Source organism: Anomaloglossus baeobatrachus, chromosome 3 (genome assembly GCF_048569485.1).
Source record: "Anomaloglossus baeobatrachus isolate aAnoBae1 chromosome 3, aAnoBae1.hap1, whole genome shotgun sequence".
Classification (NCBI taxonomy): domain Eukaryota; kingdom Metazoa; phylum Chordata; class Amphibia; order Anura; family Aromobatidae; genus Anomaloglossus; species Anomaloglossus baeobatrachus.
The window spans coordinates 490,590,431-490,734,609 of NC_134355.1; the positions used below are offsets into that span (position 1 = coordinate 490,590,431).

General features: G+C 43.8%; 1 long non-coding RNA gene across 2 annotated transcripts; it reads right to left on the reverse strand.

Moving 5' to 3' along the window:
- Positions 1 to 13,434: 13,434 nt before the first annotated feature.
- LOC142296709 (uncharacterized) lies at positions 13,435 to 99,961 on the reverse strand. Of its 2 annotated transcripts, XR_012751688.1 has the most exons (5): positions 99,706 to 99,961; positions 95,820 to 95,913; positions 35,184 to 35,242; positions 23,255 to 23,394; positions 13,435 to 17,051 (listed from the first exon to the last, which is right to left on the reverse strand). It is a non-coding gene; the product is annotated as an uncharacterized LOC142296709 (long non-coding RNA). The 2 variants fall into 2 exon arrangements; XR_012751687.1 differs by lacking the exon at positions 95,820 to 95,913.
- Positions 99,962 to 144,179: the final 44,218 nt, after the last annotated feature.

Sequence of the window (144,179 nt, forward strand, 5' to 3'; positions counted from 1 at the left end):
CGGATCACTTCACATAGCCAGGTAAATAGTCCAGGCTGGGGCTCTATAACTGTGGACAATAGCCACTTGATTTTTCTTTCTGATCTCAGGTCAGATATGATTAGCCGGGAAGGCAGATGTCCTCTGTGTACCACCCAGATGTCACTCCAGGTCAAGGAACCTAGAAGATAAGAAAATTCCTGCTTCTCCTGTCCACAGACAGTGAGCACTGACCTGGGCCATGGTTGCAGAAATCAGTTCACTTATCTCTAACTCTGAGGTATCTAAGCAATGTGTATACAATGTCTTTGGAGCTCTTTGATACAAATACAAAATTAGAGCAAAGGGGTATTTATTAAACTGCTTTGCTTAATTACAGTGTGCCAAGAATAAAAATACTGTACTATTAAGGTGATTTACTATAGTATATCAATATGATGACAATGTAATCTCATAGCTACAAGTCATTATGGAGAAAGCCATGTATTCATTCCTGACAACATGGCCCGATTGATAATGTAGCTGATCATTTTTATTTTTTACAATCCTTGAAAATCGAAAATTGTTCAAATTTGCTTAGGCCTGCGAATCCAAGTCAACTCACAGCAGATCAATCCTCTCATTTGTAATATTTACTATTATTTTACACTAGTTCAGGCCTTTTCTTGCAATTTCATTGAAGAGCAGAATGTTTCATTGTAGATATGTTCTTTCAGTCCCAGAAACCAAGTATGGGTCGCCTCAATATGGTAATGGCAGGTCTAACCCAAGCTTGATTTCAAAGACTAAAAAATGGTTAAATTAACTAAAGGATTGGAATTCTTGTAAAGGCAAAGCTTATCCACTTCATGTTCTTCAAGAATATGTTTATTGAACAGATAAGTTCTCAACACAGACGTCAGGTGGGCTTCAATATAATAAAAATTACTAAGAATGACAGAGGTGTATCTCATGTGATGATTATTAGGAACATTATTTAACAATTAGCATCTAAAAAATAGATCTTTTTGCAGATACTTTACTTATCTAGTATAATATGTCTTTTTGTACCTCTGCTTATTTAAGGTGTAGCACAAAGTAAGTGGAAACATTACAGAATTCAGGGTTAGGCTGCTTTCACACTACGTTTTTTTAACATGCGTCATGAACGTTTTTTTGCTGTAAAAGTGGATCCTGCTTATACAGCAAAAAAACGCATGCAAACACATGTGTTATTTTGCAGGATCCTGTCACTTTAAGTTTATGGGCGGGCATTGGAGTCATGTGATCGGGAGTCAGTGGAACTGAACGTGATAGACTGGGAGCCGGCTCGTAACCAAGGTAAACATCGGGTAACTTGCTTGGATACCCGATATTTATCTTTGTTATGAGCGTCTGCAGATGCTAGGAGCCGGGCTCCCTGCACACGTAACCAACGTAAACATCGGGTAACTAAGAGAAGCGCTTTTCTTGGTTACCCGATATTGATCTTGGTTATGAGTGTCTGCAGCTCTCAGGTGGTTGGGAGGGGGAGGGAGGGGAGAAAGGGAGGTGGGGAGAGACAGAGAGGGAGGGGGAGAGAGGGACTGATCACCCAAGGCTGGTTTCTGTGCATGCTCTTTAGAGCAAGCAGGATCCTGTCTATCAGCATGCCAGCGTTCAAATGCATTTGTGTGCTGTTTAGTCAGGATCCAGCAATTTGCAGTATTTGGACGCAGCTCAAAAACGCTACAAGTAACGTTTTTGAAAAATGTTAAAAAAACTGCAAGTCGCTGGATCCTCACTATAACGCACGCAAACGCACGTGAACGCATGTTGACGCGAGTCCATTGCAAATGTATTGAAATGAAAACGCATTTGCACTGGATCCGCTTTTGCGTTAAAAAAATGTTAATGACGGATGTTAAAAAAACGTGTGAAAGCAGCCTAAGTGCAATGTTTTCTAGAACTTGTAGGCAGTAAACTGTGGACTGGCAACATATTAGGTATGTAAACATTTTAGTATTTTAATAGAGATGATCAAGAAGATTCGCATTAGCCTATTCCAGCAGCAACATCAGTAGTCCATGACTGGCTGACCGGAGCCCTGTGAAAATTCTCCTACCTGCTGGCATCACCTGTGCTTTTTCTGATTAGTAGGCCCAACATGACATCATGTGTAGAGATGAGCGAACCGGTCCCGGTTTGGCTCGAGGCGGTTCGCCGAACGGGGGGTCTGGCTCGAGTTCGGCTCGTCGAACGTTCGACGAACCGAACTCGAGCCCATAGGAAACAATGGCAGGCAATCACAAACACAGTAAAACACCTAGAAAACACCCTCAAAGGTGTCCAAAAGGTGACAAACAACTCACAACACAACACAAACACATGGGAAAGTGACAAGGACATGTACTCATGCGAAAACAAAACAGCTGGACAAGGAAAAAGAGGAGGACACACAGATATAGGCATGGCACGCCCTTCTAAAGTCATGTAAAACACCGCAAGGTGACTCCAAGCGGAGTCTCCCTTTTTTCCAAAAATTGGGCCCCACACACCCACCCCTTCAGTGGCAGCAGTTGTGCCCCAGTTGTACACTTCACAGCTAGATTTGCATCAAGCACATTCAAAAATACGCCATTCTTATCCGTCCCCAGGATGACACCGGGGTAGGTAGCAAAGTCTTTCCTGATCCCAGCTCTGTTCATCTTGGCTTCTTTTAAAAACACAGCAAGCAAGGGTTACTCCAAGCGGAGTCTCCCTTTTTTCCAAAAATTGGGCCCCACACACACCCACCCCTTCAGTGGCAGCACTTGGGCCCCAGTTGTACACTTCACAGCTAGATTTGCATCAAGCACATTCAAAAATACGCTATTCTTAACCGTCCCCAGGATGACACCGGGGTAGGTAGCAAAGTCTTTCCTGATCCCAGCTCTGTTCATCTTGGCTTCTTTTAAAAACACAGCAAGCAAGGGTTACTCCAAGCGGAGTCTCCCTTTTTTCCAAAAATTGGGCCACACAGACACCCACCCCATCAGTGGCAGCACTTGGGCCCTAGTTGCAAACAGGATGTTTTGATTTGCATCAAGCACATTCAAAAATACGCTATTCTTAGCCGTCCCCAGGATGACACCGGGGTAGGTAGCAAAGTCTTTCCTGATCCCAGCTCTGTTCATCTTGGCTTCTTTTAAAAACACAGCAAGCAAGGGTTACTCCAAGCGGAGTCTCCCTTTTTTCCAAAAATTGGGCCACACAGACACCCACCCCATCAGTGGCAGCACTTGGGCCCTAGTTGCAAACAGGATGTTTTGATTTGCATCAAGCACATTCAAAAATACGCTATTCTTAGCCGTCCCCAGGATGACACCGGGGTAGGTAGCAAAGTCTTTGCTGACCCATGACTTGTTCATCTTGGCTTCTTTTAAAAACAATGTAAGCAAGGGTTACTCCAAGCGGAGTCTCCCTTTTTTCCAAAAATTGGGCCACACAGACACCCACCCCATCAGTGGCAGCACTTGGGCCCTAGTTGCAAACAGGATGTTTTGATTTGCATCAAGCACATTCAAAAATACGCTATTCTTAGCCGTCCCCAGGATGACACCGGGGTAGGTAGCAAAGTCTTTCCTGATCCCAGCTCTGTTCATCTTGGCTTCTTTTAAAAACACAGCAAGCAAGGGTTACTCCAAGCGGAGTCTCCCTTTTTTCCAAAAATTGGGCCCCACACACACCCACCCCTTCAGTGGCAGCAGTTGTGCCCCAGTTGTACACTTCACAGCTAGATTTGCATCAAGCACATTCAAAAATACGCTATTCTTAACCGTCCCCAGGATGACACCGGGGTAGGTAGCAAAGTCTTTCCTGATCCCAGCTCTGTTCATCTTGGCTTCTTTTAAAAACACAGCAAGCAAGGGTTACTCCAAGCGGAGTCTCCCTTTTTTCCAAAAATTGGGCCACACAGACACCCACCCCATCAGTGGCAGCACTTGGGCCCTAGTTGCAAACAGGATGTTTTGATTTGCATCAAGCACATTCAAAAATACGCTATTCTTAGCCGTCCCCAGGATGACACTGGGGTAGGTAGCAAAGTCTTTGCTGACCCATGACTTGTTCATCTTGGCTTCTTTTAAAAACAATGTAAGCAAGGGTTACTCCAAGCGGAGTCTCCCCTTTTTTCCAAAAATTGGGCCCCACACACACCCACCCATTCAGTGGCAGCAGTTGTGCCCCAGTTGTACACTTCACAGCTAGATTTGCATCAAGCACATTCAAAAATACGCCATTCTTATCCGTCCCCAGGATGACACCGGGGTAGGTAGCAAAGTCTTTCCTGATCCCAGCTCTGTTCATCTTGGCTTCTTTTAAAAACACAGCAAGCAAGGGTTACTCCAAGCGGAGTCTCCCTTTTTTCCAAAAATTGGGCCCCACACACACCCACCCCTTCAGTGGCAGCAGTTGTGCCCCAGTTGTACACTTCACAGCTAGATTTGCATCAAGCACATTCAAAAATACGCTATTCTTAACCGTCCCCAGGATGACACCGGGGTAGGTAGCAAAGTCTTTCCTGATCCCAGCTCTGTTCATCTTGGCTTCTTTTAAAAACACAGCAAGCAAGGGTTACTCCAAGCGGAGTCTCCCTTTTTTCCAAAAATTGGGCCACACAGACACCCACCCCATCAGTGGCAGCACTTGGGCCCTAGTTGCAAACAGGATGTTTTGATTTGCATCAAGCACATTCAAAAATACGCTATTCTTAGCCGTCCCCAGGATGACACTGGGGTAGGTAGCAAAGTCTTTGCTGACCCATGACTTGTTCATCTTGGCTTCTTTTAAAAACAATGTAAGCAAGGGTTACTCCAAGCGGAGTCTCCCCTTTTTTCCAAAAATTGGGCCCCACACACACCCACCCATTCAGTGGCAGCAGTTGTGCCCCAGTTGTACACTTCACAGCTAGATTTGCATCAAGCACATTCAAAAATACGCCATTCTTATCCGTCCCCAGGATGACACCGGGGTAGGTAGCAAAGTCTTTCCTGATCCCAGCTCTGTTCATCTTGGCTTCTTTTAAAAACACAGCAAGCAAGGGTTACTCCAAGCGGAGTCTCCCTTTTTTCCAAAAATTGGGCCACACAGACACCCACCCCATCAGTGGCAGCACTTGGGCCCTAGTTGCAAACAGGATGTTTTGATTTGCATCAAGCACATTCAAAAATACGCTATTCTTAGCCGTCCCCAGGATGACACCGGGGTAGGTAGCAAAGTCTTTCCTGATCCCAGCTCTGTTCATCTTGGCTTCTTTTAAAAACACAGCAAGCAAGGGTTACTCCAAGCGGAGTCTCCCTTTTTTCCAAAAATTGGGCCACACAGACACCCACCCCATCAGTGGCAGCACTTGGGCCCTAGTTGCAAACAGGATGTTTTGATTTGCATCAAGCACATTCAAAAATACGCTATTCTTAGCCGTCCCCAGGATGACACCGGGGTAGGTAGCAAAGTCTTTCCTGATCCCAGCTCTGTTCATCTTGGCTTCTTTTAAAAACACAGCAAGCAAGGGTTACTCCAAGCGGAGTCTCCCTTTTTTCCAAAAATTGGGCCACACAGACACCCACCCCATCAGTGGCAGCACTTGGGCCCTAGTTGCAAACAGGATGTTTTGATTTGCATCAAGCACATTCAAAAATACGCTATTCTTAGCCGTCCCCAGGATGACACCGGGGTAGGTAGCAAAGTCTTTCCTGATCCCAGCTCTGTTCATCTTGGCTTCTTTTAAAAACACAGCAAGCAAGGGTTACTCCAAGCGGAGTCTCCCTTTTTTCCAAAAATTGGGCCACACAGACACCCACTCCATCAGTGGCAGCACTTGGGCCCTAGTTGCAAACAGGATGTTTTGATTTGCATCAAGCACATTCCAAATCCACAAGCATTTACTCTCCCCAGGATGACACAGGGGTAGTAAATTCCTTCTGGATCCATGACTTGTTCATTTTGATGAACGTCAGTCTGTCCACATTGTCACTGGACAGACGCGTGCGCTTATCTGTCAGCACACACCCAGCAGCACTGAATACACGTTCAGAGACAACGCTGGCAGCTGGACACGACAAAATCTCCAAGGCGTAAGTTGCGAGCTCTGGCCATTTTTGTAGGTTTGAAGCCCAAAAGGAGCAAGGCTCCAGTTGCACAGTCATGGCATCGATGTTCATTTGGAGATACTCCTGTATCATCCTCTCCAGCCGTTGACTATGTGTCAGACTTGTTGTCTCTGGTGGCCTTGCAAAAGAGGGTCTAAAAAAATTATGAAAAGATTCCATAAAATTGCTGTTACCGGCACCAGAAAAGGTCCTACTGGTACGGGTAGACTGTTGAAGATGACGAGACCGTCCCATGTTTGTCAAGTTACAACTGGGAGATTCACTCCCTGCACCTGCACGGTTGTTTGGTGGAAAAGCCGAGCTAAGATCTAGTAACAGCTTCTGCTGATACTCCTGCATACGTGCGTCCCTTTCTATGGCTGGAATTATGTCACAAAATTTGGACTTGTACCGGGGATCTAATAGTGTGGCAATCCAGTAGTCATCATCACTTCTAATTTTGACAATACGACTGTCATGTTGGAGGTAGTGCAACAAAAAGGCACTCATGTGTCTTGCGCAGCCATGCGGACCAAGTCCATGCTGTGTTTGTGGCATAGAGGTGCTACCCGTTCTTTCTTCCTCTGACATCTGACCCCAACCTCTTTCAACTGAAATTTGACCAAGGTCTCCCTCATCCGCTGAGTCTTCCATGTCCATGGACAGTTCGTCCTCCATTTCTTCATGTTCTCCTGCACCTTGCTCAACATTTCGCCTGCTACTATGCGCCCTTGTCGATCCCTGTCCCCCATGGTCCCATGCCTGCTGCGTTGGTGATGATGAACGTCTGGACCTTCGTGATGTTGTTGTCCCTTGCGCATATGAATCCTCCTGTAGTTCCTCCCCTTCATGTTGTCCCACCCCCTGACTCCGAATAGTGTTTAGCGTGTGCTCCAGCATGTAAATGACTGGAATCGTCATGCTGATAATGGCATTGTCAGAGCTAAACATATTCGTCGCCATGTCGAAACTGTGCAGAAGGGTGCATAGGTCCTTGATCTGAGACCACTCCATCAGGGTGATCTGCCCCACCTCTGCATCTCGTTGGCCCAGGCTATACGTCATGACGTATTGCACCAGGGCTCTGCGGTGCTGCCACAGTCGCTGTAACATGTGGAGAGTTGAATTCCAGCGTGTCGCCACATCGCATTTCAGGCGATGAACCGGCAGGCCGAAAGACTTCTGGAGCGATGCAAGTCGCTCTGCTGCGGCGCTTGAACGGCGGAAGTGAGCTGACAGTTTTCGTGCCCTGTTCAGAAGGCCATCTAGGCCGGGATAGTGTGTTAAAAATTGCTGCACGACAAGGTTCAACACGTGAGCCATACAAGGTACGTGTGTCACCTTGCCCAGGCGAAGTGCCGCACCCAGGTTTGCAGCATTGTCGCACACGGCCTTACCAGGCTGCAGTTTGAGTGGAGACAACCATTTATTAAACTCGGACCGCAAAGCTGACCACAACTCCTCAGCTGTGTGACTCTTATTACCAAGACATGTCAAGCTAAAGACCGCCTGATGCCGTTGCGCTCTGCTGCCAGCATAGTAATGAGGGGTGCGTGATTCCTTCTGCGCAGTGAGAACGCTGGTGGCCTGACCAGGCAGGCTTGGGGCGGAGGTGGAGGACCCAGATGAGGTGGAGGATGCAGAAGCAGTGGCGGAACTTGGACAGACAGAGGATTGACACACAAGTCGTGGGGACGGCAAGACTTGTGCAGCAGACCCTTCACCATCTATCACCATAGTTACCCAGTGCCCAGTCAGCGACATGTAACGTCCCTGTCCATGCTTACTGGTCCAAGTATCGGTGGTGAAATGCACCCGTTCACACACAGAGTTTCTCAAGGAAGCGGTGATGTTGTGTGCGACATGCTGGTGTAGCGCGGGCACACCTTTCTTAGAGAAGTAGTGGCGACTAGGCATCTGGTACTGGGGCACAGCGACAGACATAAGGTCTCTAAAATCCTGTGTGTCCACTAGGCGGAAAGGCAGCATTTCGGTAGCCAACAGCTTACAGAGGGATAGAGTCAACCTCTTAGCTTTGTCATGGGTCGGAGGAAGTGGCCTTTTATTTGACCACATCTGAGGGACAGAGATCTGGCTGCTGTGTGTAGACGGTGTTGAGTAGGGTGTCCCTTGAAAAATGCAGGTTTGTGAGGAAAGTGCAGGCGGAGACATGATGTTGCCTTCATCCAACGTTGGTGCTATCGATGTCTGAGAGAGCTGTACACACTCACTTGTTTCCCCTTCCAAACCAACTGACGACCTTACAAGCAAACTGCCTGTTGCGGTTACAGTGGTGGAAGTTTTGCGTGGAAAAACAGGTGTGGCAGCTGTCCCCACAGTCCTAGAAGATGAAGAGCGCGCGGATGCAGTGGAAGGGGCGGGCGGTGGATGGTTCGCTCCACTAGGCCGCATTGCAGCACGGTGAGCTTCCCACCGGGACTTATGATATTTAGTCATGTGACGATTCATGGAAGAAGTTGTCAAACTGCTGAGGTTTTGACCTCTACTAACAGAATCATGACAAATGTTACATATCACATGAGTTGGGCGATCTTTTTCGATGTGAAAAAAGGACCAGGCTAGGCAAGGCTTAGAGGCCATGCGACCTGTTGATCCACCCCGAATAATGCTCATAGGCAGAGTGGTGGCTGAGGATGCAGTTGTAGACGTGCTACCAGTGCTCCGACTCTGTCCAGGAAGGCGCAAGGTAACTTCGTCGTCGGTTGCATCCTCCTCCACCGCCTCTGTTGACCTCCTCGAGTGCCTGACTGGGGGTTGACAGTAGGTGGGATCTAGAACGTCATCATCAATTGTTGTGTTTGCACTCCCCTCCCCCTCAGACCGAGCCTCTTCTTGCCCTGACGGAATATTTAAGTTGTCATCCCAATCGGGTATCTGCGTCTCATCTTCATCAGTATGTTCCTCATTGTCTATAACCACAGGTGTTACAGTTTGTGACAAAGGGTCAACATTATGCTCAGAAACTTGGTCCTCACGGCCTGAATCTGAGTCACAAAGGTTCTGGGCATCACTGCAGACCATTTCCTGTTCTGTACTCACTGTAGCTTGGGAGCAGACCTCTGATTCCCAGGCTATAGTGTGACTGAACAGCTCTGCAGACTCAGCCATCTCAGTTCCACCATACTGTGCAGGGCTGATGGAGACTTCAGAGCTGGGAGAAAGCAAGTTTGATTGGGATGACAACTCAGAGGACTGGTGTTTTTTGGATGCGGTACTTGAAGTGGCAGAGAGGGCACTTGTTGGACCACTTGAGATCCATTCAAGCATTTTCCTTTTTTGCCCATCATCTACCTTTGTTCCTGTTGTTCGTGTCCGTAACAAAGGGAGCACATCGGATTGTCCACGGTAAGTAGTAGACATCTTACTTTTGCTGGTAGATGGTCTATCTTCAGCAGATGATAATGGAGCTTTGCCACCTTCCCCACGGACAAAACCTTTTTTGCCTTTTCCACCACGCCTCTTCCCCTTTCCACCAGCATCTGTCATTTTGCCACTCATGTTGATTGCGACAAGATTGTGGACTGAAAATGTGGTAGTAAAAATTGAGAGGTGGTGAAGATTGCAGTGGTGGTCTAGCTTTATTAACAGCAGAATAATAAAGAATAAATATCCCTGACAATGCAACTTAGTTATAATTAGTTGGAGTGTGCAACGCAGGCAGACGTGCTGCAAATGTCTTTGCACTAGTGGGACTATAGCAAAGTCCAATAGCCACGTATAGGATGCCACTAGGTACACTGAGTGTTTGCTAGTATAATGGCTTGGTTAGAATGAGTTGTAGTGTGCAACGCAGGCAGACGCGCTCTGCAAATGTCTTTGCACTAGTGGGACTATAGCAAAGTCCAATAGCCACGTATAGGATGCCACTAGGTACACTGAGTGTTTGCTAGTATAATGGCTTGGTTAGAATGAGTTGTAGTGTGCAACGCAGGCAGACGCGCTCTGCAAATGTCTTTGCACTAGTGGGACTATAGCAAAGTCCAATAGCCACGTATAGGATGCCACTAGGTACACTGAGTGTTTGCTAGTATAATGGCTTGGTTAGAATGAGTTGTAGTGTGCAACGCAGGCAGACGCGCTCTGCAAATGTCTTTGCACTAGTGGGACTATAGCAAAGTCCAATAGCCACGTATAGGATGCCACTAGGTACACTGAGTGTTTGCTAGTATAATGGCTTGGTTAGAATGAGTTGTAGTGTGCAACGCAGGCAGACGCGCTCTGCAAATGTCTTTGCACTAGTGGGACTATAGCAAAGTCCAATAGCCACGTATAGGATGCCACTAGGTACACTGAGTGTTTGCTAGTATAATGGCTTGGTTAGAATGAGTTGTAGTGTGCAACGCAGGCAGACGCGCTCTGCAAATGTCTTTGCACTAGTGGGACTATAGCAAAGTCCAATAGCCACGTATAGGATGCCACTAGGTACACTGAGTGTTTGCTAGTATAATGGCTTGGTTAGAATGAGTTGTAGTGTGCAACGCAGGCAGACGCGCTCTGCAAATGTCTTTGCACTAGTGGGACTATAGCAAAGTCCAATAGCCACGTATAGGATGCCACTAGGTACACTGAGTGTTTGCTAGTATAATGGCTTGGTTAGAATGAGTTGTAGTGTGCAACGCAGGCAGACGCGCTCTGCAAATGTCTTTGCACTAGTGGGACTATAGCAAAGTCCAATAGCCACGTATAGGATGCCACTAGGTACACTGAGTGTTTGCTAGTATAATGGCTTGGTTAGAATGAGTTGTAGTGTGCAACGCAGGCAGACGCGCTCTGCAAATGTCTTTGCACTAGTGGGACTATAGCAAAGTCCAATAGCCACGTATAGGATGCCACTAGGTACACTGAGTGTTTGCTAGTATAATGGCTTGGTTAGAATGAGTTGTAGTGTGCAACGCAGGCAGACGCGCTCTGCAAATGTCTTTGCACTAGTGGGACTATAGCAAAGTCCAATAGCCACGTATAGGATGCCACTAGGTACACTGAGTGTTTGCTAGTATAATGGCTTGGTTAGAATGAGTTGTAGTGTGCAACGCAGGCAGACGCGCTCTGCAAATGTCTTTGCACTAGTGGGACTATAGCAAAGTCCAATAGCCACGTATAGGATGCCACTAGGTACACTGAGTGTTTGCTAGTATAATGGCTTGGTTAGAATGAGTTGTAGTGTGCAACGCAGGCAGACGCGCTCTGCAAATGTCTTTGCACTAGTGGGACTATAGCAAAGTCCAATAGCCACGTATAGGATGCCACTAGGTACACTGAGTGTTTGCTAGTATAATGGCTTGGTTAGAATGAGTTGTAGTGTGCAACGCAGGCAGACGCGCTCTGCAAATGTCTTTGCACTAGTGGGACTATAGCAAAGTCCAATAGCCACGTATAGGATGCCACTAGGTACACTGAGTGTTTGCTAGTATAATGGCTTGGTTAGAATGAGTTGTAGTGTGCAACGCAGGCAGACGCGCTCTGCAAATGTCTTTGCACTAGTGGGACTATAGCAAAGTCCAATAGCCACGTATAGGATGCCACTAGGTACACTGAGTGTTTGCTAGTATAATGGCTTGGTTAGAATGAGTTGTAGTGTGCAACGCAGGCAGACGCGCTCTGCAAATGTCTTTGCACTAGTGGGACTATAGCAAAGTCCAATAGCCACGTATAGGATGCCACTAGGTACACTGAGTGTTTGCTAGTATAATGGCTTGGTTAGAATGAGTTGTAGTGTGCAACGCAGGCAGACGCGCTCTGCAAATGTCTTTGCACTAGTGGGACTATAGCAAAGTCCAATAGCCACGTATAGGATGCCACTAGGTACACTGAGTGTTTGCTAGTATAATGGCTTGGTTAGAATGAGTTGTAGTGTGCAACGCAGGCAGACGCGCTCTGCAAATGTCTTTGCACTAGTGGGACTATAGCAAAGTCCAATAGCCACGTATAGGATGCCACTAGGTACACTGAGTGTTTGCTAGTATAATGGCTTGGTTAGAATGAGTTGTAGTGTGCAACGCAGGCAGACGCGCTCTGCAAATGTCTTTGCACTAGTGGGACTATAGCAAAGTCCAATAGCCACGTATAGGATGCCACTAGGTACACTGAGTGTTTGCTAGTATAATGGCTTGGTTAGAATGAGTTGTAGTGTGCAACGCAGGCAGACGCGCTCTGCAAATGTCTTTGCACTAGTGGGACTATAGCAAAGTCCAATAGCCACGTATAGGATGCCACTAGGTACACTGAGTGTTTGCTAGTATAATGGCTTGGTTAGAATGAGTTGTAGTGTGCAACGCAGGCAGACGCGCTCTGCAAATGTCTTTGCACTAGTGGGACTATAGCAAAGTCCAATAGCCACGTATAGGATGCCACTAGGTACACTGAGTGTTTGCTAGTATAATGGCTTGGTTAGAATGAGTTGTAGTGTGCAATGCAGGCAGACGCGCTCTGCAAATGTCTTTGCACTAGTGGGACTATAGCAAAGTCCAATAGCCACGTATAGGATGCCACTAGGTACACTGAGTGTTTGCTAGTATAATGGCTTAGTTATCAGTTGGAGTGTGCAGAGGACAAGAGGGTACAGTGGCAGGATTGTGGTGCTCTGGGTAGAGGAATGGAAGCCTGCCTTTCTATTCCCTCCTAATGGTGAAATGCAGGTAGGAAATCCCTGACCTGGGCTACACAGACGCTGTTGCTGTTTGCAGGACCTGTCACCTATGGCTCTCTGACCCTGCCGGTTGGAGCCCTTAAAAGGACTGCTATAAAGTGCTCTCCCTAAGCTGTCTAACGCTGTGTATGCAGCGCATACAGCTGTATCGGCTATAGGACTCAGGAAGACGGAGCTGCGACAGTGATGTCTGACACCAAAGACGCAGAAGGCAGATAATGGCGTCCGTGAAGAAAATGTCCGGTTTTATAATGCAGGGACATGTGACATGCAGATCCTATCACACATGCCGTTGCTTCTCTGGCTCAAAGTCCACTTAGCTGTGTGTGTGTCTGGGATTGGCTGACATGCTGGCCCGCCCCACAAGACGCGCGCGCTTAGGGAAGGAAGACAAGAAAAAAAAAAAAAAAAAATGGCGATCGCCATTATAGAAACAGCAGTGATCTGAAGGCGCTGTTCACGCACACTATACACTGAAATGTGATAATAGTTTGATTCACAGAGTGACTTACACTATTACAGCAGAAACCAAGCTATGATTTAGCTGTTTTTTGGCTGCTAGAACCGTTCTCGAACGTTTCTAGAACTACCGAGCTTTTGCAAAAAGCTCGAGTTCTAGTTCGATCTAGAACATGCCCCAAAATCACTCGAGCCGCGAACTGGAGAACCACGAACCACGAACCGCGCTCAACTCTAATCATGTGTGTTATAATGGAATGATTTCTGGTAGGTAGGAGGCATTTTGCAGGGCTCTGGTCCAGCGACCATGGAGTTCTGATTAACCAGGTTCATTCAAATCTTCTTGATCATCTTTATATTGTAACCTTGTATTTTACAATTTTTCCCAAATAATTTTATTCTTCACATAGTGTTAAGATTTCTCCCTATGTTAGGATAAATTCACCATAGGTGTTTTTTTTTTGTTGAGAAAAATAAACCACTACAGGTTTTTGAGCCAAAACCAGCAGTGTATTGAAAAGAAATAGAAAATATAAAGAAAGGATTTTTATTTTCCTTTCTGCTGAATCCACTTCTTGAGTTGGCTCAAAACATCAAAAGCTTCAGTAACATTCTTTTTAAGAAAAAAAATCTTCGGTGGGGAGTATTTATGTTGAACGTATAGCCAAATTTCTTAAAAGGCAAATGTCACCCTAAAAATTCCAATAAACTGCATAAACATTTTTATAGGAGACCAAGCATAAAAAAAAATCAAATTTTTGCTGAAAAATCTACTTTTATTTAATATTTAAATAAGAACGATTTGACGCAACCTTGGTGTGGCCTTTACCTTTGTGCTCCAATATGTTCTCCATTAACATATTAAAGCCAGCCCTGTATCTTGACTGACAGTATTCTGTTTGTAAACGCAAATGTTTTCTAAAGTCAGTTCTCATGTTTGTGCAGTGGCGACTATAAATGTCAGTATGAGCGCATTCTGATGCCTGGTTCTTGCGAGTCTTTGGCCGCCGCTCGAATGGCTTTAGTGAGGAGTAGTAGGCGTTGAAGTGAGTAAACTGCCGGCACATCAGAATACCCTCTTCTTCTCACTAAAGCGCATGTTCGCTACACGACCAAGTGCATCAATTGGCTGCCGCAGACAAGCAAGAGCTGGGCATCAGACTGTACCTGCCCTGAAACATGGAGTGCGCTACTGTGCTCCTATAGTGTCAGTGTGCAAGCAGGCACAAACTGATTCTAGGCAGTGTTTGCTTTTACCAATGGAGCACTGTAAATCAAGATAAGGGATTGGCTTTGTTATGCAAATACTAGGGTGAAACAGTGCACAAAGGCATAGGCCACACCAAGGGGGCACCTAAGCTCCCCATATGCATTTTGAATAAAAGTAGTTTTTTTCAGCAAATATTAAGATAAAGCGGTATTTGCCTAGTATGATATTTATAGGCAAATACCGCTACATCCCCTATATAAATGTTTATGTAGTTTAACATTTTGGGAATCACAGATTCCCTTTAATAAATTTGACACATCTTTTGGCCATTCTTGTGCTTGAAAAATGAAATATTTGCCAGCCAAGGGGATACATCCCAGGTACATTGCCCTCCTTTGGTAAGCCCTATCCAAAAGGATGAAAGAGTTAAGCTTTGGTAGAAATATCAATTTATTTTGTTTTTTATATGAAAATAATCATTTCAACTAACTGGCAAGAAGAAAGATACAACGGGCTCTGTAATATCTGTAAAATTAAGCTGGTAACTCATTATGTTTTCCATACAGTGCCCACGTTCAGATATTTAACAATCAGAAGTTTCAGAGTTGTTGGAGCACCATCTTATATGTAATATGTATTCTAAAAAAATAACAGAAATAAGAACTGCGTAGATGCAGTTAACTGAATCCTTTGTCACACTGACTGCTCTAAAATGGGGCAAGTAAACATGACTGTGCTGATATGGAGAACATTATGTATTGGAATGATTGTTTATATGAAAATGCTCTATGATCATATACTCAGTATTCTGCTGTGATAGCCCCAAAATCCCTGCCGGGCTCAACAAGTACATGTCCTACTATGATTATAGAAACAATCAGTAATGCCCATATAGAATGCACATCATCACCGGTAATTGCCTGTCACAGTAAGGTGGAAGTGTAACATGTACTTACCGTGCAGTAAAAATCAGCAGGGGACCACGCGACTTTCAGCCTAGAAGCAGTCGGATAATAACTGCAGAATGCGCCACATGGATGATTGAAGGACCATAGATTTTATTTCTTTGTTATATTCATTCTGTATTCTATTTGTTTTATTATTTTCACCTACTAAAATATGATATAAATTAAATATAATATAATAAATATTATATACTATGTGCTGTTCCATTTTGGGGCCAGCTCGTATACTGTAAGCTGTAATCTTTAATACTTAGCTGCAGTAATGAAGAATGCAGAACAGCCTAAAATCGTGATATTGTCCAAATTGGTCCACTATCCAGAAGGAGTTAATTTCTCAGCCACCAGCCATGAGGCAGCAGCAGCAGATATTTTCAGGCGTTCATAGGGTTTATGGCTGTACACAACCTGCTCAGGTGAGTACCATGATTTTATTTTCCTTAAATGTAAAAGTTTATCTTGCGCTCCTTACAGGTTTTTCTTTTACCATGGGAAGAAACATGTCTTACATTGCCCACATTTATGAGTTTTAAAAACTTTCTGTGGTTTACCCAACAATTGAACACAGCGACGTGTAAAAAGGTACGGTGGGGCCAAAAAAGCACCAAAATATTGCCAAAAATATCTGGCACAAACTAATACAACAAATTGGTTGTGTAAAGTTATACTAAACACTGCACCAAATTTATAAACCAACATAAACCTGTCATGATTCATGCATGGCTCTGCCATTCCTGAGCTGGTGCCTGTATCCTGCCTCGGGGCCTAGGTCCCTTGGGAGGGCCTGTTTGTTCTGGCCTCGTTCCGGGATTCACGCCACCATATCTTGGTTCTGCTACCTTAGGGACTCCGCCAGTAATATTTTCAGATCTGCTGCGTGTGTTCCTGAGAGAAGTTCTCTATTTCTTGTCCTGCTACCCGGTACTGTTCGTCTTGTCCTAACCTCTGTCCCTCCATTTCTCCGGCCTGTTCTGACCTCCATCCCTCCTACCCATCCTGACCTCCATCCCTCCTTCCCAACCTTACCTCCGTTCCTCCCTGTCCCCGGACTCCGGTCCTATTCCATGTCCTCCACTCCCTCCCCTGTGCTTACTTGCTCTCCCGATATCTGACCTCGGCTCTCTTCTTTGACTTGCTTTCTCCTCGGTACAGACGTGAGATCCTGGCATAGACCCTGAATGATTGACTATCCCTGCTCTTCTGTTAGCAACCTCTAGTGGGCGTCTGTCTAATTGCACTCAGAAGTTCTCTTTCTACCTGAGTTCCAATCCCCTCCAGCTGTAGCTTGACAAAACCACTTCAAATAAGTATGACGCATTTTAAGACTGTGTAGTAAAACTTGAAGAAGTTTACACAGTCTAAAAAGGAAACACTTCATAAATATACACCAGTGTCTGGATCCATTGGGTGAAGGACTGGTGACCCATTTCTTACACATGCTGCATCTGAGCAATAGAAATTTGAGAGAAATCAGTAGAACTGAAAAAAATATCTATTGAGTTGCTTCAGATAATCCTAAAGAAATAAAACATTGGGTGATAGTTCCATGTATCAGATAGAATTGATAAAATCTCTATTGGGATGGTGTAGCACCCTCTTCTTATGATGAAGAATTATGTATTTCACATTTCTGGAGATGCTGCTTTCTTTGACAAAGTCAAACATAACATAATCTTCTACAATTATTTCTGAAAAAAATAAAGAAACTGGTAATCACAAAGTACAAAGACATGATTTCTGAAGCACAAAAATACAAACAAAGAGATAAGTATTTGTTCCAATAATCTAGCTGAAGCATAGACTTGAACAAGCTGACCTGAAAGATCCATGAACTGAACAATGCAGACTGAGAAATAATATGCATTCGGAATAGAATTCTGGGCATTAAGAAGTCACACAATGACAAAATGTAGGGGGCAGTGGAGCAAATTAGGCATAGAGGAGCATTATGAAATGATGGTCTAAGAATTGATAGAGAATATTGGCAGACATGACAGAGTAGTCATACAGTAGGGAAAGGCAAAAAGAATAGCAGATCATCATAAGTCTAATAGCTGGAGAAATACGATAACAAAGAAGCAACTTAGTAATGGAAATGCAGAAATCTGAAATAGATTGTAGTAATAAAGGTTGGTGAATAATTTTGTGCTATTTCAGCGCTGTACTTTTGTAAGAACACAGATTGGTAACTTTATGGGAATGTATCTTGACCTTTTTAGGAATATTAAGAATATGTTATTACGGAACTAAAAGGGCTGAATTGTAATCCCTCTGAATTAACACAAAGAAATATGAACAAACTGGAATTAAATGAAGTGCTCCAAGAATCACATTTATGTTGAACAATCTTTGGCTGCTAAAGGTCACCTCTATGATCTTTTACGTTGCATTTTATAGAAAATCTGAATTGCTGGCTTTTTTGAAGCGAAGCCTTTAAATATCTAGATTTAATAGTATTATTACGGGAGAATTATTAAAAATATATACAGTATACTATATATATATATATATATATATATATATATATACAGTTGAAACAAGAAGTTTACATACACTATCTAAAAAGACACATCTGCATTTTTCTCACTATCTGACAGGAAACCTTTCCCGTTTTAGGTCAATTAGGAAGCAAAATTATTTATATTTGTCAAATGCCAGAACAATGAGAGAGAGAATCTTTTAAGGCATTTTTCATAAATGTTTTAACAAATTTATTAAAAATGCCTGAAAACATTCTCTCTCTCAATATTCTGGCATTTGGCAAATATAAATAATTATGTTTCTTAATTTATCTAAAATGGGAAAGGTTTATTCCGATTTCATGTCAGATAGTAAGAAAAAAATGCAGATGTGTCTTTTTAGATAATGGATGTAAACGTCCGGTTTCAACTATATATATATATATATATATATATATATATTTACAAGCTGTAGTACCCAGTGTTTCCCGGGATAGTAACTAAGTGTGTCTCCATGTCTCTCCGACTCTCTCACTCTACCTGTCTCCCTTGCTGTCTGTCTCTCTATCTGCCTCTCTCCGTCTGCCTCTCTCTATGTCTGTCTGTCTCTCTCTCTGTCACTGTCTCTCTCTGTCTGCCTCTCTCTGTCTGTCTTTCTGTCTGTCTTTCTGTCTGTCTGTCTCTATCCATCTCTCCACCAATATCATATTACCTCAAACATAAGTTTCTTATGCTGTCTGTCCTTCGTTGCCTATAGCAACCAATCACAGCTCCTATTAATGACCTGTATTTTCCAGCTCCATTAACTTTAATGTAAGCAGGTTCTTTGGATAATAACTTAAGCGTGGGGTTAAATATCCCCCTCAAAACATAGTTCATGACGTTCCCTGAGTCAAATGAGGTGGCTGTGCAAAATATCGTGATTGTAAATGTGATGGTGCGGATTCCTTTAGCAGACATACACACACACATACATACACTCAGCTTTATATAATGGTAGCCTTATAAATTAAGTTCTGTGATGCAACGTTTCTTTTGACTGTAAGATGCACCTGCCTATAACACTCACCTGGGTTTGGAAAAAAGTGAACAGGAAAATGAATATTATAACTACCTTGGTGATATAGAAATGCAGAGGGGGTAATGTCCCTAATGCTGGTGGTCTATGGTCGCGCTCATTTCTTAGTGCTCTAGGGTAGAAGGGGGTAATAGTTTTTTTTCCAAATGGGTACAAGTATATTAGGAGGGTTGTACCAAAACTATAAGAGGCATTACCCAAGGTCTCCAACAGTGACATAACAAGGTCTAAATACAGTTTCCTTTGGTTGTCTTGCACCAAAATTCATAAAGCACACAATTACATTTATTTTGGAAAATGTGTATGGTCTTTAATTTATGTGACTTACACTTCTTGTACACAATTTAGCCTACTGTATACTTTAGCAGGAGTAATTCTAATTTCTATACAATAAATGATACCCATTGTATATTTTACAGTATATCAACCAATCCTGTTCTACACTGATTTTCTGTGCTCTTCATGACCACACATAAATGTGGGCAAACAAGGACGGCATTACATATGGTGAAAAGACAGAGTAGCACATGGAAATGTAGGGAGTTCAGCTTCTGTCTGGGAGACGAGACATTTCTGCTAAGTGTAAAGCGGGCTTTACACGCTGCGACATCGCTAATGCAAACTCGTTGGGGTCACGGAATTCGTGACGCACATCCGGCCGCATTAGCGATGCCGTTGCGTGTAACACTGATAAGCGATTTTGCATCGTTGCAAAAACGTGCAAAATCGCTAATCGGCGACACGGGGGTCCATTCTCAAATCTCGTTATTGCAGCAGTAACGAGGTTGTTCCTCGTTCCTGCGGCAGCACACATCGCTGTGTGTGACGCCGCAGGAACGAGGAAGCTCCCCTTACCTGCCTCCCGGCCGCTATGAGGAAGGAAGGAGGTGGGCGGGATGTTACGTCCCGCTCAGCTCCGCCCCTCCGCTGCTATTGGGCGGCGGTTCAGTGACGTCGCTGTGACGCCGCATGGACCGCCCCCTTAGAAAGGAGGCGGTTCGCCCGTCACAGCGACGTCGCCGGACAGGTATGTATGTGTGACCGGTCTGGGCGATGTTGTGCGGCACGGGCAGCGATTTGCCCGTGTCGCGCAACAGATGGGGGCGGCTACCCACACTAGCGATATCGGGACCGATATCGCAGTGTGTAAAGTAGCCTTAAGTCAACCAGCCATCTACATGTGACAGTTTTCATTTTCTTCAACCAGTGCTCCAAAGATCCATTCTATTAACCCTCATGTGGACACAAGCTTTCCTTAACCTTCTATAAGCTCAGCTCAGTCTCTTCTGCTCAACATTAATTAGGTAAAGAAAAGGATGCAGCCACTTAGTTATCTCAGTGATAGGAGCACAGCGCTTTAGAATGCTCTACCCTATGATTTAAGGAAGCAGTCCAGGAGGTCTGGCATTGCGGACCTTACTGACTGCGGACTATAACATCAGCATACATTTTAGCAAGATATTATCTAGTTAAAAAGTGCATCTTCTAGTCAGAAAAATACGGTACATATTTCTTAAATGAAGAAAACTGCACTACGGTTACCAAAATATTTTGAAACTGACAAAAGTAATTTTCAACTTAAATTTACTGAATATCAACTAATGAAAATCAGACATTGCTTTTGAATTGTGGATTATTATTTTTTTGTAATCAGTCAGTCTGCCTATATAAAGTGTGCAAAGTAGTCAATGTGCTGTTTAGTACTATGGTATGTACTACACTGAAGATGAACCAAAGAAAGCTAATGACAGCATTGTCTCAAATTAGAAATAATATTATAGACAAGCATGCTAAAAGTAAACACTGCAAGATGTATCCAAACAGCTTAAAGTTCCTTTTTCTACGGTTCCACATATTATTCAGAAGTTTGAGATCCATGGGACTGTAGAAAATTTTTCAAGATGTGGCTACAAGAGGAAAATTGATGATAAATTAAAGATATGAATATATATATATATATATATATATATATATATATATATATATATATATATATATATATATATATATATATATATTTGTATATATATATATATATATATATATATAATTATGAATAGCAACCAAAGAGACCAGAACAATGTCCGAAGAGATAACAAGTGAACTCCAAGGTCAAGGTCAAAGTGGACCTTATGGAAGATGAAACCAGTGTTGAATGCAAATCATAAAAAAGCAAGACTGGAATTTGTCAAAATGCGTATTGAGCAGCCACAAAGCTATTGGAAGATGGTCATTAGGTAAGATGAGACAACACTAGAGCATTTGGGCATGTTATGTTAACTCTATGTTCATAGACTTTATATGAAGCATACAGTCATATGAAAAAGTTTGGGCACCCCTATTAATGTTAACCTTTTTTCTTTAGAACAATTTGGGTTTTTGCAACAGCTATTTCAGTTTCATATGTCTAATAACTGATGGACTGAGTAATATTTCTGGATTGAAATGAGGTTTATTGTACTAACAGAAAATGTGCAATCCGCATTTAAACAAAATTTGACCGGTGCAAAAGTATGGGCACCTCAACATAAAAGGGACATTAATATTTTGTAGATCCTCCTTTTGCAAAAATAACAGCCTCTAGTCGCTTCCTGTAGCTTTTAATGAGTTCCTGGATCCCGGATGAAGGTATATTTGACCATTCCTGTTTACAAAACAATTCCATTTCAGTTAAGTTTGATGGTCACCGAGCATGGACAGCACACTTCAAATCATCCCACAGATGTTCAATGATATTCAGGTCTGGGGACTGGGATGGATATTCCAGAACATTGTAATTGTTCCTCTGCATGAATGCCTGAGTAGATTTGGAGCGGTGTTTTTGATCATTGTCTTGCTGAAATATACATCCCCTGCGTAACTTCAACTTCGTCACTGATTCTTGCACATTATTGTCAAGAATCTGCTGATACTGAGTTGAATCCATGCGACCCTCAACTTTAACAAGATTTCCGGTGCCGGCATTGGCCACACAGCCCCAAAGCATGATGGAACCTCCACCAAATTTTACTGTGGGTAGCAAGTGCTTTTCTTGGAATGCCGTGTTTTTTTGCCTCCATGCATAACGCCTTTTTGTATGACCAAACAACTCAATCTTTGTTTCATCAGTCCACAGCACCTTCTTCCAAAATGTAACTGGCTTGTCCAAATGTGCTTTTGCATACCTCAGGCAACTCTGTTTGTGGCATGCTTGCAGAAACGGCTTCTTTCGCATCACTCTCCCATACAGCTTCTCCTTGTGCAACATGCACTGTATTGTTGACCGATGCACATTGACACCATCTGCAGCAAGATGATGCTGCAGGTCTTTGGAGGTGGTCTGTGGATTGTCCTTGACTGTTCTCACCATTCTTCTTCTCTGCCTTTCTGATATTTTTCTTGGCCTGCCACTTCTGGGCTTAACAAGAACTGTACCTGTGGTCTTCCATTTCCTTACTATGTTCCTCACAGTGGAAACTGACAGTTTAAATCTCTGAGACAATTTTTTGTATCCTTCCCCTGAACAACTATGTTGAATAATCTTTGTTTTCAGATCATTTGAGAGTTGTTTTGAGGAGCCCATGATGCCACTCTTCATAGGAGATTCAAATAGGAGAACAACTTGCAAGTGGCCAGCTTAAATACCTTTTCTCATGATTGGATACACCTGCCTATGAAGTTCAAAGCTCAATGAGGTTAGAAAACCAATTTAGTGCTTTAGTAAATCAGTAAAAAGTAGTTAGGAGTGTTCAAATCAAGAAATTAATAAGGGTGGCCATACTTTTGCACCGGTCAAATTTTGTTTAAATGCGGATTGCACATTTTCTGTTAGTACAATAAACCTCATTTCAATCCAGAAATATTACTCAGTCCATCAGTTATTAGATATATGAAACTGAAGTAGCTGTTGCAAAAACCCAAATTGTTATAAAGAAAAAAAGGTTAACATTAATAGGGGTGCCCAAACGTTTTCATATGACTGTATAAAAAAACCAAGATTGTACCTACTGTGAAACATGAAGGAGGCACAGTAATGTTTTGGGGTTGTATATGGTGTCTTGAATATGTGCAGAATACAATGAAATCTGAAGACTCATGTCATTTTAGAGCTAAATGTTCTGCCCGGGTCAGACAGATTGGGCTGAGTCATAGGTTATGGGTACTCCAAAAGGATAATGATCCAAAACACATAACTAAAACCATCCACAAATAGCTAAGAGAAAACAATTGGACTATTCTGAAGTGGCCTCCTATTTGCCCTGATCTAAATCCTATTGAACATTTGTGGAAGGAAATGAAACATGCAGTTTGGAGAAGGCACCTTCACACCAGAGACAGCTGAAGCAGTTTGCTCGTGAGAAATAGGCCAACATACCTGTAGACAGGTGCAGAAGTCTCAGTGGGAGTTACAAAAATCATTTCTTTGCATTGATTGGCTTACAAGTTTGTGCAATAAAATGTTAATGGTAACAATGTTTGTCCATGTTATCTTCATTACTTTTTGTCTTTTATTTTCTGTTGAACCAAAAAGCAATAGCAGATTGTCATTAGTTGATACTCGTATACAGTAAATTTAAATTACACATTACTTTTGTCAGTTTTAAGTAATTTTAGTTACTATTGAGGGTTTGGTGTCAAGAGGAAGGCAGGATTATGGGCATGGGGAGCAGTAACTATTCATTCTCTTTAATAACAATAATAATCCCAAAATTCACAAATCTGGAAACCCAGGAAGACCCATCATTTCATGTGTGGGCACCCTCACTGAACAAGTCTCTGGATGGGTAGAGGGTATCCTTAAACCCTTGGTAAGAGATACAACCAGCTACATCCAGGACACTACTGACCTATTGAAAAAACTATCAGCAATAGGTCCTCTACCAAAGGGAACCATTCTTGCCATGGATGTGGAATACTTGTACTCGAATATTCCCCACCAGGATGGATTAAATGCTTGCAAATGTTTCCTGGAAAATACAGGAATTGATGCCGATTCTGTGGTAAAACTTACAAAATTCATCCTCACCCATAATTACTTTGCATTTGACAATAACATATATCTACAGGAGACTGGGACTGCAATGGGAAGCAAAATGGCACCACAATATGCAAATCTTTTCATGGCCAAGCTTGAGAGTGACTTTTTATCCTCTTGTCCTATCAGGCCTCTGGCCTACTACCGTTACATTGATGATATTTTAATCATCTGGACAGAGTCTGAGGAGCAGCTGAAGACCTTCCATGAACACTTTAATCAGTTTCATCCCACCATCAACCTAACACTCAACTACTCCTGCACTGAAATCAACTTTTTGGACACCATCATTAAACTACGGAACAATGAAATTGAGACATCCCTGTACAAGAAGCCAATTGACCGTCCAACATACCTGAAATGGGACAGTTTTCATCCAAAACATATAAAAAATTCTATAGTGTACAGTCAGGCCATCAGGTACAATCAGATATGTTCCAACACCACAGATAGAGACAATCACCTTGAAGGCCTCAGAAAGACCTTTCTGAATCAAGGCTACCACCAAAGAACAATTGAAAACCAGATTGCAAGAGCCACCAGAATATCAAGAAGAGACCATCTCCTACATTATAAAACTAAAGACGAAAACAACCGGGTACCTCTTGTAATCACCTACAATCCACATCTAGAGGTGTTAAGAGCAGCCGCACGGAAACTACAACCATTACTGCAAAAAGATGCCCGATTAAAATCTATTTTTCCAGACCCTGAATCTAAGAAGCATCATTGTCACAAGCTCCCTATCCTCTCCAACAACAACAGGAACATTTCCCTGCAACCAGAAAAAATGCAAGACCTGTCCATTTATATTGCCAACAGACAAGATAAAGATTCCCAGATCACATAAGGACTACAAGATCCCAGGTACCTTCAGCTGCACCACAACCAATGTGGTGTACTTAATTATATGTACCAAATGTCCAACTGGGGGTCTGTATGTAGGGGAGACCGGACAACAGCTTAGGACAAGGATGAATTCTCACCGCCACAGAATTAGAGAAAAAAGGATGGATCTACCTGTGGCCAAACATTTTTGTAACCCAGACCACAGCATCATGGACATGAAATTGCTGGTATTGAAAGGGAATTTCAAGTCCCAAAGAGACAGGAGAGTCTGGGAGTACAAACTTATGATGACATTTGACACATTCAGAGCAGGAATGAATGTGTCTCATGGATTTATGTCTTTTTACATCAATTAAGAGATGTGTTCCTCAGACCATCCGGGGGCATCACAGCCCTGGACTAGATCCTAATCATAGGTCAATAAAACTTTCACAAAGAACAGCAGCAAGATTTATGGCCACAACAGTTTGTCCTCTTACCATACTGATAATTCTGCTTCATGTCACTTGTTTTATTTACTGCCCCATTCTAAAGGCCCCGTCACACTAAGCAACATCGCTGCTAACTAACAACTTTTGTGACGTTGCTAGCGATGTTGCTGTGTGTGACATCCAGCAACAACCCGGCCCCTGCTGTGAGGTCGTTGGTTGTTGCTGAATGTCCTGGGCCATTTTTTAGTTGTTGCTGTCCCGCTGTGAAGCACAGATCGCTGTGTGTGACAGCGAGACAGCAACAACTAAATGTGCAGGCAGCAGGAGCCGGCTTCTGCGGAGGCTGGTAACCAATGTAAACATCGGGTAACCAAGAAGCCCTGTCCTTGGTTACCCGATATTTACCTTTGTTACCAGCCTCCGCCGCTCTCACTGTCAGTGCCGGCTCCTGCTCTGTGCACATGTAGCTGCAGGACACATCGGGTTAATTAACCCGATGTGTGCTGTAGCTAGGAGAGCAGGGAGCCAGCGCTAAGCATTGTGCACTGCTCCCTGCTCTGTGCACATTTAGCTGCAGTACACATCAGGTAATTAACCCGATGTGTGCTGTAACTAGGAGAGCAGGGAGCCAGCGCTCAGTGTGCGCTGCTCCCTGCTCTCTGCACGTGTAGCTGCGTGCACTGGTAACCAAGGTAAATATCGGGTTGGTTACCCGATATTTACCTTAGTTACCAAGTGCAGCATCTTCCACGCGGCGCTGGGGCTGGTCACTGGTTGCTGGTGAGCTCACCAGCAACTCGTGTAGCGACGCTCCAGCGATCCCTGCCAGGTCAGGTTGCTGGTGGGATCGCTGGAGTGTCGCAGTGTGACATCTCACCAGCAACCTCCTAGCAACTTACCAGCGATCCCTATCGTTGTTGGGATCGCTGGTAAGTTGTTTAGTGTGACTGGACCTTAAGTCCTGTTGTGTATAAATATGTGACTCTTCAGATTTTGTGTTATACTGAGTCTGATGAAGAGACCTGAGTAGTCTGGAAAGCTGCTATTATTACCATCTTTTCAGTTAGCCATTAAAAGGTATCAACTACTGAGGACTCAGTTCTTTTAAACAAACTTTTTTTATCTCTACTGGTTAACACGGTACAAAGATATATTTTACCTGCATCTTTAATAGTGGACACATGTGATTGCCCCATCCTGCCACCACCAGCTTCCTGCAGCAGCAACCCTGCTCCTTCCTCCTGTGATACCGCTCCACCACCTTTGCCACCCTATTCCAAAGCGAGCCATGTACATTTCAGACTGTAACACCCACCTCCACTTTTCTCCCAAATTTTGGGGGAAAAAGTGCATCTTACAATCCGAAGTATATGGTAAAAATAAACTGGAAACACAATTCTCCTGGTCAGTATAATTAGTGATACCAAACTTGCATATATTTTATTTAACAGGTGAAAAAAAATGTATAAGGTTGTAAAAAGTTAAATACAATTTTGGCTGTGTGGCAATTTTCCAAGACCCATAACTTTTGGGGTTTTTTTGTCAATAGAGTTTGCGAGAGCTTGTTTTTTTTGAGTCAAGTTGATTAGTTTTTTTAATAGCAGCATTTTAAAAAACAACCACACACAATGTAGCAAGAAGAAAGGAGAGGAAGAACTTGCACGTTAAATGCCATGTTTTTTGGTGAGTGAAACACAATTTCTCAAATGCCTCATGTCCAATTTTTACACTGGAGTAGGTAAAGCAGTAGGTACAGAAGTAGACAGCAATGTTAGGGTATAACACCCTTCATCAGTCATGTAAAAGGGAGTCAGATGTACCAGAGGCATAGCTAGGGATTCAAGCCACCGCAAGGTGGCTTAAGATCACCTATGATTTAATGTTCACCTTGCGGCTTTTCTCCGCGATTTTTAACATGCTTCAATAAAGAGATTTTTTTATATTTTACTGGAATTGGTGCTGGGTCCATACCTTCATGCCTTCTTTGCTCTAATCAGGTAACCATGTGTACAACTGCAGTGGTGTAGTATAGTCGAACATTAGTAGATGACTGTTAAGCAAAATTACTATATAAAGTTTAACACAGATATTATCGCAATACAGTAACCATATAGTGGTACATACCAGTCCTGAAGATATACACTGACAAGCGAAAGGGTAACCATGTTTTGAATTTTTGATTTTCAGGCTCCATATCTTATCATTCACTTCAGCATCAAATGAGAGACTACCTTCATTTTATAGACAATCATACTTAAATTTGACTTGCAAATATTTAGCATAGGATTAGTTTTGGAGATTTTTGCCATGTCACTGCATTGTTACCGTGTTGCAGTTGAAAATCTAAATTTACATTTTTACTATTTTCTTAGTATTTTGTAAATCCACCTTTGGATTTCAACACTTCCTGAATCCTTCTGGGCATGCTCTTGATCAGATTCAAGCATATCTTAACTGAAATCTGATTCCGGGTCTCTTCTACATGTTTCCAATGTTGGTGCTTACTGGTCGACTCACTTGGGTATATATACAGCTTTTTCTTCAACTCTACCCACAAATGTTTGATTGGGTTGAGGTCTAGAGATTGTGGGGTAAAGTCCAGCACATCTACTTCATTGTCATTGAAGCATTTATTTGCCAATCTCGACATATGCTTTGGGTCATGGTCCTGCTGGAACATGTCCTCCTTTACATACCCATAGTACTCGATTGTATGAAGTAACTCAATTTGGACAATACTCACATATAGCTCAGCATTGAGACCACCATTGATCCTGGACAAGCATCCAACACCTTTGCCTGTAAAACAACCCTATATCATCAGGCTTTCTTCACTGAACTTGACAGTTGCTTCAATTACTTGATCCATTTGCCCCTTTTTCCCTTGTTTCTTCCAGACCTATTTGCACCCATCAGAACTTAGTCTATTGCCTTTCGTCTCATTGCTCCAAATCACCTGTTTCTAATCTTCTACTGTCTACTTTTCATCCTGTTTTTCAAATGCAAGCTAACGCTTATGAAAATTTTGAAGTCAAGGATTCTTCACGTTTTTTGGGCCACCATTCCAGACTTGTGTAGTGTGTGTCTCAAAGTGCTTGCATTGACACCTGTCATCTCACTTTATGAAGCATATGAACCATCTACACTACAGTGTTTGTTGCATCGGAACTGATAGACCTGCTTATGAGCTGACTTGTTGACTCCGATATTTTGCCTGGATGTCCACCTCTTGGCTTTTTAATGAATGTATGGACTTTGTTTCATATTCTTCAGCTGCCATGACACTCACATGATGCAGTTTGGCAATTTACCAGGCTGAGAGATTGCTATCGATGAGCTGTATGATTCTATTTCTCTCTTCTAGGAAAATCTTCATGGCTGCTCCTTGATTTCATATCAGTGACCTTTCACTTTGGAATAAACCTAATAACACACTGATATTTAAGGGAATGTGAGAAGTTTTAATTTGTAGTATATAGGAAGAGCAAGGGTTTTTTTCCCTTCCAAGAGCAAAACTGTAACAATGCAGTGACATGACAAGAAACTGCATAACTAGTAATATGCTAATTATTTGTAAGTCAAATTTATATATGAGAGAGCCAAGATGATTGTCTATAAAATTAAGGTAGTCTTTCCCTCAAAGCTGTAGTGGATGGCAAGATATGGATCCTGAAAGTCAACAGTTCAAAATATTGTTACCCTTTTACCAGTCAGGGTAAAAGGTGACAGTACAGTTAAAGATGGTGACTTTCCACTGACTTTCTTTCTGATGGAGTTGTTCAATTTTCTCATCTTTTCCATCTGGCTCAGAAAGACATAACTTGTTCTAGTTACGGCTTGTCTGCAAAGTTTACAACAAAGACACGTTTAACTTCTCACATTTCCAGCATTGGACCCATTTATTCCCAACTTTCACAAACTTCCCATCTTACTGTCACCCCAATGCTGAGCCATTGCTGCCGTATGTGTCCCTATTGCTGTTCTTAATACTCCATATAATGTCCACCACTGTGTGTCTTAGAAAGTAAAATGCCTCCTTTGTGCCTTCTAGATGGTAAAATTGCCCCCTAGAAAATATTAATGCCCTGTGCAAGTGTGCTAGAAAACAGTGTCCCCATTTTGCCCCCTAGAAAATAATAATGCCCCAAGTGTGCACAGTTCACAATCACAAAACAATGAGTGCCCTAATAGCAATAATGTTTCTTAAGTGCACACCTAATATTTAATAATGTCTCCTGGGTCCCTCATATATAGTTCCCCTTTACACAGCATGATGCCCTTCACTGCTCTCTATACACAGCATGATAGATACACAGTTCCCTATACACAAAATGATGGGCCACACAGTAGCCCCCTCTCACTGTATGACAGCCCACAATAACCTCCCAATAACCCCCTACTGTATGATGGCCCTCAGTAGCCCTACTCACGCTTTATGAAAGCTCTCAGTATTCCCTCCACACTGTATGGCTGGACCCCAGTATTTCATCTACAATGTATAGATGGCCCAAAGTATTTCCCCCACACTATTTCATGGCCCCCAGTGCTTCCCCTACACTGTAATATGACCCCCATTATGTCCCCCACACTCTAATATGGCCCCCAGTTTTTCCCCCATACTGTATCATGGATCCTAATATTTCCCTCACACTATGTCATGGCCCCCAGTATTTTCCCACACTGTTCTATGAACCCCAGTTTTCCCCCAAGCGCAAAAAAAAAACAAAAACATATACTCACCTACTAATGGCTCCTGAAGAGTTCACTGGCAGACAGGACCAAGGCATGGGAGGACAAACATGGTGATGTCATCGCATTGGAGCATGAAGTTAGTGCAGGGAGATCCTGTCTTCCTCCTCTAGAGCAGAGTTTAACTGCTAAAATACAAGCTGCTAAAGGTAGCTCCAGGTGGGCTCCTGAGTTAACCGCACCCTCTGCCCCAGTAGCTATGCTGTGTAGATATTTATAATGACTCCAAGGTTAGCAGTATATAGTCTAAAGTATGGACTCCTATGAAGCTTAGCCTATGACTGAGCTTCATAGTAGTACTAAGATAGCAGTGACAAGTGCTTCAGCATGTTTCTGGCTGCCATGGGAATTGATCGGTGCCCATTAATCACATTGTGGAAGGGGGTCAATGGGAGGTCCAATTAAATGCCATTGACACAGATTGACAGCAGCATCTAAATAGTTAAAAACAGTTATCAGAGATTAGTTCCAGCTGCTGCTGCTTGAGAAAGATACTGGTTATTTAACATAGCCAACAGCTACTACAATGAACAGAGCCCCATCCAGATACACTGCCTCCAGCACTGGTGTACAGGTGTGTGGCACCTCGTGCCTGAGTTGCCACAAAGAATGGCTGTATGTATATCTCAATATGTGTTACATGTATTGCCAACTGTTACGTCACCACCGGAGTCTGCTCCAGCGACTTCTGCTCCGATCACCAGGCGACGCCGTGTTCCTGCCGTGGATGGTGCTGGTGATGGGAGAGGAGTTGATGCCAACGGCACCGGTGGGCGCAGGCTCCGATCATCCACTGGGCTGGGTTATCTTGGGATCTGCAGTACCGTTGGCTGACTGTGGGTGGTGTGTGTCTTCCAGCTGAAGTTGCCAGCATTCAGCTACAGCCAATGGTAAGACACCACACCCTTCTTATTCCCCCTCCTGTCACATGACCACTGCCAGAGATAGTTCTGATTTCCTGGCTCCTGGCCCGCCCTATTCTGTTTTGTGATTCCTGTGTGCTGACTTCTGAGTGTTTTCTGACTACCCTTCTGCCTGCTGTTTTTGCACCTCACTGCCCCATCCGGATTTGACCTCTGCTCCATTTTCTGATTACGTCCTTGTCTGCCGATTCTGTCCCTGTTCTGCTATTCCTGGTTTGACCCTGCCTGACGACTACTCTCATTGAACTGCAGCCTTCCACAGGTAGTGATCTCCAGGGCCCTGTGTAATTCCAAATCCCTGTATAGGGGTTAAAGGGTTTCAGGGTTCTGGGGGTCCTACTTGGTGAGTGGCTTCCCTCTAGTCTGTCCATTACATTCCCCCTGAGTCTGTTGATCCAGGCAGGCATTACACCAGCTTTAATGAGATTCGTTTTTCTCTGCTTTTCATTAGATACAAACATTTGCTCTCATTCCCTTACTGGGGCTGTTCACCAGAGCAGATAAAGCTTGTGTGTGCATCCTAGAAGGATAAATGGGAGGAGCTTAAGTGTGATGAAATTTAGTTTGTGTCAGGGTGAGCATGTGAGAGGAGTGTAAAATGGAGACGTCCTGGCCTGAGGGACTGTTGAAACCTCTGCAGGAGCCAGCTGCAAATTGACAGGGTATCAGTTCCTTGGCCACTTAGACTTTCAGGGTCACTGGCAAACTGAGTGACTGCTTAGAGCCTTTTTATAAGGAGCATTAAAGGAGCTGCCTAAGAGCTCAGTGATGTTATTGAGTCCGGAAATTTCTACAAGCAGCAGTAAGTTTTCTAATAGGATTCAAGTCGCCTGCTCGCTGGACGGGATCAAGGATCCAGAGTTTTTCTGTCTTGAAAATCACACGATTTCAAGATACCTATTCCCAGTTCGGCAAGTAGCAGCAGGAGAAATACACTACCGCACAGCAGAGAAACTGAACTCTCATTGGGGCAGGTCAAACCACCATCCTATTGTATGCTGTACGGAAGGTTCCAGACTGTTTTCTGCAGAGCTTCAGTAAAAAGTAAAAGCTCCCTGTTCTGTCTCTGGCCGATTATTCTCTGCTGTGCCATCCTTACTTCAACTTCCTCAGGAACCTGCCCTAATTGAGGGGGTGAGAGGACAACCCTCTGGCACTATGCATCACCACCTAACTCCTGGGGACCTTCAACAGCACCCGGCCATATCAAAGCCGAACATCCCAACTGGCATCACAAACTGTTTATTTTTTTATTTATTTATATATTTTTTCTCCCCTTTTTATATATATTATTTTTAACCCCTATCAAAAAGCCTGTTGCACGTGCCCGGTATGACCACTTCACCATTCGGACGGTGTTACCCACCACGGTGACATCAGAGGTCTACAGAAGGTGGCACAGCTGCATCACTTTGCACTCAAGCCCGCTTTACACGCTACAAGATATCTTACGATGTGTCGGCAGGGTCACGTCGTAAGTGACGCACATCCGGCATCGTAAGGTATGTTGTAGCGTGTGACAGCGACGTGCAATTGCGATTGAACGAAAAACCGTTCATCGCATGCACGTCGTTCATTCCTGACGAATTGTCAGATTGTTCATCGTACCCGGGGTAGCGCACATCGTAGTGTGTGACACCCCGGGAATAATGAACAGATCTCACCTGCCTCCTATGGCTCCCGGCCCACAATGCGGAAGGAAGGAGGTGGGTGGGATATTTACGTCCCGCTCAGCCCCGCCCCTCCGCTTCTATTGGCCGGCTGCCGCGTGACGTCGATGTGACGCCAAACGTCCCTCCCACTCCAGGAAGTGGACGTTCGCCGCCCACATCGAGGTCGTTTGGAAGGTAAGTATGTGTGACGGGGGTTAATCGTTTGTGCAGCACGTTCAACAAATTGAACGTGCTGCACATACGATGGGGGCGTTGCAAATCGCATACGATATCGTATGCGAAATTTCAACGTGTAAAGCAGGCTTTAGGGGGTTAAATTGCACAATAACACAGAGATCTTGGTTTCAAAGCTGTAAAAAAATGAAAAAGTTCCCTTTTAACCTCTTAACGACCGCGGGCCGTAAAATTACATCCTTGCGGTCATAATGTTACTGCCCGCGGTCTGCCGGCAGCATCATGCTGCGATCAGCACACATCTCAGCTGATTTTCACAGCTGAGATGTGTGCCTGCTAGGCACGAGCAGAATCGTTATCTGCTCGTGCCGTTTAACCCCTTATATGGCGCTGTCAATATGTGACAGCGCCATTATAAGCGCGATCGCGGTAAACATTTACTTACCGCCCGATACCGGAAGTCACGTGACGCGATCACGTGACTTCCCATAGTTGTCATGGTAGCACAGGGTCATGTGATGAGTCCTGTACTACACCTGACTTGCTTTCACTTTCGCTGTGCCAGCGGCACAGCAAAAGAGAAAGAGAGCGTATCTGCTGTTTACAGCCTTGTAGCTGTGATCAGCAGATACTGCAGAGCGATCGGATTGCTGATCGCAATAGCCCCCTAGGGGGACTAGTAAAATAAAAAGAAAAAGTTAAAAAAAAGTTTTAAAAAATAAAAAAAACACAAAAAAACCTAAAAGTTCAAATCACCCCCCATTCGCCCCATTGAAAATTAAACGGTTAAAAAAATTAAAAATATACACACATTTGGTATCGCCGCGTTCAGAAACGCCCGATCTATCAAAATATAAAATCAATTAATCTGATCAGTATACGGCGTAGCGGCAAAAAAATTCCAAACGCCAAAACAATGTTTTTTTGTCGCCACTACTTTTGCGCAAAATGCAATAAGAGGCGATCAAAACGTAGCATCTGCGCAAAAATGGTACTGTTAAAAACGTCAGCTTGAGACGCAAAAAATAAGCCGTCATTGAGCCATAGATCCCGAAAAATAAGAACGCTACGGGTCACGGAATATGGCGTAAAACGTGCGCCACTTTTTTCGGACAAACGTCCGATTTTTTTTTAACTTTTTATATAAAAGTAAACCTATACATGTTTGGTGTCTACGAACTCGCACTGACCTGAGGCATCACATAGATACATCAGTTTTACCATATAGTGAACACAGTGAATAAAATATCTCAAAAACCATAGTGCTATCGCACTTTTTTTGCAATTTTTCTGCATTTGGGATTTTTTTGACGTTTTCTAGTACACTATATGGTAAAACTGATGGTTTCATTTAAAAGTACAGCTCGTTCCGCAAAAAATGAGCCCTCACATGACCATATTGACTGAAAAATAAAAAAGTTACGTCTCTCAGAAAAAGAATGGCGAAAAAAAAAAACGGAAAGCGAAAAATCGGCCGGTCGTGAAGGGGTTAATTACGGTATGTTATTGTAAGGGAAAAAAAAATAGAAAAATATGAATTTCTTTTCACACCTTGAAAAATATAGAATTAACTTAATCAGTACAAAATGGTGGACCAATTTGAGAAAAAAACAGAATAGTACTTGTCATTGCATATATAGAAAAATGTAATAACTTAGTTTAATAAATCTTTTTATCTTATGATATAACAAATGGTTGCAGCAATGTCTTCGATAATTTCCCCAATGATTAAAGTGCACAATTAACATTAAAAACTTTTATGTAAATAACATGAAATAACCATTACAGTCTACAGAAAAAAGAAAATGCTTTGGCATATAGCTTTTGTTAATAAGCATGCTTAAAATAGACTAGACTGTGCCACTGGCATTAAGCTGTGGAGTCTTCATCCTCCATCAGCTTGTCTCTTTTATTTTCATTTCATCCCGGCATGACATGCCTTTGAAGTGTGATCAAAATGTATTTAAATTAGCATTAACATTTTATCTTATGAAAAGCAGTAGGGCCATCTAAATTAGCAATGGTAAGCAACGGAGCAGATCCTTTCACAAGAAAGCAGACAAGATAAAACTCCCACAGTATAACTGTACTTTATACTTAATAGGGGCTTTATAGCTGGGGAGAGGTGGAAATACTATTCTAGAATTGTTAAGAAAAAAATGTATTCACTTTGTTTTCGCTTAGAATTGAATACACGATCTGTATGACTCGTTGGCTGTTTCCCAAGGATTTAACAGTGGTTAGGATGTGCTACAAATAGAAAAGACTTTATTTACAAAACACTGATACATTTAGGGAACGGATATTAGAATAAATCAGTCTTTGTAGCCGAAGACGGATAGGTTACGTGCCTTGGAAATTAACATATCTCCTTATTGTGGGTTCGCTAACCTTACTATCTCTTTATTGTGATAGACTTCAAGCTTTCCAGTATAAGAGAGTCTTTCATATTTAAATATGTAACACTCACATATTCCATAACAAGCAGAACAGTGGGGATCCATCCTCCTCTCGTCCACCTTTCTTGAGCTGCAGAAAAAAAAAGCTCTTGAACGTTAAATTACTTTGAAGTCAAGAAAGAATATGGAACTTTAATTGGTCAATTAAATGATCGTATAGTCATTTTACTTGTCAACACATTTTAAATTGCTAACAAGCTTACAATGGAAATAAATCCTACGTGACAGTTATGTAGGAAAACGAATACAAAGAAATAGTGAAGACATTACTCAATGGGATTCCTGCTCTACTTTCAGGAAAACAAATGCAAATAAATAAAAACAAATGAATACCTTTTTATTTTTTATTTCACCTAGTTTTTAATCTGTGCTCTATGGATTACAGTCAGTTTATGCTCAAACAATGGAAGTGAAGAAAAGGCTATGTGCGCACGTTGCGTACAAGCCCTGCAGAAATTTCTGCAGCGATCTGAAGAGCACATGTGCGCTTTAGATCGCTGCAGAAATGCGCCGATTCCATGCGCTCTGCCTGCAGCTCCTGCCATAGACAGAGCAGGAGCTGCCGGCAAAGCGCAGGAAAGAAGTGACATGTCACTTCTTTTTGCGCAGCGCTTCGGCAGTAGCCGAAGCGCTGCGCTCTTAAACGCCACGTGCGCACGGCCCCTGCACAGTCTCCATAGACTGTGCAGGGGACGCAGGACGCATGCAGTTACGCTGCGCTACAAAGCGCAGCGTAACTGCATGTTTTTACGCGACGTGCGCACATAGCTGCTCTGCCACACAGTCCAAATGGTGTAGATTAAATATGGTTTAGTGGTCAACACGTTTCAAAGCCCTCAAAGGCTTCTTCAACTGGACCGCCACACAGTCCAAACGATGTAGATTAAATATGATTTATTGGTCAATGCATTTCAAATCCCTCAAAGGCTTCTTCATCTGGACCGCCACACAGTCCAAACAGTGTAGATTAAATATGATTTATTGTCAATGCGTTTCAAAGCCCTCAAAGGCTTCTTCATCTGGACCGCCACACAGTCCAAACAGTGTAGATTAAATATGATTTATTGTCAATGCGTTTCAAAGCCCTCAAAGGCTTCTTCATCTGGACCGCCACACAGTCCAAATGATGTAGATTAAATATGATTTATTGGTCAATGCATTTAAAAGCCCTCAAAGGCTTCATCTGAACTGCCACACAGTCCAAATGGTGTAGATTAAATATGATTTATTGTCAATGCCCTCAATCAGGACAATAATGATATATCATGTCCTGATGAAGAAGGCTTTGAGGGCTACGAAAAGCGTTGACAAATAAATCATATTTAATCTACACTGTTTGGACTGTGTGGTGGCGCAGGAGATTAACCCTTTTTTCATTTCCATTGTTTGATCTCAACGTGGGTTATTCAGCGGCCTACAGGCATTTATGGTGGTTGTGACCTGCACAACCACATGAGGTGAGCCTCTCTGAGTTTCTCTCTTTTAATTTTTATATTGGATAAGACCCTATTTGGACTATATTTCTTTCCCACTACTATTGATAGTCAGTTTATGCTGACACTTTTTGCTTTTGTCATGGGCACTTTAACCCCTCAAAGACCTGAAATGACTGGCAAAGTTTTTTCATTTTTGCTTCTCCACATTTCACGGATGAGGCTGCATGTGGCTTTTCTTTATGTGCAACAGAATGTAATATTTTCAGTACTGTTAAATATTTTTCTGTGACTTAAATATTGAAAAAAGCATTTTTTTTTTGTTTATTTGTGTTGTTCCTAATTTTTACTGCTCACGTTTTACACCAAAGAACCTTTTGAATAACTTATCCAGGTTATTGTGGTAATGTAGATACTTAATATGTGTAGGGGTTTTTTTTCTTACATTTACATAATAAAACTTATTTTACATAAAAATGTTTCCTTTTTTTATTTTATTCATAATTATTTTTCCACTGTAACTGGCGGATTTATATGAGCCCCATTTACAAGGGAAATCAGCAGACTTCCATGGAGTAGGTCACTGGGAGAGCTAATCTGGGTCTGCTTGGATCCAATAGCTCCACAATGCCAGCAGACAGCCAGAGATCATTTGATCACCAGGTCCTACATAAGTATTGGCTATGCCAACGCTTTAGTACACCACATAGCGCTCACAAAGTGTTATATGGCCAGTGAAAACAGAAATATAACAAAAAATAAACAATTTTTGTTTTCTCCTTGAGGTCCCTGGTTGTGTCCGATAGCTGGAGACTGGCTCTGCTTCTGCTTGATTGTAGTATTACCACAGGGGAGAATATACTTAAAAATCTAAAGATGACCTTTCACCAGTAAGAGCATGTTATACTGGCCACATCATGGAAAAGTGGCTGCAGAGATGATTAAACCGTTGCTTTCATCTCTTAATTTCTCCTCTCTGTTGAAGAGATATTAGCTGGATAACACAAAGGATGAGGTGCATTAAAGGTATATCATCCAACAAACCAGTGATGCACTCTGTTTTGATGATGGTAGGGATCCAGAAACAGCTATTTACAGATTAGGGTCTGGAAAATATTCCTTGTCAGCTCTCTGTAGGTGTGATTTTTACCCTTTAAAAAAGCAAATACTAAAGGCAACTAGCAGAACTTTAATTAAAAGTAAACAATGGAAACAATGAAAATTAAAAGTCATCTAGCATATAGCAAACCCTAGAAGCAATGCTGACAGATATACATATATTAATACATTTTTTATTGTTAAACTACCCTGTAACTAGGGCTCTTAAATCAGCTCTAGTTACAGGGGCATTTTAGCTTCCTGGCTACAGGCTACATACCAAAACTGACTGTATCTTCTAGGACCCAGCAGTTCCTGCATCCTCTGACTCCCAATGATCACATGTTCTATAGGTCCGGAGATGAAAGCACAGTCAGTGCTTCTAAATGTCTTCCTAATCTGTATACACACACTCTGGTTTTGTGCTGTGTATATGGAGATCAAGAAAGTAACAAACCCCATTTATCTTCTCTTTGGGAAGGTAGGTTGTGTCTGACAGTGAGCTTTTCACCCCAACAGCTTCACAATCTTGTCCAAGCTGCTTAGAATATATAGGCGTTTTAGAGCATCAGTGCAATGTGAAGAGTGGGCAGCCCAGGCGTTTGTAGTCCAGAAGTGGTTTAGTACTCAGTTCTAACTCAAGAGTGCAGAAGCTTACAAAGGCTAGTAATAATAATAATAATAATAATAATAATAATAATAATAACAATAATAATAATAAGTTTTATTTCTATAGCGCCAACATATTTCGCAGCGCTTTACAATTCAGAGGGGACATGTACAGACAATAAGAGACAATACAAAATAACAAAATTAAGATACCAATAGGAGTGAGAGCCCTGCTCGTAAGATTACAGTCTATGAGGAAATAGGGGAGACACAAAAGGTGAATGGGGGGGAGAAAAGCTTGTCATATATGGTCCAGCAATCGATTTTAATAGGGGATTCAAAACCAGCTGCGTGGACCAGTCACCAGCCAGAATTTATACAGGTACACAGTGTAAAAAAGTACATGGAGAGGAATAGAATCAGAAGATACAGTGGACAAGAATTGGAAGTAAATTTTATAAAGGGCAGAAAGGGACTAGATTAGATAAGGGTGGTGAGGTGATAGGCTAGTCTAAAGAAATGCATTTTTAGGGCCCGCTTAAAGGTGTGGATGTAGGGAATTAATCGGATTGTTCTTGGTAGTGTGTTCCAAAGCATAGGCGCAGCTCGTGAGAAATTTTGAAGACGGGTGTGGGAGGTTCAAATTGTTGAGGATGTCAGTCTAAGGTCATTAGCAGAGCGGGGGTCACGGGTGGGGTGATAGACAGAGATGAAGGAGGAGATGTAGGGTGGTGTGGAACTGTGGAGAGCTTTGTGAGTAAGAGTGATAAGTTTATGTTGGATTCTGTAGCGGATAGGCAACCAGTGCAATGACTGGCAAAGAGCAGAGGCATCAGTGAAGCGGATGGAGAGAAAAGTGATCCTGGCTGTGACATTCAGAATGGATTGGAAAGGGGAGAGTTTACTAACAGGGAGACCAATTCGTAAGAATTACAATAATCCAGACGAGAATGAATGAGAGCAACAGTAAGCGTTTTTGCAGAGTCAACAGTAGAAAATAGAGGAATTCTAGAGATGTTTTTGAAGTGGAATTGACATGAAAAGTGAGTGAACAATTATGGGGAGTGAAGGAGAGATCGGAGTCAAATATAACCCCAAGAAAGCGGGCGTGCTGCTGGGGCGTAATTGTAGAGCCATACACAGAAAAGGTAATATTGGGTTTCGGAAGGTTAGGACAGGGAGGAAACAGGAGAAGTTCAGTTTTTGACAGGTTCAGTTTTAGATAGAGGGAGGACATGATGTTGGAGACAGCGGACAGACAATCGGTAGTATTTTGTAATAATGCAGGGATGATGTCAGGAGAAGATGTATACAGTTGGGTGTGATCAGCATAGAGATGGTACTGGAAACCAAATCTGCTGATAGTTTGTCCAATAGGGGCAGTGTATAGAGAAAAAAGGAGGGGGCCTAGGACTGAACCCTGAGGAACCCCTACCGTAAGGGGAAGAGGAAAGGAAGAGGAGCCGGCAAAAGATACAGTGAATGAGCGGTCAGAGAGGTAAGAGGAGAACCAAGAATAAACAGTGTCCTTGATACAGCGGAGCATAGTGAGGAGGTGCTGATGAGCCACAGTATTGAATGCAGCAGAGAGATCTAGGAGAATCAGCAGGAAGTAGTGACCATTAGGATAAAACTAACCATCTAATAAGAATGGAAGAACCTTATAATTGTCGTGATCCAATATGTCATTAAATGTAACATTTGCTGATATACTGCAAGCATCCTATTTATTTCCATGAACATTTAAAGGATGTCATGTTAATGCTCTATGATCCTATCATGATCTGACCTGACAGCCTGTCATGTTGATCTTACTTTATCGTTTAATAGGTCCATCATCATTAACCAAGTCAAACAGACACCCCATCGTCCACACAAATCTTTCACGAGCAATAATTTTTGAATACTGGCACTGATATTTGGCATTTCATAGCAGATAGTGTATCACATCAGCCGATTTCATTTCAGTCAAATGCATTCCAAAGGGCCAAAAAGGAGCAAATGAGGACAACAATTTCCTGATGTACAGTACCGACCTCTTGTTCTATGCTGGAGATTTAAAGGGAACCTGTCAGGTGCAATATGCACCCAGAACCACGAGCAGTTCTGGGTGTATATTGCTAATCCCTGCCTAACCATCCCAAGCTATAGTAGCACAGATAAAGAGATCCTTAGAACAAGTATTTGTAAAGATCCTTTATGATATGCTAATGATATATTTATGCTAATTTTTGATATGCTAATGATATGCTTAGTTCCTGCGCTCATTCTGCCCTGTTGGCATGTCAGCACGCCCACAGGGGCATGCTAACATGCTATTCCATGCCCATAGCCCAGAGTCATCATCAGCTGTGATGCGCATACTTGTGTTCGCTGTCATCGCTTCATATGCCGGGTAGTGAGCATGATCAGCAGTCCCGGCACTTCCGGACATGCACACTATGAAGTCGGTTGTACTCGTCCGGGCTTCAGAGATGTCTAGTGCATATGACCAAATGTGCCGGGGACTTCTGATCCTGCGCACTGCCTAGCGTCTGAAGTGATGACAGCAGACACAGGTACGCGCATCACCACTGATGATGATGCTGGTCAATGGGCATTGAACAGCATGTTAGCACGCCCCTATGGGCTACTACCATGCTAAGAGGGTGGAATAAGCGCAGGAACTAATCCCTGCACTCATTAGCATATCATAAAGGATCTTTAGAAATACTTTTTCTAAAGATCCCTTTATTTATACTAGTGAATACAGGGAACGGTTAATCAGGGATTAGCAATATGCATCAAGAACGGCTCGTGGTACTGGGTGAATATTGCACCTGACATGTTTTTTAGATATTAAAAGTTGAAGTCCTACATATAAAGCTTCTGAGCAGTTATAATGTAAATATTGAGTTCTGTCTTACCACAGCTATTTTTTCCTGGGTGCATAGATACAGTCTCTATTAGGAGGATTTTTATGCATTAAATATAATAAAATATTGAAAGAAATATAACCTTTACCCCTTACCTTACTTAAACGTAGAAGCAGTCCACATGATAATTAACTGTGATGGTAGACAAATACATCTTGAAGTTTAAACTAGGTAATTATCACTAGGGCTGTCATTGAAAACCCATCTCGGTTGCCTTAATGGTTCTATTTCAGAGCTTCCTCCCAGCACCAGCTCTTCTCTAGGGACCTCTATAGGGATTCAGAAGTAGTTTGTTTCTAGCATTGCCATAAATTGACAGATGCCGTTTCCTGCATTGCAATACTCATATGAGTAGTTATGTTTTACTGGGTCCTAAACAAAAAGCTGTCTAAACAAGGCAATTGACCTTCAGATTTGGACATTCCTAGAAGACAGTGAATTAAATTGCCCTAACAATCTTGGTTTGAAGTGATGGGTAATACTGTGAGCCTACAGCTAAGACTGAGGCACCAGTCTGTACAACACAACCAGCAATTATCATGACATATCAGCACCAACACCCTTTATATAGATTGGTAGAATGTCTTAAGGGGTTTTAATAGCTAAAGACTGAAACAGATTGGAAATGAGGGTGAAATTTAAAAATGAGATTTTAACAATACACATCCAATGTAACTAGTATCTACTATTACGAGATACTCAGGTAAAAATGTTATGCTTATCCCTCTTCATAAAAACTTCCAGTATTTTAAGCATATATTGTATCTTTTTACTAGAGCCAGTGAATGGGTTCATTGTGTATTGAGAGTGCTGGGGAATGAGTTTGTTGCTGAACAGAGAGAAGTGGCTGAGAGTGAAGGTGAAAAGACCTGTTGTGCATTGCTCAGTCTCTGTCAGAGGAAGAGCAGGATTGAATGGAAATGGGTGATCCTGTGTCTTCTATGGGACTGTTTATTCTTACCTTTTTGCTGGAGTGAAGACTGTCTTACTTTCTGTTGGAAGTTTATGGATTCAATAAACCTTCCTGTTTGCACAAGAAACTGTGTGCCTGTGTTATCGCTGCCACCTGAAAGCGTGTGTATCACTACAATTGGTGTTTGAAGTGCAGACGGAAATCCCAAGGAGCACAGGTGGGCACGTCAACAGCACTGCCCCATTAACTTTAGCTTTCAGGGGATCTTTGGAACAAATCTTAAACTTTAGCAAATTGAATTTTATGCTCGATTCTGTGACCCAGGTGGCGTCAATAAATGGAGAATGATGATGGGGATTGTAGTGATTCGTGACGCCACCTGTGGTGTGCGGCTATAATGGGAGCCGCCGCTCTAAATGGTTTCCTCTGAGGGCCGATGGTAGTGCTGCTAGTTTGGTACAGCTCTCCACAGGCAGAGCTCAGGCCCATGGGGAGGTTGGGAGTAGTAGTATTCTTTCTGCGGAGCGCAGGGTTGGAGACGGTGAAGAAAAAGGAGCGACACAGGAGGTTGCAATCAAAGTTCTTTACTCACTGAGATGTCACCCCCTTTGGACTGCTGGACTCCGCTATCCTGGGCTCCAGCCAATCTCGGATAGTTCGGAAGTCAGAACTGGTGGTTTTATCCGGGAGTCCTTCCTCCCTGCGGTGTGTTGTGCGAGTCCCTGCGGCTTGAAGCTACACTGGGACCCGAGTCCTTGGATTTGCTCCATTCCTGTCCCATATGGCAGGCAGCGCAAGTCCGTTACTGGTGCCGCTCTTTGTCATGACTCCTTGCTCTATATACTGCTGAGCTCCGGGCACTTTGCGTGGGCTAGAAGACTTGAAATCCTCTGCCCGGTGGATTTTGCTGGTGGGACATGCAGTGCCCACCAGCCTAGGGCTCCGCACCCTGTCATGTGCGCTCGGTCCTGAGGGAGCTATGGCCAGCTCTCTTCTCAGCGACTGTGTTTTCCCCATGTCTCACTTGTTCCCTTTTGCTGACTAACTTGTCACTGACTGCAAGTCTGTGTATAAGTGTCGTCCTACTCCCAGTGAGAGGGCAACTAACTGTGTGTTTTGGTCGATTGTGGTGGTTTACTGGCAATGACATCCTTCTTACCCGGGATGAATACTGCACCTCTGATGAGGTGCAGTACCCTGCGGCAACTGAAGCCTCAGGGGCGCCACACTGTCATATCCAAATTTAAAGGTTTCCTAAACCATATTTGATAGCACACTGTAAGGGTAGGGAGCATAAACCCAATGCGATGATTGGATAATCATTTTTTTTTACTGGAGTGGCCCTTTAACAAGCAGGGGCTAAAGTAACAAGGCTTTCAAGCTTCCTTCATACAAAAATACAATAGTTTTTTTCCATTTTCTACAGTCTCAAATTAATAGTTAAATATAAATTATATTTTATGTAATATTGCTTTAGATTAAGCCAACAGTTCTAAGTGATATTAAAAATCTTCTGGGAAATCACAGTTTAGTTTGATTTGTTACAAAAGTGAGAACTGCTTTCAAATGACACTTAAAATGTGATTTTCTGTGATATTGTCTTTACACCCCATAATAAATTTACAAGACACCTCAAGACTAGAAAAGCAGTAACTTAGCAAATGCCAGGTTGATTGAAGCAAAGTACAGAATTTCATTAACGCAAAGAATGCAAATTTATTCCCTGTGGTCTCCTGATTGTTCCAATAAAGTATGTCTGTAACATTGTGTGCTACATGATTAAATGCACGTTCATTTTAAGACACTCTTACAGTCCCAAAAATAGGCAAGCCATGAATCCTGCAAATATATGCACAATCAGACGTACCCATAAAGTGAAAATCAGATATTTGAGCTCTGTCTGTGAGATAAAACAGTCAACTTGTTATATAAGTGCCAAATGCAGCAGGAGTTTAATCAATTCAAAATCAACAGAAACAGCGCTGGAATTGGAATTTAAAGAGGATCTAAAGCTAGCAAAGTATTGTAGATACTACGCAGCAGTGGGTGATTTATGTATCTTTGCCTTCGCCAGGAGATCACAGCTCTGCAAAAATCAGGCTGTGGATAGAAGTTATTCTGTTTTACCAATTTTAGTCTACGCAAAAACACTTATTTTAGTAAAATTAAAAAAAATTATTTTATATATATATATATATATATATATATATATATATATATATACACACACACAGACACACATACACATATATATATATATATATATACATATACACTGTATATATACACACACACACACACAATTTGTATATATACACACACATGATTTGACTATACAGCAACACATACATATAGCAAAAACATAACATAGAGGCAGCACTACTAGGTTAGAGATGAAAAATGGTAGATTTGTTCACCAAAACTGCAATTTGCTAGCTGTGTCAATGCAGTCTCATGCGAGTATAAAAAACTGTAAATATTGCAGTGCAATATGAGACGTTAGAAAAAAACAATGAATTTTAAATCTTTTTACAAGGTTCTCAGGTAAGGGATATAACCTAAATTCCTCAAAACTGGAGTTTTTGAATGCCAATTTTGATAATGCTTCCGCTGTTGCAAGATGTGCCTCCTAATGAAATTTGTGCCTTTCTCAGCTGCTGTGTGCCAACATTAGAATTGAGGACCTGTTGAAGTGGAGTTTGACACTCGCGAAACGGCCGTCGTCCCAATGCCCCCTGCTCCCCCTTAACTGCACCCAGTTCCCCGGTGATTTTATGAATCTTCAATAAAAGGACGCTTGGACATAAATGGTCAGTGTGGCTGCTTCTTTTCTTTTTTCTGATGTTATATGGAACTTTGCCTTTTGCAGTGCACCATTTAATAGTCCTGTCCTGAATGCTTCAGTATCATTGCTGCCTTAGTCGAGTTTTCAGTAAGCATATGGTGCTAAAACATTATAATTGTACTTCAGCCAAAGGTGAAATATATTTTTGGCATAATCTCGGCTACTTTTGGGGCATAAATTATCATGAATTTTCTGCCGTTACTTGGTCATGTCCCCTTCCTTAAATTGGTTGTCCAGGCTTGTGGTGCAAGTCGGCAGTCACTCTATGTGTATTGTGCGAGCAGTCAGAATCTGAATTTTCTGGTGCTGACACCAAGAGCTGGTGGGAGTTATGTGACTGAAAATATGTGATCTGAATACAACTAGCCACATTCCGACTAGACATGCTAAATGCTAATTTACTTGTATTTAGCAAGGCCATGCACATCAAGTCGGCACACCACATGTATGCAAATCCCATACTTGCAATAATATGACAATCCGCCTGTTCCTGGCGCCCACACCAAAGAAAGTCTGACAGCGCGCATGCTGTGCACTGTGAGGATTCACAAGTTTGCAGTTATAGAGTAACTACAAACTTGCACCCCAAACCTAGACAACCAATTTAACCTTCAACCACTTTTCAAAACGTTAGTGGAGCTAGTGTAAAAAGGCAACAACATTTTTCCCTAACTACGAGTTAGAAAAAAAGGTTTTATGCCAGAATTCTAGTGCAAACTGTTTGATGGACCAAAGAAGTAATATTGAATATACAAATTTGAATGCCACATGGAATCTTGCACAAAATCGAGTGTCATGGCGGCATCACACGCTGTTCACACTACAGATTCTGACACTCCACACTATGGTTTCAATGGTGTTTCTGAGTTACACAGGGTTGGGCGTCGTATGCTCATTAATGGTCAGGCTAGCAAAAGTTAACCTCTGCTAGTCTGCTGGTTACCTGTAGATCACATGTTGTTGAAAACCTATTACATTTACTCCCTACATTTTTAAGATAATGGAATCTGTCTCCCCACACCGACTATAGTTTATTGCTGTGTTGGTCTGTGTGCTGTTGTGTCACAGTCCTGCTGGTGATTCTAGTGCGTGGTGTTTGGAGTTGTTGTGAAATTCTTTTATCGTCTTGTTGTTTCCTCTCTGCTCTTATTTTCCTCCTTACCTTTTACTGTCTTATACCTTTGTGTGAGCATGCTGTGAGATAAACAAACAGGAGAAACTAAAAATCTCTCTCTGTTGGTTTTACACTCATGTCCTGGCCCTCCCCTGGGGTAGAGGGGGGGTATAAGATCAGGGCTGGTCAGGAGCAAGGTCAGGAATGTGTCTCAGACATCCTCACCTTCAGAGGTATCTGTGACATAAAGGATGGTTAAGGACCCCCTAGTCTGAGGGTCAGTCTAGAAGCGCCGATCCCCTACTCTCCCCGATCACGTGACATTGAATGACTGTATGTGTGCTGGAAGTGTTTGCAGTAAGCATGCACTGAGTAGATACAAAGAAGATAGTGTGTACTTGTAGTAGCTGTGTTTATGTTAGCCTGTACGTATGTAGAGCGTGAACAATGGTCCTGCAGTGCTTATTTTCAAGTAAAGATGCTGCAGTTTGCATCCCATGTTATTTCCACCTCCAGTTCTACTGAAATGAAATTAGACTAGAAAAGATTGTATTTTCTCTGACTTTGTATATTTCTATTGACTAGATGTAACTTAGGTGACATTTTCATTTAACTTGTACCTCCACTTAGAGTCTTAGACAGTGAAGTGTGGAAGCCAAATTTACTTTAAAGTATTCTGGCAGGAAACAAATATTCTAACAGTGAATTCTGGCTTCCACAATCAGTTTTACACTACGTTCATCTGCAGCACAGCGCCTCATAACTCACACTTTAAGGTGATTTTAGAATTTAAAGATAGACGTGACTATAGAAAGATGCATTGCATTAGCATGTGTTAAAATGCTTGTCCAATTAAAAAAAAATCCTTTTGGTCTATGCATCTGTGACGCCCTAGCAGCAGTCGGACTGCTCGGCAGACACTTCGATGAAAAAAAAAGGGTTATTTACAGGGGAGAATATTTGTGACGCCACCTGCGGTGTGCGGTAATAAGGAATACCGCCGCTGCCTTATGGGAGTGCCGGGGCTGATGGTATTGGGGCAGCCTGGTGATGATTCCCTCCGCAGGTAGGGGCCCCGGGACTCAGGGAAGGGAATAGGTAGGAACAGTCTATATTGATATAGGGCCGGCAAGGCGCTGGGGAGCCAGGGTACTCACTCAGGTGTGATGACGCATTCAGTGGACACAGACTCTGAGGTAAACAAAGTCTCTTGGTACTGCTGCATTCGGTGACAGCACGTCCGGTGGTCCCTTTCAGTGATTCTGTGGTGGACTGGAGCCTTCCTCCATACACTGTGTACTGTGTGTGTCCCTGGCCCTGTTGGCTTGAAACCTTCAGGTCCCGTCCCTCTTTTTACTGGGGACCTGCTCTTAGCAGCTGGCACGTGGGATTTTGTGACTGCTCTGTGTGGGAAGTCCTATCCCTCCGTTGTGCTGACACCGCTAATCTCTGAGCCGTTGCAGATAGCACGTGAAGCTACTTCCCGCTGCAGGTTAATTGCCGGGTTGTGTGGAGCTACCTCCCGACTTAGGGGCCTGTCCCCCGCTGTGTGCTCGGCCCCCAGACCGGTTACTGTGGATCCGATGGCTGACGGTCCTCTTGCCCCGTCCAGCCCTGTCCTCCAGTTTCCCGCGACTGGGTTTCCGTCTCCTCAGGCACAGGCCACTGTCTGCGACCCAGCCAGACTCTCCTCAGGGAGCTCTTAATCCCCAGGTCCTCTCTCTTTTTCAGTTACTACCAACTGTCTAACTGACTCCTCCCACCAGCCTGTCTGACTCATAGGTGGGCGGTTCCTTTCCCAGCTGGAAATACGCCCCTGGTGTGCCTGACAAGTGTAGTGTTTGGGTGACTAGGATTTGTGCTGTTGGTACAGAATCACTGTTGCGGACCCCGGAACCAAGGAGGGTGGGCCCTGCACCAAGGATAGAGAATAGTGCAGTTCCCTGTGACACACTGGACTAGTCCAGGGGCGTCACACATCAGTTACAACAGGGCTGGCTTATTGAACAGAGCAGTCAGCCGACACTCCTGACATATAATGCTGATGTCATGTCGAAATACTCAATGTAATGAGAACAACCTGTAAGTGAAACTACAGGAACCTGAGATCACTGGTGAAATCAGTGGAGCTGCAGTACAACAGTGAGGTAGAAGTATATTTATCAGTAGCAAAATCAATTTATATCGGGAATACATATATTTAAAAAAAAAAAAATACATCCCCTAAACAATGCAGTTGTGTCTGTTAAATACAGATTTCCTAATCGACGGGAATTTAAGGCTAATTAGGAAGCTGTCACCTAAACTGTAAGACACATAAGGCATCATTTAGAGATGAGCAAATCCATCCACAACAAATCAAATTCATTATGAATTAATTGGCTTTTCATTCACATGAACCCTGCAATGTGGTGGTCCAGCAACTGGCTGGATTCTATATAGTGTCAAGAGGGTGTTAAAAATAATAAAATAATATACTGTTTGGTTCTAGATCCACCCCCTACTGTCTTTTCCCCATAGCCTCCCCCCCCCCGCCTTGTCCTCTGCTACCATAGCCCCCCCCGTCTGGTTCTCTGCTACCTTTAGATTGACCTTCGGTCCATATTTTCTGCTGCTGACTGGTGTTACTGTGGTCACGATGGATGCAACTAGAAATGAGTGAACTTGTTCAAAACAGGTTCACCAATCTCAAATTCAACATGAGCCTTGGCTTTTTTGGGCCGTGATCGGATTCACGAACACTTTTCCCAAAAATCAGCAAAGTTCAGCTATGTTCGGCAACTATTCACGTTTGCACTATTGCAGAAACCATCCACTTCCAGCCCCATCACAGCTATGTCAAGTATTGGCAAGGCTAAGATTGGCCAGGGAGATCATTGTAAAACAAAAAAAGGAGCAAAATGGTTAAAGCAGGATGTACTTTCCAGTCTCTGTGAGGCTGTAATACTACATCCGGGTCAGCTCATTAACCCTCATACATATTCACTTCTTCCCCCACCAACTAGCAGTCCTGGCGTCTGTGATTGGTTGCTATGAGACCATGCCACCACCCTGCCTTAGCTTGGCGACCCAGTATCAAAATACGAGGGACCCTATGCAGCTTTTTTTAAAATTAAGTAAATAATTCTTAAAAAATGGCGTGTGGTCTCCCCAAATTTGGAAACCCAGCAATTATAAAGTTGACAGCTGGGGAATGGTATTCTCAGGCTGGGGAGACCCAAGGTTATTGGGCCCCCCAGCCGTAAAATAGCAGCCCACAGCCACCCAGAATTGTCGCATCCATTAGACTTTACCTGGCTCATCCTGATTGCCCTAGTGCAGTGGCAATCAGGGTAATATAAGCGGTTAATGACAGCTCACTGCTGCCACTAAGCCCTAGATTAGTAATGAAAGGCATCTATGAGACCGCCCATTACTAATCTGTAAGTGAAAAGAAATAAACACAAACACTCAAAAAATCCTTTATTTGAAAAAAAATACAAAAAAACCCTCTTTAGCCCGTTTATTAAGCCAAAAACACCCAGGTCTAACATAATCCACACGAGGTCCCATAACAATCCCTGCTTTGCTATGCCCTGCAGTTGCAGCGTTCAGGCATAGAACATGACCGCCCCATGTAGCTGCAGGCTGAGACTGTTGAGCTACAGCTGTGAGTGGTGATATCACTGAGTTTATGTGTGGTCACAGCTGGAGGTTCCAACCTGTGATTGCAGGAAAACTCACCTCAGGTGAACTTAGGGGGAAGCAGTGAATATGTATGGGGGTTAATGAGTGGACCCGGAAGCAGTGCGACAGCTGCGCTGGAGATTAAGTATAACTGTCCAGCTTTATTTCTTATTTTCTTTGTTTTATAGCTCCTAGCCCTTACTAACACATAAGTTTTGCCTTCCATTGAATTCAATGGTATTCAGATATGTTCATCGAGCTGTTCGTCAAGCTGTTTGTTGAACAGCGGGAAAGTTGGCAAACATGAACTGAACCGAACCTTAACAGGTGCAACATGACAACCATATCCCAATAGTCATCCATGGAAGACAGAAGACCAATCTGAAGCTAGCAGATGCTCAACGGTGGAGTTGCGGTGATGGGAAAAGTGAAGGTCAGGAACTGGTAAGTGTAAAATTTTATTATTTTAACCCTTCCTAGCCATGCTTTAATTATGGTTTGGGGTATGAGACTAATTTTCAGGGCAAGTTTGATTCAGACCAATTTTTAATTGGACTGAATTAAATCTGCCACAACGCATTTCAGTAAATTTACTAATTTCTTATTTCATTTATTGGAGTATTGGCTGAGAGTCTTGGCAGTCTGAGGAGAAGCACAAAGGTATACTGCCCAACACAGTGCACAACAGGTGAATGCAGAAGAAAAAAAACACAATGGTGTAAAGGGAAAAAGCTAAGATGGTAGTCGCTCCCCTGATCTAAGGTGTGAGAGAGTCTAAAGGGTTCACTGCCATATACAGGACACTAGTACTATAAATGGCACATGGTAGATGAAGGAGCCTGTGGCAGAGCTCATATTGATGACATTGCACAACACCTTTATTTTCAACCTCCTTGTTTTAAGGCAAAACATACTGTATTGGATAAGAGTTCTCCTCTCTTACAGAAAGTCCTAACAACCTCCATCAGTCTTAGAAATACTCACCAGTAAAACCCTGTAATTTTGTTTGCTACAGCAAGTTCTCCTTCACATTTGTTGATAACAAAGTCGAGTAAATGGTTCTGTAAGCACTCTTAATGTTTCATTAACAAGCTAAAGGAGTGTTCTGTCAGTATTGCTGAATGCTTATGAGGAACAACATTACCCCAAAATAATTAACCATGACATTCCGGAGCTAAGTGCACTACACCTGTTCTGCTAAAAGATCTGAATACTACAGCAAAGAAGCAAGCGGCTCTCTACTACGCCACACTTAGCTGCTTTCTGATTCAGAATTGCATTTGTAGGAGTCATTTAGGGGTAGTTTTATCCTCTCACAGTGTGAGGATTACCAACATAACAACACCGTACCAGCTGAGCCTTCATATGCCTTGCCATAAAACAGTATGCAAAAATAAAAAGCTCACTATGTCAAAGTACCAATCTGTTCTTCTGACGAGATTGAATCCTCCAAAATGTGATTATTTTGTGTTCTTTGCTGGGAAGTGGTTTCAGAGGTTGTTAAAATGTTTCTTTTCACAGCCCATTATTTCCATTGAACAGCTGCTGCCTTATTACAACGCTAAACATAATATAGTTCAAAGTAAAGAAACCGGCAATAAAACTGGAAGGCCTGAGTAGGCTGTTGTGAGCTTTTCCGAAACACCATTTACACAATTGTACGGCTAGACTAGAGCAAAAGCACAAGATGATATATCCCAAAATGAGCATTAATCCTCTGTGATGCCTTTTCAAAGAAGAAACATGAAGAGCAGTAGTACAATCTGTTAGTTTTACATAAAATTTCATTGACATTTTTTAATTTAAAGGGAAAAAAATTCTAAACTTCTAGATATCAGAACACAGGATATTTAGTCAACGGCAGAGTCAGGTTATACATTACAAGAGCTTTATACTCACCTACGTCTTCTAATTTAGACCAATGAGAAAAGTAATTTCATGAGTCAAGAGTAATTACATAATTGCATGACTCTTGCTGTCATGAATTCATCATTTTATACTTTTTTTTATAGTACACGCAGTACAAGAATATGTTAAATGCCTTCCAATTAACAGATATAAATGAATCTTGCATTAGTTAGGTACTTTTTCATAGGTCATTTTAGTGTTCCTCAAATATGTGATCAATTGAACAGCTCACTATAATGTTACTGTGGTTGTCCACTACTCAAAAAACCCCTTCTCAATTACTGCATTCCCCCTAAAAAATATATTGTGTCACCTCCAGAGCCAACGCCGCTCAGGCAAAGTCGACTGAAACAGCTAACAGAAAGGTTTTAAAGGGAACCTGTCAGGTGCAATATGCACTCAGAACCTTGAGCAGTTCTGGGTGCATATTGCTAATCCCTGCCTAACCGTCCCTGTATCTAGTAACATACATAAAGGGATCTTTAGAAAAAGTATTTCTAAAGATCTTTTATGTTATGCTAATGAGCGAGGGGACTAGTCCCTAGGGTGTTATTCTCCTCGACAAACTTCCCTCTTAGCGTGGCAGCACGCCCACAGGGCTGTACTAACATGCTATTCAATGCAACGTCCCCAGCGGTGATGCATGTAGTTGTGTTCGCTGCACTTCTGAATGCCGGGTACTTCCGGTCATGCGCAGTATGAAGTCGGGTGTACACATCCTGGCTTCAGACAGGTCTAGTGTGCATGACCAGAAGTGCCGGGACATTCAGCTCAGCGTTCACCACGGACACAAGTAGGCATATCACCGATGCTGCTGCTGCATTGAATGGCATGTTAGTACACCCCTGTGGGTGTGCTAACATGCTAAGAGGGCAGACTAGTTGGGGGATATAACGCCTTGATGACTAGTCCCCACTCTCATTAGTATATTATAAAAAACTTTAGAAATACTTTTTGTAAAAATCTCTTTATCTATGCTAGTGTATACAGGGATGGTTAGGCAGGGATTAGCAATATGCACCCAGAACTGCTTGTGGTTCCGGGTGCATATTGCACCTGACAGGTTCCCTTTAAAGCAGAGGAGCAGTATGCAGATATGTACATACTGTATATGTGGAAAAAAATTTTTTTTAATGTATATACTGTATATATTTTAATGTAATATCGACCTGAGGAATGCTTTGGAGCAAGCCAAAGTTTTATTGATAATACAGCATGCAGAACAATATTACCATATGTACGTGCCTTTGATGAATATTTTTTTTTTATGGAGAAATCAGTTGGATTGATTGGGAGTGGCGTTTGAAATCCTCATTCTTCCATTAATGATATTATCAAAAAAGGTCCGTGGAGCCTCTGTTAGGAGTCTCGTCACAGAAAATAGTCAGATATCTCTCCGGGAAGGACCTAGCCAAGGAGTGGCTCTTTTTAAGGAGCCCACCATAACCACCATATTAAGTGACCCTTTTAGTCAATATCCAACTCTTTAACGAGTTTAAAGATATGTCAAGGGAAATACCAAGGCCAGGTATCCAACCACAGACATCTCATTAATGATATTATGGCACATGAACTCTGCAGCCAATCAGATGCCGAACTGCTGCTGCTCTCTGACTTCCTCCATATTTCAGTTACGTGTGAAGGAAATGAGAGTGAAGCAGCCCGTTGGTGGCCACTGATTGATTGCAAAGCTCAAGGGATATAGTTGAATGAGAGCTCCGGGACAACCGGTGCTGAAGTCACTGGAACGACACTGTGCGCCAGAGACAAGTACAGGTTATTTTTATTTGCTCTAAAAGGGGAATATCGCAAATGAGAGGGGATTGTCTGAGTAGTGAACAACCCTTTTAATTTTACTTGCTGTCAAAGAAACAGACTGAATTTCCCTTGTACTCCTCACTCTGTCCTCTCAGATCTAATTTTAGGTTTTAGCCTCCAACTGCATACATGGCAACATCTTTTCTCCAGATATTCCATTTGGTTTAAAGATTATTCTGTATATAGTAAAACCTCTTTCAGTTATCCACTAAAATAGCATTGAAAAATGGTTTTCTAGGGTATGGTTTTTTAAAAAAAAAAAAAATGGTCAGTATCCAAAATATATAACTGAACTGAAATTCTATTACAGCAAACGTGGTCTTTTTTAAAAGGTGGTATTCTCTAAAAAGTAATATTTTGAAAAGGTCTAAATTTATGCCAAAAATGTCCTTAGTTTCACCAATTTAATGAGTTATGATGTTGCTATTGACAATACTAATAAAATCAACTACTATTGAACTTTATTAAAGTTTTGGAAACAACTGAGTGATGTGCTTCATAAATATTGGACCCAGAGGTGCAAATTGCATAAATGTTTGGGAAGACATGGGCTTCCTTTTAGGCCTCTTTCACACGTCCGTGAAAAACCACGCACGTTTTTCACGGACGTATCAGAGGTATGTTTTTGCCTCCGTGACCTGTGTTTATAGGCTACGTGTGGAACTTTCTACTCACCTGTCTCTGGCGTCGCTGTCCGTGGTGCTGATCTTCGGTCTCCGGTCCTGCCGACTCCCCGCTGCTGCTGCTACCAGCCGCAGTGAAGTGAATATTCAATGAGCATAATGAGCGGCGGTCAGCAGCAAGTGACAGCAGCGGCAGAGACTGCAGGGCTGGAGAAGGTGAGTAAAGCTTTGGTTTTTTTTCTCACACACACGTCTTCTCTCCGGTGCGTGTCACATGGAACACATCCGTGTGTGTTACGTGTGACACGTTTGCATTCCGTGTGACACCCGTGATGCCAAAGTGAAAACGGACATCTCGGCGTGAGAAACACACAGACACACGTAAGTACGGAACGGACACACGTTCTGTGCGCAAATACTTACGTGTGGAATACCTAGGTTTACGTGTGTACGTGTCTCCAGTACGTGAGAATACTGCCAAACACGTACCGGATCTACGTGCGTGTGAAGGGGGCTTTAGGGTGAGAGCCAAAACAAGTAAAAAAAACAAAGATCATCAAGGTATGGTCATTCAAATGTATTAGAATTTTTTCTGAACCTTTAATGAGTCACATGGGGTTCATTTGACCCCAAGCAAGATTGTGTTCATCATATTTCTGGCATATTTCTGGACCCACCCTCTTCAGTGCATCGCAATACGCTGTGTAAACTACTCGTGCCTTAGCGACCCTACACGATTAATAGTGTAAGTATTTTGGGGCGACTAACTGAAGGTTAAGTTAGTAAAACATTGATGAAAAGACTCCCGTGTAGTGGAACATTTGAATGTTCTTGGAACTCATAAGCAATAAAAGACCGAGCAGCGCTGTACAAGGTCTCCTTCACATGTCCGTGTGTCCGGTACATGTTTGGTCCGCTTCCTCACATGCCAGACACACGGGCACACGTAGACCCATTAAAATCAATGGGTCTGCACTCACGTGCGTGTTTTGACATGGACCGTGTGTCCATGTGGAGCATCCGCAAGCCCATGTGTTCCACACGTAGACATGTCCGTTTTTTTCCGGCATCACGGGTGTCGCATGGACCGCACGGATGTGATCCGAGTGACACGCACCGGAGAAAACACACAAGCCTGTGAAACAATATGAATTTCTATACTCACCTTCTCTAGCCCTGCTCTCTCTGCCGCTGCTGTCACTTGCTTCCCACCCCCGCTAATTATGCTCATCGCATATTCACTTCACTGTGGTCCGGAAGCAACAGCAGCAGCAGGGAGTCGGTAGGGCCAGAGCCCGTAGATCAGCACCACGGACAGCAACGCCAGGGACAGGTGAGCAGAAAGTTCCCGTTCTACGTGTGTTATCAGGAATAACATAAACATGGCACACGGAGGGCAATACGCACCTTTGACACATCCGTGAAAAACGTGCGTGATTTTCACAGACGTGTAAAAGAGGCCTAAATCTGATGGACCCATTATCCACGAAAGACAGATAATTGTGTATTGTTTTTATAATGTGAAGGTAAATCTGGGTGAATATTAAAGTGCACCTGTTTTCTTAGGTAACGTTTCAGAATAAGCTGTTGTGTGAACATGAGAAATAACATTACATCTCGTAACTATATGTCTTGTATCCTGCATCTTTCATAAGTTTAGCCCTTTGCTTTGTCCTGAACTACTGGGTGGAAACTAGGTGCTATGATGTCTCCCATACATAGACATGAGGGATTCCTACTCTTCTTTCAGTGTAGCACACAGAGAAAAGCAACAATATCATGGCAGAGAATATACAGCAGTACTGAGCTATGTGGATGTGAATCCTGCACACAAAAAAAATAAATTTGTTAAAAACTGTATCCCAATTGGCCTGGGTCCGCCGGGTCCTCTGTCCTGAGTGCTCCCCCCTCCCACACCACAACCTTTCATTCCATAAATTTTAATAGAAGCTGTAACCTAAAATTGTGAGTTGGCAGAGCTTTTTGCTATTTTTCAAATTAAATGGTGAGTGCAAAACGCACAGGACATGGGACAAAGTGAATAAATAAGTGAAGAAAGAAGCAGATTTCTCTGATAAAATAAATGATGTTTCTTATATTCTCTTGTCGTAACTTTCTAGAAGTGCAATGAAGACCAAACTTGTAGCCTTTTTATAATCACCTTTTATAACATTTGTTAAAAGACAATTACCATTTAAAAATTTAGATCTACATTGTGAAAATTCTCTATCCAGTCATGTCAGGACACAACCTTTTGGCGATAAAAAAAATTACAGTTAAATGAATATATCAAAAATAGGGATGAGGGAACCGGAACTGTAAAATTCGGGGTTTGTACCAAACACCAGGTGTCTAGGTCTGGGACCCGTGCATAGACTGTTACCTGTATGTCTGCTTTGTCAAGCTTGTTGAAAGGTTGCAGAGTAGCCAATTAGCAAGCTTTTCCAGTGTGGACACATTTCACAGCCATGTGAAGTATTGCAATGGCTGTGATTGGCCAAAGAAATTACTATAAAAAAATGATGTGGATTCCCACACTATTTTGTTAGCTTGCACGAGTAAACCAACAGCTACAGGCTGCAGCCCCTACCTGTGAGCTTTATCGTGGCTGGATATCAAAATAGAGGGGATCCTATATGTTTGGGTTTTTTAAAAAAAAATAAATTAAATAAATTATTTTACAAATGGTCACCCTGTTTTTGATAACTAGCCATGGTAAAGCACACAGATGAGGCTGTCATTATTAGGATGGGAGGAGCCATGGATATTGGCCCCCCTAGTCTAAAAATACCTGCCTGCAGCTGCCCATAATTGGCACATGACATTAGATGTGCCAATCTCATGCTTTACCTGGCTTATCCCTATTGTCGTGGTGCAGTGGCATTCGGGGCAATATAAGGGGTTGATAAGGCTGTGATTTGTCAAAAAAAAATCACAGCTGCCATCAAGCCCTGGATTAGTAATGGGAGATGACTATGAGACACCCCACTACTAATCCTGAAGCCGGCACAGGGTTGGGGGCATGTATAGCAGTCTGCAATCAATCACAGACACTGGCACAGAGGGTGGGTGGGGGAAGTAGTAAATATTGATGAACCTTAATAAGTGGGCCCGGAAAAGAGTCTGACTGCAGTGTGATCCTCTGGGAAACACAGTATGTGTAACTATCCTGCTCTTACTACCATTTAACATCCATTTGTAGCCCCTAGCGCTTACTACAGCCATTTTACAGCCCAGAACTTCTCGTACAATTGACTTGTATAGGGTTTGTTGCTCAGGGTCAAGTGTGGGGTCACGTTCGACTGTCAAACATGATTTTTTTTGTAGTCCATGTTGGTTCAACAAACCCACATATCCACGGGTTCGCTAATCACTAATCAAAAACACACAATAGCTTGGAAAATTAGAATGCATTTATTAGGTATATGAAGTGGGGCATAAAACTGTTACGTGATATATTGAAGAAGCTCTACTACTAGAAATAAGGTAGATTAATGTTAAAGAAGTGGTTAACCCATTTCTCTCAAATACCTTGTCCTGCCACTAGTGCCTGTGAGTGGTGCTATTGCGGACCGCCCTTCCCCATCGCCTAACCCCCAGACTCTGTGACCTCAGGGATCTGGTGATGTCACGTCAACTTCCTGTTCTCCTGATATCACCATAGTCTGCCCCAGTCTCAATGAGTCACTGGGCTGTGGACATAGTTTCACCACTCATCACAGCCTAGTGTGTCTCCTGCTTGCACACTCTGCAGCGGGGGAGTGAGCAGGGGAAGTGCTGCATTGTGATACTGGGCTGTGACAAGCGGTGAAACTCTGCTCACAGCCCAGCCACTCACAGAGACAAGAAGGGGCCGGCCGTGGTGATGTCAGGTGAGTAGGAAATTGACGTGACATCACCAGATCCCTGAGGTCACAGACTCTGGGGGTTAGGCGATGGGGAAGGGCGGTCCGCAATAGCACCACTCACAGGCACTAGTGGCAGGACAAGGTATTTGAGAGAACCACTAAAATTGCATTTAAAAATGGTTTTCTAGGGTATGGTTTTTTAAAAAAAAAAAATGGTCCGTATCCAAAATATATAACTGAACTGAAATTCTATTACAGCAAACGTGGTCTTTTTTAAAAGGTGGTATTCTCTAAAAAGTGATATTTCGAAAAGGTCTAAATTTATGCCAAAAATGTTCTTAGTTTCACCAATTTAATGAGTTATGATGTTGCTATTGACAATACTAATAAAATCAACTACTATTGAACTTTATTAAAGTTTTGGTAACAACTGAGTGATGTGCTTCATAAATATTGGACCCAGAGGTGCAAATTGCATAAATGTTTGGGAAGACATGGGCTTCCTTTTAGGCCTCTTTCACACGTCCGTGAAAAACCACGCTTTTCACGGACGTATCAGAGGTATGTTTTGCCCTCCGTGACCTGTGTTTATAGGCTACGTGTGGAACTTTCTACTCACCTGTCTCTGGCGTCGCTGTCCGTGGTGCTGATCTTCGGTCTCCGGTCCTGCCGACTCCCCGCTGCTGCTGCTACCAGCCGCAGTGAAGTGAATATTCAATGAGCATAATGAGCGGCGGTCGGCAGCAAGTGACAGCAGCGGCAGAGACTGCAGGGCTGGAGAAGGTGAGTAAAGGTTTGTTTTTTTTTCTCACACACACGTCTTCTCTCCGGTGCGTGTCACATGGAACACATCCGTGTGTGTTACGTGTGACACGTTTGCATTCCGTGTGACACCCGTGATGCCAAAGTGAAAACGGACATCTTGGCGTGAGAAACACACAGACACATGTAAGTACGGAACAGACACACGTTCTGTGCGCAAATACTTACGTGTGGAATACCTAGGTTTACGTGTGTACGTGTCTCTGGTACGTGAGAATACTGCCAAACACGTAACGGATCTACGTGCGTGTGAAGGGGGCTTTAGGGTGAGAGCCAAAGCAAGTAAAAAAAACAAAGATCATCAAGGTATGGTCATTCAAATGTATTAGAATTTTTTCTGAACCTTTAATGAGTCACATGGGGTTCATTTGACCCCAAGCAAGATTGTGTTCATCATATTTCTGGCATATTTCTGGACCCACCCTCTTCAGTGCATCGCAATACGCTGTGTAAACTACTCGTGCCTTAGCGACCCTACACGATTAATAGTGTAAGTATTTTGGGGCGACTAACTGAAGGTTAAGTTAGTAAAACATTGATGAAAAGACTCCAGTGTAGTGGAACATTTGAATGTTCTTGGAACTCATAAGCATTAAAAGACCGAGCAGCGCTGTACAAGGTCTCCTTCACACGTCCGTGTGTCCGGTACATGTTTGGTCCGCTTCCTCACATGCCAGACATACGGGCACACATAGACCCATTAAAATCAATGGGTCTGCACTCACGTGCGTGTTTTGACATGGACCGTGTGTCCATGTGGAGCATCCGCAAGCCCATGTGTTCCACACGTAGACATGTCCGTTTTTCTCCGGCATCACGGGTGTCGCATGGACCGCACGGATGTGATCCGAGTGACACGCACCGGAGAAAACACACATGCCTGTGAAATAAAAAGAATTTCTATACTCCCCTTCTCTAGCCCTGCTCTCTCTGCCGCTGCTGTCACTTGCTTCCGACCCCCGCTAATTATGCTCATCGCATATTCACTTCACTGTGGTCCGGAAGCAACAGCAGCAGCAGAGAGTCGGTAGGGCCAGAGCCCGTAGATCAGCACCACGGACAGCAACGCCAGGGACAGGTGAGCAGAAAGTTCCCGTTCTACGTGTGTTATCAGGAATAACATAAACATGGCACACGGAGGGCAATACGCACCTTTGACACATCCGTGAAAAACGTGCGTGATTTTCACAGACGTGTAAAAGAGGCCTAAATCTGATGGACCCATTATCCACGAAAGACAGATAATTGTGTATTGTTTTTATAATGTGAAGGTAAATCTAGGTGAATATTAAAGTGCACCTGTTTTCTTAGGTAACGTTTCAGAATAAGCTGTTGTGTGAACATGAGAAATAACATTACATCTCGTAACTATATGTCTTGTATCCTGCATCTTTCATAAGTTTAGCCCTTTGCTTTGTCCTGAACTACTGGGTGGAAACTAGGTGCTATGATGTCTCCCATACATAGACATGAGGGATTCCTACTCTTCTTTCAGTGTAGCACACAGAGAAAAGCAACAATATCATGGCAGAGAATATACAGCAGTACTGAGCTATGTGGATGTGAATCCTGCACACAAAAAAAATAAATTTGTTAAAAACTGTATCCCAATTGGCCTGGGTCCGCCGGGTCCTCTGTCCTGAGTGCTCCCCCCTCCCACACCACAACCTTTCATTCCATAAATTTTAATAGAAGCTGTAACCTAAAATTGTGAGTTGGCAGACCTTTTTGCTATTTTTCAAATTAAATGGTGAGTGCAAAACGCACGGGACATGGGACAAAGTGAATAAATAAGTGAAGAAAGAAGCAGATTTCTCTGATAAAATAAATGATGTTTCTTATATTCTCTTGTCGTAACTTTCTAGAAGTGCAATGAAGACCAAACTTGTAGCCTTTTTATAATCACCTTTTATAACATTTGTTAAAAGACAATTACCATTTAAAAATTTAGATCTACATTGTGAAAATTCTCTATCCAGTCATGTCAGGACACAACCTTTTGGGGATAAAAAAAATTACAGTTAAATGAATATATCAAAAATAGGGATGAGGGAACCGGAACTGTAAAATTCGGGGTTTGTACCAAACACCAGGTGTCCAGGTCTGGGACCCGTGCATAGACTGTTACCTGTATGTCTGCTTTGTCAAGCTTGTTGAAAGGTTGCAGAGTAGCCAATTAGCAAGATTTTCCAGTGTGGACACATTTCACAGCCATGTGAAGTATTGCAATGGCTGTGGTTGGCCAAAGAAATTACTATAAAAAAATGATGTGGATTCCCACACTATTTTGTTAGCTTGCATGAGTAAACCAACAGCTACAGGCTGCAGGCCCTACCTGTGAGCTTTATCATGGCTGGATATCAAAATAGAGGGGATCCTATATGTTTGGGTTTTTTAAAAAAAAATAAATTAAATAAATTATTTTACAAATGGTCACCCTGTTTTTGATAACTAGCCATGGTAAAGCACACAGATGAGGCTGGCATTATTAGGATGGGAGGAGCCATGGATATTGGCCCCCCTAGTCTAAAAATACCTGCCTGCAGCTGCCCATAATTGGCACATGACATTAGATGTGCCAATCTCATGCTTTACCTGGCTTATCCCTATTGCCGTGGTGCAGTGGCATTTGGGGCAATATAAGGGGTTGATAAGGCTGTGATTTGTCAAAAAAAATCACAGCTGCCATCAAGCCCTGGATTAGTAAGGGGAGATGTCTATGAGACACCCCACTACTAATCCTGAAGCCGGCACAGGGTTGGGGGCATGTATAGCAGTCTGCAATCAATCACAGACACTGTCACAGAGGGTGGGTGGGGGAAGTAGTGAATATTGATTAACCTTAATAAGTGGGCCCGGAAAAGAGTCTGACTGCAGTGTGATCCTCTGGGAAACACAGTATGTGTAACTATCCTGCTCTTACTACCATTTAACTTCCATTTGTAGCCCCTAGCGCTTGCTACAGCCATTTTATAGCCCAGAACTTCTTGTACAATTGACTTGTATAGGGTTTGTTGTTCAGGGTCAAGTGTGGGGTCACGTTCGACTGTCGAACATGATTTTTTTTGTAGTCCATGTTGGTTCAACAAACCCACATATCCACGGGTTTGCTAATCACTAATCAAAAACACACGATAGCTTGGAAAATTAGAATGCATGTACTAGGTATATGAAGTGAGGCATAAAACTGTTACGTGATATATTGAAGCAGCTCTACTACTAGAAATAAGGTAGAGTAATGTTAAAGAAGTGGTTAACCCATTTCTCTCAAATACCTTGTCCTGCCACTAGTGCCTGTGAGTGGTGCTATTGCGGACCGCCCTTCCCCATCGCCTAATCCCCGGACTCTGTGACCTCAGGGATCTGGTGATGTCACGTCAACTTCCTGTTCTCCTGATATCACCATAGTCTGCCCCAGTCTCAATGAGTCACTGGGCTGTGGACATAGTTTCACCACTCATCACAGCCTAGTGTGTCTCCTGCTTGCACACTCTGCAGCGGGGGAGTGAGCAGGGGAAGTGCTGCACTGTGATACTGGGCTGTGACAAGCGGTGAAACTCTGCTCACAGCCCAGCCACTCACAGAGACAAGAAGGGGCCGGCCGTGGTGATGTCAGGTGAGCAGGAAATTGACGTGACATCACTGGATCCCCAAGGTCACGGAGCCCGGGGATCAGGCAATGGGGAAGAGCCGTCCGCAATAGCGCCGCTCACAAGCACTACTGGCAACACAAGGTATTTGAGAGAAACCTTGTTTCTCAACATATCGTTGAAGCCAATAATGAAGTGAACCACCCCTTTAAGATTTGTTTGCCTGTTTTTACAATAGGAGTGTAATTTTTTAATTTCCACCTGCTCCGTATGAGATATATGACAGTCGAAAAATAATTATTCGAATAATTTTGTTCAGAGAGATATTGGACCCACCTAATGCATCAATATTCACAATGTGAAAAAAAACAGTTCATGCAGTCTACAAATATGGCTATACAAATATGATTTATATGTAATGATGCAATGCAAGTAAAATTGTCATTCATATATTTTGCGAGTAGTAATGCAAAGCTGTATATTTGGTTTCTGGTCATATCCCCTCTGTGAAAGAAGAAAAATAAACACCCTATGAAATGAATCATAAAAGTGTTCAGTGCTGGAATATATAGCGGTGACTGATAAAGATATGAGGATTATTAAATGCACATCATATACAGTATATATATATATATATATATATATATATATATATATACACTAATATATGTATATATATATATATATATACATATATATATATATATATAATCTATATACAGTATACACACACACACACACACATTATATATATACACACACACATATATAGTATATACACACACACATATATTATGTATTTTCATACACACATGTATACAGGATTGTGTACATTTGTGTGCAGACTTGAAAAAAAATATTGAAAAGTAAGTATGTCTTAAAAAACCAGAAGTTTTAAGTTATTTTTTTATCAATTAACAAAATACAAAGTAAATAGATTAATCAGAAATCAAAATCAAATTAATATTAAGAGTGACCATCCGTTGCCTTCAAAACAGCATCAAAGCATCAATCCTCTTACATATACTTGCACCACGTCAAGGATTTTGTAGGATTACTGTCAAGTATATGAGAAACCAATTGTAACAGGTGATATTGATCATCTTTTTCATATGTTGAGATCTCTTTCTATTTTAATAACTCCTTGTTGCTCTGGTCATTATACATTACAAAATAGGATGCCCTCCCTAATGGTTAGATAATGGAAAGCAGTCCTTTTGCTTGTTGATAGGTATACATAATTTGAGGTTATTGGAGCTGTACATCTTTGTAACTATAGATAGTGCTATCCATATAGTTTCAATGTTTCATAATTTAAGGTAGACTTAAGTCCACCGAATTCAACTCATAGTCTAATATGTTCATCCAGAAGAAGGCAAAAACCCAGTGGGGCAGACAGTAAGCTCCATATTATGGGAGAAATTCCTTCCCGACTCCCCATATGGCAAGCAGACTAGTCCCCTGGATCAACTCCCCCATCACAGAATCTAGTGCACATAACCAGTAATATTATATTTTTCAAGAAAGGCATCCAGGCCTCTCAATTTTTTAGTAGTGAATCAACCATTACAACATCATGTGGCAGAGAGTTCCATAGCCTCACTTCTCTAACAGTAAAGAATCTGCATCTGTGATTATGAATAAACCTTCTTTCCTCTAGATGTAATGGATGCCCCCTTGTGCCCATCGTAGGCCTAGGTGTAAAAAGATAATTAGAAAGATCTCTGTACCGTCCCCCCATATATGTATGCATTGTAATAAGATCGCCCCTAAGCCTTCATTTTTCTGAACTGAATAACCCCAAGTTTAATAACCTGTTTTGGTATTGCAAGCCACCCATTCCTTTAATAACCTTCTCTGCACCCACTCCAGTTTAGCTATGTCCTTCTTATAAACCGGAGACCAAAATTGTGCACAGTATTCTAAGTGGGATCACACTAGTTACTTTTACAGGGGTAATAAGGAGTAGAGTGTAATTTTAGTGTTCACCTTAACATTAATTAAAATTTGTTTTATTTTGTATTGGTTAAAATTGGATTTTTTGGCTTTTGGTTATTGGATTTGAAATATTAGCTAAGCCCAATAGATACCATTGTTACCGGAACCTTTAATCCGGTCCCACTATAATGATACAGAAATAAAACTGTTGTCCTATAGAGGGGGGGGCGGACTCAGCCTCACAATACCCCTCAAAGTGGCAACAATCTGACCTTAACGATGTTCTGAGACCTCCCGACGCGTTTCTTAATTTACTTAGTCATCAGGGGACTGTGGTCAAGAAACAAAGGCTTCAGTATCATATGGGCTTCCTGCATGGTGTGTCAGGTCATGGCATCCAGCCATGGCTGGACCGGATTAAAGGTTCCGGTAACTATGTTTAATACTGCAGACTAAAGCCCAGTACTATTCTGTGGACCAAAGTGCAGTACATATTGGTGTGCAATTTTGTGTGACACTCGTAATAATCTAGTTGTCGCTTTTACGAGTTTGGTCCCGGTGGGGATATTCCCTACCGTCTCCGTTTGTCCTATCTCTATAATAGTAGGAGCCTAACTTGGGCCCTAATTATTTTATGGTTGGATTTACAACCAATTCTTGTTGTGTGGTTCTAAATTTTATTACAGGCTATTAAAAGCTATGTTTTAATCGTCACCCCCTTTTTCTATACTTTTGCTTGGCTGGCTTATTATTAAATTTTCTATTGGATTCAGGTCAGGTGATTGGCTGGGCCATTCTAACAGTTTTATTTTCTCTTAAACCAATTGGGAGTGTCCTTGACTGTGTGTTTGGGATCATTGTTGTGCTGAAATGTCCATCCTGGTAGATGACAGTAGATCGTTATCAAGAATGTCTTGGTACATTTGCCCATTGATTGTTCTTTAATTTATATGAAGTTTGATGTGCGGTACTGACATCTTGTTGTTACTGACATCTGGTGAGAAATTCATGTTAATTGCACCTTTAGAAATATATTAACTTAGTAAATTGGAACACATTCAATACTAATTTCACCTGCAATACATTATGTTTAGCATGGTATGTACCTTCAGATTTGAATAATGATTACTGGCAATTTTTTTTCTAATGACAATTTTCCTTTAAGTATGTGAAGATATTGGATAGCTAATGCTAAAACTTGTGTAAAAAAAAAAAAAAGGTAGTTTGAGCAATAGGCACCAAATTGATTAAGAGGTGCATATTGCCTTGATTTCCTCACATGCTACATAATAAATGTTACCTAAACCATATATCTTTAGAGATCATGGCCAATAATTTTTTTTGCACTCAAGTACAAATTTGAATAATTAATGGAGTACCGTATTTTTTGGACTATAAGACGCACTTTTTTCCCCCAAAATGTTTGTGGAAAGTGGGGTGTGTGTCTTATAGTCCAATAGCTGCGGGGAAGGGAGGTGTGGTGGTGGTGGAGCGGGTAATCAGAGGCAGGAGAAGGCTGTAGCAGCGAATACTGTGACCACGTGGGTCTGCTTATTAGCCTTATTTCATATGCACTGCATCCCGATTCCCATCATCACTCAGCCTTGAAGCCGGCGCTGAGAGGTGGGCAGGATGATGGGCGGGGGGTGCGCGCATACTAAACAGCCAGCTCACGTGATCATCCCTGGCTCTTATAGCCTTGAGTGAACATGTGTGGCTATATACACTGCCCCCCCCCCCCCGTATTATAATCAGCGCGGGGGCAGTGAATAAGCATACTCACCGGTGACCAATCCCTGCAGCATCGCAATGTCCTCCTCTCTGCCTGCCCACTGATGTGTGTGGAGAGCGATGCGCACAGCGATGACGTCATCACTATGCGCACAGCTCCACACAGGTCAGCGGCGCTCCTGCTGGCACAGACAGGAAGATGAGCGATGCTACGTGGAGTGAGGAAAGGTGAGTATAAACGTTTATGTTTTTATGTGTGCCACAGGATGTGGGCCATATACCTGGATGAGGGCATATACCAGGATGGGGGTATTTATCAGAATGGGGGTATTTATCAGGATGTGGGCTATACCAGGATGTGAAAAAAGGAGGATTTCCAGCAACTCCAGGAGAGAATCGGCTTAAAATCAATTTCTTTATTGGTAATAAAAATCTTCCATCAATACAAGACAAAAATACGGAGGCAAATAGGACAGAGGAGCAATTTCCTACACGTTTCGACCTGTAAAGGTCTTAATCATGGATTAATGGATTAATCAGGGATCGTTTCCATGATTAAGACCTTTACAGGTCGAAATGTGTAGGAAATTGCTCCTCTGTCCTATTTGCCTCCGTATTTTTGTCTTGTATTGATGGAAGATTTTTATTACCAATAAAGAAATTGATTTTAAGCTGATTCTCTCCTGGAGTTGCTGGAAATCCTCCTTTTTTCTTCTCCATGTGTTTTCACCCAGGTCAGGGTGTTTCCGTGCACCAGAGGTAAGATCGGGAGTGAAGAGGGGTGGGCTGAATTCTTCCTCTCTTTTATACCAGGATGTGGGATATATACAAGGATGGGGATAATATACAAGGCAGGAGGATCATTACCAGGATGTGGGATATATACAAGGATGGGGATAATATACAAGGCAGGAGGATCTTACCAGGATGGGGATATATACAAGGATGGGGATAATATACAAGGCAAGAGGATCATTACCAGGATAGGCTACATTAGTAGAGAATTTGGGGACATTACCCCCATAGCAGTGTCAGCAGCAGATCCTCTCCCCATAAGAGTGTGTCATGACCACAGTTTTTGCTTAAAATTTTATTTTCCTCCTCTAAAACCAGGGTGCGTCTTATGGTCCAGTGCGTCTTATAGTCCGAAAAATACAGTACCGTACATATCAGAGTAGCTTAAGGAGCTGCCATGGGGTCTGTCAAGAAGATGGCCCAGTTTAGTTTTCTTGTGCATTTTGGTGATGAATGTGGGACACTGACCTCAGGAATGGAGGAGGCCATTAGGTACAGTAACTATAACATTACAAATATATGGTTACATTTCATAGCATGGACAACATATGGATGTTATCTGTGTACTGTATGTATCATTCATTAACCCATAGATTTGTATTGGCCTTTCTCATCCATGATACGGACATGTGAATAACATCATAGATTATAATGGGGACGTGTTTTATCCTCGAAAAAAAAACATATAAAACATGTACTGTATGTGCAACAGAGACATCTGAATGAGGCCTTAGTTGGGACTTAAAGTGAATCTGTCCGGTGCAATATGCACCTTGAACCACGATCAGTTCTGGGTGCATGCTGCTAATCCCTGCCTAACTGTCCCTGTATCTAGTAGCATGCGTAAAGAGATCTTTAGTAAAAAGTAAAAGTCGTAAGGGCGTGATTTCCCCTGGCTAGTCGTCCCCTTAGCATGTTGGTATGCCCCTGTAGGTGTGCTAACATGCTAATGAATGTGCAGTGTCAGAGGATGGTCGTGCTTATCTTTCTGCTGCCATTGCATCCGAGTCCTGGATTTCAGCTCAGTGCGCATGTTCCTGGACTTTTGGTCATGTGCACTACATGGGATTGAAGCCAAGAGACATGTACACCCGGCTGTCATGCGCACTATGAAGCCAGACACAATGGCAGCAGAGAGGTGAGCGTGACCATCCTCTGATGCTGTGCAGTCATTAGCATGTCAGTACACCCACAGGGGCCCACAGGGGCGTACTAACATGCTAAGGGGCTGACTAGCCAGGGGAAATCACACCCTTGCGACTAGTCCTTGGCCTCATTAGCATACGGTAAATGATCTTTAGAAATACTTTTTTCTAAAGATCCCTTTATCTATGCTACTAAATACAGGGACAGTTAGTGTGCCGCCCCTGCAGCGGTCAAACTGCTCGGATCCAGGGTTGCTGCTGTGGCTCGAGGGTCTCCGGACCCGGGGGCTTGCAGCCACTGAAATGTAAAGGGGACTATTTACAGGGGATAAGAGTTTGTGACGGCACCCGTGGTTCGCGATAAGGGGCGTACCGCCACTGCCGATGGGAGTACCTGGGGAAGATGGAGCGGGGCAACCAGATGACGTTCCCTCCATGGGTAGGGTAAGCCACGGGCCTCTGGATGGTGGAGGTATAGGGAGCGCAGCGCTGGTTGGGAGCAGGGGAGGACCACTTACTCACTCAGGCGGTGTTGGTGATGATGATGAAAGCAGACTCTGACAACAAGGCAAACCAAGTCTCTGGGTGCCTCTGCCCTCTTGGGGAAGCTCGTCCGGGTATCCGTCCCCTCTGGTACTGCCGGGTGATCCGGAGCCTGCCTCTGTGCACAAATTAGAAGTGTTCTGGTGGCCTGTTGGCTTAAAGCTGTCCGGGCCCCGTTCCCTACTTGTTGGTACTAGAGCTGCGCCCTCAAGGGCTCATGTTTGGGATTTCTGTGGGCTGTGTGGGTTGGAAAGCCCTATCCCTTTCATTGCGCTAGTGCCCCTGATCTCTGAGCTTCTTGGGGACAGTCCATAAAGTCACTATCCTCCGTGGGTTAAATGCCCGGTTGCCTGAAGCTACTTCCCGACCTAGGGTCCTGTACCCCGCCATGCTTTCTGTCCCAGACCGGTTATTAGGATCGGGCTGCTGACCGTCCTCCAAGACCAGGTCTAGGCACCCAGCCTCAATACCCTGCGACCGGGTCTCCGACTCCTCCAGGCCCAGACCAAAATCTGCGACCCAACCTGTAACATACAGGGAGCCACCACTTCCTCAGCTCCTCACTTCTTGAGGGCTAACACTGCTCTGTCTACTTCCCTCCCACCAGTCTGGTGTGCCTGAAAGGGTGTGGTGTGAGGTGTGGTTGGGATTTGGATGCTGATGGAGGCAGTATCATAGGTTGGGAACCCAGAACCATGAGGGGTTGAGTCCTGCACCAAAGAACGGAAAGTGCAGTACTATGTGACACCCTGTATAGTCCAGATGCGTCACATTAGCACCCACTGCTCGTGGTTCCGGGTGCTTATTGCACCTAACAGGTTCCCTTTAAATTGTTAAAATACTGACATAATAATGGTTAATTACACTCGTCCCTAATTTATACTTTGGTGAACTTTGATAACAAGGTACCATAACACTTAAATATCTACTGACTCCAACTTATCATATATACATAAATGCAGGTTGTAACTGAAGAGAGGATTTTATTATCTGCAGTGCACACACTTTATGGTGGAAAAATTCTTCTATGGTACTGTAATAAGACTGTTTCCCTTGAGCTTAGATAATTGTGTTCATTTACATGGTGAAGTCTGCAAGAAATCTTTTAGGATTTACTGTGCAAAAATTTGTAAAAGATTTTTTTGTGCATAATTCAGAAAATCCTTGGTCTCCATCCTGCAGCCCCTCTCCCGATGTCACTGGTTAAGCACAGCTTTAATGAGCAGGTGCCATTGGATTCTTCTTGGAAATGAATGCCACAGTACTTATGAACAAGGCTTAGATTATACAGAAGTCAGTATAACAAAGTTCCACTTATATTTCTTCTCTCAAGCATAGATGCCAACTCTTAATAATTTGCAGAGTCTTCTAGAAGCAAAATGTCTCTAAAAGTCATGGCATTGAAATTGTAAAAGTTATCAGTTAGAGTAATTGCTCTCATTCCTTATGTGAGATGGAATTTACTGTATATAGTCTAATCCTATCAACCTTATAAAATGTATTTATTGTAATGAATAAAATACAGTGACTAGGGTTTGACTTGTTTAGTGGGCACAATCTCTAATGATGCCTTCATTGGTATACAGAGAGGGCTCGGGGTCTCTCCTCCAGGTTCTTCCTGTTACCACCACACCCCTAGTAAGGCTCAACAGCAGAAGAGGTAAATTCCCCGATGAGGCCCTGTGCAGGAATTGGCCAATTACTCGCTAACATGATCAGCAGTTGGTCTAATATATTTATTCACTATGTACAGTTAAAAGCAGCATCTCATAATTTGTTCAACAACCAATCTAGCTAACTACTATACAGAAGCTGTAGGAGGGTGACCGGTGCTCTGCAACCCCCTGAGGACATCATGGTTATCTTGTGTATTTATGTGTGTGCTCCTCGGAGCACTGTTTTCAGGCACCACTAGGTGTCATTACATCCTGGTCCCTTAGATTGGGGTTGGAATGGAGAACAGGGCTGAAGGAGTTAAAGATTAAATCCGCCCAGCAACAGAGAGTTGAGCGTTGGGATTAGTCAGATAGTGACACCGTTGAGGAAAGAGAAGAAGCTGTACCTGAGGGAGGTATAGTTAGACAAGCACAGAGTAATTCGGCCAGACCCTCAGGATCACCCTAGGAAACCTAGATCAAGTGGACTAAGGAAACTCTTTAGTAGCCGGGTGCAGAAATAGGCACAGACTGACCCAGAAGTTGTGGGCCTTGATTCTAGTGGAAGCAACTGACTCCAATAGGACCAGTCTATGTGTGCGGTAACATAGACCTGGGTGAACGGGTCATCACAGAGACAGTGGTGAAGGAACTCCATCCGGCGGTGTATAAAATCCCTGGGGGAGGGACGCGATTAGATCTGTGGAGCCCTGGACAAGCCAGGGGCCACAGAGAACAACACCTACACACCCCACACTCCCGGTCAGGCACATCAAAGTCAGACACAAACCCTTGTTGCCTTCCTCCAGGGGCTGATGTTCACACCAGGGGGGTGGGCCAGGCGGTTGGCCCCGCCCACCGAGGAGTTCACAATCCTGGAGGCGGGAAAAGTAAGATATAGAGTTTTGAGTAGAGTGGAGAGAGGAGTGAACTGGCAGTTAAGCAGCCTGAAGTTGGTCCGGGTGTGTGGCCCGGACGGATCAGCAAGGTTGGCAGACGGTGGTGACCGTCTGCAGGAGTGACCTATCGGAGTTTACCGTAAAGACCGTGGACGGGCGGTGGCCCGGCGGTACCGGACCGGTACACAAAGAGAAGTCAGCACCATCTGGCAGGGGCTTACGGACCCCGGCAAGGCTAGGAGTCGCCGTGAATTTGCCAAATCCATCAGCGAAGGGAACCTCCTGGGTTTCCCAGCAGCCAAGTCCCGACAGAAGGCAACAGTCCAACCGTGAGAGGGAAACACAGCCACCGCCAAGGCTACCGTTCCCAGGGCCAGATCCTGCGGGCAAAAGGGGCTCCTTCAGCTCCCATCCAAGCTGGGGAGCGGGTTACCGGTGGGAACCCATTGGAACCGTTTACAGTACACAGGTGCAGGGAAAGGCAGTCACCATCAACCTGCCGGGAGAAACAACACCGCAGCCGTCTGTGGGACCCGTCCATCCAGCCGTGTGTTTTACCGAGAACTGTGTCCTCATCATTGGCTGAGTGAGTACCACCGTGCTGTGCGGCACAGTGCTGCCCCCGCGACCCTGCACCTCAGCAGGCCCCGTAACCCGCCTGCCATCCATCCCTACCCCCTCACCAGACCCCGGGACAACCAACCCCCTACCCACAGAGGGGAGAACTAACATCCAGGCTGCTCCCTGTCATCGCTCCCGGAATCCCCGTCCAGAGCAGCGGTGGTGTCACCAATATCACCACAACCGTGGGTGGCGTCACGGATAATATCCAATCCCCACCATCCAATCAAATACCCTTTTCACTCACGGGCGAGGAGCGCCGCTCGAGTCCCCAGGATCCGGCCCACCGCTCGAGCCACCACCGAGCAGCGGCAGCAGCAGCCGAACCCGAGCAGTGGGAGAGCGCAGCATCCCCTCCTCCGCCCGCGACAGATCCATGTGGGACTCCATTAATTTACTAGCTGCTACTGTGGTGTTGCAGGGAAAACAGACAGTTCTATAGTAGCCAGAGTGATGTGTAGGAGGTAGCAGGAAATTGTGAAATGAACCAAACCGTAACATGCCTGTAACGTTCAAGCTATGTGCCCACAGTGGATGTGTTCCACAGAAGCTGTGTGATTACTTCGGTAAAGTTATGTTAACCATTACCCTGGACTCTGTCTCTGAATTAACCCCTAGGAAGCGAGGTTGTGGTGTTCCTTTGTGGCACTGTGGAGGTGGCATGAGTGCAGCACAGAAGAGAGACGCTCCCTGGTAGCAGGGGCTCGCCTCTGCCTACGAATACGGCACCCTGCCACCCCCACAACAAAGCAGAAGTAATTTTGTGAAAGTGCAATATTTGCATGTAACTGAGCAGTGGATCCCCAAAGTCAATGTTTCTGGTAGGCCTTTGACACACTAATTTGACACTGGCCCTAATGACCTATAGAATGAAATTGGTAACTTTTTTTGTTTGCTAATGTCAGCACTTATCAGGGTCACAACCTAGAATGGCTCTCCCCAATATCAAAATCAGGATCAGACTGTGCTGGGATGGACTACTAATGTCCAGACGATTGGCAGGTTTCTTCCATGTGTGTAATTTGCGAGAGACCTGTTAATCATCTGGAATGGTGCTGGGAAGAGCCAGCGGAGGCCACTGCAGATTAGTCTCGTCTCCCTCAAGAGTCGGAGCGCGTCAGAAAAAAACATACCTATATAGAGAAGAACTAAAGACATGGGCTGCAGTAGGATTACCATTTTTTGAAAAACTGAAAAACCACACAAACAATAAAAAAGCATTAAAACCAGAAATAAAAACCCCAATGGTTCAAAAACACAGGACCTGTCTGTAATAGGGTAAAGGTCATACCTACATAAAGTTGAATATATGAATATAATAAGCGTGTTTATAAAAGATTCACATATGATAAGATGCATAATACAAACAGATAATATAAAGAGCAATACACAATTGAACACCTGATGGGATGTAAGGATATAAGAACACCTGTAACCAAATAAGACTGAAATAAGTCTAACATAGTGCAAAACTGCAGACCTAAAATACAACAGGAATCAAGTTATTGCTGTGTGTAAAATGAAAAAATAGATGTGGAAATACACTCAAATAGAAATTAAGGGAAGAACCCCAAGCATATCGCCTCCAACAGAGAGGCTTCCTCAGGGGAAAATAAGAGGTCCGGTGTTTTTGAACCTTTGGGTTTTTTATTTCTGGTTTTAATGGTGTTTAATGATAGTGTGTTTTTGCAGTGTTTTAATAAATTAGTTCATTTATGGTGATCCCTTCTGTAGCCCATTTCTTTGCTTCTTCTCTTATAGTCATTAGTGGGCTTATAATGATGCCTTATTTAAGTGGTGCCCTTCTCCTCTGCGTCTTAGAAAAACATACCTAGCCGCAACTATGCAGCCAGGTTTTGATGCATGTTGTCCCTGGTTTGGGCAGCAAGAATTGAGTGACAGGTTACTTTTAAAGTAAAAAAGCAACCTCTTATCACGGGGTGTGACACGATAACTTGGATTGAGGGCACCTAGACCTCCTCTTAGGCTAGAGACCCTAAACTGCTTCTTATTCCAGAGGACTTCAGATGGTGAAGAGGTCTGGATTGCCAGAATAGCCCTAACTCCTGAACAGCCTAATAAATCCTCTTCTCCACCCCCGGGGAGGGCCAGGAAAGAAGTGTTAAATCCCACAAAAACAGACAGGGGAAAACCAAAGCTCAAACTCACTGCAAGCACACACCAAGGAAGAGACAATACGTGATCAGGGAGAAATAAAATACAGGGAGATAATAAACAAACAACAAGGATATAGTAGCACTCTGCAGTTCATCAACAGCTGGATCACAACGAACAATGACCGGTATCACTAAAGCAAAGCTAGAGCTATAATAAGCATGGAGGAACAGGTTCCATCATCTTTTAAAGGGCGGAGGCGGTTGTGGTAGGTCTTCCTGTGACCCTAGCAGCAATTCACGGGCCAGCAGGAATTAACTCCTGCTAGACCGATCACCAGTGAGCACAAAACAGGTCGACACCCGGCTCTGAGTGAGCAGTTCTAAAGTACCAAGTGGTGTGTCGCACTCTGCCATGTGAACAGGAACCAAAGTCGCCAAGATATCTGGTGAGTGTAGAGCACAACACAGCATGCCACCTCTGCAACCTCTATATCTACACTCCTGTGCATCAGAAAAGTTTGCAAACAATTTGATATCATCTATCACAGCTTCTTTTATTTCTGAATCTGGACATTGAAAGTTGTGCCGATTGTGGATCATATTTTCCAAATTAAAATGTGATGCCCTGGCAAAACCAGGTAGTCACAAAAGTGTACATCCTCCTTGTTACCACCAGAAACCCACACTCAGGTATAACACACAGCCATTAAAGCCTAGCCACCCCCTCATGATAATAAGGACACACCAGTGGGCAGGATCAGGCGGATGAGAACACCCACCTAGGGGTCCTAAGGTGTCAGGGGCGGGAACAAGACAGACGAGTTGGAGAGTTGAAGCTGACAGACGAGTTGGAGAGTTCAAGCTGACAGACGAGTAGAGAGTGTGAAGTAAAGTGGAAGTGCAGACTGCAGACAGCAGTGTAGTCAGGGGTAGTGGCCCTTGGACTACCTGGCTAGGTGGCAGACAGTGAAGAGGGCCACAGGCGACGGAGATCCGGTCACAGGAAACCTTAAGTGGACTGGGGCAGGGTCATAGCCCGCCGGTGCCGACAGCGGGAATCCGGTCTGGAGGCCGTGAACAGACGGGGTGCCTGGACCCTAGGACAAGGAAGGTTGCATGCCCCTTGTTAATTCACCAGCAGAGGACGAGGACGTTTCAGGCCTTGTTCTCCCGAAGCCCAGCGAATGAAACGGAAGCCCAACGCGGGGGATAGGGTGTCTGTCAGAACCCACAGAGGTCCCAAGGGTCAGATTTCGTGGGCCACAGCTCCCAAATACATACAGAACTGGGAGTGGACTTCTCCGTTCCATGCAAAGTCGTCCAACAGGAGAGACAAACAACGTGCAGGAGGAAGGGACACCTGTTCACTAACCCGGGTGTGGGACCCGAATACACCCTCCAACAGCAGCCGGTCATTGGCAACTCGGTTTACCACTGGACTTGTGTGAAATTACTGAACTGTGAGTACACCATTGACCCCCAAACCAATCCGGCGTGCCACCTCCAGCCATCTCTCCCATGTTCCGACCCAGGGCCCCGGGACTACACCTCCCCTACCAGTGGAGGGGATCCCATTTAGCTGCCCTGTTCCACCAGCCCCGATGTCACCATCCCTCACTGCAACCCACGGGTGGCGTCACAGACAAAAATCCCCTGTAAATATCCCGTTTACGATGGTTGTGGGGACGGACGGCCGCGCGAGCCCGGGTCCGGTGACCACTCGAGCCGCAGCAGCACCCGGATCCGAGCAGCCCCATAAGCAGCAGCGACCCCCGCCCGCAACAAAAATATATAAGTAACAATTTGTGATGCACAGTATATAAAGTTATCAACTGTAAAATGTTAACCATACAATTCTAAGAAATACTGTAACAGATTTAGCAGAGTAAGACATTGCTACTTTCTAACAACAGGACCTTTTGAACCAATTTCTATTCAAAAGGGGATTCTGAAAATAGATATTGCCATTTTTTTCCTCAGCAACGTCTGCATCCTAACCTAACAGGTCTACAGATCATATACACATTGCAGCTCAGATCATTTCCCATATCTTGGAGGAATAAAGTATTCCCCTTCTAAATATAGAAAACACCAGGGAGGAGCTGGAAAGTCTTGGCTTAGGGCAAACACTGGTAAGCAACCATCTGCACAACAGCCTGGCCTGCACATCAAAGAAACTTCACGGTAAATTCTCTTTTTGATATAGTCCCAATCATATATTTCATTAATGTGTTTATGTATAGTATTGCAGTAAGTATAATAAGAAGCCAAATGCTTGTATTAAAAATGCATGTAGCCAGAGAAACAGCTATTAAACAGGAAGGTGGTTGAGTTTAAGCTTTTTCCAGAAATATATATACAGTATTTTGATGCTTGGAAATTCACAATCATTTATTGATTATGTATGATCTAAGAACTCACATTTAGCGGGATTTAGAAGATTGTAGGAGAACTGGGCTTAAAAGGAATCTGGCAGCAGGTTTTTGCTATGTAAGCTAAGGACAGCATGCTGTAAGAGTTTAAAATCAAAAAGCAACTATGTCTCTCTTATCTGTGTGTGTGCTATTGTTTACTTAAATTAATAGCTTTATTAACCTGTGAGAAACATTGCAGGACTAGAAAGCACGTGCAGAGAAATCAGACATACCCCCCTGCTGTGATTGACACCTGACAGTCAATTTGCAATCTCGCCTGATATGGGCGGGACAGCTCTCCATTAAGAGCTACATGCTTTGAACTCAATTCTTTGATTATGTGAGAATGGCTTCACCTAATAATCTGTTGGATCACCTAATACGTCCTTGGATTCAGAATCTCCCTGCCTACATTACGCTGCTGTCAGTTGAGCTAATAAAAACCTGCTGACAGATTCCCTTTAAGTAAGCACAATGAAATATCATACTGTGTAACAGATATTATATCAAATATATCATCGAACCTTATAAACTAGAGATTTAAATTTGTGTGAATCTCAATACTGGAAAGTCTGTAATTGCTTGAAAAATACATGTAAGGGAAAGGGGAGAGAGAGAGAATCCTGCTGACCATAAGAGCTTAAACTCTAGAGGAGAGAGAAGCCTGCTGACTATAAGAGCTTACATGATACAGGACTGAAATAGAGAGAACCCTGTTGACCATAAGAGCTTAAACTCTACAGGAGTGAGGACCCTGCAGACCATAATAGCTTACAATCTATAGGAGAGAGGACCCTGCTGACTGTAAGAGCTTACACAATACAGGAAGAAGATAGAGAGGAGCTTGCTTACCATAAGACTTTACATTCTATAGGAGAAAGGAGCCTGCTGATCATAACAGCTTACATGATACAGGATGGAGATAGAGAGGAACTTGCTGACCATAAAAGTTTACATTCTACAGGACAAAGATAGAGAGGAGCCTGCTGACCATAACAGCTTACACTATACAGGTCTGACATAGTAGGGAGACTGCTGATCATAAGAGCCAATGTGGCGCCCTAGACAAGCCAGGACGTCACAGGTACTGCAACAACACACCCCACACCCCGGTTAGGCACATCAGTCACACACAAATCCTTGTTGCCTCCCTCCAGGGGCTGATGTCCACACCAGGTGGGATGGAGCCAGGCGGTTGGCCCCACCCACTGAGGAGTTCACAGTCCTGGAGGCGGGAAAGGAAGTCAGAACAGTTAGGGGAAAGTTAGAGAACAGAAAAGAACAGTGAGGGAGAGTGAAGTAGCAGGAGTAGTAGAGGAGCAGTCTGACCGTGTCCGGGTACGTGGCCCGGGCACAAACAGCAAGGTTGGCAGACGGTGGTGACCGTCTGCAGGAAGGGCCGATCGACGCGGAACCGTAGGACCAGGGACGGGCGGTGGCCCGCCGGTACCGAACCGGGGAGCGAAGAGAAGCCAGCACCATCCGGCAGGGCCTACGGACCCCGACCAGGCTTGTAGTCACCGTAAAACCGGTCAAATCTGTTAGCGACGGGAACCTCCGGGGTTTCCCAGCAGCAAAGACCCGATTGAAGGCAACCGCTCAACCGTGAAGGGAAATACAGTCACCGCCAAGGCTACAATTCCCAGGGCCAGAGCCTGCGGACAAAAGGGGCTCCCTCGGCATCTATCCACGCTGGGGAGCGGGTTACCGGTGGGAAGCCATCGGGGCCGAAAACACACTACAGGTGCAGGGAAAGGCAGTCACCGCCAACCTACCGGGAGTGACCACCGCAGCCGGCTGCGGGACCCGTCCATCCAGCCGTTTGTTTTACCAGAGACTCCATATACGTTATTGGCTGAGTGAGTACCACCGTGCCATCTGGCACCGCGCTGCCCCCGCGACCCTGCACCTCACCAAACCCTGCCATCCACTTTCCAGTTACCCTCACCGGGCCCCGGGACCACCAAAACCCCCTACCCACGGAGGGGAGAGAAACATCTCGGCTGCTCCCTGTCATCGCTCCCGGGATCCCCGTCCAGAGCAGCGGTGGTGTCCCAACCTCACCACAAACCGTGGGTGGCGTCACGGACCGACTACCCAAACCCCAAAAACTATCCCCTTTTCACTCACGGGCGAGGAGCGCCGCTCGAGTCCCCGGATCCGGCCCACCGCTCGAGCCACAGAACAGCAGCAGCAGCGCCGGACCCGAGCGTTAGCGAGAGCGCAGCGGCGGCGGCCTTCTCCCCGCCCGCGACACCTACACTCTGTAGGGGAGAAGAGCCTCCTGACCATAAGATCTTACATTCTACAGGACGGAGATAGAAAGGAGCCTGCTGATGTTAAGAACTTACATTCTACAGAACATAGATAGAGAGGAGCATGCTGACGATAAGAGCTTACACTCTACAAGATGGAGATAGAGAGTAGTCTGCTGACCATAAGAGCTTACAATCTACAGGACAGAGATAGAAAGGAGCCCGCTGACCATAAGAGCTTACATTTTACATGACTAAAATGGAGAGGAGCTGGCTGACCAGAAGAGCTTATGTTTACAGGACAGAGATAGAGAGGAGCCTGGTGACCTTAAGAGCTTAAACTCTATAGGAGATAGGACCCTGCTCACCATAAGAGTTTACATGCTACAGAATGGAGATAGAGGAGCCTGTTGACCATAAGAGCTTTCAATCTATAGGAAGAGGACCCTGATGACCAAAAGAGCTTACACTATACAGAATGGAGATAGAGAGGACCCTGCTGACCATAAGGCTTACATGCTATAGGAAGAGTACCTTGCTGACCCTAAGAGCTTACCCTTTACAGAAGAAGGAGACATACCCAGTGACTCTGGAGATGGAAAAAAAATTGCTATACAAACTGTACTCTGCTGGAAACCAATGACCTGCGATGGCTCAGGTACTGAAAACCACTGAACAAGGCTTGATAATCCACAAGATGTCATAGCTGCAGGGCTTTATGGAAAAGCCCACATGGCCACACAAGAAACATGTTATCCAAATCTTCGATGCTTCAGCAGTGTGGGAAGTGGTACTGGGCAATTTGTTTTTTGTCAACTGAGAATAAAATCTCAGAATATTTGAATTTGCATAAAACTGTGAATTTCAGGAAATTTGACTCTAGCTTCATCCTCTGTGGATCGAAATACTAATTTCTACTATAAACTAGTGAAGGAAAGCGTCAAAGAGATTGTCAAACTAGCCTTTGATTTTAATCTATTTCTTAGTAGTCTAAGGCGGGCTTTGCACGTTGCGACATCGCAGGCCGATGCTGCGATGTCGCACGCGATAGTGCCCGCCCCCGTCGCAGGTACGATATCGTGTGATAGCTGGCGTAGCGAAAACTATCGCTACGCCAGCTTCACATGCACTCACCTGCCCTGCGACCATCGCTCTGGCCGGCGACCCGCCTCCTTCCTAAGGGGGCGGGTCGTGCGGCGTCACAGCGACGTCACACGGCAGGCGGCCAATGGGAGCGGAGGGGCGGAGATGAGCAGGATGTAAACATCCTGCCCAGCTCCTTCCTTCCGCATATCCTACGGAAGCCGCAGTGACGCCGGTAGGAGATGTTCCTCGCTCCTGCGGCTTCACACACAGCGATGTGTGCTGCCGCAGGAACGAGGAACAACATCGGACCGTCGCGTCAGCGTAATTATGAATTACGCCGACGCTGCAACGATAATACGATTACGACGATTTTGCGTTCGTTAATTGTATCATCAAGGCTTTACACACTACGATAGCGCATGCGATGCCGGATGTGCGTCACTTTCAATTTGACCCCACCGACATCGCACCTGCGATGTCGTAGTGTGCAAAGCCGCCCTAAGGGTATGTTAATACAATGCATTTGTGATGCATTTTTTTGCCCCAGTTTTTCTAAAATTGCTATAAAATTGCAACAATAGACTGAAATGCAAAAGCATGAAGTGAGCATAAAAATAAAAAGATAATACTAGGGTCCTGATTCATTGTTGCATTTATGCCGGTTTTCTTATTTTTAGTGTTTTTCATGTGCGTCCAATTCTTCTGTTAATTTGCTCTTTTTTCTAAATGTCTATTTTATATGTGTTCGCTTTTTTAATTTTGTAAGTTTGCAGTTGTAAGGGCTGATAACTTCTACAAATGTTTTTGGCCTATTCCTCATTCGTGAATTTTTTTTCAAACATTGCCAATATACTCCATGCCCCCCAACCCCTCTTCCCATGCCCCCTTTAGAGTGATTTTATGTACTCCAATTATTTTGGCTCAATTTAATGTTTCATTTGGCGTTACACAGGTTACAGACAAAAATTAGGACAATTTATTGACATGCACAAAATTCATGCGCCATTTTGAAGACTCTGGTGTAAAAGTCAATGACTACCAAAAGACAAAAAAGAAAAGTGACTTAAAAAAAACCTTGCAAATGATGAATCAGGACTTAAAGGGAAGCAATCACCAGGATTTTCATATATAACCTAAATCCAGTGCTATACTGGCACTAACAGGCTAATTCTATACGTACCTGAAGTGGTCACCTCGCACCTCGGATGTTTAGGTTTTGAAATCCAAGAAAGTAAAGTTTGTAAAACCACCAGCTTCTTAACTGACAGCAGCTGAGGATCCGATAATATCTGGGGGGTTATTCCTAGTTATCCCCTCCCCATGTTAGAATTAGTATAAGCATTATACAATCGATTTACTTTTTCACTAGCAGAACCTATTTGAGGTCATACCCATGTAACCAGAAGGGGTAGGGCCTCAGCCAACAAAGCTGTTACCAGGAAACAACATTTTTCTGTTGGCTGAGGCCTCGCCTCTTCTAGTCACACGGGTATGACCTCACACAGGTCCAGCTAGTGAAAAAGTTAATTGATTGTATATTATGTATGCTAATTCTAACAGGGGGGGGGATAACTATGAATACCCCATCGGTATTATCTGATCCTGTCACTCAAGAAGCTGGTAATTTTATAGACTTAACTTTCTTGGATTTCAAAACCTATACATCTGAGCTGACCACTACAGGTATGTAGGGAATCAGCCTGATAGTGGCTGTATAGAACTGGCTAAGGTTATATACATACGAAAATCCTGGTGATTGGTTCCCTTTAAGCTGTAAAGGAACATATGTCCTTCCTGGCTTATTCTCTAGTACTCTCACAGTCAGTAGAAACAAAAAAAATAATGGAACAGACACAGGGTATAAACTTTGGTCATCACTATAAAGGATGCTTAGTGAAGCTAGACTTATATAGCTCACATGAAAATCAATATAGCTTCCCCTTATTATTTTATCTTTCAACTACATGGCTGCAAAGCTGAGATTGGGATAAGAGTTTGCATTATCCCCAGAACCAGTGCCACTTTTCCCTATAGACTACATCTGATACTACAATCCAGCCCCATTAATTGTTAGCCAAGTTTGCAATAGGAAATAAATATATCTTGCATCGATAATACTTCTTTGTATATTTTATCTATAATATCTTAGGTAGTGTTTACAGGACAATAATTAAAGCAGTTTGACCATTTTGCTGCATCCATATTAGTTAAAGGAACACTTCCATAATGTTTTTTTCTTATTAAATGTGAATATGGATATGTAGTGTAATGTGTGTGTCGTTGTCGCGGGCGGGGAGGACGCTGCCGCTGCTGCGCTCTCGCTAACGCTCGGGTCTGGCGCTGCTGCGGCTGCTGCTCGGTGGCTCGAGCGGTGGTCCGGATCCGGGGACTCGAGCGGCGCTCCTCGCCCGTGAGTGAAAAGGGTGGTTGGTTTGGGGGATTTAGTCCGTGACGCCACCCACGGGTCATGGTTAAGATGGGCACCACCGCTGCTGTTGGATCCTGGGAGCGATGGTAGGGAGCAGCTGGGATGTTGTTTTCCCCCTCCGTGGGTAGGGGTCGGTGGTCCCGGGCCTGAAGATGTGACGGGGAGGCAGGGTTGGTGAGGTGCAGGGTTGCAAGGACAGCGCGGCGCGGTGCCGGATGGCACGGGTGTACTCACTCAGTAAGAAATGTACAAAGTCCTCGGTAAACCAAACGGCTGGATGGACGGGTCCTGCAGCCGGCTGCTGTGTCTCTCCCCGGACAGGTGATGGCGGCTGTCTTTCCCTGCACCTTGATGTTCTCGTTTGACTACTATGGATCCCCAACGGTAGTCTGCTCCCCGGTGTATGGGTACCGGAGGAGCCCGTTTGCCCGCAGGCGCTGGCCCTTGGGTCTCTAGCCTTAGGCGATAGCTGTATACCCTCATGGTGTGGGCGGTTGCCTTCAATCGGGACTTTTGCTGTTAGGAAACTCCTGGGGTTCCGGTCACATTCGGATTTGACTATTGTCGGCGGCTTCAAGCCTGGTCGGGGTCCGATGGCCCTGCCTGTGAGTGCTGGCTTCACTTCGCTCCCCGGTCGGTACCGGCGGGCCAACACCCGACCCCGGTCCTACGGTTCCGCGTTGCTTCACCACTCCTGCAGACGGCCACCTCCGTCTGCCAACCTTGCTGTCAGTGCATGGGCCACAAACCCAGACACCCAAGTGTTTACTCCTCACTCTTCAAACTCCAAACTCTATCTGCCACTTTTCCCGCCTCCAGGCCTGTGAACTCCTCGGTGGGTGGGGCCAACCACTTGGCTCCGCCCCACCTGGTGTGGACATTAGACACTGGAGGGAGGCAACAAGGGTTTTTGTGTTTGGCTGGTGTCACTGTCTACTGGGGGTGGGGGTGTTTGTGTGTTATCTGTGACGACCTGGCTAGTCCAGGGTGCCACATCATTATACTCACCTAACGCTGTCTTCTCTGGTATTTGTCATCTTCTGTGGTAGTTCTGCTCTTCTCAGTGATGTCACCTTCTTTAGCTATCCAGGTCACACTCTCGCTCCATGTGACCCAGAAGTGGCTTTTCCAATGTAAGTTTATGGAGCCAGAGCGAGGCACAGAATGAGGCTCCACAATTTACATTGTAAAATAGACTCCTGGGTCATGCAGAGCACAGTGTAACCCAGAGTCTGAATAGTGACATCACTGAGAAGAGGAGCAGAGTAACACTGAGCACCAGAGAAGGTAGAAGTAATACACTACATACACACATAGGTTTAGTAAAAAGAAGGAAAAAAACTTAATGGAAGGGCATATTTAAGTGCCAAAAATGGTTGTTTTCATTTCCTTCTAGAAAAGGTGAGTATTGTTTAAGCATTTCCTCAGAAATTAAGGAAAGACATGATGCTCAAAAGAAGTGTATGCTGCTAGACCATATAAATTGGGTAGCACATTTTAGAAAACACATGACGAACAATCTCTTTGAAAGTCTTGATTGCAGCAGCTAGAATCAGGTATAGAGACAGGGAAAATGACAGCTGGAATATGGTGAAAGAAGTGAAAACAGCAAGAAGCTGATGATGTGTATGTGAAATGCTGAAAATCATTCGCAGCTTTGATGAGATGTCAGGAATGCATCCTGAGATGGATAGGTATGTGCCGCGTGACTGACCGGTGTAGTTTGCTGGATTACCAACAATTTAGCAGACGAGATGCTCACTTGGCTATGTCATAATAGATTAGTTTTGCCTCTATCTTTTTTTTTTCCTATTGGGATTTATTGTTACCTTCTTTCAGTTGACGTAAGATAGTAAAAAGATAATGACTAAAAGACAATAGGTAATCAGTAACTGAAAAATATAATAAATCTTTAAAAAAAAAAACAAAATAGAAAATTATTGCAAAATCGTAGAAATTAAGTAATCAAATTACAAATTTGTCCCAGCTAAAACAATGTTTTGAACATTCTGCTTTTTGTGCCTAAATTCTGAAACAAAACTGCAAGCATTCCTCTGGGTATACATGCAAAAGAGGTATATTGTGTCCCATTCAATGCACCAGTAAAAGGCTTAAAGAAATAATGATTAATTATAAATTTTAAATTCCACTCTATGTTCATTATTGCCTCTGATCTGAGTCCCTCATTGTTCAAATTCACCTGGACCTGCAGATTTTAAGAAATTCAATTCGAATTTGTATCAAATCAATTTGATCATCTCCATGAATTAGGGGTACTTTGGACACTATGACATCGCAAGCCGATGGTAGCGATGCCGAGCGCGATAGTCCCCGCCCCCCGTCGCAGCTGTGATATCTTGTGATAGCTGCCATAGCGAACATTATCGCTACGGCAGCTTCACATGCACTTACCTGCCCTGCGACATCGTTCTGTCCGGCGAACCGCCTCCTTCCTAAGGGGGCGGGTCGTGCGGCATCACAGCGACATCACACGGCAGGCGGCCAATAGAAGCAGGGGGGCAGAGATGAGCGGGACGTAAACATCCCGCCCACCTTCTTCCTTTCTCATTGCAGCCGGGACACAGGTAAGGCGATGTTCCTAGCTCCTGCGGCTTCACACACAGCGATGTGTGCTGCCACAGGAACGAGGAACAACATCGTAACATCGGTCCTTCCGAAATTATGGAAATGACCGACGCTACACCGATCATATGATTTCAACGCTTTTGCGCTCGTTAATCATAGTAAAAAGGATTCACATACTCAGATGTCGACAGCGACGCTGGATGTGCATCACTTTCGATTTGACCCCACCGACATCGCACCTGTGATGTCGTAGTGTGCAAAGTACCCCTTATTATGTAAAATTTAATGCTGCCCTGTGGCCTAGTTTACTAAGGTAAGGGATCATGCTCTGCTCAGTATTTCAGTACATGTTGGCATTCATGGTTCCATCAACGAACCGTACGTAGCTCCCCACAGCCGGCAGCAGTCATGCAGCCCCAAACCATGACACTCCCACCACTGCTCTATCATCTGATTTGTTTCTGTCTCCATGTCTGTTCGGGGTCTTTTGTGTGCCGGAGCCGTACCGACCGAGAAATAGTGCGTTATTTTATCCATCTAAGACAAGTTTGATGAAACAAAACTCAATGAACCCTGCTCCCTCCATTCTCCATCCCCCTGTTCCCTCCATCCTCCATCCCCCTGCTCCCTCTATTCTCCATCCCCCTTGTCTCTCCATCCCCCATCCCCCTGCTCCTTCCATCCTCGATGCCCCTGATCTCTCCATCCTCCATCCCCCTCGTCTCTCAATTCTCCATATGCCTGATCTCACTATCCCACCTGTAACCTTCTTCCCCCTGCACAGCCTGCCGCCCTCTGCACCCCACTCTCACATACCCTGCACTCCTCCATCTTCTCCAGCTTCTTTCCCGCTGGGCAAAACTCCATGGCTCTGCCCACCCGAGTCACATGTACGTGACATCATCACAGGTCCTGCAGCTCCAGTAGCTGCTCTGCTTGTGCCTCCACTCCACACATGGCTAATTTGTATAGTTTACAAATTAGCCATGTGAACAGAGCCAGAGGTGCTGGCCCTCAGCACTCTTCAGATTTTCCGGTACGCCGTACCAGCACGTACCGCCGCTAAAAAAACACTGCCTCTGACTCACAGGCCCCAAAGCAGCTGCATGGTTTGCTGCCATTGGCGGTACATACCTGATCACAGTGAAGTCTTATTTTGAACACTCAATAAAAATAGTCATCACTGCTATGAATTAAACTAAAAATAAGAAGAGAAGGGAGGCAAAAAGAGCAGATAGGGTCTTATCCAAGCATTATAGTGGACCTCAAAAGCATCAGGAAGCCTCACCTTTAGTAGTTGTGAAGTTACAACTACTGTATAAACTAAATGTGTAACAATGGCTGCTGCAGCCACCTGATGGAAAGCAAGGGGGCAAATAGATGAAAGGGTCAACAGCCGTGCTGTTTTAGGAGGGTGACCCGTGCCCTGCAAATTCCCCATAAGACTCTAGCTGTTGTATTGAAAATGTATATTTTATCTGTTGACTGTATGGTGCCTTTTAGTGTATTATATGTAAGTTGCATGTGGGTTATGTCACAGTCCTGCCAGCTATCACCAGATTGCAGTGGACTCTCCAAATGTTAAGGAAGAATGCCCAGCCCACACGATAGGGGAGGTATAGGGGATAGGATTTCTTGTTTAAGTCAGTAGTGGAGAGATGAAGTGAGAGTAGTAGTAAAGGAAAAAAGTGGTGTAGTGTACTGAAAAACAGGCAGAAGCATTGGGTAGAAGGGAGACTGAAGTCAGTGACTACAGAAGGTTGATACAGAGCGGTGACTGCAAGATATATCAGCAGCGCCTTCGAAGTCAGCAGGCACACTGAAATAGTGCAGGAGAAGATCAGTGCCTTATTCCGACATTGCCAGTTCTGGGGTGTTTGGATGGTAAACTCAGGGTAGCCTATCATCTTCCCCCATGGAGAAGCACACATTCTTTACAGGCATTAGTATACCGTACAACACAGCTCTTCCCATACCAGCTATATACAAAGTCTCACCGGCTCTCGAGACTATACAGATCTTTCACTCTGGGTCTTTTGGCAAGTTACTTGTTGGAGTAAAGTTGAATTGTTTTACAGCAACCCTGAGTGTGTTTTTGATTCCTACAGACAAAGATTCACAGCCTGTGTACAGAACCTGCAGCCCTCAGGTAACCACACCACACTGACTCCACCACACACCCAAACCCCTTTTCATGTAGTGCATTGGGCGGGTGCATGATTACAACCCCAGGCCTCAGCCAACGCCCGTAACGACCCTACATTGTGATCTTTGTCAACACGTTTCAGAGATAGTTCTCCTTCTTCGGGACAAATAGTTTGGACTCGATTTTACTTTCACAGCAGCGCGGCTGTTAACCTTTTCATCTACCTGTACCTCTTAAGACTTAAACTAAGAACTGAGTACTTGAAACGTGTCATAAGACTTTTTTGGGTTGCATTCTTTTTCATTACCCTTTACACATATTGAAATTCTGAATTTTGTTCCTCCTGTCCTTTGAGTCTCTTGTTATAGATCTCCTAAACAAGGGTACCATCATTACTTTATATTACTTTTCCAATGGCAGTTTTACACTGATGAATTCTGCATTGTTAATCTGGATTTTGATGATCTAGAGACCAACAAAATAAACATTAGCGTAAAAATTAGCTATTAAACTAGATTGAGGCCATTTCCTAGACAGGATGACATGAAAAGGACATGTACGGTGTACAGGTGAAAATTTACTGGAGAGGAAAATGATGATGAAATGCTCAAAAAAAAGGTAGAAAATGATTAGTATAGCCTGCTAATGTAGAGTAAAGTGCCGGTGGTTAATGAGATTTTGTGCACACTGAATCTTTCATAGCAATTTAAATGTCATGCCACCGAATACAATTCTGAGGCTGAGCTCTTAGATCTTTATAAGGACTGCATATAACTTGTATGAAGATTATTCAGCTGATGAAGTGCACACTGGAACTGCATTAAAGGAACTGGAAACCCATAATTTTGCATTCCCATTTGTATTTGTGTTTTTGCGACTGTACATAGAGATGAAAGCATAAAACATTAGTATTATATTGCATTCCATATAGCTACTAGCACAGTATTATATTGCATATAGCTATAGATAATTCATCTAAAAAAGGGGGGTTTTATATAGATAATCTGTACATACATGCTTACAAAGTACATCCTACATCCTTTTTGGCAGGTCATTATTGATAATTTTATAATATTTTACCTGTTGGGATTAATATTAAGTCGCTCCAAAATTCTGTTTATTCATTACATAATGTCTCTTTATAAGGATCTAATATACTTTGTTTTTAATATATAGAGCCCCCAATAATCTGCTTTTGTGCACATAGCCATACGCAAACCCTAAGCAGAACTTTCTGCATATGGATTTATGTAGCATCTACAAACTAATACATAAATATATATATGCAGGATATAATTATTAATGAACCCGAAATCTTGGATCTACTCATTAAAATTACAATACCAAGAAAAAATAGTTGTGAATTTATGATAATCACAGGAACATTAGACATAGAAATGATAGACACATAATGAAAACTAAATTTTTAAAACATCTCAATTTTTTTAGTATTGGGAATGAGCGCCATGCCACACTTAATGCACTTGGGCATGGAAATCCTCAATATCAACTGCTGGCAGCTCCCTTTGCATTTGCATGTGCTCAATGGGAGGCAAGTCCAGAGACACTACAATCCACCATATCAGGCATAGTTCATGCAGGCTGCTCCCAATAGCATGAGCACCATGCTACACAGCATTGTTTAGTTAAAAAGCGGGTCTTTTCACACTTCAGAGAAACTGTTTTACCATTGGTTCCAGCACCTAATCAATGCAACCCCGAGCTGTTAATGTACCTGGAATAAAGATTACAGGGGTCCAAATACTGTACATTATTCCACCCTACACCATAATTCTGGGAGAAGGACTGGTGGTACATTCCCTTGTGATGGCCTTTCTATGTGGTCTCAGCATATTTGTTGAATGGTGCATAGTAACATATTCTGTCCTGCACTTGTAAATAGATGTCAAATGCCAAAATTAAGATGTCAAATAATGTGTACCAAAACCATCAGTAGGTGTTTGCATGACATTGGGCAATGAGCCAGATATCCAGCTATAGGTGTGCCACTGACCTCACAACACCATTCGCAAAGGCTATCATGGTGCAAAGCAAGATGACAATGGAGTTTGGAATGAAGGTGTATACTTTTTAGCAATTAGTCCTGCTTTTATCTTGGCCTCAATGATAGCTGGAGATAGATCTGGAGGCCATGTGAGCCATCCAATGAAGAGGCCATCTTGAGGTAACATGAAGTGTCTAAGAAGCTTTTTTTCAACATGAAAACCCATGTTGTGCATGCTACTGTGAGCAGTCTGTGTGGCCCAAACATTCTACTATGGCCTGCGGACCTGTCTCACATCCATCTGCAGAGGATCTTGATGATTTCTGTGTGGAAGGGGATTTAGCATGGCAGGACATTCTCAGACAACCATTAGTAATCTTATTGATTGCTTTCTAAGGAGTACATTTCTGTGCATGGCGCTCATACTCTATTACTGAACAAATGAGATGTTTTGAATATATAGCTTCTATTTTTTCTTAATTTTCATCATCCACTTGTAAATCAATCAAGTGATTTTCTTAGTTCCATGACTTTTCTATATTGGTGTTACAATTTCAAAGTTGAGTAGTGTATTTAGATATGAAAAAGGGAACATTGAGTATACTTTACTGTCACTTGGGGAAAACATATACATTATGCATTCAGTAAAGCACCCCTCCATATTTGGACTGAATAGGTACCCTACTTGGTACCCTCTGTTTATTACCTGCTGATTATTCTATTACATTGGCTTTACTCTCCTACTGTTCCCAAGGTGGCAAACACAACAGCAAATGGAGTTCAGTTGTGAATATAAACCACTTCTAAAATGTCTATCTTATTCCACAATCCAAGAAAAGAAGACAAATCATTAGACTTATCATTGTGTTTCCCATGCCATTACACCATAGAAGTAGGAGGAAAAGAAATAGGTGTGACCACATGGGACAGCAGGTAGCATGATAATGCTTGCCTTTCAATCCCAGGGTGGATAGTTGCTTTAAGACTTTCCTACTGTATATAAGAAAAGTATATGTTGATAAACTGTTCATTACCTTTAAAAAATATAATCAAATCTGTCTAGCCCTTTCCTTTAAGTTTAATTTAGCAAAATAAAAAAACTATAATATATACAGTGGGGAAAATAAGTTTTTAACACTGTTGATTTTGTACGTTTTCCCAACTACAAAGAGGTCAGTAAGTTGTATCGTGGGTACACTTCAATTGTGACAGACAGAATTCCCCCAAGAAATCCAGAAAATCTAAGGAGTTAATGTCAGTTTTGTTGCATGCAGTTCCTAGCAGAGCAAGTTAGCTGCATTGTAGCCCCACCCCTGTTGCTTTAAGTAGTGGTGTTTCCTAGAAATCCCTGCTGAAGATACGAATATTTTTTTTCTGGCTGCCTTGGTGGAAGGTCCTGTTGAGGAGGTGATCCTGAAATCGGAATTTATCTTTTTGTTTGCTGTTTTCCTCTGTTTGTCCTACCTTTCCTTGTGTCATATTAGTGCAGTGGTGGGGCTATCATTTCTCACCTGCCAGTGCACTAGCCAGGGTATCTACAGGGTTTCTTTGAGTCACAGGTTCCTGCTTGGTTACAGTTGAGTAGACTGTATAAGGACTGGCTAGGAGAGTGGCTGCAGGTGAGTGCAGGAGGTGTCCCATATACCCCTCTCACTAGTGCTAGTGCCCATTGTTGTTTTAGTGTCCTCTGTGTTTCCCCTTACTTGAGGGTGGGTTGTTGTATTTGTTGTATTTTTGTTGTGCGTCAGGTCTGAACGCACGTGCCACATTTGTCTTACCTGGCAAGTGTGACCCTAGCACTCTGAAAATGGAAATGGTGGAGGCCCACAAAGCAGAGGAAGGCTATAAGAAAATCGGTCTCAAGTTGCCCTTTCCACAGTTATAATTAAAAATGGCAGTTAACCGGAACAGTGGAGGTCAAGCTAAGGACTGGAAGACAAAGCAACATTTCTATGAGAGTTGCTTGTAGGATTGCAGAAAGGCAACTCATAACTCCTGCTTGACTGCAAAAGACCTTCAGGAAGATTTAGCAGACTCTGAAGTTGTGGTACAGTGATCACCACTTAGTTTACTGACAATTTTTATATATATATATATATATATATATATATATATATATAGTGCTGTACGAGTATTGCTGTACTAAGCGTAACACTTTTATCCTTCTAGTCTGATTTTATGTCTTGTATTTAATTATTTAAAACAATCTTCAGATACACCTGCACAAATGTGGCCTTCATGGAAAAGTCATCAGAAGAAAATTTCTCCTGCGTTCTCACTATATAATTCAGTCTCAGAATTCTATAATGAGAATGTAGGAGAAGTGGCCACCACCACTGGGCTCTTATATACAGCCTTCTAACATTCTGTATATAAGAGCCCAGGCCGCTGTGTAAAACGTAAAAATCACTGCGCAGGACCTCAATGCCGGCGAGTGTGGATGACGTAGGATGCATCATGCACCCCAGCTTCAGAAGAAGGACAACAAAGATGGCCAAAAGAGGAGGCGCCGGCACCAGAGAATGGAGATGCCCATATGACCCATCTGCACCATACTAACCATTTAGGTAAGTATTATAAAGTGATTTTTACGTTCTACACAGCATGTTAGTATGCTGTAGACAAGAACCCAGTGGTGGTGGCCTGCAGCTTATAGGCCCCAAATCTGGTGACAGGTTCCCTTTAAAATAGAAATCTTTGGCCACAATGGTATGTGTGGAGAAAAAAGGGCACATAATTTCTAGAAAAATATCTAGCCAACCATTAAGCAAAGGGGTGGATCTATCATGCTTTGGGGTTGTGTTGCAGCCAATAGCATGGGAAACATTTTACGAGTAGAGGGAAGAATGGATTCAATGAAATTTTAACAAATTCTTGATGCAAACATAACTTCTTCTGTAAAAAAAAGCTGAAGTTGAAAAGAGGATGGCTTTTACAAATGGAGAATGATCCTAAATTCACGTCAAAATCACAATAGACACGTCAAAAGCCGCAAGCTGAAGGTTTTACAATGGCCCTCACAGTCCCCTGATCTGAGCATTATTGAACATCTGTGGCTAGACCTCAAAAGAGCAGTGCATGCATGACGACCCAGGAGTCTAACAGAACTGGAAGACTTTTCCCAGGAAGATGGATGAAAATCTCTCAAATAAGAATTGAAAAACTCTTGGCTTTCTACAAAAAGTATTTACAAGCTGTCATACTTGCCAAGGTGGTGCTACCAGGTAATAAGCATGCAAGGTGCCCAAACTTTTGCATCTACCCCTTTACTTTTTTTGTTTATTTTGAAGTGCAAAGGAAATGTGTCATCCTTAACTTTATGCCTATCAAAGATCATTTCATCGTCGGCTTGCTTAGCTGTTCTTAATAACAGTAATTTTGACCAGCGGTGCCCAAAGTTTTACATGTCACTGTATATATATATATATATATATATATATATATACACGTCTCTGCGACCATACCCAGATCACCACTTAGTTTACTGACAAATTATCAATTTATATACAGTATAGTGCTGCAATGCTGTACTAAGCACAACACTTTTATCCTTCTAGTCTGATTTTATGTCTTGTATTTAATTATTTAAAACAATCTTCCTTCCTGTTTATTTATATATGGCTTGTTTTTTTCATACAGCTTCAATAAAGTTAAGTAAGGAGTGTACAGTGCGTGCCTACATTTAGTAATATATGATTTAGTGGGATTCAGTCCTGTTGAGCCTGTTGAGCAGATTTATTAAAACTGTTTAAATATTTGACATTATAATATACAATCCTATGAGTCCAATGAGTCCAATGTATCACGGTGTAATATACTGATTGATAAATATGGTGTATCTGACCATTAGTTTAAGTTTACACCACTTGTTATACTACTTTGGTTTGGAATTTTGGGCCAACATTTTTGGCACATTTCTTATACCAGTACTGCATATTTTGTCACAGATCTTTCCCATGAAAGCACACCCTTTTAACACACAGTCATGCCCCTTTTCAGGCAAAGGAAGTGTCTAAAAGACATAATACATGTGTTGCAAAGTTTTTAAGACCTATACAGAGTATTTTCATAGCATAATAAATCTCCTATTTTTTACATCTATTGAGGAGTATGGTGTATATGGGAACCAGCATGAGCTGCTGATGAACCTGGATCCTACATCTAAGGGAGCCCAGCGATAACGCTCCCATCATTAATATTTATTATCTCTTTGCTGCTTTATCACTGTGGTTATTGTATCTATTCTGTTACGTCTAGTGTACCATAATGCTTTACTATGACTTTACAGTGTTCATTATTCTTCATGCTAAATTAACACTACTCTTTTTGTGTTGTAACATTACTAACTTTAAGTATTTTTATCTGTGTAGGATGGAGTAACTGTATTTATTATTTATTACCTATGTCTTGTAACATCACTGAATTTTTTATCTCTATATTGTGACATTGTATTTATTACAATGGCAACACTGAATATCACCACTCTACTCTGATAGCATTGTGTTTATTAAGCCTATATTATCACATCATTGAGCTTATGAACATTGTGCTATGATGACACTGGTGTTTATTATTTCTATACTGTGATATCACTATTTATTTTAACTCCTATACTGTGACATTACTGTGTACTATACCGAGACATCACTGTATATCTTACCTCTATACTGTGACATCACTGTATATATTACCTCTATACTGTGACATCATTGTATATCTTACCTCTATACTGTGATATCACTATTTATTTTAACTCCTATACTGTGACATTACTGTGTACTATACCGAGACATCACTGTATATCTTACCTCTATACTGTGACATCACTGTATATATTACCTCTATACTGTGACATCACTGTATATCTTACCTCTATACTGTGATATCACTATTTATTTTAACTCCTATACTGTGACATTACTGTGTACTATACCGAGACATCACTGTATATCTTACCTCTATACTGTGACATCACTGTATATATTACCTCTATACTGTGACATCACTGTATATCTTACCTCTATACTGTGACATCACTGTATATCTTACCTCTATACGGTGACATCACTGTATATCTTACCTTTATACTGTGACATCACTGTATATCTTACCTCTATACTGTTACATTACTGTATATATTACCTCTATACTGAGACATCACTGTATCTATTACCTCTATACTCTGACATTACTGTATATATTACCTCTATACTGTGACATCACTGGTTATTATCTCTGTACTGTAACATCACTGTATATATTACCTCTATACTGTGACATCACTGTATATATTACCTCTATACTGTGACATCACTGTATATATTACCTCTATACTGTGACATCACTGTATATATTACCTCTATACTGTGACATCACTGTATATATTACCTCTATACTGTGACATCACTGTATATCTTACCTCTATACTCTGACATTACTGTATATATTACCTCTATACTGTGACATCACTGGTTATTATCTCTGTACTGTAACATCACTGTATATATTACCTCTATACTGTGACATCACTGTATATATTACCTCTATACTGTGACATCACTGTATATATTACCTCTATACTGTGACATCACTGTATATATTACCTCTATACTGTGACATCACTGTATATATTACCTCTATACTGTGACATCACTGTATATATTACCTCTATACTGTGACATCACTGTATATCTTACCCCTATACTGTGACATCACTGTTTATTATCTCTGTACTGTGATATCACTGTGTTTATTAACACTGTACTGGAACACCGCTGTGTCTGTTCTCTTGTAGTTAGACATCATTGGGTTATTTATGCTTGCAGTGTGACCTAAAGGGAATCTGTCAGCAGGTTTTTTTCTACCTCATCTGAGAGCAGCATAATGTAGGCAAAGAGATCCTAAATCCAAGGATGTGTCACTTAGATTACTGGGTGCAGCTGTTTTGACACAATGAGAATTTTTAGATTTAGCCATGTAGCAGAGCTGACAGAGCTGTCCCACCCACACAAGGCTCTCTATAGAGATTGTGCATTGACAGTAAGGTGTCAATCAGAAGAGGGGGCGTGCCAGACTGCCATGCGTGTGATAATATAGTCCGGGCAATGATAAGAGTTCTGCTGCTTAAACATTCATAGCAAATAAACAACAGATCGGACCATGACAAGACAGGCATCCCTGAATTTTCTGTTTTAACCGTTGCAGCATGCTGGCTTCAGTTTACATAGAAAAAAAACTGCTGACAGATTCCCTTTAAAGGCCGCTTTTTAAACACTACGATTTATCTGATGATATGTCGCCTGGGTCACGGTTTTCGTGACGCACTTCCGTCATCATTAGCGACATCGTTGCGTGTGACACCTACGTGCGACTCCGAACGATCGCAAATAGGGTGAAAATTGAACATTGACACGTCGTTCAGTTTCAAAATATTGTTCATCGTTTGGAATGCAGCAGACATATTGCTCCGTTTGACACCCTGCCAACTACGAACAACATCCACACGACCGCCTTGGTCAAACAATATATCGCTGAACAATGTAGCATCGTTTGTGAGATGTGTACGTGTGACCGCTACAAAATGATCTATGAGCGATCTCGGCAAATCGTAACAATGATCTGGGCGTGTCACATCGCTAACGAGATTGCTAGCGATATCGTTGTGTGTAAAGCAGCCTTTACTCTGTTTTTATCCTTATGATTTGCTATTTATGGGTTCATTAAAAATGTACTGTCAAATGACTGTCGGAAATATTCCTACATAGTGACATCACTTTATGCTCTTTCAAGGGAGTATGTAAACATACTTTGGAGACTAAAGTCTTATTTGACAACTTGTGTCTGTGTTGACTCAATGTGCAATATTGAAGGATACCAGTGGTATAAATTGTCTTCAAATTTAAAGACTACCCGCTATGTGCATGATAGGGACAGCCCATTCCCCATCTATGGATGCGACTCTTGTTAATCATTCAATGCCTGCAAATGTAGCCACTGAGAAAAACCCTTAATAAACCCCAACAAAATGTATTAATAGATAAGATGGAACGGTAAATTAGACCCTTCCTCAGGCAAAGCTTACATGGAGTTCAGTGTTACAGGTGTTTCTATGCACTGTGGATATCTAGGACCCTTTCCTTGACTCCAAAAATAGATATGTTCTTAGTACATATATCCTATAAAAAAAAAAGAAAATACTGGGTCAATGGAAAGAACTACAGACCAGATGATTACAATGCTTACTCCTGCCATGTCACTTTGAATCTATGATATGGTAAGTGCTAACTACATGATACCTGTACATGAATGATAGCGTCTAAATTAGCATCATTCAGATCTTTGACAAATCTAAGATCAAACTTTAAAGAGGACCAGTCAGTTTTCCTGATTTAACTTTTAATAATTCCTGGTCATTTTGTCTTACAACTCATTCACTTTCCTGTTAGTTCTGACAGTGTAAAGGGCGCTTTACATGCTACAATAAATCTTATGATGTGTCGGCGGGGTCACGTCGTAAGTGATGCACATCCGGCATCGTAAGTATGATTGTAGCATGTAAAACCTCCGTGCAATTACGATTGAACGAAAATCCGTTCATCGCATGCACGTCGTTCATTCCTCAAAAATTGAACGTGTGGTTATGCAATGTTCCCGAGGCAGCACACATCGCAGTGTGTGACAGCCCGGGAACATTGAACGACAGCTTACCTCCGTCCGCAGCTCCCGCCGGCAATGCTGAAGGAAGGAGGTGGGCGGGATGTTTACATCCCGCTCATCTCCGCCCCACCGCTTCTATTGGCCGGCTGCCGCGTGACATCGATGTGACGCCGAACGTCCCTCCCACTCCAGGAAGTGGACGTTCGCCGCCCACATCGAGGTCGTATGGACGAGTAAGTACGTGTGACGAGGGTTAATCGTTTGTGCGGCACATTCAACAAAATTGAACGTGCCGCACAAACGATGGGGGCGGGTACGATCGCATACGATATCGTATGCGAAATCGTAACATGTAAAGCAGGCTTAAGCGACATGCCCTATTGAAAAGGAAAATGGGACTAATCAATTATTACATTTCCAAAATTGTTATCAGAGGCATGGCACCACATAGCATTCTTGGAAAAGACACTCATGAATTATTTATTATTATTTTTTCATGAAGATTCCAAGTGTTTACTAGATCAGATGTGTCAGGAGAGTTGACAGATCCTCCTTAAGAAGCCAAGTGACATGGCTTTCTGCAGTGGTACCCTGTACATCTCCTCTGCACTAAACTATACATTTCCATATTTATTGTCCTCGCAGTGTTAACATAGTGTCAAAAACTCCTGTCGTATAAAGTTTATGACATACCCTTGTATTCTGTATGAAAACATAGCCATCATTAGCCAAATATCGGCCATTACATTTTTCTATTATGAATCCAATCATCTTAATCATAGAAGTAGTAAATAGGGTCAGTTAAGTACTGGTAGAGGACAATAAAAGTGAAGAAGAGTGAAAACGTCTCAGAGCCACTCCGGAGTATGTCAAAGATATGGAAATACAAAAATACATACAGCTGCACTGTAAAATGCTAACAATGAATAAGGGAACTCTGGTATTGCATTACTGCTATAGGAATATTTGAAAAAAATAAATATTTTGCTTATGTATTGTGCATGTGAGCCCGGTCACCACGGCAAGGTGATCTTCTATATATCGGGACCCTAACTTGTAATGCGGCTATCTGGGTTAAAAACCTACATGTCTGGGAAGAATGGATCCAGCTATAAAGCACGATGGACACACCCTGGTTATAGGGCAGAGTGCTCAATCAGAAAGAAATTAATACAAATATATAAAAAAAAAAACCTGACCCACACATCCAATAGGTGTGAACAGGTGCCAACTGAAAACACAATATAATTGCAAAATGCATAGACAGCTGCACGCTAAAATGCTAACAATGAATAAGGGAACTCTGGTACTGCATTACTGCTATAGGAATATATGAAAAAAGAGATATTTAGCTTGGGTATTAGCCAATGCATGTGAGCCCAATAACAAGCGGCAAGTTATATCTCTATATACCGGGATCCTCACTCAAATGCTTCTATCTGGGTTAAAAACCTATACGTCTGGGCAGAAAGGATCCAGCTATAAAAGGAGGATGGACACAGCCTGCTTATAGGGCGGAGTACTCAGTCAGAAAGAAATTACTACAAATATATAAAAAAAAAGACTGATCCGCACATGCAAGAGGTGTGAACAGGTGCCAGCTGAAAACACAATATAACAACAAAAATACAAACAGTTGCACTATTTTTGTAGTTATATTGCATTTTCAGATGGCACCTGTTCACATCTATTGGATGTAGGGGTCAGGTTTTTTTTGTATATATATATATATATATATATTTGTAGTTCATTTCTTTCTGACTGAGCACTCCGCCCTATATCCAGGGTGTGTCCATCCTCCTTTATAGCTGGAGCCTTTCTGCCCAGATATGTAGTTTTTTAACCCAGATAGCGGCATTTCAAGTTAGGGTCTCGATATATAAGAGATCACCTTGTCGTAGCTATTGGGCTCACATGCATTGGCCAATACATAATCAAAGTATCTCTTTTTTTAAATATTCCTATAGCAGTAATTACATAGTTACATGGTTTGAAAAAACCTAGGTCCATCTAGTTCAACCTTCCTCCACCAATTATACATTTTGTCATTAAGTTATTTATAACCAACAATATCAGATACCATACCAGAGTTGCCTTATTCATTTTTAACATTCTAGAGTGCAGCTGTATGTGTTTTTGTAGTTATATTATGTTTTCAGCTAGCACCTGTTCACACCTATTGGATGTGGGGGTCAATCTTTTTTGAAATAGTGATATAGAAATGTTCGCAGATACTAAATTTAATGATATTTCAGAATTAGATTAACGCTATATTTTTTTGCAATTTTGCAAAGTCCACTACATTGGTTTTCCACGTTAGTGAGAATGTCAGAAAGACAGCGTTAAGCCCTAGTAAGACTCTGTAACAAGGAAGTCCTTATAATTATTCATAGTATTCACTTTCTAAAGAACACAAGGTGAACGCTAGCATTCTCTGATGAAAAACTCATTTTCATGATGATTTGGGGCAAATTGGGCATTATATCTTGCTCTTTAAACATTCTTATTGTATTAAATTAGGACTGTGAAGAATAAAGGAACATGAATGTTGTCTCATTGAACACAGTCATTAAAGGGAATAAGGTAATTAACAAATAGTTGTAAACTGTTAGAGAATTAGATAGTGAACTTCTTCACCCCTACCGCGTATCAGTCTACACCTCTGCTGGAGATACCGGTAATGCTGCAGTATTATGAGCAGCCTTGCTTGTCGGGTGATGGAGAGGATCATCACTGTCTTCTCTCCCTTCAGTAAAGGCTCCTTCAGATATCAGTGAAACGGACCATTTTTTATCAGTGTGTCAGTTTTTGCCATGAGTTTCATCCGTATTTTTGCATCTATCTGCAGCTTCTTCGATCAAACATGGAAATCAAACAGCCCAGATGGCATCCGAGTGCCGTCTGATTATCTCCATTGACCCATAGACTAAAATCAGACAGGACTCTATGTGTTCTCCAAAAATACATGGATTTGTGAACATCCTCATAGACTATAATAGGTAGGAGTTCTATCCTTCAAAAACTAATTAAGGCATTTTTAGCTGAAAAAAACATGAAATAATAATTAACAATAATAATAGGAGTATAATAAGTGCAGATGGGGAAATATTTAGTGTCTTTAGTGAAGGATCATAGAATATGGATAACAAGTATTTGGGATTTGATCTGGTATTTCAGATGCCGGTAATGAAGCATACATTACTAAAAGATAAATCACATCTGTAAAGTGCTGTGGAATTAATAGCGCTATATAAGTGAGTATAGAAATAAATATTACCATATCTCTATGTAATAGCAAGAAACAAACTTACACACGAGACTCTGAAGCCGCGGAGTGATCTCTCTTCCGGACAGCTGCGGTGCAGTAACTGGAGAGCTGGGATCAGGTAGTAGAAGCCAGGTGACACACGTCAGGTCAATCTCAGGCAAGACTGTCACTCGACACTACAGGTACATAAGAGTAGTGCAAGTGTAGCAAGCTGTAAAGCTAAGTAACCCGGAGGAATAGCCAGGACTTGGGATCGCTCCATCTTGAGCTGATCATCATGCTGCAGCTGCAAGAGCGAACGCAGCTGAATCCCCTAGCTGTCATTTATGTGTGGTGCTTTTAATGAATGAGGTGAGGAGGCAGGGGGCGCTTCCTCTCAGCGTTGAATGAGATGTCAGCAGGGTTCCAATAGAGGGAAATGTCGCTCACGGCTTGAAGCTGCTTTTACACCCGTTATCTTTCGTCTCTCATTCTTCTCCTTGCATACTCAATATTCCACTTTCTTATCGTTCTTGCCTTATGCTATAACGTCCGTCCAGATAACTCCTCACCACCTTCTTTCCCACATTATTTCTATAGCTCACAAGTCCATTACTATTTTCTACCTTTTTCTGTCCATTCAGAATGAACACTTATAAATGCATACCAGAACTAATAGCTTTATAGTATCTGCTGTCCAGATTTGCTGTGGTTTAAAGTAAACCTTTTCTTTATTTTCTATGTAGTAGATTGGAATTTTTTCCCCATAATGAGCCAATTCAGACAAGGTGGGGGCTGATTGTAGCATTTAGGATTACTGATACAAGTCCACTAAAACGTCTGTCTTCATGATCATTGCTTTATGTCTCATACTCACGACTGTCCATGATATCCAGACATCGCTAGTAGTAATGAGCAAACACTACCATGCTCGGGTGCTTAGTACTTGTAACAAGCAGTTGGAGGCTCGAACGGGCTCCACTTGTACCATATATCATGGAAGTCAATGGGGCACTCAAGCATTGTTCAGAAGATCTTTGTAAAATGATCTATAGACATGACCAATTTAACGAGACAAATATCACAACATCTTGATGCCTAAGCCTACAACCTGCCGTAATCCTCAGTCTGATACAGCACCGCACGACCAGCTCTACCTTGACCTACTGTATCCTCACCCATCCCTCGTAGACTGTGAGCCCTCACGGGCAGGGAGCTTTGTCCTCCTGTACCTTGTATTGTTTATGATTATTGTACCTGTCCCTTTTATGTATATCCCTTTCACATGTAAAGCACCATGGAATAAATGGCGCTATAATCATCTATATATATAATTGCCTTATTCTGTCTGTCTGTCTGTCTGTCTTGCTCCAAAATTGTGTCCTTACGGTGACAAACAGCGGATTGGCAGCTGGGCTCGCCATGGCCCCTCCCCCCGCATGGATTGGCCGCTCGCATCGCCTCCTCCCCCGCACGGATTGGCCGCTCACCTCGCCTCGGCTCCGCCCCCCTCCGCACGGATTGGCCATGTCCTTACAGTGACAAACAGCGGATTGGCAGCTGGGCTCGCCATGGCCCCTCCCCCCGCACGGATTGGCCGCTCGCCTCGCCTCCTCCCCCGCACGGATTGGCCGCTCACCTCGCCTCGGCTCCGCCCCCCCCCGCACGGATTGGCCATGTCCTTACAGTGACAAACAGCGGATTGGCCGCTGGGCTCGCCATGGCCCCGCCACCCGCACGGATTGGCAGCTCGGCCTAACGGATTGGCCGCTCGCCTCGGCTCCTCCCCCCGCACGGATTGGCCGCTTGCCTCGCCTCCGCCCCCCCCCCCCGCACGGATTGGCCGCTCGCCCAGGCTCTGCCCCCCACACGGAATGGCCTCTCGCCCCGAGTTGAGCGCATCAAGGTCTTGCAGCGGCGGAACACACACACACGCACACACATAAGAACAGACACACACACACATCAGATCACACTCACTCACACACACCTCACACACACATCAGATCGCATCCACACACTCACAACATCCCGTGATATCACTTGCTTCTCGGCGGCGATCCTGTGCATGAAGTGACCTTCCAAGACCTGCCGGAGGATCACATGGCCGGAAGCATGTGGTATCTCCGGATGTTGTGATTGTGTGAGCGCGTATGTGCGATATCGTCAGTGTGGGTGTGTGAGTGTATGCGATCGGATGTGTGTGAGTGTGTTCTGATGTGTAAGTGTGTGTGTGTGAGTGTATGCGATCGGATCTGTGAGTGTCGGCAGAGGAGCACGGCGTGCAGCACAGCTGCTGGGACCGCCCACCGGTGGGCACAGGGAGAAGTGGGGTGTGTGTGTGAGTGTATGCGATCAGATGTGTGCGTGTATACTGTCTGATGTGTGACTGTGGAGCACGATGGGGGGTGCGCAGCATGGGGGATGGAGCACGATGGGGAGTGTGCAGCATGGGGGATGGAGCACGATGGGGGGTGCGCAGCATGGGGGATGGAGCACGATGGGGAATGCGCAGCATGGGGGATGGAGCACGTTTGGGAGTGCTCAGCATGGGGGATGGAGCACGATGGGGAATGCGCAGCATGGGGGATGGAGCACGATGGGGAGTGCTCAGCATGGGGGATGGAGCACGATGGGGGGTGCACAGCATGGGGTATGGAGCACGATGGGGGGTGCGCAGCATGGGGGATGGAGCACGATGGGGATTGCGCAGCATGGGGGATGGAGCACGATGGGGGGTGCGCAGCATGGGGGATGGAGCACGATGGGGGGTGCGCTGCATGGGGGATGGAGCACGATGGGGAGTGCGCAGCATGGGGGATGGAGCACGTTTGGGAGTGCGCAGCATGGGGGATGGAGCACGATGGGGAGTGCGCAGCATGGGGGATAGAGCACGTTTTGGAGTACGCAGCATGGTGGATGGAGCACGATGGGGAATGCGCAGCATGGGGGATGGAGCACGATGGGGATTGCGCAGCATTGGGGATGGAGCATGATGGGGGTGTGCAGCATGGGGGATGGAGCACGATGGGGATTGCGCAGCATGGGGGATGGAGCACGATGGGGGGTGCGTAGCATCGGGGATGGAGCATGATGAGGGGTGCGCAGCATGGGGGATGGAGCACGATGGGGGGGTGCGCAGCATGGGGGATGGAGCACGATGGGGGGTGCACAGCATGAGGGATGGAGCACGATGGGGGGTGCGCAGCATGGGGGATGGAGCACGATGGGGGGTGCACACCTCCCCCCAAAACACACACACACTGCCACACATGCACTGCACAACACACCACACACACACTGGGAACCACAAACACCGCCCTACACAGACACCCACACACACAGACAACGCCGCACACACACAACACCCAACACACAAACAGCGCGGCATACACAAATATACGCACATACCGCACAACACACACATTGCACAAAACATACCTCCCACCAAAACACACACACACACCCCACACAAACCACGCAACACACACACAGCGCTCCACAAACAACGCAACACACACAACGCAACACACAAACAACACTGCTCTCACCCCCCGCCACACCCAGACAACACCCAGAACATGTACAGCGCCCTACACAAACACTTGGTAACTACACACAACAACATCTATATATATATATATATATATAACAAAAATCATACATTAACTACACAATACGTAAATTCTAGAATACCCCATGCGTAGAATCGGGCCACCTTCTAGTTATTAATAATAATAATGACTTAAATGAATCCTCTTAAGTAAGATGATCTTCAATTTAGCATTGAGTAAACCAATGACCCATGTTCAGTTTGGTGTTAGTACACTTTTCTTTTGTCCAGTGCTTTGCTATCTGTGATAAGATAAACTTGGCTCTATCTGTATGGTTTAAATCAGCATGTTTTGTGTTAAACAAATAGAGATATATATGTGCATCTCAGTAAATTAGAATATCATTAAAGGGTTAATTTATTTCAATAATTCAATATAAAAAGGGAAATGCATGTATTATATAGAGAGACATTACAAACAGAGTGATCTATTTCAAGTGTTTATTACTGTTAATGTTGACGATTATGGCGTATAGCGAATGAAAACCCAAAAGTCATTATCTCAGAAATTAAGAATAATTACCACTAAACACCTGCAAAGGCTTCCAAAGCATTTAAAATGGTCCCTTAGTCTGGTTCGGTAGGCTACACAATCATGGGGAAGACTGCTGACTTGACAAATGTCCAGAGGGCAGTCACTGACACACTCCACAAGGAGGGTAAGCCACAAAAGGTCATTACTAAAGAAGTTGGCTGTTTACAGAATACTGTATCCATGCATATTAATGGAAAGTTGAATGGAAGGACAAAGTGTGGTAGAAAAAGGTGCACAAGCAACTGGAATAACTGCAGCCTTCACAGGATTGTTAAGAAAAGGCCATTCAAAAATTTGGGGAGATTCACTTGTACATCCAGGATGGCCCACGTTATCCCCTGAGTACTCTTAGATCAAACATACTAATTGCTCTGTTGCATTCAGCTTCAAGCACCCATCTAAAAGTATAATTCTATCTCCAGTTTATCAAATTTATCTCTCCACCATCTCGTGTATGTACATTCAGACTTGCTCTTGGGTACAAAGCTACTCAAAAAAGTCACCATCTGAGGACCTGCTACTTGGTAGATCTAATGCATGGGAAAGATAGGTAAAACACTGAAAAAGCTGCTATTGGCCTAGCTGGTTCCTACACAGACGAGAGATTCAGTCCCTGCAGTACCTAGTGGTACCTGCATAGGCTAGAATTGCTCTAACTCCAGACTAAATGATGGTAAGTCTGACATATGCTTCACAAATGGCTGTTGAGTGCTTCATGTACCTCCTTAGTATCCAGAGGGCAGAGCAGAGTGCAATTTACCCATAGAAATGAAGAAGTGCTGAGATAGGAAGAGGTTCCAGAATGAGTAAAAGAAACCACATAAAATAAAGTGAAAAGGTAAGGTATATACTGCTAGATAATATGCAGCCTACTTCCCAACTGCAAACAGATGATAAGAGCAGGGTGAAGAGCAAAAATTGCAGAGAGGTACACCCCGACCACCAGGTCTTTTACTAACTGGTATAAACAATGGAAGTATGGACACCAGTAGGGGGTAGGTATATAAAGCCATACCCAAAAGGTGATTGGACAGACAAATAGATAAGTAAAACCACCTACTAACCTAAAAGACTACAGCAAGGTTACCAGATTTTAAACACCCACAGAAAAGGTGTATCTGCTGTGGCTCAGCAGACATATAAGCTTACCACAAAGCACAAATTCACGGGTTCGAATCTCAATGCAGTATTCGCAAAAGCAATTTTAGCACGCCCTACTTTTTTACGATGTTAATCTTAAATGTTAAATAATTTGGTAATTGAATAGTTTGGGTCATGACTGCAGACAAAGCAATGTGGCGCCCTGGACAAGCCAGGACGTCACAGGTACTGCAACAACACACCCCACACCCCGGTTAGGCACATCAGTCACACACACGAATCCTTGTTGCCTCCCTCCAGGGGCTAATGTCCACACTAGGTAGGGTGGAGCCAGGAGGTTGGCCCCACCCACCGAGGAGTTCACAGTCCTGGAGGCGGGAAAGGACGGTAGTTCAGTTAGGGAGAGTGAAGTGGAAGGAGTGAAGTGGTAGTTGAGGAGCAGACTGACCGTGTCCGGGTATGTGGCCTGGGCACCCAAGAGCAAGGTTGGCAGACGTTGGTGACCGTCTGCAGGAGAGGCCGACTGACGCATAACCGTAAGGACCAAGGACGGGCGGTGGCCCGCCGGTACCGAACCGGGGAGCGAAGAGAAGTCGGCACCATTCGGCAGGGCCTACGGACCCCGACCAGGCTTGGAGTCATCGTTAAACCGGTCAAATCCATCAGTGATGGGAATCTCCGGGGTTTCCCAGCAGCAAAGACCCGACTGAAGGCAACCGCTCAACCGTGAAGGGAAATACAGCTACCGCCACAGCTAGAGTTCCCAGGGCCAGAGCCTGTGAGCAAAAAGGGACTTCCCTGGCAAACACACCGCTGGGGAGCGGGCTACCGGTGGGAAGCCATCGGGGCCGAAAACCATCACAGGTGCAGGGAGACAGTCACCGCCAACCTACCGGGAGTGACCACCGCAGCCGCCTGCGGGACCCGTCCATCAAGCCGTTTGTTTTACCAGAGACTCCGTGTACGTTATTGGCTGAGTGAGTACTACCGTGCCGTCTGGCACTGCGCTGCCCCCCGCGACCCTGCACCTCGCCAAACCCCGTCATCCACTTTCCAGTCACCATCACCGGGCCCCGGGACCACCAAAACCCCCCTACCCACGGAGGGGAGAGAAACATCTCGGCTGCTCCCTGTCATCGCTCCCGGGATCCCCGTCCAGAGCAGCGGTGGTGTCCCAACCTTACCACAACCGTGGGTGGCGTCACGGACTGACTTCCCAAACCCCAAAAACTATTCCCCTTTTCGAGGAGCGCCGCTCGAGTCCCCGGATCCGGCCCACCCCTCGAGCCACCGAGCAGCAGCAGCAGCCGGACCCTAGCCGCGAGCGCGGTCGAGCAGCACACCCCCCGCCGGCGACAGCAATACAAATTACCGGTATGTCTAAAGATGTTAACTTTGTCAAACCTCCTAGATGCTGCAGTTGCTAATAACTGCATCATCTACAGTGTTCACCTAACCTGACCTTGGACTGTCAAAGTGGTTGTACATACAAAGGTGACAATGAGGTACTTGTACATGAATCTGGGGCAAGTGTACTTCACAGATTACAAGTACGTATGTGCAACACCCTGGCATATGCTTCCCCAGTGATCTGCAGGATCCTAAGGCTTTCTGGAATACTCTCTGCTGACAACCCACACCTCACACACAGGTAGGGGCACATTCCCTGAGACCTGGGCGCAGCATGTAGAGGGTTAACAGTGGTCAGATGTGAGAACCAATCCCTTAGCTGTTAGCCTGGGAAAGGGGTGTGGCTTGTGGGAAGCAACAGGTGTTGCTAGGCAGAGTTGGCAGAGAGGAAAAAACAACAGTTGAAGGAGTGACAGTTGAAAAGAGCCAGAGAGTGAGAGGGGTGTGAGGATTGTGAGGAGACCCCAAAAAGGGCGACTAGGAGGTAGTAGCCTGAGGATAGACAGAAGATCCCAGGTACTACGCACGATGGGGTACTGGACTCCAGAGTAGACGACAGCTCCAGGCGGTCTGCTGATCCAGCTGTGTGTGGTGACTTCCAGGGTACCACGCCACCCATAGGCTCAGGGACACAGCCTCATATATAGGACCCGGGAGAGGGCACCGAGAAGTAGCCTACCCCACAAGGGACCATGAGGCCTGTCATACTGGGCCCGGAAATACAAAGGAGCGGAGCGCCGCAGGTCACCGAAAGCTTCAGGCAAGGGGACCATCAGCTCTGCATGTGCATGGAGGGCTCAACTGGGATTCACATCAGCATCGGGACAAAGGAAAGTCGGTTGACCAGCCATACCAAACCACAAGGCGCAGCACACCTACATGGGACTTAAGCCCCTACTGGTGGAGGGTGCGAACACACTTACTGCTATACCATCTGTCCCTAAAACCACAGCAGTGGCGGGACATCTTATTACCGCAACCCGCCAGTGGCATCACAAGTGACATACAAAATAATCCTGATACCGAGCGCCCCCAGGTAACGGAACCGGGCACGGCCACCTGTGACGGTGATCCCCATTATTCACCACCCGGAACCGAGTATCCCAAGGGCCTGGGGTGTGGCAGCGCTCTATATATGTCATTGTGCTTTAACGGCAGAGCTGGCACAATGGGGTGCACAGTGAGCAAATTGCCAGGTCCCCCACCCTTTTAAGGACACCTAGCATTTACAGCAGAAAGTACATTGATAATAACAGTTCTGAAAAATCAGTATAGTTTCTGATTTTGATGATATTTCAGGACCTTTGGTGACATCACGGTCATGTGACTATGATTTCACCAGAGACCCTGCACTATGCGGGAGTCTAAAAGAGCTGAAGAAAAGAAGGCAGACTGCTAAGCCCTGTATAGAGAGTGTGTGTGTGTGTGTGTGTGTTTTTATTTGTGTGTGCTCTGCGTACATATGTCTCTGTATGTATGTGCTTTGTGTATAGATGTGTCTATGTATTTACGTGCTCTATGTGTACATATCTGTATGAATGTATTTGTATGTATATGTTCTGTTCATACATACAGTTTATGTCTATTCAATTGAAATCAAAAGTATCAACCATACAGTATTTAAAAAGACACATATGCATTTCATTCTCACTATCTGACATGAAATCAGAAAAAAACCTTTACTATTTTAGGTCAATGAGGATTACCAAAATGATTTATATTTGCCAAATGCCAGAATAATGAAAGAGAGAATGTTTTAAGGCATTTTTTTTTTCACTTTCTGCAAAGTCTAACGTCAACGTATACACTAAAGTGTACTTTACACGCTGCAATATCGCTACCGATATATCGACGGGGTCACGTCGTTAGTGACGCACATCCGGTGCCAGTAGCGACATTGCAGCGTGTAACATTAATGAGCGACGATCAACGATCACAAAATCGTTCAAAAATGGTGATCGCTGACACGTTGCTCATTTCCTTAATATCGCTGCTGCCACCGGTACGATGTTGTTCGTCATTCCTGCGGCATCACACATCGCTATGTGTGACACCGCAGGAGCGACGAACATCTCCTTACCTGCGTCCACCGTTAATGCGGAAGGAAGGAGGTGGGCGGGATGTTACGTCCTGCTCCTCTCCGCCCCTCCGCTTCTATTGGCCGGCCGCTTAGGGACGCCGCTGTGACACCGCTATGACGCCGAACGCACCTCCCCCTTAAGGGAGGGATTGTTCGGCGCTCACAGCGACGTCGCTGACAAGGCATGTGCGTGTGACGCTGCCGTAGTGATAATGTACACTACGGCAGCGACCACCAAATGTCGCACAAACGATGGGGGCGGGTGCTATCACGCTCGACATCGCTAGCAATCGCTAGCGATGTCGCAGCGTGTAAATCACCCTTAAGAGTACTATGCCTTTAAACAATATGGAACAGCCCATATGATGATGTCATGTCTTTAGAATCTTCTGATAGGTTAATTGGCAACATCTGAGTTAGAGACAGACCTGTGGATGTATTTTAATGCACACCTGAAACACGCTGCTTTTTTGTGTATCATCACGGGAAAGTCAAATGACATCAGCCAAGATCTCAGGAAGTGAAATGTGGACATGCACAAGTCTGGTTCATCCTTGGGTGCAATCCAGATACCTGAAGGTGCCTCATTCATCTGTACAAACAATTATAAGAAAGTACAAACAAGATGGGAAGGAGATGGGTTCTGTGTACCAGAGATGGACGTGCTTTGGTCAGACATATGCATATCAACCCAAGAACAAAAGCAAGAGACCTTGTGAAGATGCTGGTGAAAGCTGGTAAGATTGTGTCATTTACAACAGTGAAATGAGTAATTTATCAACATAGGTTGAAAGGCCACTCTGCCAGGAAGAAGCCATTACTCCAAAAGAAACATAAAAAGACAGATTCATGTTTGCAACTGCACACAGGAACCTTAAATTTTGAAGATATGTCCTGTGGTCTGAAAAAACTAAAATTGAACTGTTTGGCATAATGACCATTGTTATGTTTGGAAGAAAAAGGGAGAAGCTTTGATGCCTTCGAACACCAGTCCAATTATGAAACACGGGGGCGGCAGCATCATATTGTGGGGTTGTTTTGCTGCAGGAGGAACTGATGCACTTTACAAAATAGATGGCATCATGAGGAAAAATTATGTGGCAATACTGAAGCAACATCTCAAGACTTCAACCAGGAAATTAAAACTTGTCACACTGCCCGAAGAAGAAATGGCGAAATGTACGTTGGGGTGATGGGACGTGGAGTGAGTCATTCAATGTAAGTATTGCACAGTTTTTTATGTCTCTTTATGTCTCGTATGTTTGTTTCATCACAGCGGCTGGGCCCGCTACTCTAACCAGGGAGTAACATATATTCTGCACACTTTACTAGTAATTGGTATATAACTATCAGTGATTCAAGCACATCACTTGGCACTTTTTGGCATTATACAGGATAGCGGTATAAGGATAAATAGTATGGATGTCGCATATTAGAGTGTTCTTAATAGCATTGATTACTCCTTGACATACAGTACAGACCAAAAGTTTGGATACACCTTCTCATTCAAAGAGTTTTCTTTATTTTCATGACTCTGAAAATTGTAGATTCACATTGAAGGCATCAAAACTATGAATTAACACATGTGGAATGAAATACTTAACAACAAAGTGTGAAACAACTGAAAATAAGTCTTATATTCTAGGTTCTTCAAAGTAGCCACCTTTTGCCTTGATTACTGCTTTGCACACTCTTGGCATTCTCTTGATGAGCTTCAAGCGGTAGTCACCGGAAATGGTTTTCACTTCACCGGTGTGCCCTGTCAGGTTTAATAAGTGGGATTTATTGCCTTATATGTGTTTGGGACCATCAGTTGTGTTGTGCAGAAGTCTGGTGGATACACAGCTGATAGTCCTACTGAATAGACTGTTAGAATTTGTATTATGGCAAGACAAAAGCAGCTAAGTGAAGAAAAATGAGTGGCCATCATTACTTTAAAAAATGAATGTAAGTCAGTCCGAAAAATTTGGAAAACTTTGAAAGTGTCCCAAAACGCTACAAAGAAACTGGCTCACATGAGGAAAGGAAGACCAAGAGTCACCTCTGCTGCAGAGGATAAGTTTATCCGAATCACCAGGCTCAGAAATCGCAGGTTATTAGCAGCTCAGATTAGAGACCAGGTCAATGGCACACAGAGTTCTAGCAGCAGACACATCTCCAGAACAACTGTTAAGAGGAGACTTTGTGCAGCAGGCCTTCATGGTAAAATAGCTGCTAAGAAAACACTGCTAAGGACAGGCAACAAGCAGAAGAGATTTTTTTGGGCTAAAGAACACAAGGAATGGACATTAGACCAGTGGAAATCTGTGCTTTGGTCTGAGGAGTCCAAATTTGAGATCTTTGAATCCAACCACCGTGTCGTTGTAGAAAAGGTGAACGGATGGACTCTACATGCCTGGTTCCCACCGTAAAGCATGGAGGAGGAGGTGTGATGGTGTGGGGGTGCTTAGCTGCTGACACTGTTGGGGATGTATTCAAAATTGAAGGCATACAGAACCAGCATGCCTACCACAGCATCTTGCAGCGGCATTCTATTCCATCTGGTTTGCATTTAGTTGGACCATAATTTATTTTTCAACAGGACATTGACCCCAAACATACCTCCAGGCTGTGTAAGGGCTATTTGACTAAGAAGGAGAGTGATGGGGTGCTACGCCAGATGACCTGGCCTCCACAGTCACCAGACCTGAACCAAATCGAGATGGTTTGGGGTGAGCTGGACCGCAGAGTGAAGGCAAAAGGGCCAACAAGTGCTAAGCATCTCTGGGAACTCCTTCAAGACTGTTGGAAAACCATTTTCGGTAACTACCTCTTGAAGCTCATCACGAGAATGCCAAGACTGTGCAAAGCAGTAATGAAAGCAAAAGGTGGATACTTTGAAGAACCTAGAATATAAAACATATTTTCAGTTGTTTCACACTTTTTTAAGTATTTCATGCCACAGCATCTTGCAGCGGCATGCTATTCCATCCGGTTTGCATTTAGTTGGACCATAATTTATTTTTCAACAGGACATTGACCCCAAACATACCTCCAGGCTGTGTAAGGGCTATTTGACTAAGAAGGAGAGTGATGGGGTGCTACGCCAGATGACCTGGCCTCCACAGTCACCAGACCTGAACCAAATCGAGATGGTTTGGGGTCAGCTGGACCGCAGAGTGAAGGCAAAAGGGCCAACAAGTGCTAAGCATGTCTGGGAACTCCTTCAAGACTGTTGGAAAACCATTTCCGGTAACTACCTCTTGAAGCTCATCACGAGAATGCCAAGAGTGTGCAAAGCAGTAATGAAAGCAAAAGGTGGCTACTTTGAAGAACCTAGAATATAAAACATATTTTCAGTTGTTTCACACTTTTTTAAGTATTTCATGTCACATGTGTTAATTGATAGTTTTGATGCCTTCAATGTGAAACTACAATTTTCAGAGTCCTGAAAATAAAGAAAACTCTTTGAATGAGGTGTGTCCAAACTTTTGGTCTGTACTGTATATGTGAAAACTTTCTGACAAGTTCAATTTGTTCTAAGCAAGAAATTAATAGAATCAGGAAAACATCAAATGGCTCTTCATTCACATAGTATATGTATCTTGTTCATGAGAAATCTTCATTTTTCCCAATATATTAATGGATTGTTCTTTTTATTACTACTCTCCATACAAAAGAAGTAGTATTATTATAGGTAATACATAGCAAGTGCTTCTAGTAAGTGGATCTAGAGTAGTTAGGTCCATTTAGGCTGCTTTCACACATCCGGCTTGAGCTGTGCCGCTCAATCCGGCTGTGCAAGCTATGCAACGGATGCGGTGAAAACACCGCATCCTTTGCATAAGTTTTTTCCATGCGGCCCGTCCGGTTTTTGCTGCTTGCGGCATGCTACTGAGCATGCGCAGTGGCAAAAAACGCATGCGGCGGCCGGATGCGGTTTTTGCCGCATCGCGCCGCATCTGGCCGCCATAGGCATGCATTGAAAAATGCGCCGCATCGGCCGAATGCGGCGCGATGCGGGTTTTTTTGCCGCACGAAAAAACGTCCCAGGCAACGTTCCATCCGGCCGCCGCATCGGCTAAATCTGCCGCATGCGGCAAAAAAGGGACCGAACGCGAGCCCATGCGGCACAATGCGGCACTAATTAAAGTCTATGCAGAAAAAACGCAACCGGCAGCAAAAAAAAAACGGTTGCGATTTTCCTGCAAAGTGCCGGATTGTGCCGCATTGCAGAAACCGGAGGTGTGAAAGCAGCCTTACAGTATACTTACCTTGAGATTATGACCTTGCCTTATTCAATAATGTAGCAATATCTTGTTCTTTTTGTACTGTTCTTGAAGTGACTGGAACTTGATGACAACATGCTGCAGTGGCATATAGCAGGAATTACTTATTGTCTCTTGTAAAACACACTGTTTTATGCAGTGCCCATAACGGTTACAACTCTAAAATTCACCCTTCCAGATAGATGAGCATTTCTGAAGCCATTGCAAATCATAACTACTGCAGCTATATATCACACCAGTTTCCACATCCCCTTAGAGAGTTTGCTTTTTATCATTCAGTTTCATTTTGCTAGACTGTTCCATTTTATAAACTATAAAGGATAAGGACACAAGACGAACTAAACAAGTAAAAGTATTATTAAATGGGTTATCTTATTTTATACATATAAAAAAAAAATCATTTTTAAAAGGGATCTCCAGGGAGAAGTACATAGTGTCTGGATTGTACTAAAATGCAGAAATATGCATTGAAAATATAATGAACAGTGTTCTAATAGGCAGTGAAGGATAAATTGGAATCAGGGCACTCACCACTCATAAGTTTCACTTCTTTTATCTAAAGGGAACCAACCAGCAGGATTTTCCTATATAACGTAAAGCCAGTGCTATACTGGTGCTAGGATACTGAATGTAAGCATACATTTTGTTTTGAGATTAGGTGTTTTATTTCAGAAATATGTGCAAGTAATGTTCCAGCAAAGCACTGCTATTCGATTGACAGGTGCAACAGGGGCTGGAATATGTGGGTTGGGTCTAGCTATCTATTCCCATCTCGTCTGCCTGCCTGGTCTTCCTCCCCCTTAAATTCCGAGTAGCATTTGTAAGTATTGTGCTGCTCCTGTTCTTCTGGTTGCGGTCAATGGTACGTTGGTTCATTAGGGGAGCATTGGTTGAATGGAGAACTGGTGGGCTAGATACTGAAATGTTTAGGCCTGAAAAGCGTGGTCAACGTTTGTGCCCTTGAAAGCCAAAAAAATGATATTTTGATATTGCTGAGAAAGCCCTGGAGAATCAGGAAGAACAGCTGACCTGGAGATGTATCACCATCTGGTACTAGTGGGCTAAAGTAATCAGAGGTCAGATTTTGGACTCTTTGTGGGCTACAACTAAGTTGTTAGACTGAGGATGAGTCAGTTTTGTGGAGTTTTGAGGGGTTATGAAAAATGTCAACATACTAATAAGCTTAGGATAGTCTGGTCGTGAAACAGACCTAAACCCTGGGAAAACTACAATCTAGGAGGAATGCATGGGACATCTGCCTGGAATGATGACTGGCCTGAGGTCTGTAGTATGGTTAAATTGATCAAGCCTTTTGGTGTGGTGGAAACACTGGGAGTGTATAGAGAGATTGGTTCAGGAAAGACTAGTAGGAATTACCCAAGGAGCAGCATTACCTCTCAAACTGTTTGTACACAGACAGTTTTGTTGAAAAATCGAACTGTAGGTTATAGAATTAGCATACATAAAAACTGTAGAGACGGCACGTTACACTGGAAAATGTGTCACGGCAATCAATGTTGTTAGCATAACATGTTGATCTAATGTTAAGCACATGAACGTCATGCTATATAAATAGCAGAGATACTACTTTGCATTGCACTGCAGCGCTTCACTAGATTCTTACAACATCTTTTCTGGAACACTATCCAGATGTCTGTGCGAAGTCAACACTGACCTGAAGTCCATGTGAGTAAAGGTACCGTCACACTAAGTGACGCTCCAGCGATCCCACCAGCAACATGACCTGGCAGGGATCGCTGGAGCGTCGCTACACGGGTTGCTGGTGAGCTGTTGATCTCACCAGCAACCAGTGACCAGCCCCCAGCCAGCAGCGACACGTGGAAGCATGCTACGCTTGGTAACTAAGGTAAATATCGGGTAACCAACCCGATATTTACCTTGGTTACCAGCGCACACCGCTTAGCACTGGCTCCCTGCACACCTAGCCACAGTACACATCGGGTTAATTACCTGATGTGTACTCTGCTACGTGTGCAGGCATCAGGGAGCCGGCTTCTGCGGACACTGGTAACCACGGTAAACATCGGGTAACCAAGAAGCCCTTACCTTGGTTACCCGATATTTACCTTCGTTACCAGCGTCCGCCGCTCTCACGCTGCCAGTGCCGGCTCCCTGCTCCCTGCACTCCTAGCCAGAGTACACATTGGGTTAATTACCCGATGTGTAGTCTGGCTATAAGTGCAGGGAGCCGGTACTGGCAGCGTGAGAGCGGCGGACGCTGGTAACAAAGGTAAATATCGGGTAACCAAGGTAAGGGCTTCTTGGTTACCCGATGTTTACCGTGGTTACCAGCGTCCACAGAAGCCGGATCCCTGCTCACTGCACATTTAGTTGTTGCTGTCTCGCTGTCACACACAGCGATGTGTGCTTCACAGCGGGAGAGCAACAACTAAAAAATGGTCCAGGACATTCAGCAACAACCAGTGACCTCACAGCAGGGGCCAGGTTGTTGCTGGATGTCACACACAGCGACATCACTAGCAACATCGCTGCTTCGTCACAAAAGTCGTGCCTCAGCAGCGATGTTGCTAGCGATGTTGCTTAGTGTGATGTGGCCTTAACCTTAGAGAGACTATTATAACCATTATATCTAAAGTCTATTCACATTGTGTTCTGTAATGTTCAAATAACAGCACAACCTAAAGTGAACTGCAACCACCATGCTCCTCTGTCTTATATAAGATTTGTAACCGTCAATCTCACTGAGCCACTGTGGTTCGAAGAATGGAAAAAGAAAAACATTCCTCATTTACTCCAAGGAACAGGCTAATGCATATTAAATGAGGACTAGAGATGGGTGAAACCGCAGATGTTTAGGTTTGACGGTTCTGGACGGACTTTAAAAAAGTCAAGTTTGGGCCCAGACTTGCACTCCAAACATGAGCCCGGATGCCAAACCCCATAAAAGTCTATGGAGACGCAAACTTTATTGATATAAAATGGTGTTAGAGCTAGGGGGCTGCAAAAGGAAGCAAAATAAGGATTAGAGCATGACAGTTATACTTACTGAGTCTCCGGGCAACTGTCACACGGCTTCCGGTGATTGGTTGTAGTCAGACTGCTGGTATGTCGGCATCTGTCATTGGTTGTAGAGTGGAAAAATAAATAAATAATTTGAAAAAAATGGAATAGGGTCCCCCGTATATTGATATCTAATGCAGATAACGCAAACAGCTACAGGCTGCAGCTCCCAGCTGTGTGCGCTATCTTGGATCTGTATCAAAACACTGGGGATCACATGTGGCTTTTTTAAAATTATTTAAATAGATAAGTTTAAAAACTGGCATGCAATACCCCCAATTTTGCTACCCAGTCAAAATAAAAGTGGACAGATGTGGACTGGTATTCTCAGGTTGGAAATGTGCATGGTTGTTGGGCCCTCCCCAGCCTACTAATTGCAGTCCGCAGCCACCCCAGAATTGTCACCTATATTAGTCAGCTGACATGTGCCTCTAACAGCTATGTGTGGAATAGAGATACGCCCACTGCTATTAACTTGTTAAATCCCTCTTGTAAATCTCTGACAGCGGGATTTAACACATGCCAGGTGGGAACGCAACATTCCCGACTCCCATTGGTGTGCCCCATGACATCAACACGGGACACCAATGCGTCTATCATGATGAACTTTCTGTGACTGCCAGCTGCGAGCTGGCTTTCATACCAGATCATGATTTCAGCTATACAGAACAGTGCTGATGAGCTGATGCAGCTTCAAGACTTTTAAGAGGACAAGTAAATACAATAAAAAGTTTTTTTAAAAAAATATGAAAAAAACAAAGTTTAAATCTCCCCCCTTTTGCCCTACTGAAAATAAAATAATTAAAAAAAATAAAATACACATATTTGGTATCCCTACATTCACAATTGTCTGATCTATGAAAATATAATAAAATAAATAAATAAAAAATGGCGACAGAAGAGAATTTTGTTTTCTTTTTTTTTTTTTTACAGATTTCTGAAATTTTTTCACTAATAAAATACAGTCATATGAAAAAGTTTGGGCACCCCTATTAATGTTAACCTTTTTTCTTTATAACAATTTGGGTTTTTGCAACAGCCATTTCTGTTTCATATATCTAATAACTGATGGACTGAGTAATATTTCTGGATTGAAATGAGGTTCATTGTACTAACAGAAAATGTGCAATCTGCATTTAAACAAAATTTGACCGGTTCAAAAGTATGGGCACCCTTATCAATTTCTTGATTTGAACACTCCTAACTACTTTTTACTGCCTTACTAAAGCACTAAATTGGTTTTGTAACCTCATTGAGCTTTGAACTTCATAGGCAGGTGTATCCAATCATGAGAAAAGGTATTTAAGGTGGCCACTTGCAAGTTGTTCTCCTATTTGAATCTCCTATGAAGAGTGGCATCATGGGCTCCTCAAAACAACTCTAAAATGATCTGAAAACAAAGATTATTCAACATAGTTGTTCAGGGGAAGGATACAAAAAGTTGTCTTAGAGATTTAAACTGTCAGTTTCCACTGTGAGGAACATAGTAAGGAAATGGAAGACCACAGGTACAGTTCTTGTTAAGCCCAGAAGTGGCAGGCCAAGAAAAATATCAGAAAGGCAGAGTAGAAGAATAGTGAGAACAGTCAAGGACAATCCACAGACCACCTCCAAAGACCTGCAGCATCATCTTGCTGCAGATGGTGTCAATGTGCATCGGTGAACAATACAGCGCACTTTGCACAAGGAGAAGCTGTATGGGAGAGTGATGCGAAAGAAGCTGTTTCTGCAAGCATGCCACAAACAGTCGCCTGAGGTATGCAAAAGCACAATTGGACAAGCCAGTTACATTTTGGAAGAAGGTCCTGTGGACTGATGAAACAAAGATTGAGTTGTTTGGTCATACAAAAAGGCATTATGCATGGAGGTAAAAAAACATGGCATTCCAAGAAAAGCACTTGCTACCCACAGTAAAATTTGGTGGAGGTTCCATCATGCTTTGGGGCTGTGTGGCCAATGCCGGCACCGGGAATCTTGTTAAAGTTGAGGGTCGCATGGATTCAACTCAGTATCAGCAGATTCTTGACAATAATGTGCAAGAATCAGTAACGAAGTTGAAGTTATGTAGGGGATGGATATTTCAGCAAGACAATGATCCAAAACACCGCTCCAAATCTACTCAGGCATTCATGCAGAGGAACAATTACAATGTTCTGGAATGGCCATCCCAGTCCCCAGACCTGAATATCATTGAAAATCTGTGGGATAATTTGAAGCGTGCTGTCCATGCTCGGTGACCATCAAACTTAACTAAACTGGAATTGTTTTGTAGACAGGAATGCTCAAATATACCTTCATCCAGGATCCAGGAACTCATTAAAAGCTACAGGAAGCGACTAGAGGCTGTTATTTTTGCAAAAGGAGGATCTACAAAATATTAATTTCACTTTTATGTTGAGGTGCCCATACTTTTGCACTGGTCAAATTTTGTTTAAATGCGGATTGCACATTTTATGTTAGTACAATAAACCTCATTTCAATCTAGAAATATTACTTAGTCCATCAGTTATTAGGTATATGAAACTAAAATAGCTGTTGCAAAACCCTAAATTGTTATGAAGAAAAAAGGTTAACATTAATAGGGGTGCCAAAACTTTCTCATATGACTGTACTGTGTAATATATATATATATATATATATATATATGGTATCTGCGTACTCGTACTGCCAGGTCAGTTTTACCACATAGTAAAAATGGTGGATAAAAAAAAAAATGATGTCTTTCAAAAATACAACTTGTCCCGCAAAAAACAAATTCTCATATGGCTATACTGACTGAAAAATTAAGAAGTTATGACTCTTGGAAGACGGGAGGAAGAAACAAAAGTGCAAGAACGGAAAATGGCCATGGCGTCAAGGGGCAGATTCTTAACAAATAAATATTACATACGGATCCTCATAAGGTTGAAATTTTTCTATGGATTCTAATGAGACAATCTTTTACACGCTTGTGTATACGTCATATGTTTATTAAAGGATTGGATAGCAAGGCTATTTTCTTCCAAAATCCCTGCCACATTGGTTGTCCACAGATCGAGTGTAGTGTTTAGAGATGAGCGGGCCCATGGAAGTTCAGTTCATCGGGTTCAGCTGGACTTTAGATAAAGTTCGATTTGGGACCAGGACTTGACCTGAACCCCAATGGAAGTCACTAAATGGGTGGTTCGTGTCTCCGCCCACATGCAGCCAGCCATAAACAGAGCACTTCCGTCGGTGGTTTTTTTTTCTGTTTTTTGGGGGGCACACTACAATTGATCACACTGTTGCTACCCCCAGGGCGCACTGTTCAAGCACTACAAGCGGTTCGCAGAGCACTGAGTGCATCCGATCACAGCAATGTTTCCGCGAGTGTTTTGCATACATAAAGCATCCAAACTCTTGGGGTTTTTTAAAGTCTGTGTTCAGTACGAACCCCGAACTTTGGGTTTGTTCCTCTTTAGTTGCGTTGCATCTCAACCAACTTCATTTACATTGACTTGAACTGCAATGTCCAATGTAACCCATGGGCATGCATGGCACTATGGAAGAAAACCGCTTTGTTTTTTTCCAGTTTGCACAACCCCTTTAAAAAGGGGCCTGACACATATCATGTAAGGAAGGGAATGTCAGAAAAGTTAATTTCAATATTTCCAGCTATCATAGTTTACAAATCCATATTAATGCAGCTCAGTATCGTGCAGAGTATAATGTATCGCTACAAACACCTGACACTACTCCATCTAAATGCACCGGGATCAGGTGGCACAAAACACAAATCTACCATGCATATTTAGAGGTCCGTGAAATGTCTATTGTATCCTGTTTCTCCATATCACCCACAATGTCCGGCATGTAACATTATCTTACATTTTTAATTGAGACTTTGGCAGTTCATGTGGAAAGCAATAACAATTGTGCAATTCAGTTATTATTTCCTGCATTGTTCATTAACCATCTAGCTGCCAAAACCAGAAGAATTATGGCAAAAAACTAGGAGATGGCTGTCAGTGAATTACTGTGCAATTACCGATTTCTCTTTAAAGACAGTTTAGTGATGAAATTAAAATATGAAAATTGTGGTTAATGTTGAAGATCCTGGAGGCTTATAGCTATTGTGCGACAAAGATAACTGTGCTGGCATTTCATTTGGGTGGACCCCATGCTGTGTTATCTTTTGCAAAGCAGTAAAAGAATCACTTACTGTCTTGTTAGGAATGAGAAAGTCAGGTGTGACATGATTAACTCAACATTGTTTAATGTTGTTTCTACTAATCAGCGAAGATCAAACTGTCAACTGAATTCCCAGAGCATAAATAATGAAAATAAACACCGGTGCACAAACGAGCAATCCAACTCCTGAAACAGAGTAGGATATATCTCCAGTGTATGATGCATCTGAAATGGCTGTAATAGTACAAGAATACCTGAAGTGACAACTAGTAATGAGCAAACTCTACCATGATAGGGTGCTTGGTACTCGTAACAAGCAGTTGGATGCTCAAATGGCGTGTACCGAGTAAAATGGAAGTCATTGGGGGACTCAAGCATTTTTCTGGAAGATTATCCTAAAAAAAATGCTTGATGGATGGGTACTCAAGTTTCACCCATCCGAGCAGCCACCTGATCTTAATGGGTACCCAAGCATGGTAGTGTTTACCCGACATTAGTGACAACTGAGGATTATGACCATTTTGGCAAGGGTGCGGTCACACGAGCCATATGACTCGCACGAGTATCAAATCGCATCACCCGACACATCCGCACACTCTCCGGACAGGAGCATCTCAGCTGCATAGAAATACATGCAGCCGACATGCTCCTGTCAGGAGAGTGTGCGGCCATGCTGGGTGATGCGATCCGATACGTGTGTGAGTCATATGGCTCTTGTGAACTCACCATAATCTTGAATATACTGCCAACTTTATACTATCTGTCTGACTCTTGTGACAGATGGACATCTAATTAAAGTGGGATCACATCTTCAGCTCACAAATATCAAGTTCTAAGAATCTTAAGAAACATGAGTTTGGATATGGGTTTGGAATATGGGTTTAAAGTGCAGACTCTCAGCTTTAATTTGAGGGTGTAGACAATAAAATGGAAAACTCATCAAGAGGATCATTTATAATCAATTATTTTATTGAAACATGTAGTAAAGTAGTTAAATTAACGCTATTAAAGATACAGTATAAATATGATATATGATGAACTATGAACAAACATATGTACAAGCCACATCAGATATATAGGGGGAACAGAAATAATGGTTTTGTGAATAATAATTACATATAAGTTAGTCCACGTGTAAAGATACAGCTAAAAACATCTTGTCCATAGTCAACAGATCAATAAAGATCAGACAAAAATGTATAATTCAGGCAGAAACACTTCATGGAGAACATATAGCAGATGTCAATAAAAGTACATACCATGTAAAAAATACAACACGTTGAGAAAGCTACCAAGCAAACATTGATTTCAAATGATCCTCTTTGTTAGTTTTCTATTTTGTTGCCTACATATTTACCATTTAAGTCTCCAAACTTAATATCTAGTATTTAACATTGAACATGTTCAGGTATTTAATTTGTGAGTATTCACCCCTAAATGGAGTAAGGGTTTAGGAATTACAGCTCTTTTTACCCCCTTACCACCCAGCTTGTTTTCACCTTTCGCATGATTGCCAGGACGTATCGGTAAGTCCATTAGTGGGAACGCACCATAATATAGGAAATTCCAGTAAGCCCAATATCATGAAATGCTTAATATGTCAATGCTTCTTTTTCAAGAAACCAAAAGTAATTGGACAATTATTTCAAAAGCTCTTAAATGTGTAGCATGAGCTATCCCTCATAAATCCATCATCAATTAAGCAGGTTAAAGGTCTGGAGCTGATTCCATGTGTGATATTTGCATTTAAAAGCTATAGCTGTAAAGCCGAAACATGCAGCTAAAGCAGCTCCTAATGGAACAGGAACAGACCATCATTAGGCTGAACAAATAGAGATAGCAGATATTTAGAAGTCAAAAATCAACAGTTTTGTATTTTCTGCAAAAAGAGCACAGTGGTGAGCTTGAGAAATCAAAAAGGCCTGGACATCCACAGAAGACAACAGTGGTGAATGATCACAAAACCCTTTCCATGGTGATGATAAAACACCTTCACAACATCCACTCAAGTGAAAATACTATCCAGGAAGTACAGTTGAAACCAGAGGTTAACATATACTATCTATAAAGACACATATACATGTTTTTCTCACTATCTGACATGAAATCAGAATAAACCTTTCTCGTTTTAGGTCAATTAGGAACCAAAATTATTTATACTGGGGTTTTTTTGATAAATTCTATGTTCAGTACAAACACCGAACTTTACTTTTCAGGTTTGCTCATCTCTAATTATTTGCATTTATTTATGAAAATATCTCAAATTTAGCAATAAATTTGTACAATTCACAATTTTCAAAGTTTGAATTTGTATGCCCTTAAACCAGAGAGTTATACCAGACAAAATACTTATTAAATAACATTTCCCACATGTCTACTTTACATCAGCACAATTTTTGAAACTTTCTTTTCCTTTGGAAATTAGAAAGGTTAAAAGTTCATCAGCAATTTATAATTTTTCTAACAAGATGTACAAAACCATTTTTTAGGGACCACATCAGATCTGAAGTGACTTTGAAAGGCTTATGTGACAGAAAATACTCAAAAGTGACCCCATTCTAGAAACTGCAGCCCTCAAACTGCTAAAATCCACATCTAATAAGTTTATTAACCCTTCAGGTGCTTCACAGGAACAAAGCAATGAGGAAGAAAAAAATGAAAATTTTACTTTTTCCTACAAATATGTTATTTAGCCCAAAATTTTGCATTTTCACATAGGGTAACAAGAGAAAATGCACCATTAAATTTGTTCTGCTATTTCTGGTTAGTACAGTGATATTCCCATGTGTGGTGGAAAACTACTGTTTGGGTGCACGGTTGGGTTTGGAAGGAGTGCCATTTGACTTTTCAAACACAAAATTGGCTGGGATCGATAGCGGACGTCATGTCACATTTGCAGAGCCCTGATATGTTTATAAAGTAAAAAACCCCACAAATGACCCTATTTTGGAAACTAGAACTCTCAAGGAATTTATCTAGATGTGTGGCAAGCACCTTGAACCCATTGTTGCTTCACAGAATTTTATAATGTTGAGTCAAGAAAATAAAAAAAATCATATTTTTCCCCAAAAATTGTTGTTTTAGCCTTAAATTTAGTATTTTACAAGGGTAATGGGAGAAAATGCACCATACAGTTTTTTGTACAATTTCTCCTGAGTACGTTGATATCTCATATGTGGTAGAAAACCACTGTTTGGCTGCACAGCAGGGTTCAGAAGACAAGGAGCACTATTTGACTTTTAAGGCCCAGTCACACTAAACAACTTACCAGCGATCCCAACAACGATCCAACCTGATAGGGATCGCTGGTAAGTTGCTAGGAGGTCGCGGGTAAGATGTCACACTAGCGACACTCCAGCGATCCCACCAGCAACCTGACCTGGCAGGGATCGCTGGAGCGTCGCTACACGAGTTGCTAGTGAGCTCACCAGCAACCAGTGACCAGCCCCCAGCCAGCAGCGCCATGTTGAAGCGATGCTGCGCTTGGTAACTAAGGTAAATATCGGGTAACAAACCCGATATTTACATTGGTTACCAGCGCACACCGCTTAGCACTGGCTTCCCTGCACACCTAGCTACAGTACACATCGGGTTAATTACCCGATGTGTACTCTGCTACGTGTGCAGGCAGCAGGAGCCGGCTTCTGCGGAGGCTGGTAACCACGGTAAGCATCGGGTAACCAAGAAGCCCTTACCTTGGTTACCCGATATTTACCTTCATTACCAGCGTCCCAGCACTCACGCTGCCAGTGCCGGCTCCCTGCTCCCTGCACACATAGCCAGACTACACATCAGGTAATTAACCCGATGTGTACTGTGGCTATATGTGCAGAGAGCAGGGAGCCGGCACTGACAGCGTGAGCGCAGGGACGCTGGTAACGAAGGTAAATATCGGGTAACCAAGGTAAGGGCTTCTTGGTTACCCGATGTTTACCGTGGTTACCAGCCTCCGCAGAAGCCGGCTACTGCTGCCTGCACATTTAGTTGTTGCTCTGTCGCTGTCACACACAGCGATGTGTGCTTCAAAGCGGGAGAGCAACAACGAAAAAATGGCCCAGGACATTCAGCAACAACCAACGACCTCACAGCAGGGGCCGGGTTGTTGCTGGATGTCACACACAGCAACATCGCTAGCAACATCGCTGCTACGTCACAAAAGTTGTTCGTTAGCAGCGATGTTGCTAGCAATGTTGCTTAGTGTGACGTGGCCTTTAGAGTGCAAAATTGGCTAGAATAGATAGCGGACACAATGTCGCGTTTGCCGATCCCCTGAGACGCCTAAACATTGCAAATCCCCTCCCCCCCAAGATACTTCATTTATTAAACTATAACCTTGAAAGTATTTATTGAAGGATGGGATGAGCATCTTGAACCCATTGGTGCTTCACAGAATTTTATAATTTTGGGTCGTGAAAATGAAATATTAGGTACAAATTTTTAATTTTTCACAAACAGGAGAAAATGGACAACATTTGTTAAGCAATTTCTCCTGAGTATAGCAATACCTCATACGTGATTGGAAACTACTTTTTAGGTACAGTGCAAAGCTCAGAATTGAAGGAGCGCTATATCGAAGTGCATATTTGACGGTTATGGTTTGTGGGTGCCATGCCGCATTGGCAGAGCCGCTGAGGTGTGAGACCAGCAGAACAATCCACCAGTGACCCTATATTACAAACTACATAATGTTTTACCATTAGATGGTGAAGAAAAAATAATTAAATTCTTACACTTAAAATGTTGTTTTTGCCTCAGATTTAAGTTTTCACAAGGGAAATGGGTAACAATGACTGCATAATTATTACACAACTTCTCGTAAATGTGACCATACCCTATATGTGACTGTACAATATTGCCTAGCCAGACGACGAGACTCGGGAGGGAAGGAGCACTATTTGATTTTTGTAGCAGAGTCCCCTAAAATAGTTTCCACCCTTCATATACAGAGTCCTTAAATACCAGAAGAGCAGAAATCTCTTTCAAATGACACCAGTTTGGAAATTACACCCCTCTGTGAAATCATCTATGGGTGTAGTGATGATTTTAACTCCATTGGTGTTTTTCAGTAATGAACAGCAATGAATGTTACTGAGTGAAAATGGAAATTGCCATTGTACTCCCCAGTACATTGTGATGCCCCTACATTATGCCCAGCTTGAGCCTCTGGTGACCTGCACCCTATAAGTTAAGCAGACTTTCCTCACTGGAGTAATGCAAAATGTGTGGACACTAACTGCAGTTTAGATGCACTTTGGGGCTCAGAATGGAGGGGAACATTAGGATTTGGGACCGTAGACTTTGCGGGATTTCTTTTTTTGGGGAGGAGCTATAGCACTTTTCCAGAGCCTTTGTGCTACCAGTAATGTGGAAGCTCCTTGTATTTCTGTTAAGAGTTGTTGAACCTTAGTGTGGAATTGTTTCTTGTAGGTTGAGTAGAAGCTTTGATTGGTGGCATGTTGAGGTACACAAAACATTTTGGAACAGTTCACATTTATCCTGTGTTCTATGCTGAGCACTTACATCGGAGTTTCTTTCTAAATCTGCAAAATCCGTGCTTCAGGTGAAATTCCCGAGGGATCCACTCATTAATTGGGCAGAAGAGTTACTCTGTGTGGCTTCTGTTCAGTGGTATCCGACTTTTAAAATACAAGTGCATCTCAATAAATTAGAATATCATCAAAAAGTTAATTTATTTCAGTAATTCAATACAAAAAGGAAATGCATATATTATATAGAGTTATTACAAGCAGAGTGATCTATTTCAAGTGTTTATTTCTGTTAATGTTGATGATTATGGCTTACAGCCAATGAAAACCTGAAAGTCATTATCTCAGAAAAGTAGAATAATTATCACAAAACACCTGCAAAGGCTTCTTAAGCACTTAAAATGGTTCTTTAGTCTGCTTCAGTAGGATACACAATCATGGGGAAGACTGCTGACTTGACAGATGTCCAGAATGCAGTCATTGACACACTCCACAAGGACGGTAAGCATCAGACGATCATTGCTAAAGAAGCTGGCTGTTCACAGAGTGCTGTATTCAAGCATATTAATGGAAACTTGAGTAGAAGGAAAAAGTGTGGTAGAAAAAGGTGCACAAACAACCAAGATAACCGCAGCCTTGATAGGATTGTTAAGAAAAGGCCATTCAAAAATTTGGGGGAGATTCACAAGGAGTGAAATGCTGCTGGAGTCAGTGCTTCAAGAGCCACCACACACAGATGTATCTAGGACACAGGCTACAACTATAGCATTCCTTATGTCAAGCCACTCATGACCAATAGACAACGCCAGAAGCGTCTTACCTGGGCCAAGGAGACAAAGAACTGGATCATTGCTCAGAGGTCCAAGATGTTGTTTTCAGATGAAAGTAAATTTTGCATTTCTTTTGTAAATCAAGGTCCCAGAGTCTGGAGGAAGAGTGGAGAGGCCACAATCCAAGCTGGTTGAGGTCTAGTGTGAAGTTTCCACAATCAGTGATGGTTTGGGAAGCCATGTCATCCACTGGTGTTGGTCGATTGTGTTTTATCAAGACCAAAGTCAGCGCAGCTATCTTCCAGGAACTTTTAGAGCACTCCATGCTTCCCTCTGCCGACAAGCTTTTTGGAGATGGAAATCTCATTTTCCAGCAGGACTTGGCACCTGTCCACACTGCCAAAAGTACAAATACCTGGTTTAATGATCATAGTATCACTGTGCTTGATTGGCCAGCAAACTCGCCTGACCTAAACCCCATAGAGAATCTATGGGGTATTGTCAAAAGGAAGATGAGAGACACCAGACCCAAAAATGCAGACGAGCTGAAGGCTGCTATTAAAGCAACCTGGGCTTCCATAACACCTCAGCACTGTCACAGGCTGATGGCCTCCATGCCACACTGCATTGATGCAGTAATTCATGCAAAGGGAGCCCCGACCAAGTATTAAGTTCATTTACTGTACACACTTTTCAGTAGTCCAACATTTCTGAGTATAAAATCTAAAATTTTAAAAGTTTCAGTTTGTCTTATATAACATTCTAATTTTTTTAGATAACTTGTGAGTTTTCATTGGCTGTAAGCCATAATCATCAATATTAACAGAAATAAACTCTTGAGATACATCACTCTGTAATGACTCCATATAATATATGCGTTTTCCTTTTTGTATTGAATTACTGAAATGAACTTTTTGATGATATTCTAATTTATTGAGATGCAACTGTATGTAGAAAAGAGGTGGTTAACCGCACTTATGTGCTCCTAAAAAGAAGGGCTCGACCAGATCACAGGCCAGAAGCAGTCCAACGTGTCAATCTCATCTGCCTCATTATAGGGAATCTTGCATCTGGGGTTCCATCTGAATCACGCATTTTAGAGACTTACATTGAAACCCCGATGTAAGCGTTCAGCATAGAGCACAGGATAAATGTGAGCCAAGTCTTACTACAATTTTTGTGAGTCAGAATAAACATTTATTTTTTACGCAGTTTACCATGCAGTATAAGTGATTAGGACAATTACAGAGATACCAGAGTTACATAACTTTTTTTATGTTTGGCGACTATCACACACTAAAAAATGCTTTTTACTTCCCAAAAAAGTTTTTTTCATCACCTTATTCTAAGAGCTAAAATAGTTCTATATTTCTACCGTCAGAGTCTTGTGAAGGTCTTGTTTTTTGTAAGATGAGTTGACATTTTTATTGGTACCATGTTCAGGCACATAATATTTTTTTTTATCACTTTCTATTCCGATTTTTGAGATGCAGAATGATAAAAAAACAGCAAATCAGAAATTCTTTTTGAGGGCTGGGGGGTTTATGCCTTTCTTCATTTGGTAAAAGTATAAAGATAGCTTTATTCTTTGGGTTAATATGATTACAACAATTTGAGATTTATATCTTTTTTCTGTTTTGCCACTTTTACACAATGAAAACAATTTTATAGAAAAAGTATTGCTTTTGTATGAGTTTATTCTGAGAGCTATAGCTTTTATATTTGTCCACTGATAGACCTATATGGGGTTTGCTTCTTGTGGTACACAATTATGTTTTACCATTATTATTTACATTTGTATTTTGAGCACTATTATTTCAGAGATATGATGAAAAAACATAGTTTTTTGCCATTTTTATATGGTGTTCACTGTAGGGGTTAAATAGTGTGACAGTTTTATAGATTGTGTTGTTCTGGAAGTGGTGATATCAAATATATGTAACTTTTATTATTCTGATCACTGGTGTCATGTGTTGCAATAGACATGTATTGCAATACATGAGACCTGTCAAATTACACTGACAGAGCGCTTGTCACTGTAATCTGGCCTAACAGGCCATCATACCTGACACACCAGGAGGTCACTGATTGACTTCTGGGTTCCATGACAGCCATTGGCTACCCGTGTTTTTGTCATGGCGGTGCCGATGGAGGTAAGATATGAAGCCCCCTTCTTTCCACAATCTTCCAAATGCCATGATCGCTATTGAACGCGGCTTCAGGAGAGTTTATCTGCCAGGGGCGGTGCGGGTGCCATCCCTGGCTATAACTACTGGACATCTGGCCATGATCATGCAGTTATGTGTTGATATTTGAGCACCTCCTGACCGATTATGATGTGATTGGTCAGTCAGATTAACTGACCGATCAGAGGGATGTGAGTGCAGGGGCCAATGACAACTTACCCCACATGGTAAGTTGTCAATGACAGCTGTTGGCATGGAGCTGTCACTGTGTGTTTATTGGGGTTTTTTAGTCATAGCGATTCTGGGGGTTCAGGCAGTAGAGAGTACCCCAGTCAGTAAGGAGAGGATGCCGAATATCTTGCATGTCATGAATCTGTTGAATATGGACTTAACTGAAAGTAAATGGTGCGGTGTTAAAAAAAACCCTCATGTTGTGTGATTGCTGCATGACAGTTCCTGTGGATGAGGATGGGAAAATGGAAGCCGACTCAGAGGAGCAAGTGAGTGACATGCGGGGGTGGCGGGAAGCCTCACTTCAAGTGTATGGACCGAAGTGCTGGTCAGTTTGTGAAGAAAGCTCCACCTAACGAGAAAATGGCCGACCCCTTTACGGAAGGAGTGGGCAGTCTAAAACACCCATTAACAAAAGAGAGCCAAAAGTCACTCTAATGTCCCTCTAAAGGTCCACTATTTCTAGCAAAAGTCAGGTGTAAACTTCCAGGTTGTGGGATCCCAGAACCCTTTGCGGCCCTCCTAGCTGTGAAAGAGCAAGACCTTGCTCTCTGCATTATCCCATCCCTGATGCGTCCATCCTTTACTAAGCTGTTATCTAATGGTAACACCATTAGAATGCTTACTGTTCAGTAATATTCTATTAAATATGTGGCAATGTGGGGGGTAGTGCAGAGAGTGAGATCTTACTCTTTTGCTGCAAGAGTTACAGTGGGGATTTTGGGATTTCATTCTGTTTGCCGGAAACCCACAGCCCAGAAGTTTGGACCTGATGTTTGCTTGAAAATATCTGAGGCTGCCCACTCTTTTCTTATATAAAGATTGCAGCCCCATACTTCTGATAGGCAGAAGAAAACAAGCAAAGCCATTGTTCAATAATTAATTAAAACCCAGAATTATTTTTTTTCAAGTTAAAAACGTGTATCTAATGAACAGTGCCGTAACTAGAGTTTGATGGTCCCCGGTGCAAAGTTCGGACCTGGGCCCCCCCCTCCACGTCCACCGACACTTGGGGTACAGGACAATGACACTAACACTCGGGGTACGATATAATGACGCTGACACTTGGCTCTTACCCTCAGCATCCAGATTTACCATGATCTGAAATCCCTCTATCAGCACCCAGCTTTCCTATGTTCTGATATCCATTTTGTCCTCAGCACCCAGCTTCCCCAGGCTCTGCTATACATCTTTCCCTCAGCACCCAGCTTTCCCATATCAGAGCATGGGAAAGTTGGGTGGAGAGAGATGTATAGCAGAGCATGGGAAAGTAGGGTGCTGAGGGAAAGAGCTCTTTTCCCTCAGCACAAAACATTCCCATCCCATGCTTGTATCTATGTCCCCCTTGTATATAGTTCTCCAAATACTATAATGGGCCCCGCATAGCTTTCCATATAGTATAAAGGGTCCCACATAACCTATCATATATTAGAATGCAGCTATATAGTCCTCCATGTATTATAAGGCATTTCCCATAGTTCTCCATGTATTATAATTCACCCCACAGTCCTCCATATATTATACTGTACCACATAGTCCTCCATATATTATAATGCACCCCATAGTCCTCCATGTATAAAGTAGTCCTCATAGCCCTCCAATTATTATAATGAATTTACCATAGTTCTCCATGTATTTTAATTCACCCCGTAGTTCTCCATATATTATAATTCCCCCCATAGTTCTCCATATATTAGAATGCACCCCATAGTACTTTTTATATTATACTGCACCACATAGTCCCCCATGTTTTATAATGCACCCCCATATTCCATGTATAAGGTAGCCTTCATAGTCCTCCATATATTATAATGTAGCCCCTTAGTCCTATATGTATTATAATGCAGCCCCATAAAACCTTCATATTGTGTTATGCAATGTAATGCACCCATATAGTTCATGTATAAGGTGTCCGTCATGTTGTATAATGCAGCCCCATATACCTCCATGTCTAATGCAGGTGTGGCGCCCGTGAGGCTACCGTCGCCACAGAAGATATTGCACCTCAGCCAGAGGTGTGGCATTCCATCCTGGGTAAGAATGGGGTCAACTGCCGGTGTATAGACAAAACTTGCCCACACCAATTGGTTGGCATACACCGGGTCAGAGATAGTGGCAGCAACCCCCATAGATTTAGTCATGGGGCTGTAATTCCCATTACTGGTCCCAATGGTGTGGGTGGGGTCTAGTCAGTGGGTGTGTGGGAGGAGTCAGAAAGAGTGAGTAGAAAAAGGGAACTAGGAAGTTCAAGTTTAGGCAGTCTGTCTGAAGGAGTAGAGGAGTGAAGAGGTGGGCTGTCAAGAGAGGACAGCAGATAGAGAAGACAGAGACAAAAAGAAGTTCCTGGTGGAGATCCTGGGGTCTAGTTAGGCCCAGGTGACACTGAAAGAAAAGAAGAAAGGATTCCAGGGCCACGGAAGGGCAATTTGTCCCATGACCTGTTCCACTGACAACATCGGGGGGAGGGATCTGGCTGCATTCAGGGACGGTCCCTAGACAGAGGGAAGAAAGACAATTCCTCAAAAGTAATACCGAAGGCCTGGGAGATCATTGCAAGCGCCCAGGGCCACTTCCCGCCACAGACCCCCGGTGAAGAGGGCAAGAGACGACTGCGGTCAGCCACCTTTGTACAGGCCCTGTGGGGGAAGCCTCAGACCAGCAAAAAACAGTTGAAGGCTAGGAAGCCAGTCAGAAAAGGACACACACAAAAGGGGTACACCGGGACTGACCCTTGACCTATCCGGGATCGGCGGCAGCCCCTGACAGCGGATCCTGGCATTCCGTGGGTAACCGGGCAACTGCAGTACTGAGACTGAACAGTAAGTAAAACATCTTAACTGCAAGCCCTGTGTCGTCTGGTTTCTCCTGCACCTCATCCACAAACACCATAGACTTTATCAAGCACCTAAAGGTTGCCCCGGGGTACCCGCTCTACCTGTGGAGAGCAAGAAACACCTCAGCTGCCATAACATCAGTCCCGGAGGTCCCTTCCAGCAGCTGTGGCTCCATAGCTGCAAATTACCTCAGGTGGCATCACGAATCATATATAAACTTTATTACCGTCTCCCTACTATCGCTGCCATTTTAATGGACTCCACCAGGGTCACGGAGTCGGGCCCCACCACCGCTGACTACCCTGGACATGTCCGACTCGACACCGAATCACCTAAGGCCCTGGGGTGGGCGAGTCATTTTTCTGTCGTCACGAACAGGATTTGAACAAGACCCGTTAACACGGGTGACGTGTGCCTTAAAGAACTGTGTTTAATAGACTGTGTCTGATTTGTGTGGAAACTAAAGCCGCCATTAGAACTGCTAAGCACGGGAAGAAGAAGGGCGTGCCTGAAAAAGAGCGCAAAGATAAGCTCTGCCCCTACGTGCTCTGTGGGAGTGTTGAAGAATGGCGCGCTAAGAAACTGATTGTCTGGCAGTTAATGCTGATGCTTGGAGGAAGAAGAAGCTGCCAGAATGTACTGGATAGTGGGCGGAGGAATGCAGTCCGTAGTGGGCTGGGTGGTGGCCTCGCGCCAGGGAGTAGTCTACCCCCCAGCCCCGCCTCTGGAGTGGAGAAGGGTGCAGCCGAGCGTTGGAAATGAACGCTCGAGAGGAGACACGAGCGGCAACTGGGAAGGCTGCAGGAGCACAATGGCGGAGTGCTCAGGACCTAGTACGCCCGGGGAGGCATGGGAGGAAGACTCCAATCCCGGCATCAACTATCGGATGATGGAGATGCGGCAGCTGGCCCGCCGGTTGCGGAAGCTTGTAGAGGAGGCCGAGCGGCAGGCGGGGAAAGGCGCTGGACCGGAGTGCACAGGCGACCCTCAGGCGGCATCCAGTGGAGCAGAGAGCCAGGAGTCCCAGGCCGCTGTAACCGGACCGGGTAAGGGGAACATTGCCCCCGCCGAGTCGAGCCGGGGATCTCCCGCAGCGCTTCTACCCAGTCCCCCGGCTGGTGAACCGGAAGCCCCCGCAGAACACCTCAGGGCATGGGCTGCCACCACGGAACCTGGGAGCGGAAACATCACTCCTGGCCGGCAGAGCCCCGATCTCCTCCTGGGGCCCTTACCTAGCCCTCCCACCGGGGAGCCCGGTGCCGTTTCCCCTGGAGTAAATTGGGATGCCACACCAGTCCGCGAGAGTGGACTGGCAGTACCCATACGGTCGGAAATGACCAAAGCGGCCACAACCCTGGTGTGCCAGTGGCAAATAGAACAGTTCAGGTTGGAACGAGAGCGCCGGGAGGCGAATCAGGCCAAGAAGGAGGCTGCTAACCTGGCTGACAAGGCTCGAATGCGGAAGACCAAGAGGAGCAAGCATGGCCCAGTCCAGAGGGGCCAAATTATAGACTTTGATTTAGAGAGAGGCTGGGGCTTTATCCACGAGCCTGGACTGGGCAAGGACATCTTTGTGTCCCGTCGGGACATAGAAGAGCACCTGCAGCAAGGTCACCCAGGGCATGATGTCAGGATTGGCGACCGCGTCAAATACTCACCCTTAATGGGGACCAGAGGGTGGTATGCCCTGGACATGCATGTCCACAGGGAGGATGCAGCACCAGTCCCCTCTTCTCACAGTCTAGTGTGAGTATCACAAGTCAAGGGACTTAGACCAGCCTGGCATTGGCTTTCATGCTGCCAGAAGATGAGCCCAAAGATTAAGTGAACAGAAATTTCATGTAAATAGCCCCTCCCTTGAGAACTCTTCTGCCCCTTTTGCTTTTCGAAGATGACCCTAACCCCCCCACTGTTTAAATATAACTGGGCCACTGGACTTTTAGTGGCCAATAATGTTAATATATAGTGTGCTTTTCTTAGGAAAATGATGTGTTGATGGACAACTGGGCCACTGGACTATGTGTGGCCAGGACTTTAATATGTAAATTGCACCAGTTGTGCACCCTACCAGAATTATGGTGGGAATGTACCTCGAGAAAGGTTGTGCATTTGGACAGTAAAGTGCACCAAAGACTGTAAAGCTGTTTAAAATGTTTTGCAATGTTCAAGAAAAAGTGCCTCCCATAAAGGGATGAAAAGTTTATTGTTATTTTAGCATACAAAAATTTTGCAGTTAACACCATTGTATTTTTGTTTCAGCCCGCGGACGTGCTGGGATTTGCTGTGGGGGAGTGTGGCGCCCCTGAGGCTACCGTCGCCACAGAAGATATTGCACCTCAGCCAGAGGTGTGGTATCCCATCCCGGGTAAGAATGGGGTCAACTGCCGGTGTACAGACAAAACGTGCACACACCAATTGGTAGGCATACACCGGGTCAGAGATAGTGGCAGCAACCACCATAGATTTAGTCCTGGGGCCGTAAGTCCCATCACTGGTCCCAATGGTGTGGGTGGGGCCTAGTCAGTGGGTGTATGGGAGGAGTCAGAAAGAATGAGTAGAAAAAGGGAACTAGGAAGTTCAAGTTTAGGCAGTCTGTCAGAAGGAGTAGAGGAGTGAGGAGGTGGGCTGTCAAGAGAGGACAGCAGATAGAGAAGACAGAGACAGAAAGAAGTTCCTGGTGGAGATCCTGGGGTCTAGTTAGGCCCAGGTGACACTGAAAGAAAAGAAGAAAGGATTCCAGGGCCACGGAAGGGCAATTTGTCCCGTGACCTGTTCCACTGACAACATCGGGTGGAGGGATCTGGCTGCATTCAGGGACTGTCCCTAGACAGAGAGAAGAAAGACAATTCCTCAAAAGTAAAACCGAAGGCCTGGGAGATCGTTGCAAGCGCCCAGGGCCACTTCCCGCCACAGACAGGTTTATCCTGCACCTCGTCAACAAACACCATAGACTTTACCAAGCACCCAAAGGTTGCCCCGGGGTACCCGCTCTACCTGTGGAGAGCAAGAAACACCTCAGCTGCCGTAACATCAGCCCCGGAGGTCCCTTCCAGCAGCTGCGGCTCCATAGCTGCAAATTACTACAGCTGGCGTCACGAATCATATATAAACGTTATTACTGTCTCCCCAATATCGCTGCCATTTTAATTGACTCCACCAGGGTCACAGAGTCGGGCCCCGCCACCGCTGACTACCCCGGACTAGTCCGGCTTGACACTTAAGGCCCTGGAGTGGGCGAGTCACAGGCAGCCCCCCATGCTCCATGTATAATGCAGGCAGCCCTCCATGTATAATGCAGGCAGCCCTCCATGCTCCATGTATAATGCAGGCAGCCCCCCATGCTCCATGTATAATTAAGGCAGCCCCCCATGCTCCATGTATAATTAAGGCAGCCCCCCATGCTCCATGTATAATGCAGGCAGCCCCCCATGCTCCATGTATAACGCAGACAGCCCCCCATGCTCCATGTATAATGCAGGCAGCCCCCCATGCTCCATGTATAATGCAGGTAGCCCAACCTGTGGCCATCGTGTAAACACTGATTTAAAACAAAAACAAGTTCTAATCTCTTTCCTCGTTCCCCCGCTGCTCTTTCCTCACCTCTCCTGCCCCCCCTGCTGCTCTGGTCGGCATCCTCCTGACCTGCGCTCTATGCTCTCAGCACAGCAGTCACACAGGAGTGACGTCACCGCACAAGCACAGGGGGAGAATGATGAAGCGTGGAGCTGCAAGGGCCACTCCATGCTTCATTGTTGCTCTGCGAGATGATGGGGGAGGGGAGTCTGGTGTCAGCGGAGGCGGCAGCGGGTCATATAGTGGTCGCGTGGTCTGCACCAGATCCGCGCAGCTACTCTCACGGAAAGGAGCTGGCTGCTTATCTGCCGGACGTCCGCGGGCCCCTAAGCTCCCGGGCTCTGTCGCAGTCGGGACCTCTGCGACCGCGATAGTTACGCCCCTGCTAATGAGATTCCACAAACAGAAGATCTTAACCTCGCTTAAGCGTTTTATGTACAACTGGCTCTTAATCATAGCAAATCAAGAAACAATAAATTACAGTTTCAATTAATTATTTAATTAATTAATTTTGGACACTGGCTTCACTTGTTTGCTTCTGTTTATCCACTACCTAGCAAACAGGAGTAGGAGAGCGAAATATTCCTCTGTCTACACACTGGTGATAGATACTCTTTAGAGGGCTTTTTCAGTTTAGTTCTCCAGTTGCATTTTGTTTAAATAAATCAAACTGTGCTTTACTTACCTTGCTTGGGTCCAATGTTGAGTCTCCATCTCATTTACTATATTAAAATGGACTACAAAAGCACAGAGAAATTGAAATAGTGAAAAATTATAAAACTTTATTGATGTGAAACCAGATAAAATCAATATTGGAAAAAGAGATGACCCAGAAATTGAGAGAAGAATGGGAGAAGGAAAGGGCAGAGAAAAGAGCAGACAGGCCAATTCCTGCTAGCACTGTTCTGATCCCACATTATTCTCGAGATTGTACCATTTACTGTAGCAGGAATTGGCCTCTCTGCTCTTTTTTTTGCCTTTTCCTTCTCCCATTCTTCTTTAGAAAACATATTTCTAGAGATATCTTATCATATGCTAATGAGCGCAGGGACTAGTCGCAAGGGCGTTAGTTCCTGCGCTCATTCCGTCCTCTTAGCAGGATTTCTGATCAGCAGTGACAGCGGACACAGGTACGTACAACACCGCTGGTGATGCTGCATTGAATAGCATGTTAGCATGTCCCTGTGGGCGTGCTAACATGCTAAGAGGGCAAAATGAACTCAGGAACTAACGCCCTTGTAACGAATCACTGGCTTCATTAGCATATCATAAAAGATCTTTAGAAATACTTTTCTAAAGATCTCTTTATGTATGCTACTAGATACAGGGACGGTTAGGCACAGATTAGCAATTTGTACCCAGAACTGCTCATGGTTCTGGGTGCATATTGCACCTGACAGGTTCCCTTTAAGCTATTATTGTATTACGTTTATCGAAATGTCCCACTATGTAATATTCAATTTTTCTGTGATTTTTCTGTGGGCCAGCTGTTGCAAGGAATATGCTGAGCTGGATATAGCTTATCAAAGTTTCTATTGGCAAAATAACCTGTTTGCTGCAGGAGCAGACCAGAAAGTATTAGCTGACAATGAGAGCAGCCACATTTTGTAAAAAGTTGTGGTCTCCTATAAGGCGGGTGTGGTCAAGGCTTAACCCCTTCACCCCCGGCCACTAAAACACCCTAATGACCGGGACATTTTTTGCAATTCTGACCAGTGTCACTTTGACAGGTTATAACTCTGGAACGCTTCAACGGATCCTGGCGATTCTGACATTGTTTTTTCGTGACATATTGTACTTCATGTCAGTGGTAAATTTAGGCCGATACTTTTTGCGTTTATTTGTGAAAATTTAGGAAATTGTGCGAAAATTTGGAAAATTTCACAATTTTCAAACTTTGAAAATTTATGCCCATAAATCTGAGAAATATGTCACACAAAATAGTTACTAAATAACATTTCCCACTTGTCTGCTTTACACCAGCGCAATTTTCGAAAGAAATTTTTTTTTCGTTAGGAAGTTAGAAGGGGTCAAAGTTCATCAGCAATTTCTAATTTTTCCAACAAAATTTACAAAATATTTTTTTTAGGGACCACATCACATTTGAAGTGACTTTGAGAGGGCTAGGTGACAGAAAATACCCAAAAGTGACCCCATTCTAAAAACTGCACCCCTCACACTGCTCAAAACCACATCCAAGAAGTTTATTAACCCTTTAGGTGCGTCACAGGAACCAAAGCAATGTGGAAGGAAAAAATGAAAATTTTACTTTTTAACACAAAAATGTTACTTTAGCCATAAAATTTTCATTTTTACAAGGGAGAAAAGAGAAAGTGCACCCTACAATTTATTGTGCATTTTCTCCTGAGTACGCTGATACCCCATATGGGGTAAAAATCAATTGTTTGGGTGCACGGCAGAGGTCGAAAGGCAAGGAGCGCCATTTGAATTTTTGAACACAAAATTAGCTGCACTCATTAGCGGACGCCATGTCGGGTTTGAAGACCCCCTGAGGTGCCTAAACAATGGAGCTCCCCCACAAGTGACCCCATTTTGGAAACTAGAGCCCTCAAATATTTTTTCTAGATGTTTGATGAGCACTTTGAACACCTGGGGGCTTCACAGAAGTTTATAACGTTGAGCCGTGAAAAGAAAAATTTTTTTTTTTACCACAAAACTGTTGCTTCAACTAGGTAGCTTTTTTTTCACAAGGGTATCGGGAAAAAATGCAACATAAAATGTATTGTCTATTTTCTCCTGAGTACGCAGATACCTCATATGTGGTGGAAATCAAATGTTTGGACACACGGCAGTGCTCGGAAGGCAAGGAGCGCCATTTGAATGCAAAATTAGCTGCACTCATTAGCGGACGCCATGTCAGGTTTGAAGACCCCCTGAGGTGCCTAAACAATGGAGCTCCCCCACAAGTGACCCCATTTTGTAAACTAGAGCCCTCAAATATTTTTTCTAGATGTTTGATGAGCACTTTGAACACCTGGGGGCTTCACAGAAGTTTATAACGTTGAGCCGTGAAAAGAAAAAAAATTTTTTTTACCACAAAACGGTTGCTTCAACTAGGTAGTTTTTTTTTTCACAAGGGTATCGTGAAAAAAATGCAACATAAAATGTATTGTCCATTTTCTCCTGAGTACGCAGATACCTCACATGTGGTGGAAATCAATTGTTTGGGCGCATGGCGGGGCTCAGAAGACAAGGAACGCCATTTGACTTCTCAAACGCACAGACGCAGTGCACTGATCGGCCGCTGCAGGAGGCACGGTCGGATGAGATACAAAAAATGCTGGGGATACAGAAAAAAAAAAAAAAAGTCACGCCAAAAATTGAGCAGGGATGTTGATCCGCGCTCAGCGGGACGCACGGACAGATGCGATACTTTTTTTTCCGTATCCCCGACGCTTTTTGTATTGCATCAGTCCGTGCGTCCCGCCAAGCGCTGATCAGGGATGCACATAACGGATCGGCATCCCTGCTCAATTTTTGGCGTGACTTTTTTTTCCGTATCCCCGATGCTTTTTGTCACGCCAAAAATTGAGCAGGGATGCCGATCCGTTATGTGCATCCCTGATCAGCGCTCGGCGGGACGCACGGACAGATGCGATACAAAAAGCGTCGGGAATACGGGAAAAAAAAAGTCCCGCCGAAAACTGACCACGGATGCAGATACGTTATCTGCATCCCTGATCAGCGTTCGGCAGGACGCACGGACGCATGAGGTGTAAAAATAGAAAGGGGATAGAGGAAAAAAAGAAAAAAAAAAAAGTTATACTCACAGTACCCAGAGGATTAGCAGGAGGAACAGCTTTACAGGAGCAGCTTTACAGGAGCAGCAGGCAGGAAGTTGGACAGCTCAGCAGAAGACCCAGGAAGAAGGACCCAGCGATGGAGGCAGATGTGATCGGCCGGTGAAGACAGGTAAGAGGACGTCGGGGGGACAGCAGAGGGGGAGGGGGACAGCAGAGGGGGACGGGGACAGCAGAGGGGGAGAGCAGAGGGGGAGGGGGAGAGCAGAGGGGGAGATACCGGAGGAGCTGCAGAATAGAGATCACGGGGGAGGCCGGCAGATTGGGATGTCTGGGGGCAGACCGGGATGTTTGGGGGCAGATCGGGATGTCTGGGGGCAGATCGGGATGTCGGGGGGGGGGGCAGATCGGGATGTCGGGGGGGGCAGATCGGGATGTCGGGGGGGGCAGATCGGGATGTCGGGGGGGCAGATCGGGATGTCGGGGGGGCAGATCGGGATGTCGGGAGGGGAAGATCGGGATGGCGGGGGGGCACATCGGGATGGCGGGGGGGCAGATCGGGATGGCGGGGGGGCAGATCGCAGGGGGCACGGGCAGGGGCCATTACGGGAGCGCGCAGGAGCAAATCACAAGAGCGCGCAGGGGCTGCAAGAGAGCAGGGGAGGAGGGATACCGGAGGAGCTGCAGAATAGAGATGGCGGGGGGCAGATCGGGATGTCGGGGGGGCAGATCGGGATGTCGGGGGGGCAGATCGGGATGTCGGGGGGGGCAGATCGCAGGGGGCACGAGCAGGGGCCATTACGGAAGCGCGCAGGGGCTGCAAGGTGAGCACAATACTCACCGCTCCTGCTCCTGCGACGTGACGTGACAGCAGCGGCAGCAGCAGCGGTGGCGTGGTACCACTAGTACCAGCCAGTGCTGCACGCTGCAGACATGTTGGGGGAGGGTCCCCAGACCAGCACAGGCCTGGGGAGGGCGGCCACCGGCAGATCAGACCGCCCCACTGCACACTGATTGGAGCGATTGCGCGTCATAGCACGATCGCTCCAATCAGTGCTGCAGGGGGGGGGCCACGGTGTCTGCTTGCTTCCATCCAATGATCAGAGCTGCTGCAGCTCCAGTCCTAGCTGGATTTTACAAGATCACACTATTTTTGGCATTTTTTATTGCCGAAAACAGCGTGATCAATGTGATTGGCGGTTCCGAATTGAACAGCCAATCACATCGATCGCCTATGGGGGGTGGCGATGCCACCCCCCCTGGGGTCAAGCAAAGGTCCCCTGCTGTAAGAAACAGCAGGGGACATCATTTGAAAGCCGTTGCTATGGCCACGGCAATCAAATGAAGTTTAGGCCGTAAAATTACGTCCCTGGTCGTTAAGTCACGTTAAAATAGGACGTAATCTTACGGCCCGCGGTCGTGAAGGGGTTAAAGGGGTGGTTCACCCATATTTTTTTTATTGTTTAGATCGATATTATATTGAGAAACAATGTTTCTCTCAAATAACTTGTGTTGGCAATAGTGCCTGTGAGAGGCGCTATTGCAGATTGCTGTTCCCCGCTCTGGTAACATCACGTCAAGTGCCGCACACGTCACATCCGTGCAGCTGGCTGCATTCTTCCAGACTCAATGAGCTTTGAGCGGTTTCACCGCTCGTCACAGCCCATCTGCTCCCTGATCCCTCCTCCCTCACAGCAGAATGCTGGAAGCAGGAAGACGCGCTGTCCTGTGAGGGTGGAGGGAGGAGGGAGCAGGGAGCAGATGGGCTCAGTTAGTCTGGAAGACTGCAGCCGGTCGCAGGGATGTGATGTGTGCGGCACTTGATGTGACGTCACCGGAGCGGGGAACAGCGGTCTGCAATGGCACCTCTCACAGGCACTATTGCAAAACACAAGGTATTTGAGAGAAACATTGTTTCTCAATATAATATTGAACTAGACAATAAAAAATATGTGTGAACCACCCTTTTAACTTTGGCATCCAGGCCTATCCTTACTTACATTCCTGCTACTAGGGTCTATTTGTCAATGGTTGACACTAAAACAATCTGTTAATCTTTGTTGAAATTTTCTTTATGTGCAATGACAATATGCTTTATAGTGAATTTGATGGTGGACATGTCCCCTTTTTCTAGTTTACAAAGCATTAACCATGACAAAATTTCTGCAAATAAAATGGTTCCTTCAAAAGAGATGTCCACCCATGAGGAAATTTTCAGCAAGCCCTACAGCTCGCATAATTTATATCAGTTAAGTTTAGGTTCCTGTTATTGTCTCTAGCAGTCATCATGTGACTACAAGTATGTGATTTGCATAGTAGTGGCCATGTGTCACCTAGTCTCAGCCATTTCTCTACTACCGTATTTTCGGCACATGACCACAATTATGCAAGTTGCATACTTACAGTTATGTGATGACTATTGGAACCAGCAAGTCGAGCGTGAATCCTAAAGGTATGTAAATTACATAGAGGTAGGATTCAGCAAGCTGGAGAGTTTGCCAATAATTCACTCAGGGTTGGACAACCTTTTTAACTTTGTTTGGTGATTTTTTTTTTTTTAACTTGGGCATCTAGGTATTTTAACCTTTGAAAGGGAACCTGTAAAGTGTAAAAAGCTACAGATATGGGGTTAGTCTGCAGGTTAATAGTGCCACATGGTGGCTGGCTCAAAACTCGCCGAGTGTCAGAACTACTTCTGACACTGTTCACACAGCAGAGTCGGACAGTACAAACAATGCTGCTTTTGAGTTGCACAGACCAGGTTCAAGCGTCGACCAGCTGTGCTTTTGTTAGTAATCAGGCTTGCAGGAGTTAATTTCTGCTAGCCTGTGGATTGCTGTTTGAGTCACATGTTGAAGGAGACCTATCACAGTCGCCACTGCCGTTTTTAAGATGGTGGAGCCTGTTCTCCCATGCCGATGATAGATTTATGCAATCCCGGTCATTGTGCTTTGTTATCCAGTTGCTGGTGAACGTTTGCGTGCTGTTTGGTGTGTTGTAGAAATACTCTTGTTATCAGATTATTTCCTCCCTTCTTTTAGTTTCCTCCTGATCATGTATTGTCCATACCACTGTGTGTGAGTTTGAGTTTTGTTTTTTCCCCATCTGTTTATTTGTGCCGGATATACTACTCCCCTTTCCCAGACCCCTACTGGATGGAATGAGGGGGCCACTAGACCAGGGTTGTGCTGGAACTAGGGCAAGGAAAGCGGTCCAAACATCGTCACCTTCAGAAGTACCTTTGGGATCAGGGTCAGCTAGGGTTCCCCTAACCTGAGAGCCAATTTAGACTCCCCTGTCCCTGGAGGTCCCGTCACACCCCATGACAAATAATGTTTTGAAACTGTCCGGCGCCTGCAAAATACATCCCACTGCATGGGGGAAATTTACTTTATTCCTCACCGGCAGAGTTCAGGTTTCAGTCACAGGATGGCACTGGCACAGGTTCAGTCACTGCTCTGTGTATAGAGAATGGCAGTTGTAACCGTGCCCCCCGCACAGACTGACAGTCGCTCAATATTAGAGCCATCACTCTCAAGAAACAGAGCGGTGATTGAACTGGAGCCATTCTCATGACTGAAATCCTGAATGCTGCAGGGAGGAATTAAGTTAATTTCCTCCCAGAAACAGAATTCAATGAGCAGATGCTGAACAGCTTCCAAACACTGCTAACCTGCAGATTAACCCCATATCTGCAGGTTAATAGTGTTTTTAAACGTGACAGGTTCATTTAAAAAATTTGCTTTAACAAACGCGTTTTAAAATACATGTACAGCCTGACACTACACATTATTTTATTTTTTTGGGTGTATGCAAGACAGCTCAAACCAGAGACCTATCTGCTGACAGCATTGATTCATGGTGTTGACACTCATCAGTACAGAGCAAGGTACTAGTTGGCTGACTGAGATGCCTTGGATGCAGGTCATGGGGAATACTTTCTCTCATTGAAGAGACTCAACTCAGTCTGGAGACTTATTTTCAAGGCAATGCTCCATGGGTAAAAATAGACCAAGTAGCTCAAACCAGGAAAACTAGAGACCCATCTATAAACATCACAGTCAACGGGGACGGGGTGGGGAAAAATCACCTGGGACCCGCCTTGGACTATTCACCTCCAGTCTTTCAAAGTATGTTTACTTTAAAGGCCAACAGCTTTTAAAGTGTATTCTCAGAATTGTGATAGATATATATATATATATATATATATATATATATATATATATATATATATATATATATATATATTGTAGCGGGGTGGGGGTCCCCCAGGACTACAAAGACGCCGTGACTCAAATAGTCCGATCCAAACAGCTTTATTGTCCTCGCTGTACATGTAAATTCACCCGGAACACAGCCGGGTTATGCACCGTCCATACGGGTCCCCGTCACACAGGCACCCCTTGCCGTAGGAGACGGTCTTACGATACCCCGTTCGGCTGTTCCAGGAGGGTCCACAAACTTATAATCGTTCCACGCAGGCCTGGAGCTTTTCCAGGCTTCCGGCTCTGCAGCTTACAGAGCAGACTCTATTACAAGTTCATAGAGGAAGTTTAACCACTTTCCCCACTCTCTGGCACCTGGTAGCAGACACCTCTAGCTGAGGTTCCTTCTCGGCCCCAGGGCCCTCTGCAGACCACTGGGTCTGTGTCTCCTCCAGGAGAGGTTCGGCCCTACAGCCCTGGTCTGGCTGCACTCACCTCAGTCTCGACTCGGACTTAATATTGGAGTCCTGTGCTCAGCCTCCACACAGGTTGCTCCATGCAGAGCTCTCGGCTCTGCTCTCACTCTCTCCCAGCACACACGCTGGAAGTCTAGAGCTAGTCTCTAACTAGACTACCCTAGACACACTCCACCCAGGTTCTGAGACTGGATTGCTTTAACCCCTCGAGCCACACCCACAGGTGGAGGTCTGTGATTCTCAGCCCTGCACAGCACCTTGGGATTATTAAAGGGAACCTGACCCTTATGTGCAGCAAGAATCCTTTGTGTCCCATAGCAACCTCTTCCGTTTAGATATCGCAGGTACCTTCTCCACTGTGACATATAGCGACCATTTACCACATTGGTGGTCGCTACCTCACATATCCCCCCCCTCTGTTCAAACCTGTAGGGTTGAACACTCGATACCCCACAGGGCCCCCGAGACAGGGCATCAGGGCCACTGTGCGCTAACAGGCAAGAGGGCCCTTTAGGACACCCTCGAGCTCCTGTTCCTGCCAGACCGTCCGTCACCAAACCCTGCACAGGAAACCCACTTCTCAGACACGGTCCCCGGCCAGACCCATCCCTTCAAGGCTGTCGCCCACGGTCTGTGGAAGAGGGAGACTCCCCCTTAGTCGGCACCATCGTCCTGTCAGTCCCTGAGCTAATCTGACCACTAGAGGCCTCACTATCGAGGGGCCTCTGCAGGGAGATGATAGAAGAGGCGCCATAACTAGGACCTCCGCATGATCCGATCACAGATCTCTCGTGGGCTCTTCTTCCCGGGCATCTTCG